Here is a 144,179-nt window from a genome sequence, read left to right as displayed (position 1 = left end):
TCTGTGTCTCTGCCATAGATCCCTCTCCACCACTTCCCGGAATTGTCCCTTTTTCTGGAAAAGGGATTTGAAAAGATTTGGAATGGTTCCTGCTTTCAGAGGCAAGAAGCATGACCCATTTGGCTTTAAGGCCCCCTCTGAGACTGGGAGCCAGGCTGGGGGTGATGCTCCCTGTGTCTTCTCCCACCTTGACAACTGGGGTCTTCTGGGCTCTCACTGAACATTTCTGCCACCACATCCTCCCAAGAAGCAATCCACCCTCTCAATGCCCAGATTTCCACTTTGTGAATTTCTTCTTGTGGACTACATAGTTTTTTTGGTATGCCTTAACTGTTAAAACTAAAAACACTCTCTGTTGTGGGTATTACTCATAAAGAAAGCCTGTCCAGGTCCAGGGATGTCGTTCAGTTGTGATATACTCTCTCTGCACCTGTAGCAGAGCTCACTGAATAACTGTGTCATTCACACTGGAATCTACAACTCTGAGGGCTTTTCTTCTTTGCTTTCACTAAAAATAGCCCTAATCTCTGGAACCCTCATCTGACCTCCTCGACTGAAGGCTGTCCAAATGTGAAGCTGTTACCAGGAAGTCTAACCCTGACCTCCTTCATTTGATCTCTGCCTGTTTCATAAACTGGGGGAAAGGTTATTACAGGCTTCTTGTGGTGGCTTGTCTTCTCCGATGTTCCCTTGAATGGCCAATCTTTGAACAGTGTGCTGGCAGCATCTCTGCTGTTTACTCTGCTTGTGTTCACTGCCTACAGCTTCCTTTGTTGTTTTGCAAATGGTCCTTCATATGCTTCCATATCTTTCTAGCACGTCATGCCTCCCTTCAGAAACCCCTTCCCAGTATTCACAATGAAGAAGTCATGAAAGAAAATGAAAAAAATTACAAGTAGTGTCAAAACATGTCCCAAATGGTTCCCTGTTCAAACATCGTTGCTCCAATTGAACACACAGCCCCCAAATGACCCACTTTTGTTTCTTTACCACCTGTTTTTCCCTGCACTCTGTAAATACTCGCTTAGAGCAGGTGATCCTCAGAGCTCTGTCACTGGAGATAAAGACAGGGTCCATGCTGATTTAGGTGATTTCAGAACTATATTGATTGTAAAGAACCAAACTCAGGAACCAAACTCAGGAACAAAACATAGAACCCCAGGCTTTTATTATCATGTGGCTGAATAAGCCAGATTCAGTCAGTTTATTCACCAGTTAAGAGGGAGATGGATGGATAGATAAATGAGTAGAGAGATTGATTCTTTTTAAATCAGTATGAACCTAGGGGCGCCTGGGTGGCTCAGTCGGTTAGGCAACCGACTTTGGCTCAGGTCATGATCTCACAGTTAGTGAGTTCAAGCCCTGCTTTGGGCTCTGTGCTGACAGCTCAGAGCCTGGAGCCTGCTTCCAATTCTGTGTCTCTTTCTCTCTGCACTTCTCCTGCTCGTCCTCTGTTTTTCTCTGTCTCTCAAAAAATAAATAAATGTTAAAAAAAATTAAATAGGTATGAACCTAAGTAGAAATTGCATACTGGAAAAAATCAGTGAGCCTAAAATCAAACCAGCACATCAAACTGCTGAACCAAAGTAAGAGCTATTGACTTGAGTCTGACCACAGAAAAGACTCTTCCAAGATAACCTGGATGCTATGTCCTTTCCCTGAGGAATGATCTGACCTAGAATATATGTGTCTGTGACAACAATCACATGTTCTAAGTGCATTTTAAACTAAATTCCCTTTTACCTCTGCTCCATAGATATTGAGGGCATGCTATGTGTCGACACCATTCCAGTGCTAGGGTCCCAATCAATGGTGAGTGGGCAAAACCCTGCTATCCTTAGAGATAGTGATAGAGTTTATTGGGGGAAAAACTTAAGTAAGCAAATTCGTAACTCCATTTGTGGCAAGTGGTGTACATGCTTATAACAGGAGAGCTTGACTGGAGGGTCTGGAATAGTTCCTGTATCAAGTATGGGATCCAATATCAAGTACTCCTCCATGAAGTAACATCATAGCTGAGCCAGTTCCTAAAGGATAAGTTACAGTTAATAACTGTAAAGGCTGAAGAGTGGAGAGGTATGGTGCAGACAGAGGGGAAAGGATGTGCTGTGGTGGGTGGGAGGGGGGTGCAGGGTGTGGCTGGAATGGAGGGGGGTTGGCATGTATAGTAATGGTGCGTGGTGAGCGGCCAGATCTAGATGGGCTTCCGAGGCAGAGAGGAAAATTTGCTCCCAGAGCAACAGGGAGTCTTTGGAAGGACTTCTTCAGGAGGGTGGGTGGGGAGAAGGGTGACATGAGTCTGTATTGGAAGAAGACCACTCTGGCTCAGGATGGGTATGGATTAACAGCCACAGTGCATGCAGGAGGCCAGTTAGCAGGTGACAGGCTGTTCTGAGGGGCTAAGGCCTCCAGGAAGTAATTTTGCAGTTTTGCTCCTGATTCCTTCTATCCTCCTTTGAGAATCTCAATTCCTGGATCTGTTTGCTGGTGAAAGGTACTTTCTACCTTTGGAGAGAAGCTAGTTAATACGATAATAAGGATAATTCTTTATCCTTGTAATAGCAGTCTTCATGTTAAGTCTCTGCATGGCACTATTTCACTTTAAGTTACAAACTAACAAGATGACCATCTTGATACAATCTAAGTTACAATCTGCCATTTCTGACCTTTCATTGATTCTAATCCTGAAGCAGTCATCTGATTTTAAGAAAACCATTACTAGTGTAAATGCTCCTTTCTAAACACCAAGCATCATTACTTTTATTTAATTAACGAAGCATCTGTGAGATGTGGAAGTCAGGGATGTATCTTCTTGCCATTTTAACTAAAATTCTCCTCACCTCAGTACCACTTCCCCCACCTCCAGCAAACTTCAGTGTGATTATCCTAAAGGCAAAGACAGCACACACATGATAATGGGAATGCCATGCTCAGTCCTAGAGAGACTAGGTGTCTAGTCCCGGTGAGAAGGGTGTCTCACCCACTTCCAGATGGAGCAGACTCTGCCCCTGAGAACAAACCATCGCCCTCTGGGTTTGTTTGCCACACCTCATGGATGGCTAACTGCACTACATATCTGACGGCCACATTTCCATTACCAAAATAGCCACTGGCCTCATCGGTCAGTTTTGCTCAATAAAATAATCACCATAGAAAAGGAATGGGAAAAACAAGCAACTAGGAAAGTAGCTTCAACCAAACTGGGTGAGGTAACATTTCAAAGGCCTTCCTTCATTTCATACAAGAGTTTCTCTAAATCTGCCCAAGAGCTCCTGAGAAAAGAAGCAGGAGGTCGAAGAACCAGGCCAGCCAGCAGCAAGACAAGATACCACTGCCCCTGCTGTCCTGGGATTTACAGGGTCTGTTGCTTCTAGGGAATGTATGCTTGCTGTCATTCTCTCTCTCTCTCTCTCTCTCTCTCTCTCTCTCTTTTTCTCCCCACCTCAGAAGCTGACAGCAGGGATAGAGCATACTGAGATGTCAAGCCAGTGATTCCATGGAGTCTCAGGATTATACCAAAGAGGTTAAATCACTCAGCTGCCTCCACAGCATTAGAAAAATAGTGACAGACTCTGGGCATGGATGAATAGACAGCACTTCTAGAATCTGAATTCTCACTGGTCCTTCAGAGTAAAAGATTTTGGCAACCAGAGAAAGGCAGGGGCTTTGCCTAGGTGTGAATAAAAAGCAGTGCCCTTTCTATGCTTATTAAAGAAAAGAGAGAGAGAGACAGAGAGAGAGAGACAGAGGAAGAATATAGTCAATATAGATACATGTTGATGAAAAAGAAAAGTTAGACTCTCTTTTAAAAAAAAGTTAGTGGGGCACCTGGGTGGCTTAGTTGCTTGAGTGTCCAACTTCAGCTCGAGTCACAATCTGACGGTTCATGGGTTCAAGCCCCGCGTCGAGCTCTGTGCTGACAGCTGGGAGCCTGTAGCCTGCTTCTGATTCTGTGTCTACTTCTCTCTCTGCCCTTCCCCTGCTCTCTCACTCTCTCTCTCTCTCTCTCAAAAATAATAAACATAAAAAAACCTTATACTCTCACTCAGCAGGCTCAGAACAGCCAGATCTTCATGCACCAAGCTTTGCAGTGAAATCCGGAGAACAGTTTCTCCTCTGAGGTCTACCTCTAAACCACCCTTCACACTTCAGCTTCCACGCCATTCATTATGTGTCATTTCTACGGTAGTTAACTAACTTTGAGTTAACTAATAGTTAACTTCCCCATTGTATGTGCCAGTGATCACCACAATTACACTGAATAAAAAGGCACCCCAAAACTCATTGGCTTAACATCATCACTTATTCTCACTCATGTATATTCAGATTGTCTGGGAGTCAAACAACCAGGAGTCAAGTGACCAGCTGGCCTTGGCTCTGAGCAGTGAGCTGGGCCCAGTTCTGTCCCACATGTCCATATGTGTTCCCCACAACTCCCCGAGTTCTCTTACTGTCCTTATTTGTCAAAAAGAGGATGGAGAACAGACCCTGAGGAACTTACCCAGGTCCATACCACACACATTGCTGGAGCTGGGGTTCAGAGCCCTGGTCTGGCTCTGCATCCTTCATCCTTCACCCCCATGCTGTACTGAACACTCTACAGAAGGTGTCTGAGAATGTGAGTGTGCAGGGGGAGGGACTCAAATACACTGGGTGCTGGAGAACTCTGTCAGAAATGATGCTGCTTGAAATAAGTTAGTCAGAGAAAGACAGATATATGATTTCACTCATGGAATTTAAGAAACAAAATAAATGAACATGGGGAAAGGAAGCAAAAGTAAGATAAAAAGAGAGGGAGGCAAACCATAAGAGACTCTCAAATATAGAGAACAAACTGAGGTTTGCTGGTGGGGTATAGTGTGGGGGGATGGGCTAAATGGGTGGGCATTAAGGAGGGCACTTGTTGGGATGAGCACTGGGTGTTGTAAGTGATGGATCACTATTTCTGTTCCTGAAGTCACTATTACACTATATGTTAACTAACTTAGATTTAAATTAAAAAGGAAAAGTTGGGGGGGGTCACCTGGGTGGTTCAGTCCGTTAAGTGCCCGATTTTGGCTCAGGTCATGATCTCACAGTTTGTGAGTTTGAGCTCCGCGTCAGTCTCTGTGTTGACAGCTCAGAGCCTGGAGCCTGCTTCAGAGTATGTGTCTCCCTCTCTTTCTGCCCCTCCCCCACTCACGTTCTTCTCTCTCTCAAAAATACATAAACATTTTAAAAATTTAAAAAAATGTTGCTTCTAACTTGGTTCAGAGTCCTGGGAAATTATACAAAATACAAAGTTCACCTCTTTCTTGCACAAGTTTACCAAGGAGTCACAAACTCTTTCTAAAATAGAAATTGACTGAGAGACACGTTTCTATTTCATAAAACCATCCCAGTATTTGTTAAACAATGAATGTTTTCTCTCTTATTTAATGATACAGACCATAGATGCTGAGAAAAGAGACCCAAACTCTAAGGGGAAAAGAGTCCAAACCACAGGGAGGCCATGTCTGGGGCACACAGGCTCAGAACACATTAACATCAGGTTTTTGAAGTGAGTTATTACCACATGGCCTTCAACATAGCATGAGTGTGTCTCCTTGTTTCCATTCAGGACACTTGTTTCTATCTCTCAGTCTACATTTTGTGACGCAGCCACATTGAAAACAAAGGCTATATTTTCACGGGCAGAAGACATTTATCGTCTGGCAGAAGAAAATTATTCCAACAGCTTATTAAAAAAATAATTTATTTAAATTATTGTAGGTCTTGCTGGCCCATAAACAATGCATATCAAATTTTGTCCTTAAGACATGTGAATTCTGGTTGGCTTGTCATATTGTCTAGTAAGCTCAGAATTGGAATAGCTCCATTGCTGTTCAAGAGTGGAGAACAAAATTACTGTAACTGACTTTCGAACATCAAACCTTACCTAGAAACAAGCCAGAAATGAGAGTAGGCAAAAGCCATTAAGAATGATTAGGAAGAGATTACCCTGCACTTTGTAATATAAACATGTTTGAATAGACATCTGTGTATGTCAAAGAATTGCTTTACCACCAGCTTGCCAGAAGCACACACTACTCTGTTTTTCTAATCATGTGTTTGTGCATTATAAATCATCTGTGACCCAAGCGTCCTGATACCTCCCATTAACTTCTCATGGTGGTCAGGTGTGCCTCTAAAGTGAACCACCCATTTTACAAGTAAGAAAAGTGCTTTCTTCAGGGCAACAAATCATTACACTGACAGTGATGCATAGAACCTCTTAAGCTATTATAATTACCTCTTTGACAAGATTCCATTAAAGTTTTCTAAAAGGAAGCAACAAAACCCCAAGCCACTTGCTCCTTCAGAAAAAGGCAGTTATAAAGTTAAAAGTTAATCATCAAGAAAACCTATGGCTCCCATAGTGACAGTTTATGTATGAAAAAAATGCTAAACTAAAAAGTATATCACATCAAAGAAAGAAAGAAAGAAAGAAAGAAAGAAAGAAAGAGAAAGAAAGAAAAGTGCTTTTTGTACTGATGATAAAAAGAAAGATATTTTTGTAAAAATCTGCTATAAATTTGGTCTCACTTTTCAAGTATGAATTAGATGACTGATAGGACATGTCTGCAGAGATGAATCCCCTAGTTGATACTGAGCAGGGAAGAAAATGGATATCCTTATTGAGCTGCTTGCCCAAGGAAGGAGCTAGAAACTAATGGCATTAAAAGTAGAGAAAGTGTGTGAATCAGCCAGTGGACAAGAAAGTATCAGAGATACTTGGTTGGAGTATTGCAAACTGGGCCAAAAAAGTGTCAGGAAAGAACTAGCAAATTAATTCCTTTCATCCCTGCTGTAAGCAAAGAGCTACTAGAAACTTCTTCAATGATCACTGGCAGTTTAGAGAACAATCACCCACCCCACCCCGGTATACAAAATTCCTCTTTCATAAAAAAAAAAATTTTAATCCTTATTTATTTTGGGGAGATAGAGAGACAGAGTGGGGGAGGAGCAAAGAGAGAGGGAGACATAGAACCTGAAGCAGGCTCCAGGCCCTGAGCTGTCAACAAGGAGCCCAACGTGAGGCTCCAACCCATAAAGCATGGAATCATGACCTGGGCTAAAGTTGGACGCTCAACCGACTGAGTCACCCAGGTGCCTCCCAAATTCCTCTCTTTTGAGTGAATTAAAAAAAAAATTTATAAAGAGAAGGACAGGGTTGCTTCTGTGTGTATTCAAGCAGAAAAGAATCAGACCACTGTATTAATCCCAGATCAGCACAGATGCCTCTTAGAACTAAGTCAGTACCTTGATGGGTCATGTTTGTGAATTACCTGGGAATGAAGACCCCTTGAATTCCAGGAAAAGGTGGTATCTATTAAAAATATTGACTTGAATACATACTTTTGCTCCCTCCCAGACCTCACCAAAATGGACAGAAAAAGGGATTTCCAAAAAGGCACAAGCCCTTCAGGACAGAGAGAATGAGAGGTTTGACAACCGTAAGACATGAGGAAGCTGCAGAGAGGGTAGGTTCACAGGAAGCTTCCCGGCACACCCCAAAACCGCATCCTTGGTGGCAAGAAAAGCCGGGTGCTGCTCACTCTACTCTGCATGACTCCCACATGATTGGAAGGTGGCAGCTCTGCTGACAGGGAAACCAGGGCAAAGGAGGGGCCAAACACAGGAGTTTGGGGTGTGATGTTCCATTCTGTGCAGTGTTGGAGAGAATACTGAAGAAACTGAGTCCTCACCTTCTCCTTCATTCCTACTGCTCTGCAAGCCAAGGCAGGGCCAGGAGGTGAGGGGCAAGTGGAGGGAGGTGACAGAACAGCCCAGTTTTGTTCTGTGGAGGTTCCTATACCACAGGACACCAGGCACTGTGGAGAGAGCGTCTGTAAGGAGACAGGACGGTATGAATGTTGACACACCAGGCAGCTCTTGTGCACTGGCAGTCAAGCTCATACCCTCCAGGAAAGAGCAAAATGCTTCTCGGACATAGAAAAATCTTAAGGATTCTGACAAGTCAACATCCTGTAAAATGCTGTGTCACCCTAAGGTAAAGTCTTATGTTGACAAATCTATGAGCTTCTGATCAGATTTTTAATCTCCCATTCTTAAATATGAGCAGAATACAAAGATAACCAAGTAAAGCCTCAAATGTGAAATATACAGACAAAACCAGAAAAATCAAAATCACAAGAAAGTAACTTGAAAAGACACCAGTATTAATATCTGCCGAAGGATAAGAGAAGGCATAGCATTTAAGAGAAAAGAATAGAATCATTCACAAGCATGTACACACAATTTGTAAGGAACAATTAGACAACAAAGAGAGTTTTTGGAAATTAAGAAACGATAGCAGAAATTAAAAACTCAATACATGCATTTGGAAGTAAAACTGAGGAAATTTGCCAAAAGGTAGAAGAGGAAAAGGGGCAAAAATCAACGAAACAAACAAAAAGAAAAGAGGAGAGGAAAAGGGGAAAAAATGGAAGCCTCAGTTCCTGAACACTCCAATATCCATGTGGTAGGAATTCCATAAAGAGAGAACAGAGAAAATGAAAGTAAGGAACTTGGTAATAAAATTAGAGCTCACTGAATGCCCAACACGCTGGATGAAACCTGAACTACATATCATCACAAAATTTCAGTTTGGGGAACAAAGATCCTGTAAGCTTCAGGAGAGGAAAACAAACAAAAAGAAAGATTACATACAAAGCCCAGAAATTAGATGACTCTGAACTTCTCAACTTCAACACTCAATGCCAGAATGCTTAAACAACACAATTTCTAACACAAAGTTAAGAGTCAGAGGAGAATGGAGACATTGTCAGACACTGAATATCTGAAAACATTCACTGTCTTTGAATTCCTGGTGTGCTCTAAGTGCTTCTGATGATGTGATCAACAGAAACAAGAATATTAACCAATAAAGGGGATATTATGGCTTCTGGTAAACAAGATGTCTAAATCAAAAGGAAAAAAGCAAAAGAACTACCTGGATGATGAAGGCGATCCTAGGATGAAACAGCACACCAAGTATAGAGCATGACCAGCCTAGACTGGAACAGGTTGGATTCCTTCAAGTTATCTGGCCTGCACAGGAAGAGGCCAAACTTTCACCCTTTGCACATGACATGATACTCTGTATGGAAAACCTAAAAGATTCCACCAAAAAACTTCTAGAACTGATTCATGAATTCAGCAAAGTTGCATGATATAAAATCAATGCACAGAAATCTGTTGCATTCCTATACACCAACAATGAAGCAACAGAAAGAGAAATCAAGGAATCAATCCCATTTACAATTGCACCAAAAACCATAAAATACCTAGGAATAAACATAACCAAAGAGATGAAAAATCTATACACTGAAAAGTATAGAAAGCTTATGAAAGAAATTGAAGAAGACACACAAAAAAATGGAAAAATATTCCATGCTCCTGGATAAGAAAAACAAATATTGTTAAAATGTCAATACTACCCAAAGCAATCTACATATTCAATGCAATACCTATCAAAACAACACCAGCATTCTTCACAGAGCTAGAACAAACAACCCTAAAATTTGTATGGAACCACAAAAGACCCTGAATAGCCAAAATAATCTTGAAAAAGAAAAACCAAAGCAGGAGGCATCACAATCCCACACTTCAAGCTGTATTACAAAGCTGTAATCACCAGTTATATGGTACCAGCACAAAACAGATACTCAGATCAACGGAACAGAATAGAGAACCCAGAAATGGACCACAAATATATGGCCAACTAATCTTTGACAAAGCAAGAAAGACTATCCAAATGGAATAAAGACAGTCTCTTCAGCAAGTGGTGCTGGGAAAACTGGATAGCGACATGCAGAAAAATGAACCTGGACCACTTTCTTACACCATACATAAAAATAAACTCAAAATGGATGAAAGACCTAAATGTAAGACAGCAAGCCATCAAAATCCTACAGGAGAAAGCAGGCTAAAACCTTTTTGATCTTGGATGCAGCAACTTCTTACTCAACACATCTCCAGAGGCAAGGGAAACAACTGCAAAAATGAACTATTGGGACCTCATCAAAATAAAAACCTTCTGCACAGCGAAGGAAACAATCAGCAAAACTAAAAGACAACCGATGGAATGGGAGAAGTTATTTGCAAATGACATATCAGATAAAAGGTTAGTATCCAAAGCCTATAAACAACTTATCAAACTGAACACCTCAAAAACAAATAATCCTGTGAAAAAAAATGGGCAAAAGACATGAATAGACACTTCTCCAAAGAAGACATCCAAATGGCCAACTGACACATGAAAAAATGCTCAACATCACTCATCATCAGGGAAATACAAATCAAAACCACAATGAGATACCACCTCACACCTGTCAGAATGGGTTAGGGTTAGGGTCAGGCAATAACAGATGTTGGAGAGGATGCGGAAAAAGAGGATCTCTTTTGCACTGCTGGTGCAAATGCAAACTGGTGCAGCCACTCTGGAAAACAGGATGGAGCTTCCTCAAAAAATTAAAAATAGACCTACCCTACGACCCAGCAATTGCACTACTAGATATTTATCAAAGGGATACAGGTATGCTGTTTTGAAGAGGCACATGCACCCCGATGTTTATAGCAGCACTATCAACCATAGCCAAAGTATGGAAAGAGCCCAAATGTCCATCGATGGATGAATGGATGAAGAAGATGTGGTGTATATATATACAATGGAGTATTACTCGGCAATCAAAAAGAATGAAATCTTGCCACTTGCAACTACATGGATGGAACTAGAGGGTATTATGCTAAGCAAAATTAGTCAGAGAAAGACAAATCTCATATTACTACATTCATATGAGGATTTTTTAACATTTTTTAAAATTTTATTTCTGAGACAGAGAGAGGCAGAGCATGAGTGGGGGAGGGGGAGAGACAGAAGGAAACACAGAATCTGAAGCAGACTCCAGGCTTTGAGCTGTCAGCACAGAGCCCGATGCGGGGCTGGAACTCACAAACCATGAGATCATGACCTGAGCTGAAGTCAGTCGCTCAACCGACTGAGCCATCCAGCGCCCCTCATATGAGGATTTTAAGACACAGAACAGATGTAGATAAGGGAAGGGAAGCAAAAATAATATAAAAACAGGGAGGGGGACAAAACATAAGAGACCCTTAAATGTGGAGAACAAACAGAGGGTTATTGGAGGGGTTGTGAGAGTGGGGATGGATTAAATGGGTAAGGGTCATTAAGGAATCTACTCCTGAAATCATTGTTGCACTATATGCTAACTAATTTGGATGTAAAAATGCTCAACATCGTTCCTCATCAGGGAAATACAAATCAAAACCACACTGAGATACCACCTCACGCCGGTCAGAGTGGCTAAAATGAACAAATCAGGAGACTATAGATGCTGGAGAAGATGTGGAGAGACGGGCACCCTCTTGCACTGTTGGTGGAAATGCAAACTGGTGCAGCCACTCTGGAAAACAGTGTGGAGGTTCCCAAAAAATTAAAAATAGATCTACTTGTGACCTAGCAATAGCACTGCTAGGAATTTACCCCAGGGATACAGGAGTGCTGATGCAGAGGGGCACTTGTACCCCAATGTTTATAGCAGCACTTTCAACAATTGCCAAATTATGGAAAGAGCCTAAATGTCCATCAACTGATGAATGGATAAATAAGATGTGGTATATATATATACAGTGTAGTATTCTACTTGGCAATGAGAAAGAATGAAATCTGGCCATTTGTAGCAACGTGGATGGAACTGGAAGGTATTATGCTAAGTGAAATAAGTCAGGCAGAGAAAGACAGATACCATATGTTTTCACTCATATGTGGATCCTGAGAAACTTAACGGAAGACCATGGGGGAAGGGATGGGGGAGGAAAGTTACAGAGAGGGAGGGAGACAAACTATAAGAGATGTTTAAATACTGAGAACAAACTGAGGGTTGATGAGGGTTGGGAGGTAGGGGAAAGTGGGTGATGGGCATTGAGGAGGGCACCTGTTGGGATGAGCACTGAGTGTTGTATGGAAACCAACTTGACAATAAATTATATAAATGAATGAATGAATGATTGAATGAAAGAAATCTGGCCTGCATTTGAACTGGGTCAACTCCACCGAGTTGGAACTCTGCCGTGAGCCAGCAGATGAGTGACAGTGTGTGTGTGAGCGGTGGCATTGGTGGCCTGCCCACCTTCCTAACATTCAAGTTAGGGCCTCTGCCCACTTTTTTATCCTCCAAATCTCATGCAAAATGTCACTTTAGCCATAGCTAATCTAGAATCACCTAGATGCTGGCTCACATGTGGCAACCAGGCCCATGCAACCCCACCTGCTGCTGGATCTCCTCTTTTGGCTTCTCTGAATCCTAGACAAATTTTAGCTCCAGGGAAAGAAAAAGATGCGCCAGAAGAGAAAAGTAACCATAGTATTCTTTGTGGCTTAGTGGTAAACAGCATTTACATGCACATAATAATGTAATATAAATGCTGAATGCTAACCTCACCAGAGTTATAAGAAAGAAGAATTGAGGGATACTGCAGGGATGGGCAGTATGTATGTGTGTGGTAGGGCTGAGCTGGGGGGTATGGTGGTGAAAGACAGCTAAATGTTCAGGTGCAGAGAAAGCTATTAGTACCTAAAACTGAAGACACAAGATGTATTCATATAAGCACCTTATTGGAAAATATGGTAGTAAACTGTAAAAAAAAAAAAAATCAGCTAAAAGAAAGTGATCGCCTCAAAGGATCAAAAGGCAGAGCACAAGGAATTGCTGCCTTCATAAGAAGACTTAAAGAACCAGTTTGCTCTGTAAACTATGTAAATGCACACATTAAAAAAATGTTTCAAATGGGAGTATCCATTCGCAATGTCCAGGCTTACAAGAATTGTTAAATACATTATGGTATATCCAGGTGACAGAACATTCAGTAGTCATTGAAACTATGTTTTCAAGAAATATATATGATGGTAATGGAAATGCTCAAATTTAGTTTAAAGAGGGCAATACGTATAAAGTTACATGTACCATGTGATCCCACTTATGAAATCAAGTGATGTAGACTGAAAAAGTTTAAATAATTAATATGAAAATGTTAACTACAGCAATCTTGGGTGGTTAGCTTATAAACTTTTTAGGTTATTCTGTATCGTCCAAATTATCTTTAACAAGCCCAGACTGCTCTTATAAGTGAAAGGAAAAAATAGTTAAATTATTTTTAAGTTCTCATATAACAGAAATTCCACACAGAAATTAATTAGACTGTCTTTTTACCTCCCTATGGAAATTATAAAGTATTAAATATAAAAGAGAGGCATTGTACATGGAATTTTTCTCTTATTCACTTCTTAGCAGTTGCCAACCTCTTTATGGCACCACATTCTGACAGGGATGTGGATGAGGTCCCCAGGGTGCTGTCCCAGCTTCTAGTGACTGGCACGGGTTACTGGAAGGAGCCAAAGTACTGCTTCTGTTAAAACATGTTTTGTTAAAATACTGAATTTAAAACAAATTCAAAACAAAACAAATTTAAAACAAAAGCAGTTCAGTGTTTGGTGGGTACAATTTGGAAGTTAATTATAGTCCAGTCTCCATCTATGTTACTCTCTACCTGCACTTCATTCATTCAGTCCACAAACATGAATTGTGCATCTGCCTTGTGCTTACAGACTCAGGGGATGGTTGATCAAAAAAGCCGGTTAAAGTGGGGAATCCATTTTAAAAAGTATATAAACATAACCATTTTAACCTACACTACAAAAAGAGGAGATTTATTTGCTAATCTTTTGAATTCAGGCCAAGGCCTTTTCCTGAGTCTCGGTGGTCCTTTCTACAAAAGCCACATATGTAATGCATCAAATTTGATTTCCAGTTTGGGTTTCTTCAAAGCAGTTAGAGCTGAAAGACACCCTGAAGCAATCAGAGTGCAGAGTCCTCTATATTTTTATAATCCCCCCCCGACCTCTTTTCCCCAGTCATCTCACAAACACCATATTTGACAATCATTTTTGAATCAATTCAACTTCAAGTTATCCAAAGTAGTTAAATTAATTTTTATTTTAAAAAAAAATATATTTTTTTCAGTGTCTGGAGGCTCAGTTGGTTAAACATCCCACCTTTGTTTTTGGCTCAGGTCATGATTTCATGGTTCTTGGCTGGAGCTCCATGTCCAGCTCTGCCCGAACACTGCAGAGCCTGCTTGGGATTCTCTCTCTCCCTCTCTCTGCCTCTCTCTCTCACCCTTTCTCTCAATATAAATAAACCTTTTTTAAAAATTTAAATTTTTAAATTAAAAATTTTTTATTTAAAAATTTTTTGAGGATTAAGAGTATACTTATCATGATGAGCACTGAGTAATATATATAACTGTTAAATCACTATATTGTATATTGTACACCTGAAGCTAACATACCACTGTCTGTTAATTATACCGGAATTTTAAAAATAATTTTAAAAATTCACTCATATTTCCATTTTACTCAACAGTTTATGTGATATCAATTAAAGTGAAAGGTTTGAAGAATTCATGTAGCATGCATAACTGCCCTAAAAAGGTTTAGGAACAAATCCAACTAACACTTGATAAGCACACAAACTCCTGAGAGGAGCGCAAGTGCCTGGGGCATCCTAGACAGCAGCTGCAGCAAGGGTGGTCAGTCTCCTGCACTCCCTTCAGTTAGTTTTGTAGAAAAGTGGGACACACTGTTCCAGCCAGTGGAGTGGAGGTCAGCTAAGGAGCTTCTGTTTTCACTTATTGCCGATAGCCACCAAGCTTTGTCTTCTGGACTTTGTTCTAAATGTAGACAGGACTTGCAACCCCGCATCCAAATGAGGTCATCCTTCAGGCGGCCAAGACACCCATGCATGCATTTTAACCAACCAACTTACACTGTGTTTGGACTTTTAATTAACAAAAAGAAAAAAAAGAAAAAAAACAACTTCTGAGGACATCATCGCCTGCCATACTCCAAGCGTGCCCACTTCTGCATAGGTGCACATTCTTCACAAGTGCCCTCAGTGGGACCACATGACAGACTGCTGGCCATTGGCAGTGAAAGCAACTCTAGACACTTCCGGCCTGCTGTGGGAACCTCCCAGGACCTGCTCACGTGACTTCTGTATGCCCCCCGCCCCCTTCTCAGCTCTGCCAGATGCATGGGCGGTTGACCGTGCCCTAACTCCTGGGAGTGTGACCGGTTGTTAGAATGAGCCTGCGTCCAAGAGTGTGTCGTCCTAGAGTCCTCAGTCTGTTGGACGGTGACCAGAGTCACTTGGTGAAGCTTGGGGTCGTTACAGCTGTGTTGGATGTAAAATACAGTAATAATGGCAGGAAGAGCATGGAGGAGTCAGCAAAGGCATGGAGCAGGTGATGTGGTGCTCAGGCTGGCCGTTGCCATATGGAACCTGATTTCTGGGAGGTGCAATGAACACTGGTGCAAGAGGTGCTTGTGAACCCTGTGGTTTAATTTTGAGGACAAGAGTACCTACAAAATGATCTTTTATGCCATAAGTCAGTATGTGTTCAGGGCTAAAAAGGGGGAAAGAAAGCATTCCGGGCTGTGACTGTCCAAGATAGTTCCAGAGAGGTAGCAAAATACAAAGTGCTTTCTGCAGGCTGGGTAGGGAAAGATGGCATACCAGGCAGGAAGGAGCATGGGGAAATCAAAGGACAGTAGGTGACAGTGTCCCTGAGAGTTTGGAGGGCAGTTTGGGGAGTACTGAAAAACTGATTTCTAGAGGTCTAGGCTGTGGAAGGTCTACATGTAAAGCTAAGGAATTTGGACTTGACCCTCTGCAACACAGAAACACATCATAGAAAACTTATGACTTGGGGATTGAAATTCTCAGTTTAGGGAGGTTAGTCCAGTGCTAGTATATAAACGGGGTTACTGAGGAAGCCTGGAGGAAGAAGATTGACTCATGGATTATTAATCCTACAGTGATTCAGGAACCACATTATTCAAGGGCAAGGCCTGTGTTAATTCTGCTTTTTGTCCCAATGGAGCCTGGCACAGTGCATTTCATTCAGGCTCTAGGTACCTGATAAATATTTCCTGAGTGGGTTGGGAATAGAGGGTCTTGAATGGAGCTGAAGCTGGGGACCTGGAAAACAAGGGGCAAAAAATTATATTAAACCTATCACATGGGAGTCTGTGGAAGAGAGAAAGGAGAAAATAACCACCAGTCTCCAAAAATGTGTCAGCGAGAATCTGTGATGTTTGTAAACTGGGCTTGCAGCCTTATTGCGAAAGTGATTTTATGTTCTTTTACAAAAATATGCAGACATCAACATTCCTCAGAATAAGCAAGATATGGAAAGCTTATCTCCTATTTGCTTTTTGTCCTCATCTGCTCCACTTGCTTTATGACTTTGTGTCAACTAGCTGAAACTAGAATGTTGCTGCTCACAGAACCTAGGAGACCTTGCAGCTCTGGAGGGCAATAAGAGATGACCATTCTGGCTCTGACAAAGCAAGAGCCAGCCAAACAGCCCCGCTGCTGTTTCCTTTTATGTTGTTGTGACCATGCCCTGAGAACTATCTTCCAGTATCCCTTGCAAGCATATTTTTATTCCTACATATGGAATAGAGCTATGTGAGTCTACTGTTACTAAAAATGAGAGCACTAAAGGAGGTGACCACACCATCTGTCATTTACTCATTAATATTTTTGGCAATTTATTGGTAAATTGCTACCATGTGCCAGGTGCTATGCTAAGCTCAAGAGGACTTGTTCTTTGCCCTTATAGAACTGACAGCTGGTGATGAAGACAGGCAAGTGAACACACTCCCTGGCATCATGGAGTATGAGCTTCATGAGTGAAAATGGGCGAGGGCATTCAAAGAAGAGGAGCCAGTGTCGGGGCACAGCATGACACCGATTTCTGCAAACTGTATGTTGGTATGACTGGAATGAAGGATTTTTATTTATCCCACCAAAAACTCCAAGTCCAAGCATTGGGCCCTGTATTTATAACATGATCAGTGCCAGTCCTTGAGCTTTGGGGGTCCCTGCCCACTGGAGGGTGACAAGGAGGAGCAAGGCCCCGTGGGAGGTTAGAGGGATGACTGGGCCAGGTTGTGAAGGACTTTGTGCATGAAGGCTTCATAACTAAAGCAGTGGCTTGGAATGTGAGGCCAAGGGCAGGCAGGAGCCCCTGAAGGTCTTCAATGTGGAGGTCCAAGGGACAGGGGACATGAGTCAGAGAGAGAGGGAGACAACGTGGGGCCCTTTGCTTTAACCCCCAAGAGCCCAGCAGTGAGCAGCTGACTGAAGGCACCATTCCAGAAGAAAGCAGTTATGGGCTAGGAGGCCCAGGTTCTCATCTAGCAGCCCCCTAGGTGAGTTTACATCTTGGGAGCATGCCCTGGAGACAGGAACAGAAGTTGAGGGCCATGGAGACGTGTGATGCAGTCTTCAGGCACAAGTAACAGGAAGTGACAGCAGTTAACTCCCTGCTCTTGGAGGGAGCACTACTGTTCTGGTTGTGTTAAAACCTTCTTCAGAAAATCATAAAAAGACAATCCCCTGGAAATGATAGGGTGAAGAATTTAGGGCTGGTTCGGTGGGTATCCTTTCCAAAAGGGAGCCCAGGGGACATGAGGGCTCCTTGAGGCTGGGGCCACAGGTGGCATGTCCACAGCTGCTGCAGGGCCTGGTGCACCCACCTTCACAGGTTCTGTGGGAGGGTCCTTTTCTGGCCTGTCCCTCCTGCACATCCCTTCACCATCAGCCTGGTGGAAGCGAGGCCTTTATGGGACAGGCAAGAGGCTAGACCAGCACCGCCCCCACCCCAACTCCACCCCCAAGCATCCTGCTTCCAGCCTCCTGAGAGACAGGCCTGGGCTTGCCTCTTCTGTGTCAAGCTTTCCTGCCCCTCCTGTGACCCCCAGCTCAGTCTCAGACAAGCCCCCTTCTCAGCCTTAGAACTGAGCATACAGTGGGCTAGAAAGAGCATTTTCAGCCCAAGGACTGGTTCTTTCTGGGATTGTCCTCGGGTGCCAAAGAAGTCAGTGTTGGTGAGACTGGTTCCTGGGCTGGCTGTTATCACTTAGATGCTCAGGGAACGGCCAGCTCTTCCGTGGGTTTCCCATGCAGACCACTCATGTAGCAGCGAGACTGCTCAAAACCTTTGCTGGTAGAGAGAAATTCATCAGAACTAGACAGAAAACCAACACTGAACGTTCTCCTGACGCACACGTTCTTCCTCCATTGGCAAAGGTGGTTGTCCTCAGAGACCCACAGCGGATAGAGCACAGCCCCTTCTGCTGAAGGCATTCAGAGCTCTTATTCCCAGGTCTGCTTGTCTGGGGTCAAGTACTGATTCTGCTCCTTTACTAGCTGAGTGACTTGGGGCAGGTTATTCCCTGTCCCTGGGCCTCAGTTTTCTCACCTGGGGTGATAGGCATGACTTTCTCAAGGCTATTATGAGGATTATTCAGTCACGCAAAGAATTTAGTGCCTGGCATACGAGAAACACTCAGTAATACTGGACACAGTATTGTTACTACCACCACCACTATCATCATCATCATCCCACCTCTCCTTTAAGGCTAACTTCTATGCCCCTTCTCCCTGAAACCATCCCCAGTTTCCAAATGGGAGAAACCTGTCCTTCCTTGTGCTTTCATAGGACTTGATTTGTATCTCTCCTTTGGTTCTTGAGCTTTTTACATCAAATGTATGATTTGCTTGCTTGCCTCCCTATTTCACACACTATTTGCTGCCCTGACCCTGACAACCCCTGACAGACACAGGACAGACATTCTGGATTCAGTTTATTGCCCTGATGACACCTTGCTAAACTTCTGCATAATTGCTTCCTGCTTCCAGAACTTGTTCCTGTTCCCAGTTTTGGTAAAGGAAGCACAGAGGTTTGTCTAAAACCTACAGGTTGCCATTGGGTGCAGATGGTTACTTACTAGGACACGTGTAAGGCAGCAGCCCAGACAAAAGAGCATAGGATGGGACAGAAATCCACAGGGGCAGGTTAGAAACATTGGTCTGAGGGAACATACACCTCTTACAGCCCTAAACTCAAGCTCTTGACCTCTTCCATTGATGGAAGGTCCCAGATCCGAAGTGTCTTCATTTCTCCCCATGATGCCCCCACCACATTTTTGTGAAAGTAAAATGGGAAATTTTGTGATTTAAAAAAAGTATTCAATCTTTACCTTCTAGAAGGCCTAAAACCTTTAATCACAGAGATTTCACAAGTTTTCACAAAACCTAAGAACTGAAAAGTGCACATTACACAGTTTATTGCTTTTCACCACCAGACTGACCAGGAATCTCCATGTGCCACCACCATATCAAAGACTAGCAAGCTTTCTGTACTAAAAGATTAAAAAGTCACATTTAGTGGCCTAATGTCAAAATAAAGCAAGTGCTTGTTATCTGATCAAGAGCAGGGTCTCCCTGCTCAGTTACCTGTGTGGAAAGTTGTCTTGGATAATCCACCTAAAATAGAGTGGTTTCTCTAGTTCTGAGCTGCAGGTGGCTGCTGAATCTATAAGTTATCTTAGTTATAGCCAAAGGTAATTTTATAGAATAAATTGGGTGGTTTGAAAATATGTTAGATTTCTAATTATTAGGAATAGTAGCTAATGTCACTTGACACTTATACCAAGTTCCAGGCTAAGCCCATGCATACATTATCTCATTTAACACCCATTAAAACCTTATGAAGTAGACACTATTATTTATCCCCATTCCACAGATGAGGAAACCAAGGTTTAGGGAGGCTAATCAACTTAGAAGCTGTGCTTGGAGAAGGGCAGCTCTGTCTAGCACCAAGGCCTCTCCAAACACTACATTTTTATGCTAATAAAAACCTTAAATTCTTTAGTCATTTGGGCAGTACGAACATAAAATGGGTGAGCTTATTTGCAAAAGTCATCTTGGAAAAACAGAATGGCTTGAGACCTTAAACCTTTGGTTGCTAGTAGAGTCTGAGGTTCAAAGCAGGCCTGGGGAACCATGAAGCTGGGGCAGAACCAGGGTCTGGTTGTAGAGGGCACAGGTTTGGCTCTCAGGCTTCAGTATGGAGGGCACCACCTAGGTGCCTGGGGGCCTAATCCAGTCCAGAGATTGTGTGTGTGTGTTTGTTTCAACCATACAGATTAGTAGCCAGTATTTAAAAATGAGAAGATTTCACATTTTTTTTTTTAAAGTCCAGAGGTGCCTGGATGGCTCAGTTGGTTGAGCATCCAACTCTTTATTTCTGCTCAGGTCATAATATCATGGTCGTGAGTTCAAGCCCTGTATTGGGGTCTGTGTTAGGCATGGAGCCTGCTTAAGATTCTCTCTCTCTCTCTCTCTCTCTCTCTCTCTCTCTCTCTCTGTCTCTTCCTCCCCCTCTGCCCCTCTCCCCCACTCATGTGTGTGTTCTCTCTCTCTCTAAAAAAAAAAAAAGATTCTTTCTCTCCCTTCCACTGCTCCTCCCCAGCTCATGCACACATGTATTCATTCTTGCTCTCTCTCTCTAAAAAAAAAATAAAGTCCAGATTTTTTTATTTCTTTTTTTTAATCGAAATATTTAGAATCCTATTCTTTCAGGTATACATTATAGCAATTTGATATTTTTATACATTACAGAATGATCCCCATGATAAGTCTAGTACCATTTGCCATTGTACAAAGTTATTATAATATTATTGACTGTGTTGTACATTTCATCCCTGTGACTTACTTATGTTATAACTGAAATTTGGACGTCTTAATTCCATTCACCTACTTTACCCAACCTCCCAACCCCTCCCTTGTATGTTTCTGTTGTGTTCAGTTTTTTGAGCTTCTCTTGGAACTGTGTGGACCTGCATTTTGACAACAGTTGGCAGAGGTTCATGAGCAGGTACTCTCCCCATTCATTTACTAAGGACAGTAGCCTGAGGCTCAGGATTTGAGTTTTAGATAAATTATGTGGAGGCTGGATTGAGGAGACAAAGTCAGCAGCAGGAAAAACAGAAGGATGTTATAATCCTGATGGGACATATTGAGAACCTGAACTAGGGCAAAAGCACTTGCATTGGAATGGAGGGGTAGATTTAAAAAATATCTAGGAGGTGAAACTGGCAAGGTTTGGCGGCTAAGAAAGGAAAACGCTAAGAATGATCCCATGAGCTCTCCTTAGGAGGGTTAGGAGTGGTCCCCGGCTGAGCTAGGGAATAAGGTGGAGGAGCAGGTTTCGGGAAGGATGAGGAGTTTGTGTTGGATATATGTGGTTCCCAGTGTTTGTGAGACTTCCTGGTGAGATATTTTACACTCAATTGGCTACAAGAATTGAAGCTCAAAGGTTGAGATCTGGACTAAAACTATAAATGGAGGAGTCATCAGCCTGCACGTAGCTGTTGAAACAAGGACACTGGAAAGGCCCAGACAGGGACTGGGGCTTTGAGACACAGCCATCTGAGGGGCAAGGGAGGATGAATTGCCCACAAAAGACCAAGAATCACCCATTAGAGACAGATGTAGACAACCCAAGGGGTTACAGAATGCAAAGGAGTTGGGTTTCACATGGAAAGAAGCAATCGATTTTCTCAGTTGCAATGCAGTAAAAAGCTCCAGGAGAGTAAAGACTAAAAGGCATCTGTTGGCTTTGGCAATTAGGAGGTCCCTGGTGACCTAGGCAAGAGCAATTTCAGAATGTACAGAGAGCACCAAGTTCTGGCTAAGAATATGTACAACCCCTTCATTGTGAAATTCCGTTCAACCCTGTGAAAGGCAACAGTCATTGCTCAGGTGTGCACACTAAGACCTGCTGAGGGTGAGTGGCTCAGGTCACATGAACATACAGCAAAGAGCAGCCTCTCAAAACAGGATCTTCAGGGGCGCCTGGGTGGCGCAGTCGGTTAAGCGTCCGACTTCAACCAGGTCACGATCTCGCAGTCCGTGAGTTCGAGCCCCGCGTCAGGATCTGGGCTGCTGGCTCGGAGCCTGGAGCCTGTTTCCGATTCTGTGTCTCCCTCTCTCTCTGCCCCTCCCCTGTTCATGCTCTGTCTCTCTCTGTCCCAAAAATAAATAAACGTTGAAAAAAAAATTAAAAAAAAAAAAAACAGGATCTTCAGACTCCAGGGCCAGAGACTCCAGCCAGCCACCCTGCCTCTTGGCATGAGTGTTAGACAAACAGCCTTGTTGAACATTCAGTATGTTCTCTGGGTGTTTCTAAACCATTGGCAACCATAATCTTTTATATTCATATGAGGCTACCTTATGTTTCAGACCAGCTGCTTGGAAGCAGATCTGGAGGAAGAGACAGAAGTTGGATTCATTTTGATGAAACAGAATAGTGTAAGAAGGTGTCTTGCAACAGAGACTGGTTATACACCCACAGATCCCATTTTCTGTCCCTGGAAACACAAGAACACTACATTTCCCAGCCTCAGTTACAGGCAGTTTGTGCACATGTGATGGGGTTTTAGTCTGTAGAAGTGGTATTCTCCACAGCCAGGCCTCACTCTGGAAACATGCTAACATTCTCGTCCACAGTTTCCCTCCCTGTCTGTCCTGGTGGGGCCACAGGATAGAAGGAGCTTGGATTTATGAGTCACTTCCTACAGGAAAACCACGTGACCCACATCAGAATGTGACATGAGCAAGAAATAAGCTATCATTGCAGTATGCCACCAAGATTTCCAATCAGTATTGCTGGGCCTCCAGGCTGTTCCTGGCAGGGAGGATGACTAACGGAGGACCATGCTTGTAGGCAGGAGGGGACGAAAGCAAATGAAGATGGTTAACAGTAATGAAAGTTAATGCATGCTCCAAAAACTCTTCCTGAAAATATAAAAATATTTTGGCAGCCTTCTGGTATGGTCTGATTAGCCTGTGTGAAGGAACTCTGAGCAGGAGAAGCACATCCCTAGAATCAATCTGAATAACATACTGTTTGTTTCTTGTATTTTAGACAGTAGATCTCAATATAAGTGGAAGTTTTCATCATCTGTTCCCACCCAGTGAATTGCCTTGATCACCTCTGGAGTGTGTATCCCCACTTCAGAGACCCTGGGCACATAAAGTTAGTGGACATCTTAATGAGGCCAGTGTCTTAAAGTCTGCTTACCCATCTGGAATCTTTCTTATACTTTGAGCTGTCCCAAGGAGCATGGACAGACTCAGTCAGAAGCTGCAGCTGGGCACCTCTGGTGTCTCCCTGGGCTGTAGTCTCTGGCGTACTGAGGACCACTGAGGACAGTTAAGTGGCTGGGGGTGCTCACTCTGCACTGCCTGCTCGCAAACAGAATCTTTTCAGTTAACCAACATTCAGTTCCTTGGAGAGTCATTTTGTACCCTGAGTGAGACCTTAGTACAACGCATATGAAAGCTGTAATTATCATAAAACAGACTTTCTTTTTTTTTTTAATTTTTTTTCAATGTTTATTTATTTTTGAGACAGAGAGAGACAGAGCATGAACAGGGGAGGGGCAGAGAGAGAGAGAGGAAGACACAGAATCGGAAACAGGCTCCAGGCTCTGAGCAATCAGCCCAGAGCCTGACGCGGGGCTCGAACTCACGGACCGCGAGATCGTGACCTGGCTGAAGTCGGACTCTTAACTTCTTAGGGGCACCTGGGTGGCTCAGTTGGTTAAGCTTCTGACTCTTGGTTTCTGTTCAGGTCATGATCTCATGGTTCATGGGATCAAGCTTCATGTTGGACTTGCACTGACAACCAGGAGCCTGCTTGGGATTCTCTCTGTCCCTCTCTCTCTGCCCCTCCCCCAGTGCACTCACATGTTCTCTCTCAGTTTATGAGAGCTAATATGTTCCTGGAGGGACATTTGATTCTACAGAGGAGTTAGTACACTGTGCTCATCACCTACCATAGATATGAGCTCACTGTCCTCAAAAGCTGTGGTTGGCAAAAGAATAAATAAATAAATAAACAAACAAACAAACAAACATTTAAAAAAATACTTTCTTAGACCTAGGTTATATAGAAAAAAAGGAGTTACATGTCTTGATTTTTCATAATGAGAGAGAGAAACCATCCAAATTATTTAGGCTTCTAGTAAGAAAGGCCTGAGCACAGTGGCTAAAAGACACAAGGGTTACTCCCTCCCATCAATGAGGTAGGTAATTCAAGACTGACCTGACAGCTAGCTCTACAGAGGGCCATAGCTCCTTCTGTCCTCTTGCTCTGCCACTGTTATGCCAGTTGGCACATCACACTGGGTGGCAGTGAGGAGTCGGCTGAAGCGGGCAGAACAGCTCTCCTCCCAGAGGGCCAGCCCCTTAAGCAGCCTTTTTGGAAGTCATGCACCTCTGCAATGGCTCTGTGGCTGGTCTTGAAGCTTGGGGCTACATCTAGCTGCAAGGGAAACTGGGGACTACAGCCACTTAGCCAGGCATGTTGCCCTGAGCAGAACCAGCAACGTATTAGTGAGATGGAAGGAGGCAGCAGGGGGCAAGGAGCAGATCTGCCAGCCGGGTTGAATTCCCATTAAAACACATTTTTCCCCATTCTGATTTTCTTTTGCCAACCACAGCTTTTGAGGACAGTGAGCTCATATCTATGGTAGGTGATAAGCACAGACATACTAACTACTCTATAGAATCAAATGTCCCCCAGGAACACATTAGCCATCATAAACTGATTATATTCTTCTACCTTACAGATAACCTGCAAAATGTTCTCATAAATATAATAAAGTTCTATTAATAAATTTTATTAAATATAACCCAATGAACAGATAATTTTACATGTTTATATATGGACTCATATTCCCCTGCTGTGAGTATCCACTGATAATAGAATGATAGTCTCATAAGCCACTAACCCCAAATCCATGAATTATGGTAGAAATATGAACTTGTCTATTGGAAGAATGAATGTGTTGATTTTTCAATGAAGACATCAATATTCCATATTTCCAAACTCAGTTCCAACCCCCTTTAATTGTTCTGATACAATGCAAATAGGTTTTATAATACTCTTGTGGTTTCCTTTATTAGAAAAATGTACTGATCTGTACTGTTGAGCTAAATGACAATATTATAGGTCATAAAAAAGACTTAGTATTTTGAACCTTTGCACTATTCAAGCTTCCAAAGTGATTCTTGGTGAAGATCAATTTCAATTATACTTTTATTGCTTATGTAATAGAGGCAGGTGGGGTCCTCCCCAGGAGCAGGAACAGGGAACCCTGGGGGCCCTGGGAGTTCTTGCCTTTGCCCTCCACCCAACCCCTGACGTGGAGCTTTCCCCTCCACCCAGGTGTGCCCTACATCCACGGCAGAGGGTTTATGATGATACTTGCTCTATGTGACCAGAGTCATTCCTGACAGCTGAGTGTTCCAAATCCAGGTCACCTTTTTCATAAACAGTGTCCAGGGTAGGAATCTTGGGCAAATAAGTAGTAAAAGAAAGCTTTTATTTCTTTATAATTTTTTTTAAGTAGGCTTCATGCCCAGCACAGAGCCCAATGCAGGGCTTGAACTTACAACCCGGATATCAAGACCTGAGCTGAGATCAAGGGTCCAGACGCTTAACCAACAGAGACACCCAGGCGCCCCTAGACTCTTCTTTCTTTAATTAGTAGCACGGTGTTGAGTATGGCAAAGTTAGTTAAATAACTAAAAGCAGAATTTCATTTTCTAAAGAGATAAAATCAGTGGGAAGCCTGGCCCGTTTACTCTGCCTCTGACCTGGAGTCTTCCCTTCTTATTTTGTGCTGTGAGAGGACAGATCACACAGGCTTGCTAATGGCTCACTTATCCCTTCATCCCCAGGACTAGCTTACAGAAGACCCAGAACCCAACATGTGCACTTGCCCTGCCTCCCCAGACTCAGTCTCTCTCCCTGCTCACTTTACTGGTGTCAAAACAACAACAACAAAATTCAGCCAAGTAAATCTGAAGATCTAACTGGCTTTAAGTGATTCATGAAAGGCAGCATCCCATCATCTATCAAGTAGAGATACTCCCAGGAGTTGTACAAAATGGCAGGTTGTGTAGGAAGGAGGATGTTGTACAAAATGGCAGGTTTTCATAGGAAGGAGGATGGGGCAAGGTGGTATCAACAAAAGAAAACAAAGGACTGTTCTGGGCAAGGTCACTTTCCCTGACAGGGAAGAGCACAGGGTCTTATCAGGAAAATGACTTCCTCTTCCTTTAGGGGGTGGAGAAGGCCCCTGTGACAGATTATCTCACTGGTGCTGACCAGAAAATTCCTGACTGACCCAATAAGACTATATCTTTGGGGGAGGTTGAAACAGCAATTAGGTTAGGTGTTGCACCTCTGTTTGGTGACAAGGCCTAGCATAAGAGACTCCATTTTGGGCATGTGGATTTCTTTTTGATGCTAGGGATAGAGGCCTGTTCTCTCCTAAACTAAGATTGCATTATCTTTAAATCATGATATACTTGGAATGAAATCCAAATCCTTTTACTGGGCTGTGGTCTCTGCTGCCCTACCTGAGTCCAGCTTAGCCTACCCAGACCAGCTCCCTGCTCTTTGCCACATGGCTTCTCTCAGTTTCCTCAATATGCCTGGATCTTTTCCAGTCAGGGCCTTTGCACAAGCTCTTCTTTCTACCCAAATACCTTCCTTCCCTTACTCTGCAAGACTTCCTCCTTCCTCTTAGAACAACCACTCCTGACTCCTGTATCAGCCAAAGCACTACCCTCATACATGCTTGCTCTCCCCCCTTGACTGCTGGCTTGCCTCCTTTGTAGCACTTCACTCCATTCTGATATTTTGAACATCAGTTTGCAAACCAGGGCCCTCCACAGGATTTGCACTTTCAGGAAGACATCACAAGAATTTAAATCACAAGTACTTATATTCCTGTTTATTCTGCCTGTGGAGCTGTAATAAGCATGGGCAGCAAGCAGCCTGACACAGTGCCTTAAAAACTAGCTAGCCCATGCTCTCAGGAGGGCAGGACTGGTGCGTTGAACCCTAGCAGAGTTGGAGTTGTGCATTTTCTAAGGAAAGGGGAGGCACTGGGCCAAGAGGGGCCTGAGGACCCTGCTGCCCTCATCATCACAAGGACAGGTGCAGGTTTCTCCAAGAAAAGAATTCCAATTCTGCTCCAGTTCTAAGACAGGTCCAAAGCTGCAAATCCCAAGCCAGAGACAGAACTGTGGTCAGTTGATTCTAAAAAACTTTGTGTTACTGAGCACCCACCATGGGCATACAAAATTTCATGAAATACTCATAAGCATGCTGTGATTTGAGAAAAATAGTTTCCTGGAAGGAACTTAGAGGTAAACCAGAAGTTTACTTTCTGTGGCCAGTTTTATAGGTAAAGGCAGTTCAGGGTCAGAGGTAAGCTGCCGAAAGCAGTACAGTTCTCCAGACAGTTCCTGGAAGGAACTTAGAGGTAAACCAGAAGTTTACTTTCTGTGGCCAGTTTTATAGGTAAAGGCAGTTCAGGGTCAGAGGTAAGCTGCCGGAAAGCAGTACAGTTCTCCAGACAGTAATTAGATAGCAGGAAACTGTCACTAGCAGACATTAATAACCCCTACCCACACAGCCCAAGCATCCTGCACCCCCTTGCCTGCTTGTCACCTCCATAAAGTATATTTTATGGTTATTTCATAACCAGGTTATCCTCTGCCTCTGTGGCACCTTCTTGAGGACATAGAATTTGACTGTCTTTCTCTTTGTGGTATCCCAGCACTCATTTAGGGCCTGGCTCCTAGAGGTGTGCCATATGCACTTGCCAAATGAATAAATGATGGCTGAACACATGCTACCTGTAGATGAATGCTATTTTGACAGAATGAGTGGGTATCAAGAGTCCTCTTGAAGCTCTCCCAATGATCATCACCTAGTGACAACCAGAAGAGGGCTCAGTTTTGCTCACAGGTTAATTATCTGATCTGTGAGATCATTCCCACCAATCCATGCATGTTTTCTGAATCTCTGCAATCATCTGTAAAGCCAGAGCTCCCTGGTGCTGAGAGCTGGCACCTGCCCCCTGAAGCAAGCTGTGGCCATCCACTGGGTTCCTGGCTGCCTCGGTGATGGCTCAGTGAAAGGGGAGGGCAGGCAGGTCAGGGTTCCATTATGTGTATCAAGCATGTGCTCTAAATTACTGTCCATTCTCCACAGCCCCAAAAGATCCCATTTACCCAGCTGTGGTCTTCAGTCTTGATTCATGTTCTTATTTAGAGAAATACTACTGATAACCTTTTGCGATTTCTCCCTCAGTCTTTTAGAAAAGTGCAAAACAGAAAAGACATACCTTCAAAGCTCTGGGACCTCACATGATGAATAAGCCATAATCTCTCTTGTTTCCTTCTTTCTCTTAATCAGCTGAATTAATTTGTATACTTATTTTCATTTGGGTATGATGACTATGAGCATTTCAAGTGTAACCATCTACAACCTTTCTTAATGGCATAATGTTTTGGATTTTTCAGAAGAGGAAAAAAGAACTTTTTTTTTTTCTGCTATAGCATCTATATTCAGTGCCCATTCAGATTTTTTCTCCTTTTTTCCTGTCTTCTGGCAATATCAGTGTCCTCTCTCTTTAATAAATTTAAAGTTGCCATTTAATTTCCAATAGAAAACGGTTACACCTAAAATAATCTCCATCCTCAAACACACTTATCAAAATGAACATGCTAAAAAGTCAATAGAAGATATCAGCCCAGAATACTTACTTCCTTTTCATTTTGTTGGTTCCTACTTAATAATTTTTAGTAATTTCAATTTATCACAAACCCTCACTTTGAGTTCAACATGGGCATATATAAATGATTGAACCTGAACATTCAGGTTGGAATTCTTACTTGGGAACCTATGTAATCTGGATTAACCATTGACATTGGTCAAGTAATGGTTCTACCCAACCTCCCTGAAGGCAGAATGAGTCTTAATTCATGATTCCAGCCCCCGCTGCAAGTCCCAAACATTTTGGTCTCTGTGTCTCTCTTAAGTTCTTTACTTTCTCGTGTGTGAATTAAATTGCATGTATCCAGGGTAGAGATGGAAATGGAGACAAGATGGAAAGGCAGAATATAGAAATCAAGCCTCAAGAAGTTGTTCTGTTCTTCTGTATGTTAGTGGCTTTGGGGAAACAGAAGGTCAGGAAAAATTCTTAAATGTTGGGGATTTTCCCAATCAATTAACTTGTGAGAAAGAATGGACAGACACTGAAAGGTGGTGTCCTTTCAAAATGTTTGTGTTTCAAATGTCTTCCTGATGATCTGCTTGTAGCTGGGGCAGAGGGGTACAAGAGCACCTGGCTTTGGGGTCCTAAGCAGACGAAGCTCTGCCACTCACTCCTGACAAAATCCAAAGGCAGAGGCAGGAGTGGTACTGACACAAGAAATGAATTTATTTCAGTGAGGCCAACACTGGGAAGTAGGCTAACTTCTCAAGACTGTCTCCAAAGTGCTGAAAATACATCCAGGTTTATGTAAGGAAAATGTGGGACAGGGGTTGATGGGTACATGCAGGTGGGCGGTAAAGGTCAGGTCCTTCATTGTCCTGGGGTCAGTCAGGGGAGTCTTGCTGGCTTAGGACAGTCCTTCTAGCTTGAGGGAGAAGTTTTGGTCCCCATCAGGGGGTGCTTTGCCCACAGGGTCTTTTGACTGAATTAAGAGATCCACTGGAAAGAAGAATTTTATCAGTTAGAAAGTACAGACAGTACTTTCAAAATGGCGGTAGTTGAAGTTGTCTTTCATACTTGTATATAAGAAGGATATATGGAGTTACATGGGGTATATATGGCTATCTAGCGTTTAATGGGTACATATGGCTCTCTAGGGTTTAATGGAGTATATATATGGCTATCTGAACTTTAATGCGGTATATATGGCTATCTGGAATTTAATGGGGATATATGTGGCTCTGGAGTTTAATGGGGCAAATGTGGATGTCTAGAGTTTAATGGGTATATGTGGCTATCTATCTGGAGTTTAACTGGGAATATATAGCTATTTGGAGTTTAATGGGGTATCTGTGGCTGTCTGGATTTTAATGGGGTAAATGTGGCTGTCTGGAGTTTAATGGGGAATATATAGCTATCTGGCATTTAATGGGGTATATATGGCTATGGGGAGTTTAATGGAGTATTTTTGCCTGCCATTTAATGGGGTGTATACGGCAGTTTGGAGTCTTATGGAGTATATATGCCTATCTAGAATTTAATGAGGTATGTGTGGCCATTTGGAGTATAATGGGGTATATATGGCTCTTTGGAGTTTAATGGAGTAAATGTGGCTATCTGGAGTTTAATAGGGTATATGTGGCTGTCTGGAATTTAATGGAGTATATGTATATATCTGGAGTTTAAGGGAGAAGATGTGGCTGTTTGGAGTTTGGGGGGGGTATATATAGCTATCTGGGGTTTAATATATATGGCTGCCTGGGGTTACTTGGGGAATATGGTGGTGGGGTGTCCAGGGACAGGAGAGAAAGAATGGATCTGAGGACTTAAAGTCTGCTGTAGGTGTGGGGGGAGGGGAGAGGAGGACAGGAATGTGTACAAACATGTGAACATATCTCAAATGGATGCAGTAGCACCCATGCCTGTGGCCATCTCAGTGGGGGGTCCTTGAGTGAAGATGTCTTGATTAATGGAATTTTAATGCTAATTTAGTTTTTTGTCACTCCAGTGTCCAAAGGCTTTAGTTGTTCTGAAGGAAGCAAGGGTCCCTCTCTAAAAAAAAAAAAAAAGAAATTGGGGCCCCTGGGTGGCGCAGTCGGTTAAGCATCCGACTTCAACCAGGTCACGATCTCGCGGTCCGTGAGTTCTAGCCCCGCGTCAGGCTCTGGGCTGATGGCTCAGAGCCTGGAGCCTGTTTCCGATTCTGTGTCTCCCTCTCTCTCTGCCCCTCCCCCGTTCATGCTCTGTCTCTCTCTGTCCCAAAAATAAATAAACGTTGAAAAAATAAATAAATAAAATAAAAATAAAATAAAATAAAAAAAGAAATCAGTGATTTTACAAATTCCAACTTCTGTCTTTCAGGACAGGAAGTCAAGAGCCAGGTGTGTGTGTCCAGTCAGGCTGCAGAGGGGGCTAACCTGCAGAGTGAGGCACCAGCATCTCAGTGCTGGGAGAGGCCTCTAGATGGTGCAGGTGAGTCTGCAGTGAGGGAAAGCCCCTCCACAAGGACTAAGTTCCCACACTCGCAGACAGGACGAGCAGTCAAGGAGTTCCCAGGCAGTCCTTTGCAATAGAAGGAAAGTGGGGCTGGCAGCACAGAGGTGTGTTGCCCCAGGCAGCTCTGCCGGCCTCCAGCGTCGCTGGCCACCTGCCTCTCAGAACACTGCCAGACGGCCACCTGTGAAACCTGGTGGCCTCAGGCGGGACCGTGCCTGCCTTTCTCCACAGACCATCTTCTGCTTGGATTAGAAACTGACCCGCCAGCAGGGTCCAGGTAAGCCTTGGTTCTTCTCTCTGGGTTTTCTAAACTCTTCGGCTGTTTGAGACTGAGGTGTCATCGGCTGAGAAACGGCCTGAGTGCATTTTTGAAATGCACGTCATTTTTGGGTTGCGTTTGAACAAGCTTTACCAATTACTGTGCGTCTGCACTACCAGATCTAAGACCTGAGATTGTTCCTTTGTTTTCAGAAAAACATTAGAAACCCCATTTTGCTCTTGGTTGCACATTTGGTTCGTAAGCCAAACTCTGTGTGTGTTTCGCTGGCTTTAAGATTTTGGCTGCTAAGACCACGGGTGTCTCCAGAGAGCATGAAAAGTTTGTTTCTGAGATTTGCCCTTGAGCCGGGCTCATGGGGAACACACAGCAGCTGGGATTTAGCTGGGCTCGGTACCTGCATCCCCGCCCCAAGTTACCTATGGTGCCCTAAGAGACCTTCCAGGTGTGATTTTGAATCAAGTATGAGACCCGATGTCTCAGATGTCTCTGTTTTCGGGTGCGCAGTGGGGAAAGTACATATTTCTGATGATTAAGGCATTCATTTCCTGCCAAGAGGCTCTTCTCAGTGCTCTGACAGATCAGAGTAGTTTGGGTTCCTGCACAAGAGCCAGCTCTGATTCTCCCGCATCCTGTAGCAACTGCTCCTGTCCTGGGGAGGTGGGGGGGAGGGAGGGGTGGGGCTTCACAGGTTAGGGTAGAGCAAAAGGGGGCAGCTGACTGGGAGGGCAGCATTTGGGGGTCCAAGAGGGACAGTTAAAATAGTAAGGTGCCAGAGTGTAGAGACAGAGTGACAGAGCAGAAGCCCGTCAGTAGGGACATTTGAGAGTTGGTGGGACACAGGATACAACATGGCTGGAGTGAAGGACAGAGAGGGGAGGTTGGCCCCGCTTTTCTGCTGTCGGGCTCACCACTGCTCTGTAGCTCTGAGGTTACATGTCTGAGACACTCTCTAAGAACAAAACAGCAGCTAATTCAAAGTATTAAGGTAAAAAGTTATAATGGATTAAGGAGAAAGGAATCAATTCAAATAGCTAACCTAGAGAATATTCTTGCCTGACTTGATGCTGTAAGATTTCAAAGGGGTAGCCATTTAAAACAGTGAGAGTTACCTTTTGACAAAGTCCACCAAAAAGAGAGTTACTCATCAAAGTTGGGAGACTAGCATTTGTCCATGTGTACCCTTCCCCACTGAAGGAGAAAACTGGGGGCCCTGCTCCGTGCTGGGTCAGCTGGGGCCTCTACGGCACTTTCTCCCCATCCTTCAGTGAGGCAGGCTGTATGTAGGAATATTAATTTGTGACAGCACAGTGGGAGGGTAATCCTGGAAGCACATGTCTTTGGGAGGAAAAGTAAAAAATATTTCCCTGAAAAGTTTGATTTTCACTCTCTGGCATTACCTGATTCTAAAAGTAAAGAAGGTTTTAATATTGTTCAAGATACATATTTGCAAAGCTCAGAAATGTCAGGGGCTCACCCTTCTTTCTTAAGCATCAGCCTGTCCCCATACCCAGCACAGTGCCTGCCAGAGGCAAGAGTCTTACCCCCTGGCCTTACACCCTATTTCACATGGTACAAGTCAAACTGACTCTTAACTATGAAGCACCTTCTCATCAAAGTTCCTTAGGTCCCAAAAGACCAAAGATAGAATCTAGATCACCTGAGTCTCCTTTCTAGGTCCAGGTGAGTAAGTTTTGTGTTTTCCAAAAAATGAAATTGTTCTCAAGGAAATGCCCAGGAACCCAGCTTCCAAGACTCAGGTAGATCTGAAATTCTAACACAGGAGCTGTAAACAGGATGGCATTTGAAAAGCCAGCCCCTCCCGTCACCTTCCTTCCCTCCCTCTACCCATCTCACAACCCCTGGCGTCCTCAGTGTCTTGCCTGCAAGCCTCTCGGCAGCTTTCCTCTGGGCCCTTGTTTTCTTAATTATCCCAGAGAACACCTGCCTGCTCTTCACTTTGATGCTGTTTGAGGCTCCTCCTAGGTGATTCTACCCTCCAATAGTATCATTAATTAACTTACATTAAGCTCACTTAGCACATTAGGTCAATTAGGAAACAGAAGCCCCAACCCTGCCTCAGAGAATGCTGCGTATCACAGCCTATTACAGTGTATCATGCAGTCTGCCTTGAATTCATGTACTGGGGCAGGACTCTTATTCAATCTCTGATTATTATTTTCTGAAAGAATAAAGAAGGGAAAATAAAATGATGTCCCATCATTTAACTTCTGCCCTACATTTCCAGACCATTTTACAAATCATTTTTCGTACAAGTCTTCCCTATTTTCAGAATAAGGAGGTGGAACCTTAGAAAGGTTAAGTGACCTGCTCAGCCCCATATAACCTCTAATGATCGTGATGCCAATAGTAACCCAGGGCATCATGCTGTGTAATTTATAATTAGGAGGACAGGGACTAGACCTCTGTTCCCTGCCTCTGCGGCTGATACGCTTGCCTCTGTAAGGACATGTGGAGAAGGTTCTGGGACAACCACCTGGTAAACCTGAGGGTAGCGGGAGCAAACTTCTGCCCTTTGTAGATCCCAGCCCTCACACCACACTGTTTGCTGGCATCTGTCATCATCAGAGACAGGGCAAAGGAGAAAGTAATCTACATTCCATTGCTGTGAGCCATCTCTGTGAAGGCTTGGAGATAGAGGAAATATTGGTGTAAGAAATACAAAGCTGCTGTTTGTATATAGTACAAATGTAGCCAAATATCAGTGGTCTCAGGTACTCCAATCCAGGAATAAATGGCTTTGGGGTTCAGGCATCCCAGTGAATTGGGGCCTGTTAGTACAAACAAATGAGACTGGACTAGTTTTTCACCATTGCCCTGAGGTCATCACAGAGCAGTGCCCAAGGTGGTGACCCTGAACAATGAAAGCCAAGGAAAAAGCTTTGCCCAAGGACTTAGCATTAGGGTGGGCCATTCGTTTGCTAGCAAATAAGGGAACCTACAATCTGAGGTGACTTCAATTCTTCCAGCATAGTGGATACTCAGTGAAAGTGCAGTTGACCCTTGAACAGTACAGGTTTGAACTGCATGGGTCCACTTACGTGTGGATTATATATATATATATATATATATATATATATATATACAGTACAGTACTGTAAATGTGTTTTCTTTAGGATTTTCATTTATTTATTTATTTATTTATTTATCTATTTATTTATTTATTTATGAGAGAGAGAGAGAAAGAAGGCATGAGCAGGGGAGGGCAGAGAATAGGGAGACACAGAATTTAAAGCAGGCTTCAGACTCTGAACTGTCAGCACAGAGCCCAATGCGAGGCTCAAACTCACCAACAGTAAGATCATGACCTAAGCCAAAGTTGGACGCTAAACTGACCGAGCCACCCAGGTGCCCCAGAATTTTCTTAATAACATTTTATTTTCTCTAGCTTATTTTTTTGTAAGAATACACTCTATCATATATATAACATACAAAATATATGTTATTCAACTGTGTTTCTTATCAGTAAAGCTTCCAGTCAACAGTAGGCTTTTAGTAGTTAAATTTGGGGCAGTCAAAAGTTCTTTGTGGATTTTTCACTGCTCAGGCGTTGGTGTACCAACCCCCACATTGTTCAAGGGTTAGCTGTATGTCCAATGAATGAATGAATGAATGAGATCCTTCCAAGAAAGGCCACTAGTTGTTCTAATCACACAGTGGGGAGCAAGGGGTTTCCCAACATCACAGTACCCTAAATCAACAAGCAAACAAATTCCAATTAACAAAGCTACCCTCTGGGTACAGAGACATGTGTGATTTCTTAAAGGGTAGGTGCCCACAAGTGTTAAATACGGTTTGGCTACAAGGTGGAACAGACACATGCTGGCAAAGCTGGAGACCCTGCCTCCTCTACCCAGCTTCCCACCCCCAGAAATGCCCAGAGGTCTGTACACACTGTTACCCATGTAACTAACCAGGAGGCCTTTGTTTTCCACTTCTAACAAGTCAGATCACTGTGGAAAGCAGATGAGTGGTAATAAGCCTTGTGTAGGGAAATGCATGTGTGTTGATAGCCACAGCTGTGCCACCCACCAAGCTTATATCATCCCCAGTCACTTCCCAACCCAGTAAATCAAACTCTGCACATGGCAGGAAGGTGCCTTGGCTTCTGAGTTCCAATGGAATCAGCAAGCAGAGGAGTAACAGCCACAGTCATGTTGTCATTACTAGTAGTGACGAGGCCCAGGGTGCATGGAAGCCAAGCTTAGCTGTGGTATTTCTAGATCCCTTAAGATTGATACTGTTAAATGATACCACTAAGTGGCTGTACACAAGCTACTAAGAGGTGAACCCAAATACTGAAATAGGATATTAGTCTCCTGAAAATAATAGGGAGATAATTCTGCCGACAACACTCTAATCCTGACAAAAGGTGCTTTCTTAGGAGATGAAGAAAGACATGTAGGTCTAGACAACAGATGATGGGGGGGGCAGTGTCATACTTTTGACAACTGTCAGATGAGTACCAAATCTTTTCTCTTAACATTTCCTTTTTTGCCATATTTCCAATTCCATATTTCTTAAACGTCAGGCACAGAAAGAGATGAAGGTAGGATTTCATATTGATTTTAATATACAATACCATGGGTGAGGACAGGAGATTCCCTGTTGCATGGAGCTTACATACTAGTGCAAAGAGGGAAGCTATAGTACATTAACATGGATGTAGTTTCAGGTAAATCCAATGCCATGAAGAAATAAATAATCAGGGCAAGCCGAGAGAAAGCACTGGGGGGAAAGGGCCCCCTGAGATGTTATCTGAGTAAAACCCTAAGTGAAGTGAGGGAGGAAACCAAGCAGAGGCCCTGGGGTGAGACAAACCCAAGACATGCCATCACCAGCAGGAAAGCAATGTGGCTACAGCAGAGGGAAAGGTGGGAAAAACAGGAGATGAGAGAAGGGAGCCAGGAGTCAGAGCATGCCAGGCTACAGACTGTGGTAAGAAGTCTGGGTTTTCATGGCAGGAGATGGGAAGGCAACGAAAACCATACATGAACTCAGTGCTGAGGTTCAGCTATGATTATTCATGCCCTGTGCCATTCTGGGACCATCAGTGCCCATAGCATGCCAGTTGGTATGTTGTGAAACCCACCTCCACCTGTCATGAGTCAGGTCTTCCGGTGTGCTCTTTCTGAGAGGGCCAGTCTGGCTGACAAGCAAGCAGAAGGGGCAGTCAGCAGGAGAAACTTGGCAGGGTGGTAGGATGACCCCTTTCTTAAATTTTTTTTTTGTTTATTTATTTTTGAGAGAGAGAGGGCATAAGCAGGGGAGGGCCAGAGTTAGAGGAAGACATAGAATCTGAAGCAGGCTCCAGGCTCCGAACTGTCAGCACAGAGGTTCAAACCCACAGACTATGAGACCATGACCTGAGCCAAAGTTGGACACCTAACCAACTGAGCTACCCAGGCACCCCAGGATGATCCCTTTCAACCCAACATCTGTTCCCATTGCAATTAACAAACAACAGGCCCCTCCTGAGAAAATTTTTGAAGATTCCAACTTGAAACGCATGCTTACATTTTTTTTTAATTTTTTAATGTTTATTTATTTTTGAGAGAGAGAGACAGAGTGTGAGCAAGGAAGGGGCAAAGAGAGAGGGGGACACAGAATCTGAAGCAGGCTCCAGGCTCTGAGCTGTCAGCACAGAGCCCGATGTGGGGCTCGAACCCACAAACCACGAGATCATGACCTGAGCTGAAGTCAGATGCTCAACCAACTGAGCCACCCAGGTGCCCGCATGCTTACATTTTTTAAAGTCTCAAACTAGAAAGAAAACACTGAACATTCTTATAGAGTCCAACATTGCCTCCTACCTCTTTGCACCCTACCTGATCCTCCCACAGCCAACTCTGAGCCCCAAGCCAGCTCCACTCACCCCATTTCTCACTTGGAGGTAGCAGGCCAAGAAGCTCTGATAGCACAGCCCAGCACACTGACATTCAGTTAGGAAGCCTCTTCTGGGCATGCTGTTGGGGAACTAATTGAGAGATCAATTTCATACCCAGTTTGGCATGCCAGAGCTATTCTTGTCCATTGCACATGGTCCTAGGAGCTGGGGAGAACGCTGGATGCTCAGCCCTGTGCAGCAGGTGGCTCACCAACACCTGGCAAGTTTGATTTCTTTCCAAGTAATAAGATGGATTAGGGTGGAAGGTCAGCCTAAAGGAAGAGACCCTATCGCAGGGAAGCCCAGGGCAGTGAGAGCACATGGATGGGTCATGAAGGAGGAAGTGGGGGTGGACTCAGGGGCTTAGCATCTGGCCAGGCTCCTGATACTGTACAGAGAGGCCCGAGACCACAAAGGATGGTCAGATGGGATGCACACATCTGTTGCTTTGGCTGATTTTGTTTACCTGGCAAATATGGTTTTATGGTTTAATATTTTGATTGAGGCTTTGTGTGCTTGCATAACAAACATTACTTCTGGCCCAGAAAAACCATAATCCTTAAATATACTGAAATGCACTGCACTTTCTTAAAAGCACCTCAGAGGGCTTTCAAGGTTCATTTTCTTTAAGATTTAGTCCTTAATAATGGCTAGAAATGGCTGTTCCTAAACCTTCCTGTCCATAATGAAGAAAATCCATCAGAATGGACACTTTGGGGATGTGGCTGTTTAGATGCTCCACAGTCTGCAGAAAGCCAGCATCTGGGAAGAGTGCAAGCCAAAGAAGGCGCCAGGCAGCTGGGCAGGGTGGCATTTGTAAATGGCACAAGCCAACTGTGCTTGATGGTTTTCTGCTTGATGGATTCCTTCCTGGGCAATAAAATCTTCAGTATCATTTAAACTAGAAGATTTTAAGGGAATTTCAGCAGAACCCCTTTTGAAGTTTAGCTCATTCTTGCAGAGATGGGGAGAGAGAGACCCATCCTTGAGATATGTGAACACGCAGCAGACATCTGATCTATCCGGGTGGCCTCTGGCAGGAACCAGCCCTGTTCCGACAACCACTGTGATGTGAGCTAGTGTCTTGGTCTCCCAACAGCACTCATTTAAGCAATTTTACTCCTCATTTTATGGACAGAAGAAACCAAGGCAGGGACATTCCAGTGACTCGGGACACTCGGTTTTGAGTCAAGTCTGAGAACCAAGAGACCAAACTTCCACCACCATCGCTGCCAGTTGGTTTCCAGCATGAGGTTTCCACATGAAATTCATTATCCAAACAGACCACACACAGCTCTCTGACTTCTGCAACTGGCGTGTGTGAGGGAAGCGGCACTTGAGAATATTACCCTGATGATTATCACAGTTGCTGCTTTTCAAGGCAAATATTTATTTTGTGAGGATTGCAAAACTAAGAATAGTAGAATGTGGAGCTCCTCCTTATGTTTACAGAATAAACAGAATTGAGACACTGATAAATGCAATGTCCCTTGTTCACTGAAGAACCAGCTGTTTGCCTCCTGCATCAATTAAATAAGAGCAGGGGCCTCTGGAGGTGCAGGTCTCCATCGGGCTGAGCATCCTTCTGCCCACCCCGCTGGGTTCTAGTCAGGAGGACTTGGGCTCCCTGTGTGTAAAGTGAATGGTGGGTTTGGGGAGCATCTTTCCTGTTTGCCTTGGTGGCCTGAACAATACTTCCCCAGGGCCTCCCTGGAGGTTTACCTTCTTAAATTAGAGAGGCCACAGCATTTGCCATAATTTAACAGGCTACAAACTTTGCCTGGGGTTTTTAAAGAAGATCTGAAGGAAATAGAAGACCTGGCTCCTGTTCTTAGAGCCCATTGTATTAAAAGGAAGAAGAAGGACAAATAGCCACATATTCACACACAAATAGACCAATTCATATAAGAAATGGAAATACACAGTGCTTCCCACATTGCATTGCACTGAAATCATGTGTTCAGGGGCTGTCTCCAGAGTTGCACTGAATGGTGCTCTCTGAGGCCAGGAGAATATCTCCATAGGGAGCCCACCTATGGTCTCTAGCACCTAGCATGTGCCTGGCACATAGTAGGCCCTCAGTAAATGTTTACATAAACCATCCTTTATGGAACACTTACTACCTTCACATTTGCATTTTATTTAACCTGTGTAACAATCCTAAGAAGTAGAAATTATCATCACAGTGTCACAGAGGTGAGGTGACTTGCCCAAGAGCTCCCTCCTGGTAAGTGACATTTCAGCCCAGGTTCACAAACCTCAACTTGGTGCCTTTTCTATGGACTCCTTCAAAGATCAGATCTGGGTTGGGCTGTTGCAAATTATATTGAAATGTAACTTTATATCATAACTTTCAGACGTAGAACATGATTTCTACCTAGGCAGATATCTAAAATCCTAGATATTTTGAGTTGCCCAGATCCCTTTGCAGATAGCCCTGCCGGTTGGGCCCAGAGTCTGTGCACATGTTGTTTGAGGCAGCAGGATGCTGGGGCTGGAGAAGAAAACAGAATCTCTCTTTCCAACCCTTAAGACCAAGAGCAAACCAGGAAGCCTCTGTCCTCACAATGGCAGTGTCAGAACTGTAGGAGACCTAAGACAAGCCAGATCCACTTTAACTTCAGAGGCCTTTCTTCTGTGATGTTGAACTGGACCTGTCCTATTGGGGTCATACTGAAGTGGACACACCATGGGAAGTGGGCACAGCCATAGGAGGTGACCTGGCTTGAGGAAGGATGCTGAGGCCAGGGGCCATGTGGAAGTGTGGGCCAGAGCACAGCTTCTTGCGTCCAGTGGTTGTGGGTCCAAGTCCTGGCTCCTCCATGTGCTGGTGATGGGATTGTGGACATTTGTTGTTGGGTATTGTGTGTCAGTTACCTGAGAAAGGATAACAGTACTCAGCTCATGGGATCATTGTGCAGAAAGAAGTGAATCGAGGCAGGCAGAGCTTTTAGAACAAGAAGGGGCACCTGTAAGTCTTGTCAATGCTCTGCATGTACTCATGGGACGAATTTAATGTGGCAGCTAGATCTCTGCTTATCAGTCATTCACAGTGGTTTGATGAAGGCCAAGTCCATCTGAGGTGTGATAGGAACAACCTATGAATTTGGCCAGTATCCAGAATACTCCTAGGGCCCTGCAGTTAAGGAGCAGCTACTCAGAGGACAGGGCAGGGTCTGTGAGCTCCATGGGGTGTGGTGTCTGGTTGGCCACCGCTATCAGTGACACCTTGACACACTTGGGCCACAATGGCCTTCCTGCTGCTCCTCATATAAGCCACAACATGCTGCGCCTGCTCTTCTTTCTCCCCAGAATGTTCTTACCCAGAATCTCTGTTTCATTCATCCCCTTCAGGTCTCTTCTAACAAGTCACCTGATCACAGAAACCCTCCCTGGCTCAACTCAGACTAAAAGAGTGCTCCCACCCCAAAACTCCTGTTTTTAGCATTGGTCACTAGATGACTCACTATACACATAATGTAACCTAGGGATCATCATACATGAGCCCAGAGGTTGGTAGGCAATCAAGGTTAGAATCTCATTTAGAAGCATGTATCGCTGCTGAGACCAGATGCAGGCATGCCTGCCCAACCTGGGAATGGGAATTTCCTTCTGCTCTTTGCAGCCTCACAAGGTAGGTTTCACTCTCCCCTCCCCTGCTGTGGTTTCAGGATGTGACTCTCAGGAGACTTCCTGGGAGTTTCTCATTGCAGCTCAGTGTGGAATCAGCGAAGCAAATAGGGGAGATGATGAACGGAGCAAAGGTTAAATAACAACTAAGAGGTGTGGCCGTAGTTGAGTTTCCAATGAGGAACCCAGAAAGCAGGGAGTGCCCCATGCTCCAGGCCACACCCACCCATGCAGCCTTGCAGCACTGGCACTACTCAGCACAGGTGTGTGCATTATCATGCACGTGCACTGCAGGCTGGGGGGCAGAGGGGGGGATGCAAGTTATCACACTTTGTCACAGGTGTTGGGGCTGCAGTCCCTTCCCCACCTGCCCCTGCCCCACAGACCCACGGGCCACCCTGCCTCCCCAAATTCTGCCATCAGAGACCAGTCAGGAGCCCATCAGGAAACACGGTGCATGCCAGATGATCAAGATGAAAAAGTTTTGTTTGAGGAGCCAGTCATTCTAGAACTGAGAGCAGGGCAAAGAGGACCACAGGTCTGCCTTCCCAGACTTACCTGTCTTTTCACCTGTTGACTGCTATTGCCTGAAATCTGCAAGCCCTCCCCTGGGTCTTCAGTTCTTGACATAATTCATCGAACCCTGGGTGGAGCCACAGTGTCCGGGTCTCAGCAGCTTTGCCATCTGACATCTCCCCACTTCCTGGGGCTTCTTTCCCATCCTTCCCTTTGCACATTCTTCATTTGTCCTGGTTTGGATGAACAGCTCCACTGAATCATGCAGTCCCTGCCTCAGAATTCCCAGGTGGGGCGAGGCTTCACTATCACTGCCCCCCAGCCCCTGGCGCCCTCCTCAGCTGCTCTGGGGTGCCTGTGGAGCATGTGTGTGTGTGTGTGTGTGTGTGTGTGTGTGTGTGTGTGTGTGTCTTTGAGAGAAGAGAGTGAAATGCAACAACCATGAGAGCTCGGGATGAGGCCTAGACCAGGCTAGGGGTGGAAGAGTGAGGGGCAGAAGTTGCCTGGTGTGGGCACCAGCAAAGGAGCTGGTCAGAGGGGCCGAGTTTCACCAGATGGAGGCAGCAAACCTGGGACGGTGATACCTTTATTTCCTGCACATCTGGGGTCTAAGCTGCATATTCTCCTTTAACTAATGGCAAGAGGTCCATTCCTTAGTGTTAGATAAGTGTTAGATACTTGGAAGGCGTGGTGAAGAAAGGCAGAGGGAGGTCCTCAGCTTCACTGGGTGGTTTAGCATCTATGAGTTTTAAGTGAATCTCATTTTCTACAACACTGAACATCTTTGGAGCTGGCACTTCTCTGCTTACTGAATAGACACCTGAGCCCTCACTGGAAATGGACCATCTGCTCCTTATGCACCCCTGCCCCCTGCCCCCTGCTGAAAACTCTTGAGAGTTAATGGTTTCATTTTAGAAAACTTTCAAATTGTATTCATTTGAGTTTACATTAGCTGCTTCCTTCGTTCTGTGTGGATTATTCTCCTGTTGGGTTTCATTTAACCAAATTTGCAGTTGTGCTAACACATTCATTGATGCCCTCCTGCTCAGAATGGATTTTTCTAAGTATTTTCTCTGGCTTTACTGATAGACTGTATCCATACTGAAACTCTCCATATCGGGCAGTTTGGCATTTGCTTCAAAACCTGTTTCTTCTGACCATACTTCACTACATCTCAGATGCTAACAAGTTAGTTTTAATATTTTAATAGTTAAAACTTATGATTTATAAAAAGCACTGTAAAAACAAAGTAACACACAAAAAAATGCTTCTCTCAGTGCCATCAGCCTCAGCAACTATTAGGAGGATCTATGCTTTCCATAAACATGAAGATCCCCTGGAGGTCTACTTTTTAGAAATACATGGTGAAATTCTGAGTCTTTAAAAAAAATCTTTTAAACATGCTGATTAGCAAAGATACCCAGAACCTGCCAATTTCAATATTTTTTGTGAGCTTTTTTTAAATGAGTTTCTTGTATTTAATTAGACTTAAAGAGAGACCTGGCCACCTAACAAGATTATGGTTGTTGGGAGCCAGAGAGGTACAACCGGGCATTCTCGGCCTGGATAGTATATTTTATCCCTTAAAGCACTACTCCCATACCCTTTCTGTATCCTTTTGTACTTCAAAGACTAGTTATGGGTTCCTAAAAGATATTTCCCAGTGAAGGCAGCACCCTAGCAGGCCTTACCCAGAGGCACAACCCATGCAGGGCCAGCCCTTGTGCTTCCCTGTGTAGATGCCCTCCATGAGAAGAAAAATGACTGCAGCCCACCCAGTTCTGTTGGATGAGGTTGGTTGGGGGTCTTCCATTAGAAATAGGCTCCTTGAAGGGTCTCATTTTATCCATAGATGCCACAAATCCTGTCTACGTATAAGAATAAACACATACTATTAAACCCTAATCTATCATAGTGTATGATGTCTTGCACTTAATAAAAGTTAGAAAGTGATTATTTGCATGAATGAGAGATTAAGCAAGAAAAGAAGAAACAAATGATGGTTTTTCCCTCTAAGCAGGAGCTGTGCTAAGGCCCAGAAAACCTATACTGGCCTTTCGCAGACTCTGAAGCCTGTTGCCACTGTCAGTTGTGAAGTCTTGTATTAATTAGAGTTTTGCAGGCTTTTTCAGCAATGGAAACAAGAAAGACTCTTTCAATGAGAAGGTAAATGTGAGTCTTGAAGTTGAGGAAGCAGGTATTGGAAGAGGGAACTGTCAGATGTGACAAGTCCTTCATAATATCTGGAATCATTTTTCAACTCAGAGAATATTCAGAAAGGGCAAGATCTTCAAAGAGCCAATGGCAAGAGGCCACAGACCTCTGTGGAAGCACTGATGAAGGCAGCGAAGGCAGTGAAAGCAGAGCTCTTGGCCAGGAGTCCAGGACATTTCAGTTCACTTGGGTGTTCCCCTTTCTGGAAACATGTAGGGGCCAGCCACTGGTGGGCTACCAGCATCATCAGGGCACTATTGCTGACTTGCTGCAACTGCACAGTTACCTTCCTAACAGTGAGCTGTTTCTTTCCTGTGCTGGGAAGTAACCGTTGTCCTGGGGCACCCGCAGACATCTCTTCACCTTGCCCCATACCCAGATGCAGATTTCTAATGCCATTCTCAAATGGTACCAGAATTCCTTGGAAAGGGGGTTCATTAGTGGGTTGGGTCAGGAAAATACAAAACAAGCCTGGTGCATCCTCTAGTGCCAGGAAGTAAGAAAGTGCTAAAAAAAAAAAAAAAATGAGGGTATGTCAAAGGCACAGAGGAATCAACTGAAGGAGCTCCCAGTCACCAGAGCTGGAGTAACCTGAGTGATGAATAAAATAGTAGTGGATTATAATCCAAAATGTAAAAGAAATATCCATGCATCCTAAAATAAATATCCATATAAATAAATGATGGATGGAAGGAAGGAAGGAAGGAAGGAAGGAAGGAAGGAAGGAAGGAAGAGACAAGAGACAAATCTTCCATACAGAAGAATTTGAAATAGCTTGTGTGGACACTCCCCTCTCAAGGAGGTAGAGAACAACTCCCCACCCCCTTAGAGTGGAGCTCATAGTCAGCAGTCACCCAGAGTCCAAACAGGACACTAAAAATGGAGAAAAGTTACTTTAGAATGGAAAGGCCTGTCAGGCTCCAGGTCAGTATCAACCGTGACACATTATATTGGCACTATGTACACCTGACATGATGTAATGAAAAGGACACTTTACTGCTGTGATCTTCCTCCCCAAAACCCATAACCCCAGTCTGACCATAAAAACATGGAATGAGCCCCAAATTAAGGTACATTCTACAGAACACCTGACCAACACTCCTCAAAACTGTCAAGGTCATCAAAACAGTGAAAGTCTGAGAAACTATCACAGCCTGGGGGAGCCTAAGGTGATGTGGAGATTAAATGTAGTGTAATGTGGTGTCCTGAATGTCATCCTGGGACAGAGAAAGGACATTAGGGAAAAATTAATGTGTGGATGTTGGTTACTTATCATGTGCTATTATGGGCTCATCAGTTGTGATAAATGTATCAGACTAATGTAAGGCCCATCCCTGGGTTCAGACCCCCTTTCCCCACCCCAGCACCTCAGACTTTGGGAAGGTTACAGCTCTTGGGGTGCTGGCCCATCCCTTGTCCCCTGAAGACAGCCTAACTTCTGTAGGCAGTGTCCTTGCACTGAGGGGTGGACTCTGAGGAAAAGCAGATTCAGGGATGGGCTCTGGTTCTCCAGTCCAACTGTGAAGGTGGTCCTCATGTGGGAGGCTGCAAAATGACTGGGTTTCTGCCTCCAAGAACTTCTGGATCTCCACCAGAATCCTGCAAGCTGCATGTGTTCGATGCATGCCTGGTGGGGCAGCGCACATGGTGGAAAGACCTAGAATTCCACCTTTGCCACTTAACATTAAGTTCCTTCTCCCCTCCGAGTCTGTTTCATTGTCAGTGAAATGGGAGTAATGTCTACTTTTCATGGTTTAAGGATTGAAATAATGCTTGCAAAGAGGATACCTCTTTAACCTATAATCCACCATCAATATGTGACACCTTTCATTTTTATCATTCCTATTTGGAAAATGAACATACAAGAAGGTCTATGTCTCCTAGAGATAGAATGTTAAGACTTTTGTGAACAAAGCTGAGGCTTACAGCTCCATACTTAGTTGATGATGGATAAGAACTTTGTGCTGAAAATATCCTGGGGGCCTGATCTTGAACCCCAGGAAAAGTCATTAAGTTAGTTTCATAAAACCAGAGACCAGCAGAGTGTCCATGAGAGCCCAGTGTTAAAGGGCCTTTGAGAATTCTGAGATGTTTTTCTTATGAGGGTATGGAAAGCCAAGCTTGTGGCTGCAAGCCAAGCAGTTTGCAGTGTTTGGAGTCCATCATGAACGAGCCATGTTATGAATGCAGCCCTGGGCTCCCCAACTGGCTCTTTGGAGAATGCATTCTTCATTTTGTTTCCTCAGAGGCAGCCAGTACCTTGGCAGGTGGAGGGGGAAAGGCATGTGGTTCTAGGAGCCACTGCTTGCAGGCTAGGACTATTCTAGTACAAAGCAGAGTCAGGGGCTCTACTCACTGCCAGGGTTCAGGGCAAGACACCCTTGGGCACTAGAAGGCTCTGGGGATCCCTCGAGGTTGAGCTGCTGTGGGGACAGGGCTACCAGCTGCTGTTCTTACCCTACCACCTGCCTCCTCTGGCCACTGCTGGGAGGAACAATCCCATTTCCCTTGGCCTGTTTTCATGCAGGGCAGGGAGGTGGCATTGTGAATACTTGGTGAAGCATTCTCATAGGAAATACTAAATTGCAGCGTTCTGGGCATGCCTAGCTTAGAAAGCTCATGAAGGCAGAGGGAAGAATCTTGCTAGCCAAGGAGAGGTCAGGGAGTATGGATGGAAGAAGAGGCACAGACACAGCCTTGCGTCCACCACCTTTTCTCACACCCTTTCTGAGTCTCAGAATCTAGTTTCTGGGCCACCGGCCATTGTCTGGTCATTAACAAATCAGCTGGGTGTTGTTTGTTTGCTTTTCAAATTAGCCAGACAAGTTGCCACTCCAGTGCAATCACAGCCATGGCTACAAGACAGACAGAGTAGGAGAAAACTCCATCCACCCTATGCAGACATTGCCTCTGCCAACTCTTGGCATGCAGGGCAGACATCCTGTTTCTGAACCAAGGTTGTAGCTGTGTTTTCCAAAGCTGCCTCAGCCTGACCCAGCCTTGCCCCCAGCCCTCCTGCAGCCTGGCAGGGCTGGAAAGGGCAGTGGCTGGGATGTTCGCATGGAAGCCAGCCAGAAGGGCACGGCAGATGCCTCAGGGGCTTCCAGAAAGGAGTGGGGACCACAGCATGACTGTGTCTGTGCCATGACCACATTGTGCCATGCCCTGCCTCCCTCTGTGTTTAGATTTCATTGTCATTGTCTGCTTTAAACCCTAAGCTCCTAAAAAACTGGGGTCAGCATTTCTATTTAAGTTCTATGGAACAGAACCTGATGCCACATGGATGTTTCGCCAGATGTGTGGCTGAAATAGCAAAGGACTCAAAGGTGAAGTAAAACAAATGACCCCAAAACTTAGCAACTTAAGACAATAGACCTTTGCCATCTCACACCATTTTGAGGGTCAGGGTCAGGGAGTGGTTCAGCTGGGTGGTTCTGGCTCAGAGTCTCATGAGGTTGCAGTCGGCTGGGGCTGTACCACCTGAGGGCTTGATGGAGGTGGAGGAGCCATCTCTAAGGAAGCTCATCTGGATGGCTGCTGGCAGGAGGCCTCAGTTGCTCACCATGTGAGCCTCTCCGCAGGCTGCTGGAGTGTTCCCATGACATGGCAGCTGAGCGATCCAAGACAGAGCAAGCAGGAAGCTACAGTGCCTTTTATGACCCAGTCTCTGAGGCAGCACACAATCTCTCCTGCTTTTTCTTCTGGTTGGAAGTGAGTCACTAAGACCAACCCATACTCACAGGGAGGGAAAAATTAGGCTCCACCTTCGAAAGGCAGTGTCAGAGTTTGTGTACGTGTACTAAACCAGACACCTGATTTCTAATCCTAGCTTGTCTCTGGCTACTATGTGACCTTGGGCAAATCACTTCAAATCTGTAGGCCTCTGTTTCTTCTATAAAATCAGAGAGCTGACTAGATGTCTCAGAACCTCTCCTAAGCCCTCATGCCCTATCATTCATTCATTCTATGTATTCATTAACTAAACATTTATTCAGTTCTTACTTTGTGTCTAGCTCTCTTCTTGATTCCTGTCTTCATGCTGGAATACCTGGGGAGCTTCTAAAAAATGCTGGTGCCTGGAACCCACCCAAGAAATTCAGCTTTAATTGATCTGGGGTGGAGCCCAGGAGCTCCACGGTCTTAAAATACCCACCCCAACGTGATACCATTGTGCAGGAAGGATTGAGGACTATTGTTTTAGAGTCATAACCTTGAACTTTGATGGGTACACGAATCACCTGGGGATCTGGTTAAAATGCAGATTTTGATGCTGTGGGTCTGGAGTGAGGCTTCAAATTCTGTATCCCTAACAAACTCCCAGGTAATACAATGCATTCTGAGGACTACACTTTGAGTGGCAAGTTTCTCGTTGCTGGGACAAAGGTGCAGAAGTACAAGAATAATTCCCACCCCCAAAGAGCAAGAATCTAGTTGAAGAGGAAGACATAGCATGAAAATGTAAACAGCACCCTAAGACCTAAGTGCCCAGTATGTGGCCCAGATGTGACATACCAGGGATCAAGCTTGATGTGGTGAAGGGTATCCTAGGAGTATCCCACTCCTGCCTGGACTGTCACTCACTGCTGAGACATCATTCCCTCCTGTCTCTCCATCAGCAACATGGAAGGTGGGCAGGAAGTCCAGGCCCTACTGTGATCTCTGGAAGTCTTTTACAAGTTAGTGTGTTTAACTGAACAGTAGTTCAGTCCACAGGGAAAGAAAAAAATTAGCAAATCTATTATTTGTATTTGTTCGGTCTTGTAGAATATTCCCAAGAGGAGTTTATTGTTTAGGGAGCCTGCTTTTTTTGATGCCACTAAAGTGTGTTTTCTGAACTTGAAATTCTAGGCTTATGGAAATTCTAGTAAAATTTCTTTTAATGAAACCTGCAAGTAACCATTGTTCTATTTTTTCTTCTTTCTCTCATGGTTTTTCTGTTTGTTTTGCTGGGTCCTCTTCCTGTCTCCGGAATAAGGAGAAACTGGAAGGTTCACAGAACCTCAGTTGTTAAAAATTTTTTTTTCAACGTTTTTTATTTATTTTTGGGACAGAGAGAAACAGAGCATGAACGGGGGAGGGGCAGAGAGAGAGGGAGACACAGCATCGGAAACAGGCTCCAGGCTCCGAGCCATCAGCCCAGAGCCTGACTCGGGGCTCGAACTCACGGACCGCGCACAGAACCTCAGTTGTTAGCAGAAGCCCTGCTCCTCCTGGATTACTCTCTTCCCTTAGAACCAGTCCTGACTCCTGGGCTCACTGCCCAGGAGTGGGTGGGCTGACCACACTCACTCAACCTCCCAGCGCTGACCTGGCTCCTAAGGGCCTGTCCAGGCGTGTCCATGTGGTGCCTGCTCCTGGCTCCTCACATCCTAAGGAATTACTTCTTAGATTCTTTTTTTTTTGTCAACTGAAGTATAGTCGACATACAATGTTACATTAGTTTCAGGTGTGCAACATATGGCTGGACAATTCTATACGTTCTGTAGTGTTCACCACAGTAAGTATAGCCACCATCTGTCACCATACAACCTTATTACAATATTATTGACTACATTCACCCTATGGGACTTTTCACCTCTATGACTTATTTATTTTATAACTGGAAGTTTGCACCAGTACTTCTCAGATTCTAATTTTACCACCTGAGGTCCTGTGAAAATGAGATTCAGACTCAGTGGGTGGGGGTGGGGACTGAGTTTGAAGCTCTGACTAGCTCCCGTGATACTCACCATGCTGGTGCTAAGTTGGGGCAGCAAGGTGCTGTGGGGTGAGCTCCCATCAGCTGACTACCCAAGGTTCACCACAATCTGGTTCACCCCAGCCATCTGCTGACCATCCAAGGTTCACCCCACCCATCCCATGGGGAAGCACAGGGCTCTGTGCATCGCCCAAAAGCCCAGGCTCAACTTTAACTCGAGCCTTCGCTCCACTGTCCCCTCCCTGAGCAGATCTCCTGTTTTGCTCCCCCTGTGTTTAAATCTGTATCATCTTTGTGACCCGCATCAAACTCTAGCTTCCCCTTGAAGCTTCCCTGGCTGTCGTTTCTTTCACCCCCTTTGGATCTGTCATGACTTTGTTCTCGTCTGTTCTTTAGCTCTTAATCACACTGTGCCGGGCATTGTTATTTCAGTTTTTTACATGCTTCTGACAGTCTTTCCAACTAGATGGTAAGGCCCCAGGGACAGTGGCTTACTCATCTTTCACTTCTTTTGTATTTCTATCAGCACTGAAATGGTGCTGTGCATTTATTAGGCACTTAATAAATTTCTTTAAATGAATCAAGGTAAAATTCCTTCACTTAGTCAAAAATTAATCTGAGAAATGGAATAAAGAACTCACCCCACTTTATAGTGCTCATGGAATTGTATGAGGAATTGTCTATGGGCATCCTCACTAGATCCTCAGGATGTGACCTGCCTGTCCTCGGAGGCCCAGCAGGGTTCCTGGCCCCATAAACCTTTGACAGATGTATGGTTCATGAGTTTGCTGACTGTTCTCTTCTCACTGGAGCTACAAGTCAATCTGTCTTCAGCCGTCACATCCATGAGTCATACAAATCAATAGCAGTGAAAACAAGACCAAAGGGAAAATGGGTAATTTCCAAATAGGTCCTGGAGACAGAATATAATTGTGTATCTTAAAAAACAAAGGTGGGCTGGGGATTGGGACCAGGGCAGAGGGAAGAACAGAAGTAAAAGAAGGCAGATGTCACAACAAGTTGGGTCCCATGCATTCTCTTCGGCACATCAAACCAGAGGGCGCCTTTTCCTGTGGGACCATTTCTTAAAGAGTGCCAGGTAACTGAGATGAAGAGGAGCCATAAAAGCAGGTAGACATTTCTCTTTGGGCCTTGTGCAATCTCACTGTCAAGGAGCTAAAACCATGACTCTTCTACAGCATAAGCTGAGCATGTGTCAGAGATTTATCTTACTCATTAGTGACAGAGCCCACAAGGTAGCAAAGCTGCTTCCAGAAGCATCTGAGGAGGAACTGGATATTTACAGGCACTTTTTTAAAAAAGAATGTTAGGATAACAAAACTGCTTGAGACCCTACAGAACGATGAAATTATAATCTTTGCGGTCATCTATTCTATGAGGCCAAAATCTACAAGCTAACATGTAACCTTGCAGTGACTGGGCCTCTAAACAGTAGGTAGCAGAGCCCCACCCAAGTACCCTCACCTAGAGAGTTAAGTCATCTTGGGCAGTCCTGGGTCATGGTGGGCCGTGCTGCCCTTCCAGTTTGCCTTATTTGCAAGTGTTGGTTCTTTGAATCAAAGTCAAGCTTTAGCCCAGGGTGACCCAGAGAGGTAAAGGGGATAAGCCCTCTCTGCACAGCAGTGTGGAAGAAGGGGCCTCTCTTCTCCTCTGCAGCTAGGAAGAAAAGAAATCCCCACAGCTAAAACCAGGGGACTATGAACAGTCAGGCCAGAATGTCCCTGGTGGTGCTGCTCTCTGAAAGCCTCCCCCCAAATTCTGGCCTGGAGGCTGGGCAGTGCCCAGGGGGCTGGTGACAGGAAGACTCTTACTGCATGTTCTGCTTCAGCTCCCAAGGAGCCACAGGGGTTTTATGTGCTCCTCATTCTTCCCTTGCAGCTCAGAAAAACCTGCCCATTACTAACATGAAAACCCTGGTTTTCAAAGTTAACAACCATAAGAAGTTTTGCACCATTAGCAAATAAATATCGCTCTTTCATCTTAACCTCATGTTTTTTTTTACTTTCTGTATCTATATTTACAATGTACATAGTATCTCACTATAATAGGTATAACAGGATGTCATAATAATATGATGCTTACTCAGTCATTTTTACTATTAGGGATGTGCAGTCAAAAAAAGTTTGGAAACCTGTGTAGGAATCCATTCCTCCTCAGGTATTCCAGTGTATCTGAATCACCTGGAATCTAACTGAGATGCATATTTTAATTCTTATAGGTCCATGAGAGCAGAGATTCCGTACTTCACACAATCTCCCAGGTGATACTGATGTAGCTGGTCTACGGACCACACTTTGAGGAGACAACAGGTTCTGGCTCTTAATCTGTACAAAGCTGCTGACCCAGCAGCCCATCTGAAGGTGGTGTGCACCCAAATGCCAGGGTGGAGTGAAGTGCTCGCCAGTCCACCTGCGTTCAAGAGATGGGAGCAGTGGCGGCATTGGTTAACATTCCCTATCTATCACTTGCTCATTATTATGACTGTAGATAAGTTATTTAGCCTCACTGAGCCCCACTTTCCTCATCTGTAAAGTGAGATCAATAACAGCACCTCCCTCATGTTGTTCTGTGAAAATCAAATGAAATGGTCTGTGTGCAGCATTCGGCACAGTGCCCGGGATAGCCAGGATGGGGGCTTCTGGGATATAGAATTCTGGGTTTTTTCTTTTTTTTCTTTTTTTTCTTTTTTGAGAGAGAGAGAGACAGCATGCACATATGCAAGGGAGGGGCAGAGAATAAGGGCGAGAATCCCAAGCAGACTCCAATACTCAGCATGGAATCTGATGCAGAGCTTGATCTCAGACCATGAGATCATGACCTGAGCCAAAATCAAGAGTTGGATGCCTAACCAACTGAGCCACCCAGGTGCCCCTGGGATGCAGGGTTCTGTTTTAAACCCAGAACCATGCTGGGTAGACAGGATGGTTGATCATAGTCAGTGCTCAGGAACATGTCTGTACACTGTCTCCATCATCCAGGATCCATGATTCCATTCTTAGGTGTGTGTCCCTGTGTGTGACTGAGCACTGACTCTTCTCTAAGCTGTGGCTGCTGGGGCGGGGGTGCTTCATCACCCAGAGCTGTCTCTGACACATCATAGACTTGCTAATCTCCAAGGTTTTCCTCCTTTTGTCTCTGAAGTCACTGCTCTCAGTAATATTGTTACACGAAGAGAAATTTATCTTGGTAGGCTCTTTCTTTCCTTTTTAAAAAATCCACATATGAAGCCCTCAAACAGAAATCCATTGTCTAGTTTTACCCAATAGATAGTATTATCTGAAGCTCGAGGGAAAGGGGGAAAGAAAGTGGTTCATAAAGTAAAAGTGAACCAATTAAAGGATCAAATTCACCTCAAATGTTTCTACAAAGACACACTTTTCCATGCATGGACAGCACCCAGTTCTTTTCAAGTTTTATAGCCATTTGGGCAGAAAAATCAGGAAGTCACTTGTTGCACACAGGATTGTTATCAGCTTCTTTGATAATAAAAAAGGATGAAAAGTAAGTAAGAAACCTGTAAACACTAACTTTAAAGACCTAAGAGCAGCGGGCCTCACCTTTCCTCTGCTCTGTTTCTTACCTGCAAACCCCACACCATATTTTCTGCAGCAGTCACTGCAGCCTCGGGGAGAGCATGAAGTATTAAAGTAAAAGAAAATTCTAGCCTTTGATATTCTTCATTTTTTTTCTGGTTTTCTGTGTGAAATATGAATCCACCACCGATTATCCCAAGGACTTGATCGCAAAAATACAAGATTGACTGGCGTCGGTGGGGGAAACCCTGGGGAAAGGGGTCCCACACTCTGTCCCCTGCCTTTCCACCCACTTTGTCTGTGAGTACCATGTCCATGGAGTTGGTCCTTCCTCGTGGCCCTCTTCCCAAGGAGGCTGGTCCTCCCTCTGCTACCCTCCAGGGCCGGCTCCTGGACTTGGAGCATGGACCCATCACAGGTAGTTTGGAAGAAGGGCAGCCTGAACCCCTGCACCCACCCACTGAGAGCCAGCACTGCTGAGGCTCATTCTCTCAGCAGCACTGTAACAAACACAGTAGCCCAGTGCTCCTGAAACCACATGGGTTCCCTTACTATTAGATGAACTAGAGACGTGGAACTCCATGATAACTGCTGTCCAGATGAAAGACAGCTTCTTCCTCACAGGCTCTCAGTGCTGCCTCGAGGAAGGGGCCCAATGTATGGCTGAGGTCGCAGGCCCCATGCTCCAGCCCTACGTGACCGCACGGTGGCCCAGAGGGACGTCGCACAGTGGGGCTTGCTGTGTCCTATGAGGAATGCTGTCCCAAGGGGCTCAGCCTGTGGTGGGCCTCCAGGACCACTGCACTCCTGAAAGGTTTGGAGTGACTTAACGCCATTCCTAGATCCTTCACTGCAGTCCACATGTTCAGCGTAAAGATGACCCAATAAAAAATATTAATAATAGAAGTAACAAAAACTGAATTTGAGCAGCTTAATGAAATGCTGCCTCAGATACATTGTTGAATACTTGGAATTTAATACATTAAATGGAATTAGGGGCAAAAAAAGACCAAGAGGAGAGAATTACATCAAAGTTAGTCTTATCAAAACACCTTGATGTGCTAATGGCACCAAGTGCATTAGACCCAAGGATATGGTGATGTCAGATGCTTTAATTGTGCATGCTAAAAGCCCAGTTGGAAAGTGGGAGGTGTCACTCACAGATAAGGGAACTGAGCCTGAATTTTATAACCTAATTTAATTAGCACTGATCTGAGGTTGCTGGTACCTGGTTTTTCCAGTTTTCAGGAAATATATCTTGGCCTGGGGTGATGGGGTACTGAGGGAGGGAGAGTTCAGGGAGGGGTTGGGGGGTGGGCTGTTAGACTTGAAAGGCCTTAATATTGAATTTCATCTGTGATGTGATAAAACCTCAGGCCTCCCTCTCTTCACCTGCCAATATGCACAGAGAGCCACACCTCTCCTACATCAAACATTAAATTACCATAAACCCAAGGAAGGGCGAAGGAGACTGTCAGCTGTGGCAGTCACTGGAAGGAAAATGAAAGAAGTACACAGACACCCAAAGGTAAGAGGAAAATACCCAAATCCCTCTAAAGCCCGTGGAGCTCAGGAGGAGAAAATCCTTATGAGGTGAAAGCCTTCTGAGGATCTTCCTGTGTTTGCAATTTATTTCTCTCACCAGAAGACCTGTGTCTGGGGACAGATATGTATCTGAGACACTTAATGATCATTAAAAAGAAAGATTTAACCATGATACCTCTCCATACACACAAACACACACGTTTTCTGATTTGTGGAACACTACTGAAGTGGGGAATATGAAATATAGAGTACGTTTTTAAGAAGTTAGTGTAAAGCAGGTTGTGCTATTGAAGATGAAGGGCCTATGTTATAAAAATATATATATAGTATTAAGCTGAACTTCATAGGATTTAATTAGAGTGAATAAATTATTCCTTATTTCAACATGCTTGTAAGTATGTTTTTGTTGTGCTACATGGTTTGAATAATTTCTCCCAAACATGTATCTGCCGCTCTCCAGAGTCTCAGGATGAAGGACTAGGTCTCCTGGTGGAGGCCTACCAATGGGCTGGTGCCACCAGTGACTGAGCCAAGAACTCAGCCTAAGAGAAGCAACATGAATCTCTTATTTTGTGAGCTTCCATGTGGATTTATCTTCAACGTTTTTTCTTTTTGGAGTTGGTTTGCTATTTGTGATTCCATTTTGCTCACAGAAACCTGGTTCTTTACATAGGAGTCTCTAAGTTGTTAAAATCTTATCCTGATTTCAGTTGTGGTTACCAGGTAGGGTTTTTTTCCCCCAAAGTGCCTGTCTTTCTCTTAGAATATGAACGTCTATTTCCCATATTTTGGGTTTCATATTCAGTGTGGGGGAAGAATGAACAGTTGCATGAATTGATTTTTTAAATCGCAGTAAAATGTCAGTGGGTTTGCTTTTGAGCACTGTGTAACACAAAGAGGGGGATGATTTGGCCTAGAAGCCTGTTCAGCAAGCCCCAGCACAGATTTGCCAGTGGGACCTCAGAAAAATCCTGTATCTTTCTGAGCTGCAGCTTCCTCAGAGGTAAGGCTCACCCTGTCTCATAGGGAGACCAGGGAGCCCATCCGGAAAAGTCTAGATATCATAATTAGAACATTTGCGAGGTGGGAGGGATCTGAAAGACCCTCTCCTGTCCTACCCAGTGGTGTAGCCACTAGCCACATGTGGCTTTACATTTAATCAATTAAAGCTAATTACTATTAAAAATTCAATTCCAAAGTCACACTAGCCACATTTCAAGCACTCAGCTGCCACATGTAGACAATGGCCACCATACTGGGCAACTCCAGGTTCAGCTGCCCCATCTTATGGCCAAGGAAGAGGACTTCCTTGAGACTTCACTGAGAAGTGAGTGCAGGACTGGCCAGTGCTGGATCTGGGACTGGACTCTGGTTCACTGTTAGTCCAGAGGGTGTAGACATCCCTCCACCAAGCTCCCACTGCCCTCCCTCTGCCTATATCTTTTCAGGGGAAGGGTAGAACTTAAAGAAAGAAGGGGCCCCTCATTTGTAGGTTGCAGGTCAGGGACAGGCACTCCTATGAGACCCTCAGCCTGGGTAGTACCCTAAATTCGTCACAATGTCCTGAAGAGCTCCCGGATTCATTCTTCTGCTGAAATGGCAACACGCTCTTACAGATGATAGAGTTTTACAAAAACAGTCTCTAAAAAGTCCTCTTGTAACTGATCTGCGTCCTGACTTCATGAATGTCAATAGCCGATGTGAGGATGGGATCACACTATAATGTTGCAACATGAAACCCATCAGGTAAAGAGGACACCAGATCTCTCTGCATTATTTCTCATGACTGCATGTGAAGCTACAGTTATCTCAAAACAAAAAGGTTAATTTCTTAAAATGTCCCCTTCCAGCTCTTACAATTCACATCTTTTTAAATTCAAGAATGTTTGCATTCTTAAATACCCTAGAAACAGATTGTGGACGGCCTTTAAACACAAAGTGAATTTTCTCCTCCCAGCTCCTAAGAACCTCAGTTTTACTAAATTTGGAGTTCATGATGATGTTTTACTTACAGCAGCCATTTTGCATTGCCACAGAATTTCAAATAAGAATACATAGCATAAAGCTTCACAATGCAGTTTTCCAAGACCAAAGCATCTCTACTCTGGGGCTTAGGTACACAACACAAGTGATCTAAGTTAGGGAATGCACAAGGACGTGGGACCTGCACGTGACGGTGATCGGTCTTGACTGGCATGCTGAGACACAGGATTTTGTCCAGTTCAGTGCACTGTTGCTGCCAGAATGACTGGCAGGAAGTAGGATATGGTGACCACAGTCAGCAAACCCTAGCCTGGCATCTCTGCTGCCTTCCGTCCTCCTAGAAAACATGAGGATTATTTGTGGGCTTTTAACGCAACCATGGAAGAGTGAGGATCTTTGAACTTATGCTCGGGCTCTTGGACAGATGGTGGTATGTGTGTGGTATGTGTGGCCTGAAAAGTGTGTGTGCAATTGTGCTGGGCAGCAGAGAATAGCACAGTGGCCACTGGCAAGAGCATGGGCCTTGGGTGGGAAGCCTTGGTTGGACTTCCTTTTTCATCGCTTACTTAAACAATTCACCTAACCTCCTCAATCCTCAGTTTCTTCATCTGTGAGACAGGCACACCAAATCCCACCTATTTCATAAGGTTATCATGAGATATAACTTGGATTTATATACATGAAGCACTGGAGGGAGTGAGAGTGACCCTCTATAGTGGGTGGTGCAGCAAATTTACAGAACCACAAGGAAAGGCCAGGGTTGAGGGCTCCTTGAAAGTGTCCCACACGCTGGCCCCAGACAGAGTTCATATTCCCACTTAGATCACATCTTTCTTTGTAGATTTTCCTTCTGTGCTTTACAGGCAAAGTCCAACAGGGGGAAAAAAATCTCTAGGATTTTATCCAAACTGTTATATTTTGGGAGAGGGTGTTGGGAGAAATAGCTCATGACTCATCCTACAGCTGCCTTTCCTCTCCTTGGTTTCCCTGAACACAGCTGGGATTTTCTGTACAAATATAAGCTCGGAAAAATGAGAGCTGGCCTGGCCACACGTGGCACAGACACAATGCCTCTGCCCTTTCCCAGCCTGGCCACCACTGATGAGGCAGTGGACCCAGCACATTCAGGCTGCAGAGCTAGGCCCAGGACCCCTTGCATAAGAATGAGTTCATTTTGACCCCAGGGCTTCAGAAAAGAAAATAGTTGTAACACCCACCAGTGAATGCTCATTTGATATAACTATCTGTCCTTTTCAGAATCTCCATAAACAAAAAGGCAGTGCCACCTCTCATGTATAAATCTGATGTTTGTTCCTCAAGAACTTGGCTTGTCCCTCCTGGGTCCCCTCTGCTCCAGCATCCCTATTGCACAGGCCCACCACAGAAGGGGTTCTTGGGAGGGTTCTGGATGAGGGCCTGGCACCAGCACCAGTCCCCCACCGGGCGAGTCCCAGAGCAGCTGAGCCTGTGTGAAGACAATAGCTGCAGCACATCCACTGGGAGAGGCCAGCCCTTGACAGGGGCGGCTGGCCTCCAGCAATGCTGCACTCCAATCCTGACTCCCCATTTGCCACACAGGAGCCCCCATCTGAGTGACCACAGCCAGTCAAGCCCAGGACCGCTGGCTCCTGCAGGCAGAGGTGTGACCTTGGGCTCTAGCCATGCAGCTCCTTCCATGAGGCCTTCCCTCCTGCTCATCTAGAAGGGAGAGAGCTAGACAGCACTCCCCTGCTTCGGTCTGATTCCTTGTTCTATCGCTGCAAATCATGCTCATTTTCTTTCTTCCCTCTGCAACTCCAAAATCTAGTCAGAGACCACCAGAAGTCCTTGGTGGTGGCCATTCTGCAGAATCTGCCCCACACCTGCTTGGAGAGGCACTGAAGGAGGGGGGTAAGCTGGCTGAGCTCTCCTGCATCTGTGGACCTTGGACCCAACAATTCTATGCCTAGGAATTTATCCCTAAGGAAAGGATTAGAATTCCTCATGCTGTGTGAGTTATGCATATTGTAACATTGATTGTAACAGTGAAAAAGCTTGGGGGATGGATTAATACTCATGGGACATCCATGTAGTGAAATGCTATGCAGCCATGCCTCTGGAGAATATCTCATGACAAAGGGAAATGTTCATTAAATCATTAAGCAAAAAGGATACAAAATTCTATGTGCTAAATTGTATATATATAAGACAGAAGGAAATATATCAAAATCTCCATATTTCTGGATGGTAAGACAAGTGCTTTCTAGGTTTCTTCTTTATAGTTTGATGTATTTGAAAACTTCCTGTGACTAGTATGTATTGTTATTATAGTCAGAAAACTATGAAACATTGTCAGTGAGGCCAAGTGATAAATGACGTCATGGCCCATTGTTCTATTTGCTGGGAGGGCGGGCGATGGCGACAGAGGTGCGCAGCTGACCTGCTTCCTCACGCTTCTTACAGAAGTTCTAAGAGATACTCATGCTTGATGATCTGGCTCTGAGAGTCTGATATCGAGTATTTTGAGGAGCATAACAGTGATACATAAAGGCACTCACTTCACCTTGTGAGCTTAACCTATTCTCCACTAAAAATTCTAAGGTACCGATCACCTGTTCTTTGTTCAGTCTCCCAGGAAAGTGTCAAGTCAGGTCCCAAGTACACAGAATTTTGGGGAATCATCAACTGCAGTGATTTCCACCAGTGGACAATGAGCCCAGACAGACTGGTGGTTGCTAAGGTACTCAGGCAGAGCCAGAACTGGAACCCACCCTCCTGACTCCCAGTCTGCTTGGCACTGTGTCACATCAGTAAGTCCCTCCCATGAGCTGAATTCCATCCTGGTTGCTAGTCAAGGGCACCCCTCTTCTCTCCCTGGAGGGCAGCATTTCCTCATACTGCCAATTTCCTCCCCTTAGTGCATCGTGAAATTGATACAGTGGGTCAAGACCAGTATTTATTTTTTTAATGACCAGAATACATAGTATAGCATTGTTATCACATAATGGAAAATATCATGTAGAAAGGGTGTTTGGTAAATATTTTATTCCAGTTATATGTGTATGTGCCTATGTGTACAGTGTTCAAGAGACTCAAGTACATGGAGACAGACCGTTCCAAAAGTTGGTCTTGGAGGACACATCTTCCTCATTTTCATACAGTGTCAAGCTGTAGAATAACATGCAGACATAGTCTGAGGAAAGCCTCAGACTTGGTCACTTCTGTGAGGCCATTTCCCCACCTGTGACTGCCCCACTGGTCCGGCAGCTGTTTGCCAGGCACACAAAGCTGAGTGCTCAGGGTGCGCCCATGAGGTGCCCACCTAGCTGGATGCCCCAGAGTGTGTGAGGCCCTAGCTCCCCCTCATCCCAGTGACAATGGCAGGAACCAGGGCCTTTGGGAAACCTTACACGTTTGAACATCACAGAGAACCAAGCATTGAGAGATTCAGTATTCAGGTCATGATAAACCAGGACGACCCCAGAATGGACCAGAGCATGGGGAACTCCAGGAGACAGCCTTCTCTTGCCTAGGAACATGATACTTTAGCTTCTGCATGCCAAGGTTGGCTAGCTCCCTCTCTCCACGCCCCACCTTCCTGGGGCTTTCTCAACACAGCTAAACGGCAGTTTGGTTTCCATTTTTAAGACTCACCTCCAGGCGTCTGGCTCACTACATCCTCTGTCTCACAGACACCAGGAAACTCGAGTTTCCTTTCCATCTGCTTGCTCACTAGGAAAGCTAATTGCCAACTTCAGGTCCGATTCTCCTCTACCCACCAGGCTATGTGAGTCCCCTGATGCCAGGCCATGGGCTTCCATGGAGCACATCAGCCCTCTCCCCACACTTAGCCTCAAAATGACTTCATTGGCTTCACGGAAGCCTTTGCTTCACCTGACTTACCTCCACTCCCACCCCCCATACACACACTCCATTAGGCACGATTCCAACATATTCTCGGAGTCAGGAGTTCCAGGGAAGCCATAGAGAGGTAGATTTGACACAAATGATTCTCTGGCTCTTGCCCCTTTTCTAAGCATGATCTTGAGAGCATAGTGTCCCATTCTCCATGAGGTGGGTGCCAATTCCAACTGCATCAGCCTCCCGCTGGGGAGCCGCTTCATATGGACTGGCCAGAGAAGGGTGGTATTTCATTAGGGGGCTGTAGTTTCCAGGTTCTTTCACAACTATGCTGTCATCTTGTCCCAAACCTGATGTCTTTTCTCAGCTAGCCATGCGCCTGGAGAGCCCACTCCCTGCACTGGTCTTTCTGATGGGCCTTAAGGTCACAGCATCCCAATCAAAGCCCCTCTCTTGGGCTTTTAGGTCTCCTGAAGCACCCAATACCTCAGGCAATGTCACCTGCAGAGGCTAAAGAACTACAGTTCAGCCTCTGACTCCAGGGTGAGGGCAAGAGGAAGAAGTGCCCAACTCTTGAATTTGTGGTTTCTAAGTGAGGGTCCTGAAGCATTGGAGCAGCTGTGAGCTGCCCTCCAGCTGCCCTTCCTGCCCTCTGTGTGCTGTGCACTCTGTGTCTGAGTCTTTCTGAACACTTTGCTCTGTGCTCTGCCCCTTGCTTCTTATCCTCTGCCCCCTGCCCCCACCCTCTGTCCCCTGCCTTCACCTCTGCTCTCTATCCCTGCCCTTGTCCCCACCCTCTTCCCCCTGCTCCCACCCTCTGCCCTCTGTCCCTGGCCCTTGTCCCCATCCTCTGCCCTCTGCCCCACCCTCTGCCCTCTGTCCCCTGCCCTTGTCCCCATCCTCTGCCCCCTGCCCCCAACCTCTGCCTTCTCTGTCCCCAGCCCTTGTCTCCACTGTCTGCCCTCTGTTCTCTGCCCTTGTCCCCACCCTCTACCCTCTGCTCCCTGCTCTAAGTAAGCCCTTCCCTGCAGGCCTTCAACCTCAGCCCACTGGGTGCATTTGCCTGTTTTTATTTTTTTTAACCTGCTAAAGGAAGGAATATTTCATGGTTATTAATGAAAGTGATAGCAATCCCTTGTGTATTTATCTTAGATTATGTGGTCGTTATAAGATGAAGTACCTCAAGCAGTCAGTCTGCGGTTGATTTGAAAACAGACGAGTCTCAACAATGAGCTTAAGGAAAGGTGTCAGGTATAAATCTTGTCTTCAAACAGTCAGGGTGCATTCCAGACTTCAGAGACACTTCTTTGTATAAAGGTGCTTTTTTCCCTCCCGCCTTTCTTTTCCTTGGGCCTGGAGGAGGATGAAAGTGCAGGGGTGTGTGCGTTCGTTCGTTTAGTCTGATAATGAGGGCGAGGCTCACGGGCATGGTAATTTGGCAGCTTTGGCACTTCCTGTAGCAGTTTTAATTTTTTTTTTTTATCCAAAGGCTGCTTAAAGACAAACATTTTTTGTTAAACTGCTGGTAGTTCATTTTCTGCAGGAACCGTGCAATTAATCTTGTTTATATTAAAGAGACAGGTTGCCTTTGTCAGCTTTCCTGAGCTATAATTAATGAAGATCAAAAACGTTACAAAGACATAATATTTAGCTTAATGCAGATGAGGCTGGGCAACAGCTGCATCAATTAGAAGAGCAAAAGGGAAAACAAATATCCTTTCCTTTGGAACACCTCAGATGCATTAAAAAATGAGGATCATGAGGTGTCTTCCCTCCACCAGCCTTCCCCTGCAGGCCCGGTGAAAGATGAGGTTTGGACATCAAATGGTGTGTAATGCCCTGTCAATTATGCTTGAAATGCAGTCAGGGGCACCACACATCTCTCCTCACTTTGCTGAAATGTATCCAGGTGTGTGGCTCTGGTCTGAGGACTTCCTCACAGGGTAGGCCTCGAGGAACCCGGGATGGCAGGTAGAGGCTGGCAGGACCATCTGGCCCCCTGGGGACACGAAACACATCCAGGCCACTTCACATAGAGCCTCTGTGTGAAGGACCGTTATGAGAGAAATCCAAATAGAACTGATGAATGGTACTGCAAGGGCAACATCAGCTGCCCTGCCCATGACTTCCTGACCTGGTGACTAAGACCTGTGGTCTCCAAGTGAGAGCATAAAAGGGATTGCCTCCGTCTCTAAACAAAAGAATGTGGGCATTCATCTGCCTCCAGAAGCCAGTTGAAAGCAACTGCCTTGGAGCCCACGAGGATATTTCATGGAGACCTGGAGTGGCTGGAACCAGCTGTCAGTGGCAACTACGCCACTCATCACTCAGGAAACAGGACTGGGGAGATTGTAGAACCTAACCTAGTGCAGAGGCAGTCAGAGTCATCACCTTTTCTGCTGGGCTTTACAAACCTGAGATCCTAATAGCAAAAGTCCAGGGCAAGGAAGAAGATGCAAAGCAAATCATAAATCAAAGATTTTCAGCAAATTCTGGCGATGCTGGATGGTAGCTGAGCAGGTGGAAGGAGCTGCCCATAATCAGGTATCTACAGAGGGAATGTTAGTCAGCCAGGTAATACCCGTCCAGCCAGAAAAGCCCCCATGGGACCCCTTGCATTATGCCCTGTTCAGTGTCTACTGGAAGGGACTAACAGATGTCAGAACCTTCGTATCTGAAGGACTTAGTACACAGATGGTGGACAGTAGGCAGAAGACATGAAGTGTTTTGAGTGGAATCAAGAACACCCAGTATTCAAAACAAAACTGTGTTCTTACCCGAAACTAAACCAAAAGTCATTTCTGGGCTTTACAGGATGCCTGTACAGGCACCATTCTCACACATCATGCCCTTCAACTTTATAATTGCACTTTTTGGAATTTGTAATTAGAATATCATCAAACAGGCATAAAGATGCTATTGCAAAGTATTTATAATAGTAAAAATTGGGAAATGACCTGAAGGTCAGATATTAGGGGATTTGTTGACTTAATTATGGTCCATCCATACAATGGAATAGTTTGGACCCATTAAAAAGAATGCAGTTTATAATAGTTAAAGCTGTAGGGAAGGAAAAGGCAAAGGAGGAACGTATATACTGCTATCCTAATTTCATTTTTAAAGACATCTATTACAAATAAAAGACTGAAAGAAAATGCATCAAATGGATGGCTTATGATTTCTATTTCTCCTATTTTTCTTTTCTTTTCCAATTTTTCCATTGCAAAAATTTCCAAAACTGGAAAATAGCTTGTATTTGTTAACACTTACTATGCACCAACAACTGTTAGCACTTCATATATATCATCTCACTTAATCTTTGCATTCTGAGATAGGATATATTAATGTCATAATTTTACTAATGAGAAAACTTAAGCACAGAGATAATTAAATTATTTGCCTCAAGTCATCAGCTAGTGAATGATCATGCCAGAATTTGAACCCCAGAAATCTGACTTCAGGGTCCTATATGTCTAATCATCACCTTCTAATGCTATTACTCAAATCAGCTTGTGAGTGCCTCCCTAAGAAAAGGTACCAATTACTCACAACCTTGTATGAATTTCTGTATAAAATTATTTTCTTAGTGACAGATTGCTGAATCAAAATCACTGAGGGAATGGGTAAACAGGTAAAAACAGAATTCAGGGGCTTGGCAAAACCCTATACAAGACACAGGTCTGTGACAAAAGCACTGACTAAAATGGAAAGACAAAGCATATGGTTCCCACTTTTGCCAAGAGGAGTTGGTAGGAAGTCTTTTTCCAAGCATAGATTCTGGGCTGATGGCCACATGGATGGCGTAGGGGCCATACTAACCCAAAGTTAGCAGGGTCTCCAAATCTGGAAGAGAGAGGGCAGGTTGGCTTCAGAACATCTGTGAAATTCCATTAAGTAATAAACCATTCAAATGATAAACAGAAATTTCAGCCCATATATCATATGTCTTGATCCATAATCATCTGCCCAGCACACTACCCATCCTCCTACTGGTTCTGGAGTGGGATTCTTGTTCTGAAGAAAAAATGGTCCAGGACACAGAATTCATGCTATAGAAATGCTTCCTGTGCTCTCTGGGCTGTCGTAACTGAAGGATCTTATAAGGAGGTAGTGCAGGAGTTGTGGATGACAAGTGTTACTTTTTTTCATCAACTTACCTGAGTGACAATAGTAAGAAGTCTTGGAGGATACAGCCTTTTACAGAGAGGGGCTCCTTTAATTCTGTTTTTCTGACCCTAGAATTTTTATCATGCTTTTCAGGAGGGAGCTGAGAAGTACAAGGATCTTGGCAATCTTTTGTGTCCCATTAATAGTTTATAGAAAAGCATTATTTCAGAGAATATCCATGTTCTTTGTCCCTTGTACCAACCATTCTGGTTCACCTTCAGTTGATTCTTGGGCAAACATTTGATGGTAAAAGAGCAAAGAAAAGACTCAGAACCGTTTTCTTCTGTCCAGCTTGCCCCCTTCCACCCGTTTTCTAGATGCTTCTTTTTTGTTTCCATTGCCACCACCCTACTTTAGGTCCTTATTTTCATATGCCCACCTCCAGTGTCTCATCACTCACAGCTGTCCTGCAAAGACACCATCAAACTAATTTTCCTAAAATATCATCTTACTTTGTCCTGGCCCGCCAAAAACAACTTCAAAACTGGACAAATATAAGAGGCAACTTCAACTGTTTTCAGGCATTGCACAATCAACAACACAAGACCATGATCCTTAAGAGAAGAGAAATACATTCATCACCCAGCTTTCTGCTGGGAGGCACTTTCTAGACCAGAGTGAGGCCAAGCAGAGAGGCTATATCACTGAGATTGAAAGGCAGATACTGGAATTTGGGGCTGAAAAATTATCTGGAATTTGTAGGACAAAACACCAAGTAGGAAAGAGCTACACTGAAAGGATCCCCATTTACTTGCATGAGGGTTCTGCATGGATCCTTGGCCAAGATTCAGCACAACTCAGCAGAGAGTAGCTCCTGCACAGCTATGAGCTGAACAGACCTCAGAAGTCTCACAGAGCTGGGGAAGTTTGGATTACTGGCCCAACCAGGGTGGAGAAGCCTCACTGAGAACTTCAGGCTATCAACTGATACCCCTAAAAGTCTATGCCTTCAGTATAAGGATCATGCCTTAGGACTAAAGACAAAAGTTAAATAGACCTGCCTTAATAAAGAATGAAGCCAAGCCTGACGGTTTCAAGAGAATGTGCCAGTAATTTAACACATCATTATAATGTCCAGCATACAATAATACCACTACCAGACATAAGAAAAAGGAAAATTTGACCAATAATTCAGGAAAAAGTTATTCAATAGAAACAGACCCAAAGACAACACAGATGTTAGAATTAAAGACTTTAGGACATTTAATATTAAACATGTTCAGTGATTTAAAGAAAAAGTTGGACACAGTGAGTGAACAGATGGCTATTCTCAGCAGAGAAAGAGAAATTATTTTTTTAAAAGGAAACTCTATACCTGAAAAGTACAATATCTGAAATGAAATACTCACCAGAGGGCTTAACACCATTTTGGAGACTAGAAAAAAGAGGCAGTGAATTGAATTCAGATCAATTGAAATAATCAAATCTGAAGAAGAGAGATTTAAAAAAACACACACATCATGTTTTTCTGTTGTTTGGAAAACGCTTGCCTAGTTAATGAAACCAAAGCCTAGTATTTTAAGGCCCTTTGCAATCAGTCTCCAAACTACCTTCCAGCCTGATCTCCCAATACCCTTCATGCAAACACACCTTTTCAACCAAAGCAATAAACAAACCACCCCAGCACCACCTATTACCTCCCCACCCTAGCCCTTCTATGCATCATGCCCACACTTAAAATTCTTTTTCCTGCCTCACATTCTTAAGACAATATCAACTGTCACTCTATCCATGAAATTTTCCTCAATGTGCCCAACTAGCAATGTAATTTCTCCCTTTTGATCTCCTCCCAAAAAGCAAACAAAAAAGCAAAGCAAACAACAAGAACAAACCCATGTTTGTGCTTTCTTATGGAAATATTCTTGGTCCTGCTTTCAAGATCATTTGCCTACTATTTAAGCCCTTTTATTAGGCTGTAAGAGCCTCAAGGGCCAGTCTGTGTCTTACTCATTTTTGTATTCCTTTTAGTATCCCAGCAGCCTCTGGGAGGATGATGTTTGTTGAATTAATCAGGATATAATAAGGTAGTCCATAACACAGGCATTTGTTTTTGTAATAGTGTTGGCAAAAGCTTTCACTGAATATCATAGTTCTAAGAGAATCTCATGGACTGATAGAGAAGAAAGAACGTTTAGAAGTATCTACTATAATATGCTCACTTTATAGTTAAAGAAATTGAAGCCTCTGGAAAGGAAAGCACCACCCTGGTCCAGTGCTCTTTCCTCTAAACCATGTTATCTCTATCTATGTGCCAACATCTATGAACACAATTACCTGTAGGATTTTGAAGGAAAGAATTTCAAGCACACATTTAAATTCTGATAAGACTAACCTCTCCCATCAAGATGTGCTTTATATTGAATTCCTCTCAGTTCTGAAGTTCACTACCTGTTAGCATAATAATCACATAAGACATCCTGGCCTTTCTGCTTGAGTCTTTTTCTGACCCTAGATACAGGACTACCCAGATAACAGAAATAACTGATGGTTCAGCTATTTGTGATTATCTGCTAAGTTTAGGGTTTCTCAAGTACCAGGACTATGGTATGGCCACTGGAATTAGGGTTCAGAAGCCAATACATATGCTCAAGATGGATGTCAAGATGATCCTGAACACACAAGTCCTGTGGGTGACTGGGGAATGGGAAAGAGGGGCCTCGCCTGTGATAAGAGTCCATTAAGGAGGAGCACCAAGCTACATAGAATCCCTTCAGGATGCTGAGAAACCCCCAGTGTAGGTGGTTATCAGCCTGGGAGCAAGCACAAGAAATGGCAGTATACTAGAGCCTGTGGTGTGCCCCCTGCCTGAGACTGGGATGATGCATGGTAGATGGCTTACAGCTGAGTCCCCTAACCTGGCAGTGGCCCTTGAGGGAAGAAGGCTGCCTCATCAAGGTCACCCCCACCTTCCAGGGGGCATCACACATCCAGTGCTTGGCTGATGTGGAGGTGGAAAGGCCTGGTCCCATTGCTCCAACTCAGGACAACTCTGTAGGTCCTACCCACCTCTTTGAGGTCTTTCTTGGGACTGAATTGCAACCCAACTTCTCACACCCACAAATGTTGATCCCCAAAGCTCTCCCTGACAAATGTTTTCTAATTTAGTCTCCAGTTCAAGGAGTTTCTCGGGGAACATGACTTGAGAAGGGAGCGAGGGCAGGAAGAAGTTCCAAAAGAACAGAGGTGAGGCCAAATGGCAGTGTGGCACTTCAGAAGCCCCACTCAGAGCCCTGCTGACATGCTGTAGGTAGTTACACACTATCCTATCTTCAGTCACGTTACACTGAAACATGAAGGAATAAACAGTCACTTACACCTCCCTAATTAATCTGGCCCTGGCTGGGCTCGCCTGCTCTTAATGGCTTCAGCCCTTATGAAAGAAATACAGATCTCAGAGGTCTATTGTCTGCTTTGCCTTGTAGGGTTGGGTATTTCATTATGCCTGTAGCATTCAGTTCCCCAGCTGGAAAGCTCTGTCCTGTGATCAGAATTACACCATCAGTGCTGCCTCCCCACACCAGGGAAAGCTCAGTGAATACAACATCTGGTCATTGACTTGTCCGTTTTGCTACACCCAGTCTCCACAGCTACAGAGGGATGCATTCCACCTACTCCCAGACACACTAGCTTCTTCAAAAACCTAAGGAAATGAGGGCATTAGCCTCAGTGAGCCAATAGAATCTTTAAAATGGAAGGGACATATTATTCTGAGGTCATTTTCCAGTCACATCTGCTTCTAAGGTGGCATGAAGACCTAGCCCATGATAAATCATAAGCTACATACATCATTATTTCAAGTGAGTCACTCTTTGGTGTTTGAGAAGAAATGAGAACATCCGTTTTCCATATGGCATACGGGTCTGGAGGGGGGTGGGGAAGGCCATCCCCCAAGTGGGCTCTCTGGCTGGTGTGATTGTTTCCTGAAGCCCCAGATGAGTCTTCGACCCTCAGATTATTCTTATTTGATGGGGCAAGAGTGGGAATCTCATCACAGTTGTTAGGGAAAAACATGTTCTCATGATAAAGTTAATCACAAGTTGTGCACTGGTTTCTGAGGATCTATGACAGCAGAAAGATGATATTTACTTAGAGTAAATGGATGCACCAGGCAGTCATTCTGAAGTGATGGGCCCCAGGCCCTAGCCTAACACAGCTATTTGTAAGGACAGGATGGCCAGGCTCACGACAGCCATGTTTTCCCATTAACTAGAGAGCAAACTCATCAGATATTTTGTGTGCCTTTGCTTTTTCCATTAGAAGAATTATTTTATTCTGTTTATTCAAAATAGCGTGTGCCCACAGAAAAAAAATTCAAGCAATGTAGAAAAGTGTAAAAAAGAAAGGAAGAAAAATATCCCTAATTCTCTCACCCAGAAACAACCATTACTAACATTAAGTGGACATTCCAAGTGTGTGCATGTGTGCCTGTGTGCGTGTGCGCACGTGCGCACGTGTGTGTGTGTGTGTGTGTGTGTGTGTGTGTGTGTGTGAAGTCTTTGGAATATTTTCAATAAAGACTTTTGCTACTTCTCACACTGGCAAAAGTAAAGGAATCCATAGTACATGAAAGAAATGTAGTAAGGCCCTCTATTTTAAAAGTAATCCCAGGATGGGGAGCCTGGGTGGCTCAGTGGGTTAAGCGTCCAACTTTGGCTCAGGTAATGATCTCATGGTTTGTGAGTTCAAGCCCCACATCAGGCTCTGTGTGACAGCTTGGAGCCTGGAGACTGCTTCGGATTCTGTGTCTCCCTCTCTCTCTCTCTCTCTGCCCCTCCCCTGCTCATGCTCTGTCTCTCTCTTTCTCAAAAATAAGTAAAACATTAAAAAAAATTTTTTTTAAGTAATCTCAGGGTGCCTGTATGGCTCTGTCAGTTAAGTGTCTGACTTTGGCTCAGGTCATGATCTTATGGTTTGTGAGTTTGAGCCTCGCATCAGGCTCTGTGCTGACAGCTCAGAGCCTAGAGCCTGATTCAAATTTTGTGTCTCCCTCTCTCTCTGCCTCTCCCCAACTTGTGCTCTCTCAAAAATAAATAAAAACATTTAAAAATTGTTTTAATAAATAAATAATACATAAATAAATAAAAGTAATCTCTGGAGCCCCTGGGTGGCTCAATTGGTTGAGCTTCCAACTCTTGATCTCAGCTCAAGTCTTGATCTCAGGGTCATGGTCTCCATGCTAAGCATGGAACCTACTTTAATAAAAAATAATAAAATAAAATAGTCTCTTTTGAGAACAATTCACTCAAAGACCATTTTACTTTAAGTTTTTTAATTGAGATATAATTGATAAATATCATTATATTAGTTTTAAGTATACAACACAATGATTTGATACATATATGTATTTATTGCAAACTGATCTCCACAAAACATCTAGTTAACATTCATCATTACAGTTTAATTTTTTTCTCATAATGAGAACTTTTAAGATCTACTCTCTTAGAAACTTTCAAATATACAATAACAGTGTTGTTAACTGCAGTCACCATGAGGTAATTACATCCCCAGGACTCACTCATTTTATAACTGGCAGTTTGTATCTTATGACCCCCTTCACCCACTTCTGTCACTGTTTTCCCCGCCCTCCACCCCACCCCCCATCTCTTGCAACTACCATTCTGTTCTCTGTATCTATGAATTTGAGGTAGGGTTTTGTTTGTTTTGATTCCACATAGAAGTGAGATCATATGGTGTCTGTCTTTCTCTGTCTTCTCTGACTTAATTCATTTAACCTAATGCCCTTGAGGTCCATCCATGTCCTTACAAATGGCAAGATTTCATTCTTTTTTTGTGGCTGAACAGTATTTCAATTGTGTGTGTGTGCGTGTGTATCACATTTTCCTTATCCATTAATCTATTGATGGACATGGTTATTTCCATTTCTTGCCTATTGTAAATAATGCTGCAGTAAACAAAGGGGTGCATGATCTAATGAACTTTTGGGGTGATGATGGGGTGGCCTGGAACCAAAAGCCAAGAATTAATTCTTGAAGATGTCTTCAGTGCAAAAAGGTGATTTTATTAAAGCATGGGGACAGTACCCATGGGCAAGAAGAGCTGCACTGGCATCATGAGAGGTAACTGATTATACATCCTCAGGTTGGAAGGGGGTTAGGGGTAAAGTTTCTAAGGAATTTTGGAAGCAAAGCTTCCAGGACCTTGAGGGGCTAGCTGTTGCTAGGGAAACGCCATTTATTACCGTTTAGTAAAACCTCAGTCATGAGGCCCTTCAGATGTATATTGGGAGGCCATAGCGTGGAGTATGATTGCCAGCATATATCTTGGGGGAGTTGAAATAAAGGAAGTAAACTTACAGGGTCTTCGAAGTTGGGATAATGTTAAGCTAAGATTCCCTTTTTCCCCTAGCTGCATCACGAAGGCAGCTGAGCTCCTAGAGGGAAGTCACTCTAACGGTCTCAAGGACTTGTCAATGGCACTCACTATAGGCAATAAGGGAATTTAATTTTTCATTTGCCTTAGTTTCCCACATTGCCATGGCAAGCACTTGAACCTCTTTCCTCTGTTCTTGGGTAGCCAGGATTGTCTGAGGAATATCACACATATCCCACCTGGGGAAGTGCTGTTAGCCTATATTTTGCCTTCAGCTTGCCCCATTCTCCCTCATCAGTCTCCATTTGAGTTAGTGTTTCTGTATTCTTTGGGTAAATACCCAGTAGTGGAATTGCTGGATCATATGGGAGTTCTAGTCCACAGGCCCTGTGGAGGACTGCCCAGAGGAGGAGGCTGACGTGTCCTCAAAGACACAAGCATTTGGAGTTGTCCTAAGTGGCTGACTCATTCATGCCTGAAGGAGAGATGCTTCCAGTAATGATGCAAAGAAATGGAGTGAGGAAATGCACACAGTGGCTGGGAGGCATCAGTCTAGTTGATTGTGTTTTAGATAGAGGAAGGGTCATTATGGGAGGATAGGGTAGGATCATCCCCATCATGAACATCATGAGAAAGCTCTGTTAAGCCTTCAGCCCTTGCAGTCTAACCTTCCCCTCCCATGGCCCCCACTAGGATGCACCTCAGCTCCCATAGGGCTCCGGGATCCTTGCTTCTTCTCTCTGACCTGAGGCTGAGGCTTAGTAAGCACCGAATCTGTCTGATAAGAACTAATAATGTGTTTGACTTATATTCAAACCCGCGCTCTCTGCCCCTCCTGCAAAGTCTTCCTTGTCCTGGCCTTTTAAGCTTTTACTCACAATTCCCACCCCTCTCCACTTCAAAGCTTCACACGTCACATCTGCCCTGTGAAGCTAGTCAGGCAAGGCCTTCTGGAGGCACTCCTCTCCCCTTTCTGTGCGTTTACCCTTCCTAGGAGACTTAGCCACACGGCTGTACTGACACATGGCAAGTCCCTGCTCTTTTTCACTAAACCTACATGGGCATGGCCTGCTGCCCCTGAGGGGCCACAGGTGGCCAAGCAGGAGAGCAGCCGCCCTGGCAGACCTGCACAATTGCTAGGCCCACACATCTGACCAAGCCAGCATCTCCAGACTCTGTTCTGCAAAGCTCCCAAGGATGGCAGAGGCTTCACAAAGACTGCTGTGCAGCGATCAACACAGCCCAGCAGAACTCTCTCATTTTCCCCAACTGAAACCCTGTCCCTGTTACACACCAGCTCCCCACACCCGCTCCCCCAGCCCCTGGTGCCCACCATCCTATTTTCTGTCTCTGTGCATCAGACCATTCGAGGGACCTCACATAAGTGAAGTCATACAGTGTTTGTTCTTGGATGACTGGCTGATTTCACTCAGCATGAAGTCTTCAAGTTCACCTGGGTTGTGGCACGCGTCTGAATTTCCTTTCTAATGCTAAATAGTATTCTGTTGCAGGTGTATACCATATTTTGTTTCTCCATTTGGGATCCATGGCATTTGAAGATAAATATACGTCAGTATTTTTATTAGCTGGATTTTTATTTTTAAATCATTTCTAATTCTTTTTCCTGGTATTCTTGGTGGTTGATATTTAAAACTCTGGTGGTCCTTGGGGCGCCTGGGTGGCTCAGTCAGTTGAGCGTCTGACTTCGGCTCAGGTCATGATCTCGCGGTTTGTGAGTTCAAGCCTTGTGTCGGGCTCTGTGCTGACAGCTCAGAGCCTGGAGCCTGCTTCTGATTCTGTGTCTCCCTCTCTCTCTGCCCCTCCCTGACTCATGCTCTCTCTCTGTCTCAGAAATAAATAAACATTAAAAAAATTAAAAAAAAATAAAAATAAAAATAAAACTCTGGTGGTCCAAATAAACTAAGATTTATTCTTTCTACCCTGACCTCTGATCAGCTCCCCTAAAAACTTAGAGACTTTTTCTTTGTTTAAGAATTTAATATTTCTTTCTAATTACCAGGTTTCCAGGATTTAAATGTATTTTTTAAATTTTAATACCAGCACACTCTAGTTCCAAATACTTTGGCATCATCTTAGGGCTCTTGGCATGGGAATAAATGGCATTAAGAGTGCCAGAGTAGTGAAATATGTAATGAAACACCTAATAAAAGGTGTCTAAATGTTGTGTACTTGGATGCATTGGCATAGCATTCCTTTTTGGCCCCTGGAATAAACAGTGTTCCACTAGAACAAGAACTTGAGGGAGTGGGCTCAGGAAGGGCTCACCCACACATACAGCCTTGGTTTGGCTGATGGCCACACAGCCATTCGCCCCACATGAGGACCCCTGTTCCCTGGGCACAAAGAGTGAGGCTACTTCATAACAGGCATTGTCACAACAGGATATTGTCACAGTTCCCTACAATATTCCAGGGTCAGAAAGCTACCACTGTACCCATGCACTCTCTGGTTGAGAAGGCATGGTAGTCACCTGCAATCACCAAATTGGTATAACATGGGGATCCTAAAAACTCTCACCTCCTTGTACCAGGGGAAATGTTGGAGCTGCCAATAAGCAGAGACACCATGGGCACTGTGCTCATGTCACAGAGCTTGTAGGCTTCCCCAGATGTCAGCTCTTCAAGGGTGCAGACCACATCTCTGGCCTGTGGGTAGGGCCTCTGCAGTCAGGTGTCTGGGTTGGCCACTTTGCCCAGCCCTGTGACCTCAGGAAGGTCAGATCCCTGCAGGGTGCCACAGTTGCCTCATCTACACAGTGGGGACCGTGGCAGGACTGCCTTGTGGGCTGATGTGGCAAACAGACTGGTGCCTACTCCTGACAGTGCCCATCCTGCCCAGCACTGAGCATGGTACATCTTTCTTGAGGTCTGTTGAGTGCATGAATGTCCAAATCCTTTCCAGTGTAGCCACAGCCCATTGTCAATCCAGGAGGCCCTGCTTCGTATACTATGAGAGCAACAGCTGTTTTAGGTTAAGCCAATAGTATGGGCTCCACGTCCAACATCTTGCAGGCTTGGCCAGTCTATTTTACATTTTCTCAAAGAAAATACCATTCCCACTGAGCAAAAGAGTGTTTGCTCCTATATGGCTGGATGGTACTTGTGTATGCACACTCCTTAGTAAGCACCCTCTGCATCAAGCCTTCCCATTCAAAACATTTCTGCACAGCAGTGCTAGCGGGGTGTGTGGCAGGGAGGGGCTCAGTCAGTTAAGCATTCTACTCTTGGTTTTTGACTCAGATCATGATCTTGCAGTTTTGTGAGTTTGCGCCCCCCCCCCCCCCCCCGCCCCTGGCCCGTCCCTGTCAGGCTCCATGCTGACATTGAAGAGCCTGCTGCTTGGGATTCTCTTTCTCCCTCTCTCTCTCTGACCCTCTCCTAGTCATGCTGTCTCTGCCTCTCCCAAAATAAACTTAAAAAAAAAAATGCTTCTACATAAAAGCATCTTATCCTAATATCAAAGAGGTGGGCAGGCAGGGAGCCCTGTGTCCCCATTTTAGGCATAAGGTGACTGAGGCACCAAGATCATGCAGAAGGCCACCAGTCTCTGTCTCAGGACCATCACTGGCAGAGGATAATGCCCCCTATGGCAGACCCAGCTGGGCTACTGGCACTCAGCCCAGGCCTGGGGCAGCACTGGCTGGATGGCAGCCAACCCTGTCCTGCAGGCCTGTGATGCCCTGCATAGCACACACTGTACATCCTCTCAGAAGGGAGACCCTGAGAAGCCCCTGGCCCATCTCCATGGCCTAGAGAGCAGACACCAGCACCCAGGACGCACAGGGCTGTTCTTCCACATACCAGCCCAGGAAAATACACCATAGTCTTGGCTCAGAAAATCTTGTTCAGAGAGCAGGCACTCCCAAGCCTGTGGTGGCTCTCCTCACCTTGATTATGGATCACCTAGACTAGTTGCTACCTGTCTCAGCTGGGGCAATGTACTACTTTCAGTTGCCTTTAAAAAAGGATACTCAACACTTCCGCAGTGACTCCAGCTCCTGCTTTTTGAAGAAAGGCACAGGGTAGGAGCATGAATATAGCATGATGACAGCCATCTACGTCATATTCATGTGTAACTTAACCACATGAGGAATGAATGAAGCCATCAAGAAGAGGTTTCAGTCTCTACACCAGTGACCCCCGGGCGCTGAGGGACACAAACCCCTCACTCTCCCCGAGGGCTTGTCAGACCAGCTTCGACTGGGGAACACTTGATAAGCCTATAAGGGGCCTTTGGTAGTTCATCCTCCCCCAGGCTCACCTGTTACTGTGCTTGAAGAAAGAACAGAAAAAAAGAGTCCTCTTTCAAACCGGTAGAACAGGACCCCGAGTTTAACAGGAAGGATCCAAATGTACAAGTTGCTTGCTTAATGGTGGGACTCTACTTCAGGGTAAGGGGCCTCCCAGGGGTTACCGGGCATGCATTCTTGGCCCTGTACTGTCCGGGTCACCAGCCCACAGAAACACCACCTGTGCTAGGCCATTTCCATGTCAGGAGACTAAGGACTAAGGTGGGAGGAGTGGCTGATCCCAGGATCAAGGGCAGGGAAACGATCCATATGCTCAGGAACAAACAAACTCAGACTTCAAAGACTGGGCACATGAGGATGTCTGTGTTGCTGCTGGTAGGTTTTCTCAGTGCCCGCCTATCCAGGCTCTCAGGGCATGAACTCTTCAAGGGAGTCCAAACTCCTGCAGGAGCACCCAGGAGTTAAGCATCCGTGGAGCTGGCGCGATGTTGAAAGGGGAGAGGAGATAACAGGAACTCCCCGGAACCACACAGCTCCAGGCATCTTCAAGGGCGCCCCCCCCCCCCCGTGGAAGGGGAATGCAGTCTCACTCATCACAACAGGCCTACTCACTGGGGCTGCCAGTGGGGGACACAGACAGACTGCTGGCTTCCCAAAGAACCATCCAGCTCTCACAGGCCTGCAACAGTTAGATGAAGCCCAGTCCACCTTGCACCGACCCCAGGTTCCTTTACTGACTTGCCTCTCTCACCCTGTCCACTCCCCTCTCTCTCTGTGGCTTCCTCTGTGGCTCCTGGGACCCCTGTTCCTAGGCTGAGCAGAATGGTAGGAAGTGAAGCAAGTCTGGGTTTATGCCTAAGCTCTCCCACCTCTGTCTGTGTGACCTCAGGCAAATCACTGAGACCTCTCTGAGCCTCCATTGACTCACAAATTAAATGAGGAATAGCAAGTGCCTATCTTGCAATGTTCAGAGGATTAAAAAAGAGTGTGTGTACGAACAGACCTGGTGCTGGGTATGCCCTCCATAAATACTCTCAGGAGTATTGTCCTAAGAGGACATCTTCCCGCAGCAAACACATCTGGGGGCTCTACTCCCTAAACATAATGCCTGAAGAAACCTTTCTCTTAAGCCCTGGCTGAGTTTTCATCAGATAAGGGGCACAGGAAAGGCCACTGCTTTCTCTAACTAGAAGAGAACCTTTGAGTGGGGGAACCTTGCCTTGAACCTACTGATAACCCCACACCCACCATCTAGCCCTGTCTCCCACTCCCCTGGACACACACATTCATTCCTAGTCTGGGAAGAGGTCCCAGCCTTTCAGGTCCCCAGGACCACAGTGTCCTCAGAAGTGAGGGCCACACACATGCACTGTGATTGCTTTTTCTCTGAGCCAGTTCTGTGTGACATCTTAGGACAGAAGAATTTTGTTGAGGATGGTTATTTGTCATGGCAAATATACCAGCAATCTTTCTGAAGTGACTGGAAAGCACTGTTGATTCAGCTCTGGGCAAATGCTGTCATTTTTCTTGTGCTTCGACTCTTCCCTTTTGGCCATATGCTCAGGCTGGTGTGGAAGGGGCAGTGGGTTTTATCTGTGGACCCTCACAACTGGTGTATAGCATCTCTGTGGCAGGCCCCAACAGAGTTGGGGGGCTTGCCAGGATGGAGGGGTCATGTGGAGCCCCTCAAAGGGAGCAGCTCAATGGAAGCAGTGTGGAAGCTGCCAGATGGTGCCTTCCAGGCCCCTCTGGTGACAAGTGAAAGTGGCTGCAACCATAAGTCCTCCTCTGGATGTGTCTAGATCAGACTTAGACCAAGACCAGGAGCAGCCCCATTTGGAACCTGTCTGATGTTTTAGTCACCTACACCAGATGTGTGGTCAGGACTGCCCAGGTCCAGGAAACAACCAAAAACCACTTTTAAAACATAATCTTTGGGGCTCACTGAGTTAAGCGTCTGACTCTTGGTTTCAGCTCGGGTCATGATCCCCTAGTTCATGAGTTTAAGCCCTGCGTTGGGCTCCATGATAATAGCTCAGAGCTTGGAACCTGCTTCAGATTCTGTCTCCCTCTCTCTCTGCCCCTCCCCTGTTTATATGCTCTCTCTCCCTCTCAAAATAAATAAATAAACTTTTAAAAACATGTAATCTTACAAAAAGAAATCGAACGAATGAACATCATGGTGTTTCAATACATGGGGTATTATTCAGCATTACAGAGGAACTGGCTCTCACAGCCCGGAGAAACCACAGTAATTACACTCAGTGAAAGAAAAGCCAGATACAAAGAGCCCATGTGGCATGACTGCACTCGTGAGAGCTGAAACAAGCAGAACTCATCTGGAGTGATCAACAGTGGCCCAGCAGGGGTAGGCTAATGGCAAAGGGCTGCATGAAGACCTTTGGGAAGTATCACAATTGGGTGCTGGTTACATGGTATATACTGTATTGAAATCACTACCTGTGCCCTGGAAGCATGAGGATTTTACTGTGAGTGAATTATACCTTAAGAAAGCTGATTGTTTTTTTAAAAGTAAGAACAATAAGGACATAAAAATATGTGCCATTAACCAGAACAGTAAGCCATCAGTTCTTAGGAGACATGCAGACTCTGAGAACACAGCTTTAATCATTTTGAACTCTTCCCCATTGGATGTGCCTGTCCACATGTGGGCCATAACGTGTGCAGCACATCACATGTGTGCGATGATGGAGCGCACTGCCTCAGAAGCGGCTTCTCTCTTGCTCTGTGCCTAACTGCACATGGATGTTGTATGATGGCACTGTTAGGTTTTGCTGCAGAAGATGAATAGAACAGAAGGCCTAATTGCCTTCATCTCCAGCATCTGTCTGAGGCTCAGGGCCACCAGAGAGCCCGAAGTGCAAAGGCCAAGTATGGCCACCTCCTTAGTGAAAGGCCCTCTTATCTCTCTGGGCTCAGACTTCAAAGAGAGGCATGGAGGGTAGAGCGGATGGGGGTGCTATGGGGGTGGAGACACGGGGGAGCCGCATGCCCTTGGCCTGCCTTCTGCACACCCTCAGCTCACCTTTCCTTTCAGACACCCGTCTGGGAGGCCCCCCTGTCCCGCCTCCGCCACCCAAGTGGGAGCCGTCTCAATTACCCACAATAACCATCCTCAGAGAGCAGCAGGCTGTCTGAGGGCCCCTCGGGGGCAAATAATAATAGCAACAATTTTTAGATCCTTCTTGCCTCATTGCTTGCCACGGCTTTGTAGCTAATTTAGGATCTATTGATCCCAGTGCCAATAAGTGGTTTATCTCCTTCAACTTCCTTTACTTAAAGGATATCTTCAGCGTCAAATTAATGTCTTTTACTTGGCCGACAGGGCTTGGGATTCTCATAGTGTCTCTTCCAGTAATTGTTTATTATGTTCTCATTTTGGTTGTGCTGTTAGGTAAAATTTCATGTTTCAGATACATCTGTGCATCAAGCCTCACCTCCATAACACAGTGAACAGTTTTAAGGTGCCAATGCTCTGCTCTCTAGTGGATCTTGACACACAAAGAATGGCCAGATTTGGGGGTGATGGGATGGGCTGAAAGTGTTGCTTTCCAAATATCTCTGAGCTGGTGAGAGCAAAGAAACAAGGACTATGAGCTGTGAGAAACCTGGCACAGTAGCCCCTTGGCAGAAAACAAGAAAGAGATCTTGATTTTGTCAGAATGCAGTTCAGGAAGTAGCTCATTTGTTGCTTGGAGAAGAGGACAGAGCAGTGACCTGGAGGGAATGCCCTACAATGTTCAGTGGCCCCAGTGGGACACATACCTCCTCAAGCCTCAGTCCATGCCCATCCTCTTTCCTCTCCCTTTCCATGTATTCCTGGCTAACCACTGGCCATTCTTCCTTGCCTGGGTCTGGGCAGGCTTTCCAACTTCCCGCATCCACCATATTTTGAGACAGTACCAGGGCAGGGACTGTGACAATTTGTTTGTTCAGCCTGGTCCAGAGTAGGTATCTAATTAATATTGTATGCATGGATGGATGGCTGGAAAGGATAGCTGGACAGATGGGTGGATGGATCAATGGAAGGACAGATTAGACAAATAGAAGGATGGATGGCATGCATATTGAAGGCTGGACAGTGGCTGGTACTATGTCTCAACAAAATTTCATGTTTATATGTTTATATAAAAGCCCTAGAAAAACTTGGTTATGTAATTTAAGGCAATACATTCGAGTTACAGTAACCTTCCTGATTTCACCCTAAAAATGCCTTCTGTCGATTTGGGGAAGGCAATAAAACAGGGACTCTTTTTAAAGCTTCACCTGGCTTTATCACTTCTACAAGATCCTTTCAGCTTTGAGGTATTAAATGAAATAGAAATGAAACTGTGAGCACATATCTTTACAGCAGGAGCTCCGGATAAGGATAATTGCTCTCCCTCTGAACTTTCCAGATGTGTATTTTCTGGCCATGTTATTTTCATGAGGCAGCCATCAAGACTGCAGTAGCATGCAAGTGCCATGTTCTGTTCCAAATGCAGGGGAGAGCTTCCCTCCTCTTTTGGGCTCTAGCCCCAGCTCTCGCTGCACAAATGCAGAAGCACCTGCTTAATAAGGTAATTAGTATTCTAAGAAGCCCGGGCCTAGTCTGACAAACAATAATAATAATTTTGGTGTTTAGGGAGTGTTCTTAGGCCATGGCTGTCTACAGCACTTCATAAACAATTACCATCAGCACTGGTTTCTACGTAGGAAAATGAAAACTGACAGGAAAGGGTAAGTCAAATAGAAAGATCTGATGAACAGATCTGGTGAACAGAAATGTCCAAAATGCTGATTTTCCTTGCTCTGTGCTGCCTTTCCTGATTCTGCTGCTGAAGAGTGAAGGCTCCCCACAGAATCTGGAATAGTTCAATGCACTTATTTGTATTAGTAGTGATGCTTCAAAGAAAAAGCTAGAATTATCAAAAATAAATGTCATGTGCTGTTTTTATTTGTGCAAGAATGTCTGTTTCCTGAGTATTATTTCAGTTAAAACTTAAACCTTGGGGACTCTCATTTTCAACCTTCAACTCAAATCAGCAGAGCCTTTATCAGCAGAGCCCCCTGAGGGTTCAGCTGCAGACAGATCTCCTGTGCAGGGGGTTGGTGGGCTGTGTGTGGCTTTGCCAGCAGAGCAGGTAGACTTCCTTGGGCCTTTGTACCCAGCTGTCCCTCTCCATTGCCTCCCCGTGCCTGCCCCAAAATTCTGGGAACACGGAGGTAGCTCCTCCTGCTCCCCCTTGAGAACCCAACAACCCTGTGTTCTGTTAACTCTTTTACAGTATAGCTATTAGATGAACATCTTCTGACCAAAGCCCCCAGTGGCCTCTCACCCAGGCTAGGTCACTGCAGGCTGACCTGAGAGGCAAAAGGTGGAGCCCTAGACTGTCCCAGGGGTGAATTCTAGTGGATGGAGCCTGGTGGCCCCTGAGCACAGTGCCTCCAACAGACAAGGAAAGATCTTTGACCTTAGAAAAAATTGTTTTGTATACCCACACATGCATGCATACGTATGTATACATATATATACAATATATGATGTGTATATGTTTTCAATCAAAATCACATTGTTGAGAGAATATATGGACATTGGTGATGCTGGTGAAGGTCAATTTCCCTGTCATGGCCCTGAAACCTTCACCTCGGACCTCTAAGTGCAGATTTCTCAGGGCAATGGTCAAGAACAGAGACTGGCCCTTTAAAACCCTCATGCGCTGTGATTTAAAGCTCTAAGACACCCCGCTGCACTGCATTGCAGGGACTTCTTTCAACCTTCCTTCTCTGTCCCTCTGAGATTCTGCTTTTGAGCTTTGGGAGGCAGGGAGGCACCTGTCAGTCTTGGCAAGACATTAGCACCTCTGCCCCTTTTCTTGTGCTGTCCCTGACCCCTGGCTGCACTTTCCTGGGCAGGGCAGCCCAGTAGTCAGGCCCTGTGTGGCAGGGTTGCCTGCCCAGCCAGAGTGGCTAAGAACAAGACAGGCCATTTAATTTGCAGGCTTGTGCAAAATGGAAATGGGGTGGGGGGGGGCAGTCTCCTTTAAAAATCACTAAGAACTTCAAGATGGCAAGCTCAGGGCCCTTCCTATGGGCTGGTGTGACAGCAAGGTCCTCATTCCCTGCTGCAATGGGATGGACGGTCCCAGGATGTCTTGTAGGCCTTCCAGTGAGACTGACTTGACTCAAACAGAAATGAAAGACAATGAGCTCACCTCTTCACAATGTAGCATTAATTAGTATGATCCAACTGGGATGGGGGATGGGGGGGGTTGCTTCCTGAGAGCCATAAGTCACATCAAATGGAAATGTTTTCAGCTGCTCTTATAATGACCTCCACAGGCTCCTGGAGGGTGAGTGAATCTGTCTCTGTTGGTGGCAAGTGGAGGCCTTTCCGGGGGAGTCTGGGGAGCAAAGGAATCCTGTGGATGAGTGGGGAGGAGGCCACCAGCAGCCTTCCCCCGGGCATTCTTCTGCGGGAGGGGAGAGTGTGGGAGGCCGGGGAGAAGAGGGTAGTGTTGGGTGGGCAGGGAGTGGGGAGCCACCTCCCCAGAACACAGGCAGCTGCCAGTGCCTTGCCTCTCCACAAAGCGCTTGTGCTGAGGACCAGGGTGGGCTGGCCACAGACCTCACCATCTCTGTCTCCTGTCCCCCATCCTGCGGTGTGGGTCACAAGGACAACACTGTGCCCGGGGGGCCCGTGGGACCTCTGTCCCCAGTCACTGCAACCAGATGAGGATGAGGGCAAACAGTCAGCCATCACCGCCTTCTGAGAATTCTCTGGCAAGTGAGCATGCTGTAGAGGTGGAAGGGGCCAGGAACAAGAGGGACCCATGCTCTACATGCTTTGAAAGGTAACTCAGAAGCCCTCATTCCTACAAAGTCTTCCCCAGCCCAACTGCCTCCACCCCTTCCCACAGATTCAGGGCAGACAGTGCCTGAGGTGTGGCTCTGGGGCTTATACCACCTTCCCAGAGAGAAGCAGCCTTTAAGGGAAAGGCAGCATCTTCATAGGTCCAGGGCAGTCAGATGGAGCTGGGGGGAGGGGATGGCAACTGGATCAAGAAGGTAAAGCCACCGAGACTCAACTGTCTGCTGTATCTGGTAGTGACTCTCTGTATTCCAAAGGTGATGACTAAAATGGAGCACAGCCTCCTTCCTGCCATAGTGCTTGCCGGACCCCTGGAGGCCACTGTGATGACAGGTGTCCACTGTAGCAGAGCTAGCCCCCTGAGGGCAAAGGTCATCCCAAAGGCAAACTGCTGTAGGGAAGGAAAACTTTTACCTTCTTCCTTTCTCAGTTCTTTGGCTGGTCTGATAAGTAAATTGATGGAAGACAGATTAATCGGGGGGAAACCATTTAATTTTGTACCTATAAGAGTGCATAAAAATATGGGACTCGAGTGACCAAAGCAAGCAGCTTTGTACCTTTTAGACAGAGAAATGGTAAATTAATGAGGAATTGACAAGACAAGGAAGTCTGGGCTTGGGGTGGTAAAGGAGTGAAGCAGTACAGGGTTTGTATACACAGCCTTCTCAGCCCTGAATTCCCAACTCTGGCAATGAGGATGTATCTACCTCCAGGTGCAAGGGCACCTTTCACATGGGAGATTTATGTCCTGCTTTGAGGGGGACAGAGGAGGGTCAGAGTGTCCTTCTTGCACCAGCTGTTTCTTGAGTAACTTAAAATATGCCATATGCGAAAGTGGCATATTTAGTGGTGGCCTGCCCTGAACCCCATTATAGCCAGCATGAAGCTAGACCCGAGGGAGTGGCCCTTAGAAATGCAAGAAGTGGGCTGAAGTTTTGTGTCATTGTGTGTGTTGTATCTGTGTCCCAGGCAGATGAAGATGCAATGGGGCAGGGACCTTTCTGTCTCTCACCATCCCCAGGGTCTCTATACACAGTAGCAGCTTGTGGTCACTGTTGAATGAATGAATGAATGAATGAATGAATGAAAGCAAAGGAATCCCAGTGTCTAGCACACAGTCCTGGGCAGGGTGAGGCTAAAGACAGCATTCATTACTTGGGAGAGGGTCAGAATTTAAGGAGGGAGAGACCCAGAAGAAGCCCTTTCCTGGGTCTGCCAAGGGGACTCAAACACAGCCTGAGTACAAAGTCACTGGGAGGTCACAGGACCCACACTTCTCATGTTTTCATGTGTGCACAGAGCACCCAGGGAGCTAACTGAAAAGCAGATTCTGATGCTGCAGGGCTGCAAGGGGTCTGAGATTCAACACTGCAGCCGGGTGGTGCTGCAGCTGCCCCAGAGATCCCACCTGGGCAGCAAGGTTGGATGGACACTGCTCTTAGTGGCTTCCTGCCTGCTGATTTTACTTTATTTCCACCTTACCTGAATATCCAGGCAAACCTCAGACTTGGAGGCGGGCCCAGTCCACACGTGGCTATGTGAAGGGAAACTGCTCCCACTCACTGGTGTCCGAAGCTCGGCAGTCACAGGCAAAGGGATGAGCTAGCAGTGGCCTGAGGACCATGGACAACCTCTTCCCCCTGTGATGCTGAAGGCTTTCACACCTCACACGGACTGCCAGTTGTCCAATCCGCAAGGCAAGGCTAGTACCCATGACCCTGACACACAAACACGCAGAATCCTTCTGCTATGCATGCGGTCTTATCAATGGGTGGGAATACCACAGAGAGCTTCTGAGAGTGCGAGGTGGGGTGTCATCTCCTGAGGAGACTGCTACTGCTGTCAGACGAGCAGCAGACTGGGTTCCACCAGCAGGGTCCCCACCTGGAGCCACCAGGCCCTGAGCCCTAACAAGTCACAGAACCTTCCTGAGCCCCTGCTCTTGGAACACGAGAGCCCTGCTATCTAATGATGCTTGTAGGAAGCAGTGTAGGAGACAGCGTTTGAGACTGTCAATTGCTATTAAGGAAGATGGCATTATTGTTCTTTCTAAGCCACTCATGCAGATGGCAGTAACTCCCAACCATCCCCACAGTAACTCAGAGCTAAGAAAGTCAAACCCCCTCCCACAGCCTGAGATGCTGTCACACAGTGGTCACTGTGACCTCTGTTTCTTAAGAACACTGTCACTTTTAACTTTCGTGGTGTTGCCAAACCCACTCAGGACTGTCACACTTGGGGTCTCCTGGATTCCTCACAACAATGACTCAGTTGGAAAGGGGGCTGAAATACTCCATTTTTATAGAGAATGTGTGCTGCTCCCTGAGGGGGTCATACCAAGCAGGACAAGAAAGCAAAACCTCCTAAGGATGGCCCCTAAGGGAGCCCACAGTCCTGCAAACCTTGTCATTCCCTTAGAATAAAAAAAAAATTTGCCTACATCGTGGGTACCCTGGAACATGTTTACTTACATACAGCAGGGCAGTGGTGAGCAGTGGGGGCAGGCTGTGGGGACAGACTGCGTAGATTCAAATCCTGGCTCTGCCTGACCACTGCACAGCCTTGAGCAAGTTACACAGCTTCTCTGTGCCTTGGCTTCTGTGTGAGCAAATGGAGTTGTAGAAGTTCCCACCAGCTCAGCAGTGGTGAGGATTAGGTGGTTATACAGGCTGAGGTGCCCACCCGGCCTAGTGTCTGGGAGGTACTCAGTACTCTAGAAGTGCTGGCAAGGAGGATGGTGGATCCTGTATGCCGACACCAGTAAATGAGGTTGAGGAGATGGGTGCACCTGGCCTCAGGGAGTGAGTGAGCACAGGCTGTGCTGCTGGAGAAGCCCGAGGCAGTGGGTTGGCACAGTCTGGCATGTGGAGTCCCTGCACCCTATGCCCAGGTGGGGACCCGGTGCCAGGGTCTTGGGCTGTGTGGGCCTGTGAGTCCCTCCCAGGGAGGCCGCAGTTCTGCCATTCCCCGTAGCCTCTCTGTGCACATGGTCCTGCTTCACGCACAGCTAAATGCATGGGTCTCACTTCCTGGCTTCTCTGGAACACCTGTCATGAGCAATTTATATCCAAACAAGCACTTCTTCTTCACCTCTCAAGTTAACTGCATTTAGAGGTGAAGCCGTGTGCTGGAATGTGGTGTCTCTTCCTTACTTTCTATCTTGAAATAATTTCCACCTTACAGAAAAGTTGCAAATGTTCATTATTGTTTTTGCCAGATGTGGTGTCTGTTGGCCCCTGGTTTCCTTCCCTGTGGGCAAAGAAGGATGTGCTTCCCCATCTGCAGGAACCCTGGCTTTCTCTTGAGTTCCAGAAAGTCTCCTTGAGCAAAGGAAGTGATCCAACGGTCTCCAGCCTGGCACTTATCTATCCAGAGAAAAGAAGGCACCTGAGAATGGGGTCTCCACCCCTCCTTGAGGCCTAGACCAGGGCTTTTTCTCATGAACAAGTCCTTGTCCACATGACAGCAAGAGATGGACCAATAGAACTCAGGCTGCCTTGACACTGTGACAGCCACGTCTCTCCCTTGCTCAGCTATTTCTCACAAGCTCAACTCATGTGTGCTGCTGCCAGAGGCTGCCTCCTCTTGGAGGCCCTCCAGGTTCTACAATGTGTTCACAGTTGTGACATCTCCCACCTGTGTTCGTTCCAACTCAGGAAGAACTTCACATGCCTCCCACGCACCCAGCAGCCAAACGGAGACCTGGGTCAACTTGGTGCTCTGTTTCCTTAGTCCTGGCCCCTCCAGGCCCTCCTCTCCACCCTCTGACCCCCTAAGGCCAGGCCACCATCAGCATCTTTCAGGCTTCCTCCCTCCTGCCTTGTCCTGTCTAAGCCAGTGGTTTTCAGATTACTGATCATGTCCCAGTGATGGTTTTCCTGATCGCTGTCTTGGGCTACAACCACTGCCATTGTTCTGTTGGAATAAAAATAGTAGGATGGAGTAGATCACAGTCCATTGTGTTCGGTAAGTATAAATATTGTTTCACGTGCTTTGGGGCGTGTGTGTGTGTGTGTGTGTGTTGGGTGGCATTACGACATACACTTCTTGCCAGAGTTGGCCTCTTCTGTCATTGCAATGGCAAGTTGGTCCCGCCACTCTCTCATTGCATCGCACAGCCTTTGTGTGAGACCCATAGCAACCTGATGATGTCATCTGACCTCATGCTCAGCCCTCTGGTCCAGCCTACTTCCACTTCCTAGGAGACCTTTTTCCCACCTCTTTCCAAGCGAACTTTTACCTACTCTTTAGGACCTACGTGAGACTGCCTGCCCCGATCTCTTCAAAAATGGATCAGGTGCCTCTGAGGGTGCAAGCCAGCTGCCCCTCCAAAGCTTCTTCTCAGTCAGTGGTCTTCATGGGTGGCTTCAATTAGCAACTGAAATGGCCATGGTGAGAGTGTTTATTTTACTAAAATAGTCAAACACTGCAAATCAGACACCTTCCCTGCACACCACAGGATGCCCTGAGCATCTTGGACCTCTAGACCCCAACGTGTGGGTGACCATCTGGCCCCTTCACTCTCCAGTCACCTGGAGAGCAGGAGGTGGGCCTCATTCTGTGAGCCCCCCAGCTCTAGCCCAGGACTGGAGCGCCTTCGTAGTTTTGAACAACATCCCAGAGTTGATATATCTCAGCTCCATCCAACCCTCCTGGTTAATAAACCACAAGCTTCTTAAGGGCCACACCTCTGAGAGCCATCCTGAATCTTCTGGTTTTGTGTTAAGCACCAAGCTCTCCCAGGAGCACTGTGAAGCAGGGTCCCAACCACTGTTCCCAGAGCATCCTTCCAGCCCAGGTCTCCAGAGGTCAGCCTGCTTGGTGTTAGCCAAAGTCTTGCCATAAAGTGAGGATGTTATAGGGAAACCATGTGCCAGAAATGCCGAGGCTGGAGCTAAGGTCGTGGTCACAGCAGGGGAGGCTAAGTTCAAGTTTGGGAATACAAAGGCCTCCCTTCCTCCCCATATGAAGTAGGCATTCATCTTATGCCTGTTTTATGGATAAGGGAACTGAGGCACTGAGAGGCTACATAACTTGCCAAGATGTGATTCAGCCCTTGCTCTTAATCACTACCCTTTTTTTTTCCTATTTGGTTAACAGCAGGTCTGGGACTGCAGGCTGAGGTCACAGAATGGAAAGGAAACAAACAGGCCAGTAATCCTAGCCACACTCGCCTCTGCATGTGGGCCCACAGTTCCAGCCTGTTCTCACTGACCCTTGAGTTAGAGCTTGTGCTGGGGTGGTGAGAGCTAAGCCAGAGCAGTGCCTGGGGAGGGGTCAGAGGTCCACAGTCATCAGCTGTTGTTTCCATTGTAGTGTTGTTGTTCTAGGAGGATATGGTGCTGAGGAAGGAACAGTAGACTCCGTGGAAGGGAGGAGAAGCAGTGAACAAGGGCTGGGTGGGCAGAGCTTTCCTGAAAAGGGCTCACCTGGCCATGGGTCTCCATGCTATCATGAAAGTGGCCACAGGCCCTAAGAAACAAAATCGTGGCCATGAGACTGGGTGGTGGCTGGATTCACCTGTGGGAAGAGATGTTTTGGGGACACCTCCATTTCTCCATCACTGTTGGAGCTATAGGCGCTCAGCTCCCTCCACTGTCACCTCTGACGGCTGGCGGGCAAGGGTGCTGCCCTGATCAGGGCACTGGGGGTCCCCAAAGTAAAAACCAGGAGGTCACTTCTGGGAACAGCTTGGGCCCCACCTGCTCCCAGGCCAGGCCAGCTCCCACGTGCAGAGCTTCAAGGGAAGTCAGACCTTGGAAATGGAACCCTAACCAGAGGGCTGCCCTTGCCTTCCTCCCCCCACCCCGTTACCTTCTTTGAGAACTGGTAATCGTGGCATAAATGCATCCAACACGACAGACTTTGTTTTGCCTTGTGTATTTGTTTTTCTTTTCTGTCTTCTTGGGTTGGCCTGGGAACATCTTTAACGAGCCTTTCAATAAATGCTCTAGGTTGACACTCCGGTGCACCCAGCCCAGCCCTTCTCAGTATTTACAGGGAAGCCCTCCCAGGCTCAGCTATAATTGGAAGTCAATTACATTAGAAACCCTTAGTATTGTTCTTGGAAGGCCTCCAGGGCTGCAGCTCTTCTGGGAAGAGCCGCTGCCCCGTCTGTAGACCCAGTGCAAACCCATCTCTGCTACCCACCATCCTGAAGCAAAGGCTGGGCTGCCACCATCATGAAGCTGGGGTGGCAGGCAGGGAGTTGGTTCCTAAGATCTGGTTGGGACTTTGTACCTTACCCTCCCCACCTGGCAGGACTGCAGGTGGGGCCTCCCTCTGCCTCCCTCCCTGCCTGTCCCAGCTTGCTCCATTGCTAGAAGGAAAACACCCAGAAGTTCACTGCTGGGGTGGCTGGGTGCTTTAATCTTGCCTCAGTTCATTTAGTGTGTCTCAAAAGTAAATGTGGCACTGAATTGCAAGACAGCAAGCGTGGTAGAAAGAGAGAAGAGGCAGCTTTTGTATCTCTTCAAGAGATTCTGGAAACCTAAGCCTTCCCCAAAGCCTCCCTACCAATGTTATTCACAAGTGAAGACACCTCAAAGTAAGCAGGGACAAGATGCTGGAAAGAGCCAAGCCCCCCAGGGCCCTGCCCCATTCCCCTTACTGACACAGTAGTAGCCAGTGGGCCCCTGTCTCTGGAATCACCCTTGGGACATCCTTCTCAGCCTGTTCTCAGAGTAATCAGATGCTTCTTCCCAAAGTGAAATGTCTTTATTGCCTTTTTTCCTGGTCACAAAGTTCACATCATTCTGACACTAGGAAATGTGTGGAAAGGGAGCGTTCCCCATAACCCACCACAGTCCATAGTCATTCCCACCCTATTTCACTCCTGCCAAAAAAAAATCTTTATTGAAAATTTAGTGAATATCACTCCAGACCTACTTCTGTGTATCACGTCCTATGTCTTTGTATAGTCAGGCTCCCAGGTAAGACTGCTTTCAGTTAGAAACACAGGCCTCCCAGTCTGAAAATGGAAAAGTGAAAAACAATACCTCCTCCTTCAAAGCAGTGGATTAATTTAGCAGTTGGTGAAAGCATCTAAACACCTGGGCTGTAGCCACCCTCTGTCTGTTTAGTGGCTGTGTGGCCCTGGGCATGTCACTACCCTCTCTGGGCTTCAATTGTTTCAGCTATAAAATTAAGTGGTTGGACTCATGCACTGAGTCCTTAATCACTCTGACAACAACTGTTCTTAACAGAGACAAGAAGAGTCTGACTGTGGGGCAGGGAGAGAGGGCAGAGGGCTTGGGGGAGAGGCTATCCTGCCACCATCTCCAGGACTGCTCTGGAGCCAGAAGGTCAGGACCAGCCCTGAGTACCCCTTCACACACTGTGTAAAGCCAGGCTTCCTCAGACTCTGTGAGCAGGTGAACCATCCGCCATTGCCCTGGCTTCCATAATTGGCTCTCAGTGCACTCTGGACCTTTCGTCCTTGGTGGGGGGGGGGGGGGGGGATACTGGGAGGGCCATGGATGGAGTCAGTCCAAGTGGCCTGGGGCTCAGCTTAAAACCTGCCTTTTCTTTTAGGGTGCATTCATTTCCTGCCTCGCTTGCAGGGAGGCCCCTCACACTCAGTGGGACATGGTGGAGGCAGCCAGACTGAGGGTGGGGGCTGGGGCTGTGGCCAGCCAGTGCTGGGGCAGCTCAGGCCCTGCAGGCACCGGGGTGCCATGAAGTGTGTCTTTCAGGCAAGGCCCCAGGAGAAGATGGCCCACGCGGGAGACTGCAAGCAGATGCCCTGGCTCCCTGTCCTGGTGGTAAGTACACCCTCACCCTGCGGAGCACCTGCAGTGTGGCCTGGGAGAAGGTTCAGTGGGAGCTCCTTCACCTTCCACACTGCTGTAGGCCAGTCCCTTGGCCTCTTACACCTCAGTTTCCACAGCTGTGCAGTGGGATTAATGCTAACGGCACCTGCTTCACCAGGCTCTTTTGAGAGTGCAAAGCACTGAGCAGCACCCGGTCCAAATCAGACTTCTCCTCAGTAGCTTCCTTTCTAGGGGTCTTTAAATGCTTCCTTGTGTTGCAGTCTAGGTAACCCAGTGCCTATGTGGTGAGCACCATGCCTGTGGTCCTATAGCTGAGAAAGATCCAGGCCCCCATCATGGGACTCCCCAAAGAGGAGAGGCTGCATGTGACTGAAGCCTGCCCTTCTAGAGGCTCCAGGAAGAGGGCTGCCTCATCCATAACCTTAGAGAGGCTGGAAGCAAGATTTCATGGGTGAAGAGAGTTTGGAGCAGGCCTCAAAGATGGGATGGAGTTTTGATGGAGGGGTAAAGGAGATGCAGGAGTGAGACCAGCTGGTGGGAAGCGGGTTGGCCTGCCCAGTTTATTAGTTGCAGTTTCTAGGATTTGGTACCACATGAGTGGTAGCAGGCCCCCACACCCAGACTCCTTCCTCTGCAACACGTGCATGGGGTGCGCACACCTGTGTCTCCAAGGAGGCACAGAGGCCAAAAGGACCCCCTTTCTTGTGGCTTTCCCAAAGGTGTCACTGCTGTGTTCAGCCAGAGCAGAATACTCCAACTGCGGAGAGAATGAGTACTACAACCAGACCACGGGACTGTGCCACGAGTGTCCCCAGTGTGGCCCAGGAGAGGAGCCCTACCTGGTAAGGCCCCTGCTGGCTGTGCCTGGGCCTGGCACTCTCTATCACATGAGTGTTGCCCTCATCTGTGTCACTCTACTTGTGGTTCCTAAACTAAATCAGGCTAGTCGTCTATAGTCCTCAGATGTCACAATTAAAGGGTTGAAGCAGCAGTGAGCACAGAAACGGTGTCTCCCTGGCAAGGGAGATGGCCGAGCACTTGTTACAGATTTCTGAGGACCTGTTTTTAGTTTTTTAGAGGATGATTACTTTCCTACTCTTCTTTGATCAAATAGGTTTCAAGCCATCTGGATTGGAGGATGACTGATGTCCTCCAGGAATGGCATACTGATTCCTGAGTGCTGCAGTGCCCCTCTTCTTTGGGAAAGCCTCATTATGTTCTTCTGTTAAGTGCTGATCAAAACACCCACAGTGTCAGCATTCACGGTTCTTGTACAGAGCTGAGGACATCAGATGCCACAGGCTGCATCACTGGCAGGTTATCCCTTTAGCTGGCTGCCTTTATTCAGAAACCCTTGGGAGAGGGGCAGTGTCTAAAGCCTAGAAGCACTGGGGAAAGAAGCTCAGAGTTGGAGATGCAGGGGGGTTGCAGTTAAGGCAGATCAGGAAGCCAAAGCCTAGCAAGAGAAGCTTCTGGAAACAGCTAGTGTGCCCATTGTGCGCAGTGTGCCCAATTCACCCACTGTGCCTGGTGTGCTGATGCCCCCAAGGACTGAAGGCCCAGTCGTGGTGGGTGTGGCTGCTGTACTCACCTGTATCCTCTGTCCGGTTTCTTGGCCAGTCCTGTGGTTATGGCACCAAAGATGAGGACTATGGCTGCGTCCCCTGCCCAGCGGAGAAGTTTTCCAAAGGAGGCTACCAGATATGCAGGCGTCACAAAGACTGTGAGGGCTTCTTCCGGGCCACCGTGCTGACACCAGGGGACATGGAGAATGATGCTGAGTGCGGGCCGTGTCTTCCTGGGTAAGCATGGCCTCTACCAGACCACACCCCAGGACACTTTGTGCAGAAAGCCCTGAATGTGAGCACCTCAGGCTGCAGCGTAGCATCACTCCTGCATTTGCCCATTCTATAAGGAGCAGCTCAGCAGGGAGGAGGGCATGTGTCTGGAGTCAGGAAACACAGGGTCTAGGATGGTGAGTCCCACATCTTTCAGAGGATGGGCAGCCCACCCAGGCTCAGCTTCCAGATCTCTTAAGCGGATGTACATCATAATAATATCTTCTGATGACCCAAAACAAACAAACTTGTTGAATACTTACTATAAGATAACACATGTGGAATGCTTTGGAGAAAAGAAAACTAAAATTCTGATTAAATTTAGTGTTTTTGGTATTCTGGAAAAATCTGAGGGTACATATTCCTATTAAGGAATATGTGAGTCATTTGGTGCCTATAATTCCACCACAATTCTGTTATTTATCAAAAGTTATCCCATAAAAGCAAAGTGAAAATGCAGTTAGTGTGAAAGACAGAAAGATAAAATCTTCCTTCTTACAGGCAGGACACATTAGCAAGTTCTGCCTAGGAGAGCAAAGTGCAATCTTGACACTCAGATCTACCAAGCCACGGCTGTTGCTGCTGCCTCCCTCTAGTGGCCACATAGCACAAGGCTTGCAAGGGTTATAGATAAAACTGAAAGCAGTGACAAAGGCGGCGTGGTAGTAGAGGTGGTACAGGTGGTAGAGGTGGTGTGGTGGTAGTGATGATGGAGGTGGTGATGGTGATGGAGACAGTGGCAGTGATGATAGAGGTGGTGGGGATGATGGAGACAGTGGCGATGGTGGAGGTGGTGATGATGGAGGGAGTGGTGGTGATGATGAGGGTGGTGGTGATAGAGGTGGTGGTGATGGAGCTTATGGTAGTAATGGTGGTAGTAGTGATGATAATGATGGTGGTCATGGTAATAGTGGCATTTTGAATAGCACACTATACTTTGCAACCCATTTGTGCACATTATCTTTCTAGATCTCTGTCTTGGATTAAGAGGAGAAAGAAAACAAGGAGGATATATCCAAACAAGAACACCAGGCATTAGTCTGTAAGAAGAAGGAAGTATAAGGAAGGCATAAAGACCCACCAACTTCAGAATAGATTGAAAGTGAATAACTCTTTAAAATGAGGAGATCTTTTAAAATTACAGAAATTGACTTTAGTTCAAATTTGTGACTGAGAAGCATTGATTCCCGTGGCTTCCACCACCATCTTTCTATTGGGGACCACCCCCCAGCCCTAGTCTCTCCCATTTTCTGTCTTCAGACCTACCTCCAGAGCTACAGACCTTCATTTCCAAATATCTGCTTGACAACTCTATGTCAGTGTCCCTGACACAGAGTATGATTCAAACATATTGGTCAAATTAATAAAGAAAACATGGAATCTTATTACAGAACCTTATTTTTCAATATGCAAAAAATCAGGTAATACACAGGGAAGATATTAGACTATTCTCTTAAAAAATGTGATAAAAATAAAAGTTCTATAGGTGACAGTCTTTAATTTAATTGTTGAGGCTGTTGTGTTGTGGGGGCTCCACCAAAAGGAACATGTTAGGAGAAGCAGAATCAATGCATTCCCACCCAATGGTACAAGCATCCATTAAAGGACTGCTCTGCACAGATGCCATGCTTGAATGAGACAAAGTCAGTATGCTCTTCACATTAGGTGACTAGAACTAGTCTCTGAAAATATATATGCTTCCTGGAACTTCATCTTCACTGGTTTTTATTGGTGCAGATACATAATTCATGAAAGATACACAGAGTTTCACGGATTAACTATAAGTGTGCCAAGGAAAAGTGTGCACACCTTGCCATGCTCACGTTGGAAAGTAAATAACCCTCTTTGCAAAATTTCAACTTATTCTCACAGTCTCTCAGGGTGAGAATCTGACTTTGCATTCACGACCTAGCATAACCGCTTCAGCATTTGTTTTAGTAAACCTGTGAAGTCAGAGCCTACTAGGTAGGCACTAGTGAGGCAAAGAGGAAAGACACTTTTCTGTGAAGGAGACAAGAAAATCAGTAACCACAGCATAGTATGGTAGGTGTACACGGTGTTCTAGAAGTCTGGGAAGGACCCCTCACTTCATGGTTGGGGTGGTGGGTCGGAAGGGGTCTCAGAAGACTTCTCAGGGTGACATTGGGAAGGTGGGAGTTAGTCAGGCTAAGAATTAGGACAGAGCTCTCCAAGATGCTCAGGGCAAAGCTCAAAGGGGCAAGCAACCTGGTGGGATGTGGAGCTGAGGGTCCCTGTGGCTGCAGAGGAGGCATGCCCAGGGGTTGTGGAGAAACCAGAGAGGGGGGCAGGGGCCAGAGGGAAAATGGCTCTGGAGAACAATGTTGAAGACACTGGTCATTAGCTCAGTGTGGAAGCAGACCACCATGCAGACTTCTAAGCTGGTATAAGACACAATTGGACTGTACCTTGGAAGATCCTTTTGGCAGCAGTGAGGAAAATGTGCTGTGTAGGGAAGACACAGGAGCCCAGGGGCGTTGTGAGAACTGGGGCAAAGTGGGAGCCTTAGGAATTGGAGGGAGAGGAAACATGAGAGCTCACTGGAAGATAGCATTGACCGGAGTTGCAGACCAAGGGCGTGGGGGGTGGGGGAAGTATATTTTGAAAAGGAATCTCAGATGTCTTCCTTGGCCAGCTGTGTGGACAGTGAGACCCACTTGCTAAGAGGTGGGATACTGGAGGAGGAGGAATTTTGGAGGGAAGGTGAAGGGAGGGTGGAAGAGGTGTGTGTGTGATTTGAGGTGGTTGTAACATCCAGACCAAGCTATCTGACACAGAGATGGATAAACAGGAATGAAGTTCAAATCAGATCTGCAAGTCATCTCTGCACTAATGGTGTTGTCCAGACAGGCTGTTCCAGTGAAACAGAAGGGGAGCATGGGTAGATGCAGAATGGAGCCTCACTCACAGCATTGCTGGCTTTGTCCCAGCAGTGGCTCAGACCATACATGCATCCCACAGTGGTCTCTGAGATTCAGCCATGGCATAATTACAGATGATCTAGAAGGGGCAATGATAATGCACATTGAGCAGCCTGTTTCATTCTTATCTTTAGGCTACAAAGACTTTCTAGCCAGAAAGCACAAGCCCGGGAACCAATGCAGTAAATAACCTTGTCCTGTAAGCAGGTGCCAGCTTGGTCACTAGAAAGGGTGTTCTGTGGCAGTGAAGACAATTTCCTTGGTCCCAATATATTTACCAGAAAGAAGATTACCAGTGGAATAGTTGTGAGTGCCCTGCTTCTAGAAGGCTTCAAAAGATAAGAATGACCATCTGTAGATTAATGGGGAAGCCAGCATCTGTACTCTTAAAAGGGTCTTCTGAGCTCTGAAGTCTTGAGTAACTCGCTCCCTGCTCCATAGGAACAGTGACCTCCTTCTTCCACACCTTGACTGAATCACCCAGGGCACTCATTGAGTGGATGAAGGCCACTGTGCTGGAGATACGTCTCGACTTTCATCTCACTGCATCCTTCACAGATATGAAGATGTAGTTGGTTTCCAGTTTGGCCCTGTAGTGTGACAGACCATTCAAATAAGTCACTCCCAACCCCAAGGCCACTGTAGCAGAAGGCCCCTACTTTATCTCTGGTCCCCCAGCCTCCTCAGAGGGGCTCTATAGAGTACTGTGCTTGTCAGGGGAAGGCTCCAGGGCCTCAGGACCTCCCGTCTCTTGTTACCCACCATAGGCCCAGAGAACAAATGAGGCTCTCATGCTCTGTGTCACAGGGGAGGGTTACCAGGAGTCTGGGTAAGCTGGCGCTGTTCACTCAGTGAAAGGCTGTTTTCATGGAGTCCATGTGGCTGCCAGGCCACAATGCAGGCCGCCACGGATTTGTCTTCCTAACACCATAGGCTCCCTTGGCCCTGCCCCCCTTGTGGTTTGGCAGGCACACTCCCCTTATTCTTTGCCCTCTCTGCTGTGCGTCAGTATGTGGCTGAGATGCTGGCAGAACAATGAGCATACATGGCTTTCCTGTTGAGAAATGCTGTGTGGGAGGACAGGGAACAAATCAGGAGAAGAGGAAGACATGGAGGTTTTATTTCATAGCCCACCCCCACCCCCTGCCAGAGCAGCATCTTATCCATGGCTGGCAGTGGCCCATCTTACCTTCCGTTGGCCGGTTTCCAGTCCACGTCCACTCCCTTCAAATAAGGCATTCTAGGGTTGTTGGAGGGCCAGGTGAAGGACACGGTTCTACGTGCCTCATTGTGTGAGAAGACAACATCCAATGGCTCCATCACATCCATTACAAGCTTAGGAGCCCTGAGGAAAGGAAATCTTTGGGGGAAATCTATACATCTGTTGACATGGAATAAGTCAACCCCTTCATAGAAGATTCTAGAGGCCCCATTTAAACTGCGTTTTATCTTTCTCCTTACCTTAATCAACCCTTGAGGAAAAAAACAAAAAACAAAAAAGAACTAAGAAAAGTCAAAACATAGATCAAAGTGTAGGAAATCAGGCCCCTACAGAAAGACAGAGGGACCCAATACTCTGTGGCAGGGACACAGACCCCTGAATGAACACCCAGCTTCAGGCTGATGGGAATCTGTCAGATAGAAGCAGCCCAGCAATGATTCTCCACTCCTGTGTAGCCAGACTGTGAGAGGTCTGGGTGTAAGCTGCAGCACGAGTTGCTGAGGTTAGTCCTGAAGATGAAACCCTCACACCTGACAATGTTCTGGGCAGTGGTACATGCCTGGAAATGCGAGAGGCAGTTCACATGCCAACTCAGGCTGGGAAGTTCCTCTGGAACCAATTTATTTTTTTCGATGTATTGCCTTTCAGTATTTTGTTTCTTGGCTACGTTATTTAATATGTCACACAGCTTGGTCCAGACACAGCATCAGGACAGGAGGCCCTGCTGCAGCCCTGCCAAGCCCCCATGGGAGTCAGACAGAGGGGGGGGGGGCCCCCGGCTTGGGGGGAAAGCGAGAAGGAACTGTGTGCAAGGAAGGGCAGCAGACCCGCCCCCAAGTGTGCACAGAGCGTGGCGGCCCCGCAGACCCATCAGGGAGCCATGTTCTAAGCCCAGGCATTCTCCACCCGCTGGGCAGCTGCGGCTCTTCATCTCAGACAGAGCTCAGAGCTCAGGTGTCAAACAGGGTAGGTTTAGCTGTGCTGCTTCTTTTTTAAAAGGGAGGAAGAAAGATGCACAGAATGCCCTCAGCGCCCTCGTCAGGCTGTGAACTTTGTACTTCTGTGGAGGAGAACTTAGTGTTGTTCATTTGATTTTTCCAACCAATGTTGGCCTAGAACCATGCCTCCTCAGTGCCCTGCACAGATAGTAGGAATATAGCTATGAGCAAGACTGGCCCTGAGGGACTCCCAGGCCAGGCACACCAACAGTCCTGATCCAGCAGAAGAATGTGCCCGAAGGGGAGGTGAGGACTAACTCAGAGCCCCAAGTGCCAACAGTGGGTCTGGATGTTAGAAATCAGGGGGCTGGCCTGAAGCCTGTCACCCTCATGAGGCCACACACAGACACGTGCCACCTCTTGGGAGCAGATGCTCCATAGGCCCCACTGTCACTTCCTGCATCCCAGGCACAGATGCCTTATGGAGAGTGGCAGAATATTTGTTTGAGAGAGGCTTTTTCCAGAAGGCTTAACTGTAAAACTGGCTGTTGTGGCTTCTCTGAGGGCTGTTTTAAGATTGACTAATTAATGTTTATGAGATACACAGGGATCTGAGGATAAAAGGCCCTGAGGAAGGGCAGGCAATTATGATCATAATGTTATTGGTAATGGTCCAGCTCATGGCGGCTGGAGTCCAAAGACAACCCCAGCACCCCTGCCATGCTGCCACCTACCCTGCCATCAGTGGGGCCTGGGTGTGCACGGCTAATAAGAAGGAGATTAAAAACCAACCATGGAAAAAGCCAATAGTGAAGAGGGATTTTTCATCTCTTGAAATCATAAGGAAAAATGTTGGCACCAGCTCACGTTACTTAATCGATCTCTCATGATGTGATAAATGGTTTCATGATCACCGCTGAATGTGTGTTTATGAAAAGCAGGCACATGCCAAGAGAGGTGCCAAAGTCTGCATGTGGAAAGGAGCCAGAGCTGTGAGCACTGGAGGTGAGGATTGCCAGGTCCAAGGGGTCCTGACTCAGGGTACAGAGCTCTGCAGGCTAGCGTGGTCATCAGGGCTGGCACACTGACACTGGGAGGCTCAAAATACGTGGCATCAATGGGGGTAAACGACTTCACAGTCTTATTGTGAATGATTTCTCTGTTTCATTCAGTACATGCCACCCCGGTGCGAACACTTGAGCTTATGCAGCGTCTGAGTCAGGTGCTTCCTGAGGTGGAAACAAAGGAATTTCAGTTATGACCTGGTTGTATGTCAGGCCAACCCTAAGGCCTTCTGCGTTGACCTCTCTAGACATTGCTGCTTTCTGTCCACTGCAGCCAGCTCCGTTCAATCTTAGCAGGCATACAGAAGGTCTGTGAGGTGCCAGTATAGTAGGGGCTTATAGACATATTTGCCAGTAATCCTGCCAGGCTAGTGGTTCTGAGACAGGCTTTTGCTGAGGGGGGGGAAGCTCCTCCTCCAGGGGGATCTGGCTCGCTGGCTGGAACTCCCAGAGAGCTAATCAGGGTCTACATGTGGTAGGCACACAGATACTTTGGTCGATGATGTGGATGAAGATGATGAGGACACACACACACACAACAAATTCATCAGTGAAAACAATCAAAAAGGAAAGGAGATTTAAAGGCCCAAAGTGGCCTATTATTAGAAAAACTGTTTTTCCATTTCAAGACATGCTGAAAACTCCCAGAGAAACTCAGTGGTCAAAATGGGCTGCTATTTCTGAGGGTTCCCGATTCCCATGGCATGTGTCTCATCCCTGACTTTGGTTACACTTTGATCATGCTTGGATCATGCCTGAATCACGGGCATGCCAAGTGATCAGTACTTGCTTGTGGTGACACCTGGCTCACCTGTCTGCTTTGTCTTGTCTCGCCCTCCCTGTAGCTACTACATGTTGGAAAATAGACCCAGGAACATCTACGGCATGGTCTGCTACTCCTGCCTCCTGGCACCCCCTAACACCAAGGAATGTGAGTGCCCTTGTCCTTCCATTGGAACACTGCTGCTTCAGCACTGGTATCTCTTGTTATGCGGTGTTGTAAAAATAAGCCAGTCCCAGCACCCAGGCAGATGAATACAGTGCAGGCATAAACAAAAATGCTCCCATGGCCTGGCCAGTCAGGCAGCAGGTCCCTGAAGGGAAGTCTGCTATAGCTGAACCATGAGTCAGTCACCTGACACCTTGAACAAGTTTTGTCATCTGTGACATGGGGTTTTAAAATCTGAACCCTCCATCTCATGCAATTATTGGAAAGACCAATGAGATCACAGTTGCCAAGGTATTTTTGCAAAGTCCTGCAAAGTACTAGACAATTTTAAGTTCTTGTATATACATTTCAAACCAGATGAGACCAAGGGAAAGATGAGGAGTGGTCACAGTGAATGAACTGGACTCCACAAAGCCCATGTAATCAGTGAGGCTCGCAGATTCAGAGTCCCACCTTAAGCTGTCTCTTTCCCCTTCTCATTCTGGTTGATTCTCACTGCATGTATCTGTGAGGAAGGGCCAGGGACCTCTGCTCCAGAGAATGTAGCATGTGGCCCCTTGGATCTATGGTCTGGAGAGACGCCATGGAAGAGAGTGGGTGGACAGCTGTCCCTGGGCTGCAGGAGCCCTTCCTTGCTCTCCCCCAGGCCCGCTCCTACCACAGGGCAGAAGAGGGGCTGTGCGGGGACCCTGCCTCTCCCCCACTCCATGTTCTCACAATATTCCTGCCCAGGGGAGTAGAACAAGGGTCTGCCCTTAAGAGCAGTGGGAGGGAGGGAAGGAGAGAAGCAAACAAGGAGCACCACTCCACACCGCGCCCCCCGCCCGCACCTTATGGTTCAGGGGGAGGAGATGCCCAAGTGGGCAGGTGGGCATGTGTCAGGTTGCCCCTGGGGGGCCACCCCTCTTTCCTAGATAACTTCAGTAGATGCACTGGCAGTAATGGATTTGCATATCTTTAAAGCTAAGCTTTGTACCCAGCCACATGCTCATTAATTCACAAATTAGGGGAGGGCCAAGGGCTCCAGGCTTCCAGCAGGTCCCGTGGTGAAGTCTGCTCGCCGTGCCACTGCCTCCTGCTAGAGGATCCCAACTAATTCAATACCAGATAGTTCTGGGATGGAGTTCTCACTGGGAAGATGTGAGGCACTCCCCTACCTATGCAGAAAAGTGTCTTTGCCTGAAGAACCTGGAAAACAAGCTCACACACATGAGGTTTGTTCTTGCCCAGGCCTTCCATAACCAGCCAGATGGCTGGAAGAGCTCTGAGGCAGGGGAGGGGTGCCTCCCTCCTCTTGCCGTCCAACAATGGGGTCCATCACACGGGGAGAGAAAGCAGAGCCCCTGAGCCCTCGACACTTTGAAAATAAGTGCATCCTTTCCCCAGCCCCCAGCCCTGAATTGCTTAACTGAAAACCAGCTTCCAGTAAGGCCTTGTAGTGGGTTCATAGCATCCAGCCCTAAAAGAGGCCAGCAAAGACACTGAAGCCAAGAGTCAAGGGGCAAGCCTCCAGACCTCTGTCTGCCAATCTGGAAAATGGGGAGAGGTAACCAGCTAGGTTGTGGGGTGTCATGGTGAATGGAGCCCTGCCTGGGTCAGGGTTTCAAGTGTGCATGTGAGAGTTTCTGTCTCCAGCTCTGGGGTCTGCACCTCCCCCCTGCACCAAGCTTCAGTCCCGAGATCTTTCAAACCAAGACTCCTGCTCAGGAGCAGCCAATATAATCAGAAAAGCTGGTTGTGACCACAGCCTCCATGAAGACCCTGGGACTCAAATCCATAGGGCTGCCTTCAACAGCTCCACCCCAGGAGAGCCAGGAGAGTCAGTGAAGCCTCATTCATCAGGATCCTGACATCACTGGCTGGCTGTCCCAGTCCCATCAGGTGCTGCCTTTCCTGAGCCTACAGTCAGTGGTCAAGAACTCCTTTGCCTCCAAGCTGAGACGCTCCCTCTAGTTTTGATGTGATTTACCTGGGCACTTGCTGCATGAAACTACCCAGAGTCAGTGAGTAGCAGAGTGTGCAAACCTGTGGTCAGAGACCCTGGCATGGACCCTGGGCAAAGCATATAATGCAGACCTGGAGCTGGCCAGAGGTGACAGGAGCCCCCTGAAAGACACCCATGCAGGAGTCTGGAAGACACCATACCAGAGAAGGCCAGCCAGGAGCTGTCACATCTCCCCCCACCCTCTAGGGCACTCCCCCTCTCTCTGTACAGGGGTTCCTCTTCCATATTATAGAAGCATCTTCCCTACACAGCTCTATGAAATGTAGGGTGAAGGGGCCATTGTTTGCGATCATCTTGCCTTTGGGCCAGTTGTTCTCTCTCATGAGAACAGAAATTAGTGGACGTTACTGTGGAGCCTGGTATTCAGGGACTGTGAAAAACCCTGCAAGCCAGGAACCACCCTCCATCTGTTTTCTCTCCTGTAAAATAGAGAAACTAATATCCTCTCAGTATGCCAATAGGGCTGACCTACGTGCACAAAATACTTGCAGTATTGAAAGCACAAAGCAGGTGCAAATGAGGACTCCTCTCTAAACCAACTAGAGTGCAACAGGGAGGCCCCTGGATGCTCAGAGCACCCCCAGAGGAGCCTCCCCTCCTCCCCTGCTTGTGACCTGCCCATAGGAAAGTGTGCAGCTTCCTTCCAGATGCAGCAATGACCGCAGTCACTTCCAATCCCATCCCTATCTGGGCGCTGGCAAATCAGCACCAGATGGAAAAAAGAGAAGAAGCCCAAGTCAAAGAGCACTATTCACTTGGTGAACCAGCACTGTCTGTTTTTATTTCCCTCACATTCTGAAGAACTCATGCCTGAGGGCTGCCTCATAAAGGAATCTGTGGTGTGATAACACAGAGGTGGCCTGGTGCCATAGCCAGGAAGATTTGGGTTTCATTATGAGTTTCCCCTCTTAGGAAAGTTACTTAACTTTATGCCTTAGTTTCCTCATCCTTAAAATGTGGATATCTGTGTCATAAGATGTGGTGAGGGATGGTGCATCAACCGTGGATGATGAGTCCACCCAGTACCACACAGGGTGCTCAGGGAGCAGATGGCAGAGTTCCACAGCCCAATGGGTGAGCGTGGCCCCACCCCAGGTAGCCCACACTGACTTTCTGTCCCCCACCTGCCCCAGTGGGACCAGACCAACAGGAGCCCACCCTCACAGAATGCTGGAGGGACCAATGAGGCAGGTCCGGGGCTGGGTCCTCACTTGTCCCAATGTCCTCATTTTTATTATCCCTCCTCCATGATGACAAGCCCTGCATCAGGTCCAGGATAGACTCAACCAGAGTCTGTTTTGGAGAATTCTGCTTAGGAAAGCTGTGGCAAGTTTCATTCAGATGCCATCATGCAATGCCCACTAAATGTGGAGCTGTGGCATTCCCAAATGCCAGTGGCCAGCTGTTTCTAACACAGTGTCTCTCAAACTGGAATGTGTACATCCATCACAGAGTCCTGCTAAGAAAGAGATCCCGACAAGGCAGGTCTGGGGTGGATTCCTAGACTGCATTTCCAGGGAGATCCTGGAGACACCCTCCTGCCAAGTTTCCAGCAGCTTTGCCCATTGTTCCAGGCTCCGCCACTGGGGGGCACTGGGCCAACACAGCATCCTGGGGGCACCTGCGCCGACAGCTCTAAGAATCAAACCACTCCTGAAAATCCAACCTGTTTGCCCTATGCAGAAAAGACCAGCAGTCTGTAACACATACGGCATATTTATAAACTGTGTGGATTAACAAACCTCAAAGGCCCCGTGAGTCCTGTCATCACATTGAATAGAGGTATTATTGCATTGAGCCACAGGCTTACAGTTCTCAAAATCCTCTTGAAGAAAATGGGCCTACACCGTGTAGAACCCTCACCTCCCCTACCTACTGTCCAAGTCAGTCTGCCCCAAACACACCAGTGAGCTAAGCAGAGCCAGGACCCACTTGCTTTCATTTTAATATAGACCTTGTGTGAAGATGTCTGCCGATTTTCTGGGCCTACGGTTTTCATCTACTTCTCTGACTCCGTGTGTAAAGGACTTATCTCTGCTTATTCAAAGCTAGGCTCCAGTGGGAGCATTATGCTGTGTAAGATGGACCAGTAGTTGGCCACCCGACAGAAACTACTGAGAAATATGTTCACCTAACAATCCATTCTGAGGAGGCCAAGTGGACCCAAAACGTGCCATGTGTTGGAGTGGAGGGAAACCTCCCGGACACCAAATACTTGTGTCAGTACTGAGTTAACCCTCATTAGACCAAAGGGGAATCTGGAATAGGGAAATTGCCATGCAGTGGCCTGGTGGCCTGGTGGCCTGCTGTACTCAGGGCACCTACCCACAGAGATAGACCTCTAATCATGCAGCCTTCCTGCCTACCCTCCCTCTCTCCCTGGGATGTGCTCAGAACAGAACATTTTTCTAGTAGGCTCAGGGATCATTGAACAGCCAGAGAACACCCCACCCAGCACCTGCAGGCCAGGGCCATTCATTTGACACTGGCTAGAGCTCAATTGGGGGAACGTCTAGTGAACCAGGGTGGAGGCAGGGCCCACCTTGCCACCTGACCGAGTTCAGGAGCTGTCCATTGGGTGTAGTGAGATGTGTTTCACTGACATGCAGTAGCCTGGACACCTTGTTTGCTAATGGCGCTGTGTGAGCAGTCCTGCCAGTCAGGTGCAAAGTCATCTCACAAGTCTGTGTGTGGCTGGGCTGTTCTCATTGTTCCTCCCTGGACCACAGGCCTGGGCACATTTGTGCCTCTAACCCCAGACTCTGTCACCCAGCCTTGGCCGGCAAGCCCTGGCAGAAAGGGACAAGAAGAGACAAAGATGACAAATCCACAAACAGAGCCCATGGGTATTTTTTTTTCCTGATGAATAGCTTAAACTCCTTTCAGCTCCTTACCAAACAGATAGATTAGCTTTATTTTCAGTGTCCTGTTTGCTTTCAAAAAAGAAACTGGGTTCTGCTTAAAGCCATGCCCCATGTTGCTTTTCCTACTTGACTGGATGCAGTTGAAGGCCCCTTACCATGATGAAGGGGAGCCAGATGGCCTGTGAGGTGCACACAGCAGAGCCCCCAGCCCCAGGGTTTGCCGTGTGCACATAGCCCTCACAGGGAGACGGAGAGGGGGTGCACCTTCCCACCAGCACTTCCTGAGAGGCCACTGGTTCTGAGGCCAGGTGAAAAGGCTAAAAAGTTTGGGGATGGTGGGGGAGGAAGGTGTGGGCCACCTCCATTCTGAGCGGGTCAGCTCTGCAGTCTGCACTAACACAAGGGTAGCCCATGGTGGTGCGCAGAGCTGGGCACCACAGATGGGCCTGCTGCCTTGGTGCCCCATGCACCCCTCAGCATGCCCCCCTTCTTGTAATGGCAGAGCTAAGAAGTGATCCCCATAACCAGCAGTTGAGAAAGAGGAGAGAAGCCAGAGCCACAGAACTCAGAGTGCCCTGTGCAGGGGAGGGGACTGCTCCATCCATTGTGTGGTGGTCCTGGCACAGCCACATCCATGTCTGGGGCAGCACAGCAGGTGACAGAGACCAGGTGAAAGGGCAAAGACCAGGAGCACCAGATAAGTTAGACCCCTGGGCTCCAGAAGTGATGGATCCCCAGACAGGAGACACCTCTGGTGCTGAGAGGTCTGATTTAGCAAGACTGATCTGGCCTGGGCTGGAAGGGTGGCAGGGTGGTCCCAGCGTGCCCCAAGGTGACTTTGCTGACAAGCCTTCTTGGGCTCCCAGGCTGGCCCCTGTGCAGGGGCTGCTGGGGTTATGTGTGCCTCACACCCCTCAGTGCTTCCTTACAGTAGGTGTGTGGTTTAAAGAGCCCACCTCTTGACTCCTCCACCTGCAGATGACATTTCTCATCCAGCAGCAACAGTTACATTCCTGGCAAACCCAAGTGACAGGCCACCCCTGAGACCCATGGCACCCAACAGAAGTACAGTGACCCCGGGAGCCAATCTTCAGTCTGTCCCCATTGTATTTGCAGTTTTCTCTTTTGTTCTGGCCCTGCTCTCCTGTGACCTTGTCTACTTACTGGACACAGATGTGTGGATAATTCAACAGGACTTTCCTCACCCAGTTGGCTGTGGTGCCCATCTCCCAAGTTGACCCAAGCTGTGTGCACGGGTAGTTTTGGAAATACCACTTACAGAGTGTGGTTTCTCCTGAATGACTTCTCTTAAAGAAACTGTGTTACAGATGGCTCTCATGAAAGCCTTGAGGCTGGCTGACCAGGGTCCCAGGGAAGGTGTCACTCCTTGCTGGGCCAGCTGGGGGACCGAGTGTGTGACTTTTGGAGAGGCCAGCTCACCTGCCCTTACTTGGGATCGTGCAAGGACACTTCACAAATTACTCCAGAACTGGCAGAGACAAAAATGAGACAGAAGAAGCATATTTGAAACATGATCATTTTCGTTAATGGCAAAACTCAAGTCCAGCCTACAGGAAGATTGGCTATCAGGATGTTGTGTTTTCTGTGGCAGAACATTTTTGCTTTGTTTTAACCAATTTCTCAGTGATGCAATTGGTCACAAAACCAGCTTCCATTTCATCCCTGCTAAGTGATAGAAGGAATAGGGAAGGGAAGTTTTAGGAGTCACAGTTTTGAAAGAAGGCAAAGTTCATCTCTATTCTTAAACTGCTTGAGCACAAGTATTTTTAAAAATGAATCCTAGGAGGGGCACCTCGGTGGCTCAGTCGGCTGAGCATCTGAATTCAGCTGAGGTCATGATCTCGTGGTCCGGGAGTTTGATCCCCAGGTCAGGCTCTGTGCTGACAGCTCGGAGCCTGGAGCCTGTTTCAGATTCTGTGTCTCCCTCTCTCTCTGCCCCTCTGCTGCTCATGCTGACTCTCTCAAAAATAAATAAACATTAAAAAAAATGAATCCTAGGAAAATCCTAAAGGAAAACACACCAAATTTTCAACTTCAGCTAGCAATTCTTTTACTTCTTTCTTGTGTTCCCATTTTTTTCCTGATTTTTAATAATGGAACATATTACTTTTATAACTAGAAAAAGTATTAAAAAGACATTTCTGTTTTGTGTAATTGAAGAAATTTCTCAATTATTACTTTCCTCCAGTAATACTTATATGTATATGTACTTTTCTCATCTTTATAGATTGCATATATTTTACCTCTGTTCATAGAAATATTGAGTTGGTGAGGCACCACTTTTTAGTCTTAGCAGATTTACCTACGTGTCTTCTCTTGAAGATTAACCCTTGGGAGGTCAGAACACTCTTTAGGGATTATGAAACATTCTAGGAGATTAAAATGTTTCCCTGTCCTGTGCCCCTTGCTGCAGTCCCTGCATAATCTAGAATACTAGATCTCCGGGCTCTGCGACTACACCTTGCGTTCCATCCTTGGAGGTGGGGCTTGTCCAGGTCATCCCGAGGAATACACGGTGACTGGGTTCTCATTGCAGGTACAGGAGCCAGCTCCGGAGTCTCTGCCAACTTCCCCAGCACCTCTGGCAGCAGCACCCTCTCTCCTTTCCAACACGTCCACAAAGGTAAGGATTGCACTTCTGCAGCTAGCCAGCTGGAAATGAGGGGCTTGGATAAGAGCAAAAGGGAGGCTGGAAGCAGCTATGAGGAATAGCAGTAGGGCTCCTCAGTGCCCCCAGTAGCAAGAAGGTGGTCATGATCTCTGCAAGGAGTGGAATGGATCTCTCCATGGGTGTTCTGGGCCCCTTAGAACATGCTGGCAAGAAAAGCACATCCTGGGGATGGCAGGGTGGTGCTCAGAGCACAGGCGGCCCCTCAGAGGGGAGCCAGCTTCCTGGCCGTGGCTGGGCTTGACAGCAATAGCCATTCTGTTGCTGGCTTTCAGATAAACCTACTGAGTTCAACACTTTAATATTTGTTTCCAGTAACTACGTTTCACTACCTATTCCCTTAGGGATGGAAAATCTTGAGGAGGGCAAAAGACCCCAAGACCCATGTTTCTCTCAGATCAAGGCCTCATGCTGCCATCTGGCAGTTTTAATGCTGTTATTTAAGCATATTTAGAGCCCTGGTCTCAGTGAGGCTTGGGGGCCCTTCAAAATCCCACAGTGCACTCAGTGTGCCAGCCTTGGCATTGCTCTCCAAACCTGACCTGTACTTTCACAGAGCATCAAAGCAGGAAGACTTTGCTAGGATATATGAGTCTCATTTCCTCCAGACCCCAAGTGAGGGGCAGGAATAGCACACCCCAGAGAATATTACAACATTTATATCATCCATACCTGGCATCCAAATAATGATACTCCCCACATGACAAGCTGAGGCCAGTTTTCCTGCAGACACACCCCACTGGGGAGGATGGGCAGCTGTGGAAACAGGCAGTGCTGGGGCTACAAGCTCTATGCCTCTTCCTAAAGGGCTGCCACCTCCCTTACATGGTCCCCAGTGCTTTAGATCTTATCCCTTTCCCATGGTGGGTAACCTGGATCCTGCCTCATGACAACAGGAATCTTGTGATTTCAGAGAATTAGAACACACGTCAGGGCATTGTATGTATCAACAGCAGGCATTACTGGGGAAATGACTGAGAATCGCCTGGTGAACCACCCCAGGGAAGAATCATGGTGGAGGTGATGGAACAGAGGAAGAGGTGTGGCAGCACCTGTACCACCTTTGCCCTGAGACTCCGATTATTACATGCAACTGAAATTGCATGAGACACAGGACAGAGCCAAACCAAAAATAGAATTTCTAGCCCTCAGAAAAACCTTGGGTGGAACTGTCTTCAGGACACTTGCTCATGGGTCTCTTCCTCTCCATATCCCACCTGACCCAGGGCTCCCAAAGTAGTAGAAGCACAAGCAAGCACCTCAGGAACAACTGAGTGAACCCAAACCATGGGGTTCCAGAGAAGTCTGGATCAGCCTTAGTTAAGACCAGCCAGGAGAGCTCCTGGGCAGTCCTGACATGATTCCCAAAGAAAATCTGTACAGCTTGGGTCTCAAGCTAAGCAAGTGTTTTGGATTCTGAGGGTCCCCTGGAAGCATCTCCTGCCACAGGCACTGCCATCTTCTCAGAGGGCGGGTCCTGCCGGCCTGATGGGCTCTTGTAGGGAGTCCTGAGCCCTATGTTGCCCTCTCTCCCTGCCTCCAGCAGAGCTCTCAGGCCAAGGGCACCTGGCCACAGCCCTGATCATTGCCATGTCCACCATCTTCATCATGGCCATAGCCATTGTCCTCATCATCATGTTCTACATCATGAAGACGAAGCCTTCAGCCCCAGGTGACTGCTCCCCAATGCCCCTACACCCACCCCACAAACCCTCACTCTCAGACTGCTCCATCAGCTTACCCTGTCAGCGAGCCAGGCTCCTCACACCCTTCCCTTTCTCCAACCAGCATGCTGCACCAGCCACCCAGTGAAGAGTGTGGAAGCCCAAGTGAGCAAGGAAGAGGAGAAGAAAGAGGCCCAAGGTCTGCATACACAGCCCCCACAGCACGGGTGTCCATCTCCAGGGTGGAGGTTGTCTGCCCCACTCACCAGCCTGGCCTCATGACACTGGTGCTCCCATGCAACGTAGAACAGGGCTGCAGGAAAAAGTGTCAGTGCCCCCACATTGTGCTTGGCTCTGAGGGTGGTGTGGTTTAGACACCAGTCAGGCCTGCTAAAGAGGAAGTGAGCAGGGAAGGATGAGCTCAGAGTCAGGGGCCGACTCCAGCTCCCTTCTCCCACCCCCAATCTTTCCATTTATCTGCAGACAGCGTGGTGATTTTCTCCGAGAAGGATGAATTTGAGAAGCTGACTGCAGCTCCAGCCAAGACTGCCAAGAGGTAAGCCAAGCCAAGGCAGCCACTTACCATGGGATGGAGCAGCCCCCAGCCCAAGGAGACGTCAGGGATCCTCTTGGGTTCCTGAGCAGGAAGGGGAGCTGGGTTGCCAGATGGGGAGCACATGGAGAGGCCTAGCCACTGGCTGGAGGCTCCAGAGGGAGCAGGGCCTCAAGACTGGCAAGGCAAGTGAGTACCAGGTTTCAGCCTCACCACTGACCTGCAGCAGGGGCCAGGCAGCATGAGGGGCAGGTGGTTAACACCTTGCTCCAGGGCCAGATGCCCTGGGCCTTCTTCTTCTACATCCACCTTCTGCATGCAGACCCAAAGCCTGCGAGTGCCCCTTTCTTCTCCAGCAGCCTACTGCGGCCAGCACTGACACTGACATCACTAGTGCTAAGGCCAGCACTAGTATCCCTAAACCCTGAATGGCAGAGGTGATGATGATGGCTACCAGACATCTGGCCGCCAGGCACCATGCTAAGTGTAAGCACCCCATGAGCAAGGTGCTAATATCCCTGATTGTGGGAAGCCAAGGTCTGGAAGCTGTCACATGCCTGAGGTCACACATCCATGAGTGGCAGGGCAGAGAGCCAGAGCCCCTGGAGCTCTGACTCCAGAGCCCACATTGTACAGGCTCCAGACCAACCACTAATGCTTATGAAGTAAGGCCTCTTAAGGAAGAGGTTTGGCATATGAAATTTGCACCATACTTAGTGCACATTAGGATGTAGAATCAGCCCTGGCTCTAATGTCTAGGGCAGAGGGAAGTGAACTTTTCCTTAGCCCCTTAGATGGTAATTTGAACTTGGTCCTGCTTAGGTTCCGAAAACCCACCCCATGGTATCAGCACCCTGTCCAGCCTCCACCCACTTGGCCATTCCAGGACACCGTCTACCCAAATGCCCATGTATTTGGGGCACAGAGGCCATGGGAGACCCCCAAACTAGTTACAGGAAGAGCAGAGGAGCAATGCCTCCTGTCCTGGCCTCCGGCCTGGGACCTTCCTGTGGTGGGCTTTCATTTGTAGGAATGATCATGAATCCACATGTTCATGTAGAGCTTTGGTGTTAATAAAGCACTTCTAAACATGTTACATTTGGAAAACCCCAGCATCTCTCAAGACCCCTGACACAAGGTCAGAAAGCAGACTTAAATCATGAAATCTTTGCATGCTGGAAGAAAAGAAAGTGTGTCCACCTCAGCAGGCCCTCAGACGGCAGGTATTTCCTGTGAGTGCCTCCATTCCCACTGACCTCATTTCAGAACACCAGGGCATGCAGGGGCCATGATGCAGGGTCTGGCTCTGCAGAGTGCCTCCCTGGGGACAAGTTTCTCCTCCACCCTCCAGTCTATCCAGCCTGGTGTTGTGGCGGCCTCTCCTCTTCTGTTCTTCCAGCCTTTGCTCATTCTGAAAAGTAAGGAAAAAGGAATACTAAAAAGGGCAGGGATGTGTCCCATGACTTAAGCTTCATCTAAAGATTAAGGGAAATTTGGGGTATTTGTAAAAATATTTGGAAAAATAATACTTGTTTCATATGTAAATGTCAAGTAAAACTTAAAACCCAACGATGGTGCTATAGAAGACAAGGCACAGAGCTCCTCTCCCCTCTGCCTGCTCTCAGTTCTTAGGGAAAGGACCTAGGACAGTCAATGGTCTCTGGGGACAACCATGCTTTTGTTCCTAGCCTGCTGTCAAGTGGAGACAGCAGCAGGCCAGCCAACTCCAAGTGAGTCCCTTGAACCTACTGGGCCTCACCTTTATCTGGTCTCTACAGTTGTGTTTGAGTGTGGGCTTCATTACTGTAACCCAGTTGCTAGAAAAGAATAATTCTTTGTAAGTCTTCAGCCAGACCACAGGAAGCCAGCAGGATGCCTATAAAAAAGAATGCTGTTTTTTATATATTTGGAATGATTTTGAGAGTTTAAGCTCCACCCCACATGTGCCTAAGGCTGTGGACAGTGAGCAGTGGTGGAAGTGGGCCCACATGACTTCCTGGGGGATTTCCCAGAGCCCCTCGCCAGGCTCTCTGTGACTCCCCCCCCACCACAACGCACACATTTCAGCCAGGTCACCCCCTAGTCAAGAGGGGGTCCCCAGGCAGGCTCCATTCAGCTTTGTTTTGGGTTATTCCAGAGAGCTTGCACAGATTCGGTGCTGGCCACATAAACTGTTTGCTTTTAGACACGAGGCTGAACCTGGCACTTTCCTGCATTAAATATAGGAAGCTGTGATGTATTTAAGAAAGCTTGACTGAGCTAGGTGGGGGTGGACAGATGAACAGATGCTGTCCCCCTCACTGTTGGACCCCAGCCCTGCGGTGCTCATGAGACACCTTGTGAGTCCTCTGACAGGACACCTGCAGGCCACCCAACATCCGTGTCACTAGTTGGGAAAATAGCAGAGGACGAGGAGTAAGAGCGGGGCACGTCTCTCTCGCTTCATGCCCAGAAGCTGCTCAGTAAAAGCATGGGGAACAAGTCCCTGACCCGGTTGTCTCCCCACTGGGAGGACGTATCAGGGCTGCAGTTAACACACACCCTTCTGCTTCCACAGCGAGAATGACGCATCATCGGAGAATGAGCAGCTGCTAAGCCGGAGCATGGACAGTGATGAGGAGCCTGCCACTGACAAGCAGGGCTCCCCAGAGCTGTGCCTGTTGTCGCTGGTTCACCTGGCCCGGGAGAAGTCGGCAGCCACCAAGTCAGCCGGGGTGAGGCCCTGGCGCTGCCGCACGCACGCTCACCATTCCCCAGTAGACCCACCGCCAGGAACCTAGACAGAGTGACAGGTTCAAAACGATATAGTAAAAAAATAGGAAACTTATCTCTCTATTATAGAACTTTACAAAAGAAAATGAAAATAAGCAAAGAAAAAAAAGTTAAAATTGTTTGGGATACCATAGGACAGGAAAAAACCTTTGCAAACATACTGGTGTGTATCTAAGCAGACAAGCATATGTATATGTGTGGGGTGGGGGTGGGAATGGGCATATGAATACACACACATACATAATATGCATTTTTCATGTAAAATTGTCCAAAGGGCTTGTCACCTAAATCAGGCCCCCACCCTCATGGCAGGGTGCATGGGCAAAGAAGCACAGGTCTGCCCAGGCTGCCTGAGTGTGTAGCACTTGGGTCGTTGGCAGCCCCTTGGGACCTATTCTCCCAACCCCAGGTCAGCATGTTGCTAGGTAATGTAGCTTAGGGTAAAAAAAAGTCCCTCCATTGGGAAGCCGAATCTGGCCTGGGTCTGGACAGGGATGCCATGCTCTGGGCTGCCCTGAGTTCAGGGATGTCTGTAATGGCACCCATCACTTGCAGGGACCCTGGAGGCCTATGGAGTTTTTCTGAGAGGTATTGGCTCCTGTGGGGCATGGGACTTTTCAGCCAGGGTCCCTTCTGCACTCATCCAGCATGGGCCTTGTGTCCTTACCCCAAGCTGTGTGCTCTGGGAGAAGAGTCTGTGGATAGCTGCAGACACGGCCATAGCATCTCAGGCCACCGCCAGCCGGCTGGGGTCCTCACCACTTACCCTCCCACACAGACTGATGCAGGTGTCTTGTGAGCCTGAATGTCCAGTGGGAGCAGCAGCCTCTACCTCTGTGAATACTGAATGTGCTTCAGGCAGAGACCTGAAGAAAAGGCTTTCTCCCTGTGATTTCCTGATGAGATGTTCATGTGAGGGCGCCATTCAGCATTTCTGACTAGAAGTCAGGGGAGAGCAGCTGCCAACACTCCAATGGAGAATTTGTATCTTTGATGGCTACCACTTTCCCTTGTGAAAATTAACATTCTCTTAACTTTTCCTATAGATTCAAAGTCGAAGGAAAAAGATATTGGATGTGTATGCCAATGTGTGTGGAGTTGTTGAAGGTAAGCATGGATGCACTGTTGGGAGACACTTAGCCAGGTTTCCCCAAGGATCTTGTCCCAATCATCAATATGTAGGAAACAGCTCTGGTAGGAGTCCTGAGGCCCCATGAGGGCTGAGAAAGGCCGCCCACTCTAGCTTGTCATGCTCCTTATCCCAGTGGCTGGGGAACCCACTTCAGGTGTGGAAGGACATGGGATTTGGCATGAAGCTATTTAAAACTTTTGCCTGGCACTCCCCACAGCCCTTTCCCTCACAGCACAAGAAGATGACACCCATCCCCAGGGCAGAGCCTCTCTAGGGGACTGTGGATTCAGGATGATCTAGAGAACAGTGTCCTCCAGTGTCCCCAGATCCTGTCCTTACATTGGTGTTTTCAGTCACTTACCCAATAATTAGCTGGCCTTGCCCTTTCCCTGTGTAATGGTCTCCATCCACAAAGATGCTTCTGGAGCAAGCAAAGTCAGGCTGTATCACAGCAAGTACCCTCCAGGTATGGGCAGCAGGACTAGGAATATAAACATTTCAACCTGAAACAGGAATCCACACTGCCCACTTCTTCTCAATCCAGGCTCTAAATCACCTTTGTATTCACCCAGGAGACAAAACCCCTTATCACTGAGGTTAGGGAATGTTCCCGGCTTCATCAGGCCACTCAGTCCTGCTCTCACTGGCATCCCTCCTTGGACTTCAAGGTCTGGCCCAGGCAGCAGGAGTGGAGCCTGGTGCTCTCAGTTCTCCGCACAGAGCCCAGCACACCTTGCCTGGGGCAGGCTCCCTGGCTGGGTGCTCTGTTGGTCAGAAATAATTTCTAGGGGCCAAGAACTCTACTTGGCTGCCTGCTGAAATATGGCATCTCTTCTCCAAAAATATACATGCCCCAGGGTCAGCCTGTGTGATAAGGCTGGCAAGGCCAAGGGACCTCAGCTGCCCAGTGGAGGGCAGCACTGTGGAGTTATTCCCAGTGCCAGTGGCTCTCTTCATGGCAGAAGGAAGGACACAGAGGAGAAGGTGACTGCTGGTGACTCATCCCTGCATGGGAAACACCAACAGCCTTTGGTTCTAAAACCTCCCAGAAAGAGGAGGATCCATATATCTTTTCTTCCCCCACCCCCATATGCAATTTTCTTCTAAAGGAAAGTCAAGGGAACTGACAGGAACCTAATAAAGATCTCTGAAAAGAAGTCTCTTCATTTGAAAAATAAACCATGTCTTTAAATGCAATAACTCCATGGAGAAATAAATGTAATAAACCAAATTTCATCCCTGACAATAGAAAAAAAAAGAGGTTGTTGTTTACTTTCCAAGTGTGTGAAGATTTTCCTGTTATCTTTGTTATTTATTGATTTATGGTTTGATTCCATTGTGGTAGGCAAATACACTCTTTCAATTCTTTTAAATTCTTTTGTTGAAATTGAAGGCCTGTATTCTGCTATTGTTGAGTCAAGTGTTCTATAATGTTGATTGGATTTTCTTCATGGTTGGATTTTCCTTGTGTTGTTGAGTTCTGTATTCGTGCTGATTTCCTAGTAATTGTTCTATGAATCACTAAGGGAAAGGCGTTGAAGTCCCCAACTGTAATTGTGGAATTGTCTATTTCTCCTTTAAGTTCTTCAGTTTTTTGCTTCATATATTTTGGAGCTCTGTTGTTTGATGCATATAGATTTAGGATTGCTATGTCTTCACAGACAGTGGATTGACCCTTTTATTAATGTCCCTCTCTATCTCTGGTCATTTCCTTTATTCTGAAGTCTACTCTGTCTGATGTAATAGCCACTTGTGCTTTCCTTTTATTAAGTGTTTACATAGTATATCTTTTTCTATTCTTGTACTTTCAACCTGCCTATATCATTATATTGGACATCAGCTTCTTGTAGATAGCATATAATTAGGATATTTTTAACATAGTCATTGATATGTTAGCATTTAAGATTGCTATTTTATTTTTTGTTTACTCTTTTTTGTCTCTGTTTTTCATTTCTCTGTTTTCTTTTTCCTGCTTTCCTTTGGGTCACTTGAACATAATTTAGAAATACACTTTGATGTCTTTTGAGTGATGTATACTATATGTTTTGAGTGCATCTTTTTCCATAGCTATTTTAGCAGTTTCTCTAGGTACTGTATTATATATACATATATAATCCACTGAGGTCATCCTTTCACTAGTTCAAGGGAAGTATAAAAACCTTACGTCCTGGGACACCTGGGTGGCTCAGTCAGTTAAGCATCCAACTCTTGATCACAGCTCAGGTCTTGATCTCAGGGTCATGAGTTCAAGCTCCCCACTGGGTTCCGCACTGGGCATGAAGCCTACTTTAAAAAAAAAAAAACAACGGCTTCTGTTTATGTCCTTCCTGTTTATAGTTGTCTTAAATATTTCCTGTCTATATATATAGAACCACATAAGTTGCTTCAAACTAGCAAACATAACTCAGAAAACCTAAAAGGAAAGTTATTGTGGTTACCAATATTTTTGCTTACTGTGCTCTTTACTGATGTTCCAAAGTTCCTTCTTTTAGCATTTCCTTTCTGTTTAGAGACCTCCCTTTGTCATTATTTTAGGGTAGTTCTCTTGGTGACAAATTCTTAGTTCTCCTTCATTTTGAGAATGCCTTGATTTTCCCCTCACTCTTGAGAGGTATTTTCACTGGGCATGGGGCACTGTGTTGACAGTTCTTTCATTTCCATAGTTGAAAATACAGTGCCACATCCCTTTGGCTTCCAGGTTTCTGATGAGAAATACTTTCTCATTCTAATACTTTTCCCCTGTAGGTAAAGTGTTGATTTTTTTCTTGCTATTTTCAAGATTCCTTTGTCTTTAGTTCCATGAATTTATGATGTATCTTGGTATGAATTTCTTTGGGTGTATTCTGTTTGGAGTTTTCTCAGCTTCTTAAATCTGTAGGCTTATGTCTCTTTCCAAGTTTGGGGAACTTTCAGTTATTATTTCTTTTTTCATCCACACTCTCTTTCTCCTCTCCTAGGCCTCCATGACAAAAATGTGAGATATTTTGTTATAGCCCCACAGATCCTTGGGGCTCTGTGTTTTTCAGTTTATTTTTTATCTGTTGTTCAAATAAGTGATTTCTATTCTCTTACCCAGTTCACTAATTCTTTCCTCAGTCTATATTCTGCCATTGAGCATATCTACTTAACTTTTTATCTCAATTGTATTTTTGCAGTTCTAACATTTCTACTTGGTTCTTATATTTTCTATCTTTTGCTAAGGCTTCCCATTTATTTTTTCACTTGTTTTAAGCATGTATGTAATTATTTGTTGAAGCATTTGTATCATGGCTTCTATAAAATCCTTGTCAGGTAATTCTAGCATCTCTGTTATCTCTGATATTTTCTATTTTTATTTGAGATTTTTCTAGCTACAAAAACCACAGAGAATTTGGCTGACCCTGCCTCACACTCTTTATCCCTTTTTGGAAATATTTTCAAAAGTAAAATTAAGAACATTTGAGATCTTCCTAGTTCTTGGTAGGATAAGTGGGTTTCTATTGAAACCTGGAGAGTTTTATGTCATGTTATGAGACTCTGTGTCTTATTTAAACCCTCTGTTGTATCTGGCTTCCTCTGATACCTCTATGGAGGTAAATATCTAGGTTCCCACTCAGCCTTCATTTACACCCAAGTAGGAATCTCTTTTTGTTGATGGCAGAGGGGTGGGGTGGGAAACTGTTTTTCCAAGTGGTCTCCACTGATACCACTGGGCTGGGAGGCTTGTTACCAGCTGATGATGATAAAGTCCAGGCTCTTGACCTTGCCTTCCCTGAAACCTGGTGCAATGTAACAGCCTATGGAGAGTGGACATCCAGGCTTTGCTGGCCTTGTTGAGGGTGGGGCCACAGTTTTCTCTGTGGTGTTTGGCTGTAACAAAGCAGTTACTGTCTAAATGTTTTCTTCTTGCTAAGCTTCTTTTTTCCTAGTGCTTTAGTTAGAGCAGGCATCTGTTGGACGATTTTGGTTTGTTATTGTTCATATTTCTGGATTGCCAGACTCTTCAGCTCCATGTCTTGGATAATGATGCAAAAGGCTCAGCACCATGTCATTGCTTTATTCCCAAGCTCTCTACCAGTCTGTCTTTTCTCACCACTTTCCAGAGTCTCTTTGTGTTTGCTTTGTACAGAGCATCTAGGGTTTTTAGCTGTACTTACTAGGAGCAATCAGGAAAAGCATGTCTACTCCAGCTGCCAAAAGTAAAAATACATCATTTTTAAAAAATGCTCCCAGGGAAGTCTAACAGGCAGGAAGATTGAGAACCATGGGACCACTCAGGTTGCAGTGAGTTGGCTCAGGTAACACCAATTTTGGGCTGTCTTTGAAAGCACTTTTCATAAAGGTGACTGCTGTCTCCATAAAGGGCATAATACTGTCCTTGTGACTCCCTCCTCAGCCCAGCTCCATGTAAAGCATGGTAACCTAAGGGTAGCCCATATTCAAGGCTTTGGTGACTGCTGACAGTGTTCTTGAGGGGATTATTGTAACAGTCAATATAGTGGCTATTTTCCTAGGAGGAAGGGGCTGTTATTGGGGTTAGGATCCATGGTAAGGCTTCTCATGTGGCTGGCAAAGTCCTGGGTGTAGTTCACCTCAAGCTATGCACTTATTTTATATGGTTTTCTGCATCTGTGTTTTATTTTACAATATTTTTTTAAGTTTTAAAAATAATTTTTAATGGTGTTGAGCTTCTATTGACTGCCATTTGCAATGTCTGACTATGGCTATTTGTCCTCAGGTCTCAGCCCCACAGAGCTGCCATTTGACTGCCTTGAGAAGACAAGCCGAATGCTCAGTTCCACGTACAACTCTGAGAAGGCTGTTGTGAAAACATGGCGCCACCTTGCCGAGAGCTTTGGACTCAAGAGGGATGAGATTGGGGGCATGACAGATGGCATGCAGCTCTTTGATCGCATCAGCACAGCAGGCTACAGCATCCCAGAGCTGCTCACAAAACTGGTGCAGATTGAACGGCTGGATGCTGTGGAGTCCTTGTGTGCAGACATACTGGAGTGGGCTGGGCTTGTGCCACCTGCCTCCCAGCCACCCACTACATCCTGAGGAGCCTGCCTATAGTCTGCCCTCCCTGGGAGGCACCAAGGATCTACCAAGGGCTCTGGAGCTGTGAGTGCTGGCGACAGACTGCCAAGAGTCAGGCTTTTTCTGCTGTCATGAGGATTTGCCTTAAGCCATTCCAAGGAACAAGAGGAAATGAGGCCTGTCTTCTAATCTAACCAAAAATAAAAGATTAAAGTTGGGATAGTCCCAGCTACCCACCTGTACCTCACCAGGCAGGATGAATATTTATTCAACTCATTCAAGGGATGTTTTTGGGTGCTCAGATGAACCAAACAATGTGGGGATGACAGAGGTGAAGAATATAGTACCTGTTTTTAAGGAGTTTACAACCTCAGGAGAGACAGAAGACGTGTCTACAAACCATCTTGCTAGAAAACATCAACCAGTCTAGACGAAGGGATACTAAGAAAACATAATAAGTTCTGAGGGAGGGAGATGGCTCCCCACTGGGGTGATGAAGGAGGGCAGCATCATGAAGAAAGAAGCTCGAATGCCTGGTGAAATGGCTTCCAAAGGCAGATGCCACACTCCACATAGTGTGTCAGGTTTGGTACAAGTCTGTTAATATCCTAAGTGGCTGTTCTTAAGGTCATTCGTATTCCTACAGCCCTTCCAATCACTAATGGAAGAGTTCACTCTGTGGCCTGCCTTCTGTCACTGATCTACAAGGCATGTGTTTGTCCAGTCAAGTAGACCTGTGTCCAGTGGCCAGTTTCACCTATTGCCTGATTCCCAGGCCTGAGACCCAGTGGTTTTGTATTACACATGAATTGCTTTCCACTCTCATCCCTAGTCAGATTTGACCCTTTGGGGGCAGCAATGTTCAAAGACACAGTCCATTTAAATTATGTGTCAGCCTGTTTTTGCTTCAAACAGAAATGAGTGGTCAGCTATATGTGGAAAGAGAAATTGTGACTTCCTAGGAATTCAGCCATGCATAATTTTAGATTCTGAGTGTCTGAGACTTGTGAATGAGCCTTGTGACATGAGGGTTTCTGAGCCAGTCAAGGAAAATGGAGCCTCACAACACAGGCAGGCCCTGGGCTTGAAATCCAAGGACCTGATTCTAGTTGTGCCAGCTTGGGCCATTCTCTTCTCCCTCTTGGGCTTCAGTTTCTCTTTTGCAAAAGAGAGATTAGTCTGTGATTCTGTAATCAGGAAAAGTAAGGTTTAGGTGGGCAACAGGAAAGTGGACTTCAGGAAATGCCAGGCCTTCAAGGTGCACACTGAAGTGAACACAGATGAGTCATCAAGATGAGACTAGAAGCAGAAAAACTCGGAGTAACTATAATTGTTTGACATACACTTAGAGGTAAAGTAATAAACTGGCATTGTTCTTGGCAAAATCTCTTACTACACCTGCAGTTGCCAAGAACATGGGAGCCGGGGTAGTGATCATACCAGGGGTTTAATTTAGAGTTCACTGCTGAGCTTCCTAATGACAGATCCGACTATAGTTATTACCAAATTAAAACCAGTCTCTGACTTACAAAGCGATGTTTTTAAAATCATAAGTCACATGACTGAGCAAATGCTTTGGGGAGAGGAAATCAGTCATACATTTAGAGCCAACAAGCAATTTCCCACCAATGAATGTAGAACATACTGTGATAGGATCATAATTAGGTCCTGAATATTTAATATCATCATTTTCTGTGTCTCTTTGCTGTTTTTCAGAACCTATTTGCTATATCCTACAAGCTAAGTACTCCATGGCAAAACTTAATTATCCTTTTAATCCCTCTTTGAAATCCTATGGCACCCCTTTCTCCTGTTTTGTGATGATGATGATGAGATTGTCCCCCTGAATCAGGCTGCAAATGTCACATGTGATGAGAATGCTGTTCCAGGGAGACAGCTTGCAGTTTCCCAAGAACAATATTTTCAGTGAAGAAGCAGAGGCGGCTGTTCCTGGACCCAGAGCTTTGCCTCATTTCACACTTACAATGCTGGGGCCAGATGTCTAGCCAGCATCATGTCATGTTTCAGTGATTCTCAACCTGCCATTTTTAGAAAGTTAGTCCTTATAGAGCTAAACATTCCTTTGTCATTTACTTATTTGGACATAAATCCAAGAATAGTCTATTCTGATGAGCTTTAGCCTACATTGTGGAATTCAAATCAATGCGACCATAATGATTATCACTGACCAGAACAGGGACTTCCACCCTGACATTTTGTATGGAGACATTCATTATTTTGCTATACTTAAAAACTTTTAGGAAACACACTAAGCTGGAGCTGTGGGCCTTAGCCAGTGAAGTCTTAATTGTTAATAGTTTTGTCTCATCCTGTATATATAACTTATTATATTTTACTGTTTCAATAAACTAATAAAAAGGAGATCTACAGACTGCTACAATGTGAGTTCTTTCTGGGGGTGGAGGGAGGGAGAGGGCAGGTGAGTGGAGAAGCCTCTGATTGCTCTGTTTCTGGTTATTGCACATGTAAGATGAGACCGTATGATTGTGACCAGCCTAAATGAACTTCCTAAATTTTTATGGCCTGGGCCATGCACTCAACAGAAGCAAACATTACAGTGAGATTGTAAAACAAAAACAAAACAAAACAAAACAAAACAAAAATGCTTTGCTTTCCAAGTTGCCATCACTGTATCACTTAGGTACTGCTATGTAACAAACCATCCCCAAATTCAATGGCTTAAAGTGACAATTTATTATTATAGTTCGGAGGTCACTAAGGATCCCAGATGACCTAAGTTGGGCTCAGTTGGCTATAATTTAGATGGGGCCTATGGCTGTTGGGATACTTTAATTGGGGTTGCTGTGTTCCAATGTCCCCCATCCTTGTCCTCAAACCAACATCTAGCCTATGCCTGCCTTCATCATGGCAATGACAGAAGTGCAATAGTGAGCAGACACACAAAGTTCCTTCAGGCCTACACCCAGAACTGGCACACCATCACTTCTAGCTCATTCTTTTGGCCAGAGCAAATCATATGGCCAACCCAGAATCAAGAGTAGGAAAACAGGCCCCACTCTAACTCTGTGAGCAATAAAGTTAACTCACAAAAGGCAAAATATTAAGGCAGAAAATGTAAACATCTACAGTTATGTTCATTTCCTATGGCTGCTGTAACAAATTACCACAAACCTAGTGGTTTCAAGCAACACAAATTTATTATCTTACAGTTCTAGAGGACTCCAAAGTTTTAACACAGTTGTGTTCCTTGTGGAGACTATAGAAGAAAATCTGTTTTCCTGCCTTTTCTAACTTCTAGAGTCTGTCCATATTCCTTGGCTCATGCCTCCCTTCCACCTTCAAGGCCAGCAATCCCATCTCTCCAACCTCTGTTCCCATTGTCAAATCTCCTTCTCTGACCCCTCCTGCTTCCCTCTCTTCTCCCTTGTGATCACACAGGACCCACCTGGGTAATCCAGGATCATCTCTCCATCTCAAGATCCTTAATCATCTCTGCAAAGTCCTTTTGTAACATCATGTATCACAAGTTCTAGGGCTTAGAGGGTATATGCTTTTGAGAGCTCATTGTTCTACCAACCACAATAAGTATGTAAGTGGCTGTGGAATATAACAACATAACACCATCAAAGGAAGTGTGCTGTCAAAGCATACTTTCCAGCTGGGGCTATTTTATTATATGAATAAATGTAAACTAAGCAGTGGTGGCCTTCCCACTGGGAACTATGAAGAAGGGATGGACGAGCTGGGCTGCAGGTGCTCAGCAGCAAAGACTTCAGTGAACCACCTGCTTCTATGAGCCCCACTCTCCTCCACCTTCAGCTTCAGTGGTCCAGGGGGATGTGGCAGAGTCTCATGAACACCCAGTTTGGATTGGACAACATCTCTTTATTCAGGGCTTTGTTTACACTATTCTTCCCCAAACATTTCTAGTGAATTACTTTGGCAACAACTATGGCTTTTGGAGGCTTCAATGAATTGTTGGCTTTATGTAAAAACCAACATATAACCTGTATTTTGTGGCTTCACTCTATGCATTTGGGGCCCTTCAAAGACATCTTGCATTTTGTAATAAAATGCAATAGTCCTGGTACTATTTCCTCTATGTTGGAATGCTTTATGAATAAGGAAAATCTGGAAATAGCACAAACATTGTATTAAAAAAGCATTTTTGAGTGTCAGAGGAATCCTGCTTAGCGTAACATTCTGGTGTCAAGAGACCTTGTGAGGAGTTCAAGTAATATAAGTATTTCACTTTTTTTAAACCCAGGGGAGAGATAACCAGAGGGTGAAAATGGAGACAAGCTTTAAAACCATTTTGCTGAGAGTCACCCTAAGCCTGGTTTGTCACTCAGACTAAAAGTTATGTAGTGATTCCAATGAAACAGGTTATTCATGTTCTGTCTATTCTTGTTTTCAAAATGCTGGTCAGCATCACTTGTACAGGATAACTCCTCCACTGAGGGAAAATGTTCTTGTTCACTCATAGTCACTAGTGTGGGACTCTTTTAAAGATCACATGATTTTTATCCTTATGTCAATGTGGTGTATTACACTGACTGATATGCAGATGTTGAACCATCCTTGCATCACTGGAATAAATCCCACTTGCTCATGGTGTAAGATCCTTTTAATGTATTGTTGAAATTCACTTTGCTAATATTTTGTTGAGGACTTTTGCATCTATGTTCATAGTGGCCTATAATTTTGTTTGTAGTATCCTTGTCTGGTTTTGGTATTAGGGTTGGCCTAGTGCTGGCCTCATAAAATGTGTTTGGAAGTTTCCTGTCTTCTATTTGTTGTTGTTGTTGTTGTTGTTGTTGTTGAAGAGTTTGAGAAGGATTGGTATTAATTCATTTTTTAATGCTTTGTAAAATTTACCAGTGAAGCGATCTGGTCCTGAATTTTTGCTTGATGAGAGGTTTTTAACTACTGATTCAATCTCCTTTCTGGTTCAGATTTTCTATTTTATTATGATTCAGTCTTGATAAGCTATATATGTTTCTAGGAATTTATCCACTTCTAGGTTGTCCAACTTGCTGGCTTATAATTATTTATAGTAGTCTCTAATGAGCCTTTGCATTTCTATGGTATCAGCTGTAACATCTCCTCTTTCATTTCTGATTATATTTATTTGAGTGCTCTTTTTTTCTTGGTGAGTGTAGCTAAAGGTTTGTCACTTTATCTTTTCAAAGAACTACTTCTTAGGTTCATCTGAAAGATTCAAGATGGTGACTAGAAGATCCTGAACTCACCTCCTCCCACCGGCATATTGAATCTAAAGCTACATATGGAACAATTTCCTCTCAAAATATCAAATGTGGCTGAGTGGTGACTATGCATTGGGCAAATCAGAAGAAAACCACATCAAAGCAGATAGGAGAGACTGGGACACAATCTCACCATAAACCACACCCTGGCAGAACAACCCATAACTTGAAGTGTACTAAAACCTAGAGCTTCTCCCTGAAGGATGAAGGGTTCAAACCCCACATCGGTCACCCCAACTTTTAAAAAAAATTATTTAAATTTGAGTTAGTTAACGTACCATGTAGTATTGGTTTCAGAAGTAGTAGAACCCAGTGATTCATCACAGCCAGTGCTCATCCCAACAAGTGCCCTCCTTAAATGCCCATCCTCCATTTAGCTCATCCCCCCTCACCTCTCCCCCAGCAACTCTCAGTTTGTTCCCTGTATTTAATATATATTCTTAAGGGCGCCTGGGTGGTTCAGTTGGTTAAGTGTCTGACTTTGGCTCAGATCATGATCTCACGGTTCGTGGGTTTGAACCCCGCGTTCGGCTCTGTGCTGACAGCTCAGAGCCTGGAGCCTGTTTTGGATTCTGTGTCTCCCTCTCTCTCTGCCCCTCCCCCACTCACACTCTGTCTCCCTCTGTCTCAAAAATAAATAAACATTAAAAAAATTTTAAGTATTTTTTAATGCTTATTTGTTTTTAAGAGAGAGAGAATGTGAGCAGGGGAGGGGCAGAGAGAGAGAGAGGAAGACACAGAATCTGAAGCAGGCTCCAGGCTCTGAGCTGTCAGCACAGAGTCCCACATGGGGCTCGATCTCATGAACTGTGAGATCGTGACCGGAGCCGAAGTTGGACACTTAACAAACTGAGCCAACCAGGTGCCCCTGTTCTCTGTATTTATGAGTCTCTTATGGTGTGCCTTCCTGTTTTTTTTTTAATGTTTATTTATTCTGAGAGAGACAGAGACAGAGAAAGAGACTGAGCATGAGTGGGGGAAGGGCTGAGAGAGAGAGAGGGAGAATAAGAAGCAGAAGCAGACTCCAGGCTCCGAGCTGTCAGCACAGAGCCTGACAGGAGGCTCAAACTCACTAACCAAGAGATCGTGACCTGAGTCAAAGTCTGATGCTTAACCGACTGAGTCACCCAGATGTCCCACTCTCTGTTTTTATCTTATTTGTTCTTCCCTTACCCTATGTTCATCTGCTTTGTTTCTTAAATTCCATATGAGTGAAATCATATGATATTTGTCTTTCTCTAACTGACTTATTTCACTTAGCATAATACACTCTAGTTCCATCCACATTGCTGCAAATCAGTCATCCCAAATTTTAAGACATGCACTTGAGAGCCCCCAAAACATCTTATTATGAAAGCCAACAGGGCATGCATCCTGAGACCCAGAAGAAGGTAGTAATCTGTGGGGTGCCTGGGTGGCTCAGTAAGTTAAGCATCTGACTCTTGATTATAGCTCAGGTCATGATCTCACAGTTCATGTGTTAGAACCCCACGTCGGGCTCTGAAGCTGGCAGCACAGAGCCTGCTTGAAATTCTCTCTCTCCCGCCCTCTCTGACCCTCCCCCATTCATGCTATCTCTGTCTCTCTAAAAATAAATTAATAAACTTTAAAAAAATGGTAGTGATCTGAGAAACAGCTATTAAAGGGCTCATGCACTTGGACTCACCCACCCCAGGGCCTAGCTGAGGCACCCAATTGTGTTCAGAGTAAAGTGGAGGATCACCTTGGCCTGAGGGACAGACATCTAATTCAATACACACACTGCTGCTGGAACACTCTCTGGGCACAGAACTGGCAGGTGTCATATTCACGTTCTCCCTTTGCCATACTCCAAAGCACCAGTATCTTCCAGAAAGGAGCCTTTATATGTGTCTGCTGCCCTGATTTTTGCAGCTGCTACCTAGAAGATGCCTCTTGATGCCTGACTCTGGAGGCCAGGGGGCGCTTATGTTCATGGCCCCTCAAGGCTGTATATATTTGCATACTTTTAAAAGCTGATCTCTTAAAAACTGAGAATAAACTGAGGGTTAATGGGGGGATGGGAAGGAGGGTAGGGTGGGTGATGGGCATTGAGGAGGGCACCTGTTGGGATGAGCACTGGGTGTTGTATGGAAACCAATTTGACAATAAATTTAATATTAAAAAATAAAAGTTAAAAAAAAAGCTGATCCCTGGGTATTTCTCTTCCAGTCAGCCTGAATCTAGGTGCTAACATTCTCCCGTTTGGGGTACTGACAGGTCTTGGCACATCCTCATCTACTGGGATTGATTGCTTAGATAAGCACAAAGGTTTGAGAGATGACCAAAAGCTGGAGTAGTGTTGAATGAAAAGTTTCATCTGCTACAAGAGGCCACTCCTTCAAACTGGGAGAGGTGGTGGTTTCATCTATTGTGTAGAAACCAACACAGAGAATCAAGCAAACTCAAGAAATGGAAGGATATATTCCAACTGAAAGAACTAGATAAAACCTTAGGGGAGAAAATGAAATGAAGATAATTTACCTCATAAAGTGTTCAAAGTAATGGTCACAAATAGTCTTCTTCCCACCAGACTGGGAAGAAGAATGGATGAACATCATGAGAAATTCAGTAAAGAGATGGAAACTATAAGAAATATGAAACAGAAGTCACAAAGCTGAATAATACAATAATTAAAATGAAAAATACACTGGAGGGGTTCAATAGCAGCTTAGATGAGGCAGAAGAAAGAATCAGTCAACTATAAGACAAAGCAGTGGAACTCACCCGATCAGAGCAGCAAAAAGAAAAAAAATATGAAAAAATGTGAAGATAGTTTAAGGGATAGGATAACATCAAAAAGGCTAACATTCATATTATAGGGGTCCTAGCAGGAGAAAACAAAGAAAAAGGGGAATATTATTTGAAGAAAAAATGGCTTAAAACTTCCCTAATCTGGGGAAAGAAACACATCCAGATCCAGGAATCCAAATAAGAAGAACTCAAAGAGACCTACAACAATACACATTATAATTAAAATGTCAAAGTTAAAGACAAGGAGAGAATATCAAAGCAGCAAGAATAAAACAACTCATAACATACAGGAGAACCCCATAAAACTAGGCACATTTTTCAGCAGAAACTGTGCAGGCCAGAGGGGGTGGCATTATGTATTTATTTAAAGTGCTGAAAGAGAAAACTTCCAACCCAGAATACTCTACCCAGCCAAGTTATCATTCAGAATTGAAGGAAAGATAGAGTTTTCCAGATAAGCAAAAGTTAAAGGAGTTTATCACCACTAAGTTGACCTTACAAGAAATGTTAAAGGGACTTCTTCAAGCTGAAAGAAGAAAGGGTGCTAATTATTAGCAAGAACACATTATTAGCAAGGGCCCTAATTATTAGCAAGAACAAATCTCACTTGAAAAGTAAATATATAGTAGAGGTAGTGGCTTAATTACTTATAAAGTTAGGATTAAAATTGAAAGAAAAAAGTAGTAAAAATAACTATGATTAGAATAATTAGTTAAGAGATACACAAGATGGGGTGCCTGGATGACTCAGTTGGTGGGGTGTCTGAATCTTGATTTTGGCTTAGGGTTGTAAAACTAATTCCCATGTTAGGCTCCACGCTGGGCATGAAGAAGGCTGTTTAATATCTGCTCTCTCCCTCTCCTTCTGCCTCTCCAACATGCTCACTCACACTCTCTCTCTCTCTCAAAAAAAAAAAAAGATACACAAGATAAGATGTCATATAAGATACATAACATGAGTGAAGAGAAACAAAAAATGTTGAGCATTAAATGGAATGAAACTTAAGTTGTTACCAACTTAAAATAGACTGTTATAAATATGTTATATGTAAGCCTAATGGTAATCACAAAGCAAGAAAAAACAAAAAAACAAAATAAACAAACAACAACAATAAAAAACACAAAAGATAAACAGAAAAGAATCTAAGCTTACTACTAAAAAAGTCATGAAATCACAAAGGAAGAGAGCAAGAGAAGAAAGGAACTGAGGCACCTGGGTGGCTCAGCTGGTTAAGTGTCTGACTTCAGCTCAGGTCGTGATCTCATAGTTCATGAGTTTGAGCCCACATTGGGCTCTGTGCTGACAGCTCAGAGCCTGGAGCCTGCTTGGGATTCTGTGTCTCCCTTTCTCTCTGCCCCTCCCCCTGTCATGCTCGCTCTTCCTCTCTCCCTCTCAAAAATAAATAAATGTTAAAAAAAATTAAAGAGAAGAAAGGAACAGAGAGGAATTACAAAAAAAGCTAGAAAAACAATAAACAAAATGGCAATAAGCACATACCTATCAATAACTACTTTAAATGTAAGCGGACCAATTCTCCAATCAAAAGACATAGAGTATCTGAGTTGATTAAAAAACAAGCCCATCTATATGTCGCGTATAAGAGACACGCTTTATATGTATGGACACACACACATTGAAAGTGAAGAGTTGAACAAAGTGAAAGCTTTATATGTATGGACACACACACATTGAAAGTGAAGAGCAAATGGAACCAAAAGAAAGCTAAGGTAGTTATACTTCTATCAGACAACATAGACATTAAAACAAAGACGGTAAAGGCACAACAACACACACATAGATCCATACAACTGAATAGAGAACCAGAAATGGACCCTCATTTTTGACAAAGCAGGAAAGAATCTCCAATGGAAAAAAGACATTCTCTTCAGCAAATGGTGTTAGAAAAACTGGACAGTGACATGCAGAAGAATGAAACTGGACCACTTTCTTACACCATACACAAAAATAAATTCAAAATGGATGAAAGACCTAAACGTAAGACAGGAAACCATCAAAATCTTGGAGAAAACAGGCAACAGCCTCTTTACCTTAGCCACAGCAACTCCTACTTGACATGTCTCTGGAGGCAAGGGAAATAAAAGCAAAAATGAACTATTGATACCTTATCAAGATAAAAACTTCTGCACAGTATAGGAAATAATCAGCAAAATTAAAAGGCAACTGATGGAATGGGAGAAGATATTTGTAAATGACAGATCATATAAAGGGTTAGTACCCCAAATCTATAAAGAACTTATCAAACTCAACACCCCAAAAACAAATAATCCAGTGAAGAAATGGGCAAAAGACATGAATAGACACTTTTCCAAAGAAGACATCCAGATGGCTAACAGATACCTGAAAAGATGCTCAACATCACTCATCATCAGAGAAATACAAATAAAAACCACAATGAGTCACCACCTCACACCAGTCAGAATGGCTAAAATGTACAATTCAGGCAACAACAGATGTTGGTGAGGATGCAGAGAAAAGGAAACCCTTTTGCACTGCTTGCGGGAATGCAAACTGGTGCAGCCACTCTGGAAAACAGTATGGACGTTCCTCAAAAAATTAAAAATAGAATTATCCTATGACCCAGGAATTGCACTACTAGGTATTTATCTGAAGAATAAAAAAGGCTGATTCAAATGGGCACAGGTACCCCAATGTTTATAGCAGCAGTATCAACAACAGCCAAGTTGTGGAAAGAGCCCATAACTGATGAATGGATAAAGAAGATGTGGTGTGTATACACACACACACACACACACACACACACACACACACACACACATATATATATATATATATATATATATATATATATATATATAAACAGGGAGGGGGACAAAACAGAAGAGACTCATAAATATGGAGAACAAACTGAGGGTTACTGGAGGTCTTGTGGGAGGGGGGATGGGCTAAATGGGTAAGGGACACTAAGGAATCTACTCCTGAAATCATTGTTGCACTATATGCTAACTAATTTGGATGTAAAGTTTAAAAAATAAAAAATTAAATTAAATTTTAAAAAGATAAAAAAAATTATCTTGTGACCTGGCACCTTGCTAAACTTTCTAATAGTTTTTGAAAATTTTAAATTCATTCCCTTGTGATTTCAAATCATCATACTGGTAAATAGTAATACTTAAAAAAAATCCCAATATACAGGCAGATCTTGCTTTCCATGGATTTAATATGCATGTTTATCAGTTGCTATAGTTTAGTTAAAAACACTACTCCTCCAACAACACAGTTCAGATTTCAGTTACCATGAAATATGAACTGTGAGTAATTGCATAAAGTACAAATTTTTTACTGGCTCTTCAGTGCACAAATCACTACATAATAACAGATGCACATCATGATCAGTGGCCTATCACACTACTTCCTTCAAAGTCTTTTTTTAAACTTAAAAAAAAGTTAAATCCAACTTAGTTAACATGGTACAATAACGATTTCAGAAATAGAATTTAGTAATTCATCACTTACAACACCAGTACTCATCCCAGCAAGTGTCCTGCTCAATGCCCCTTGCCCATTTAGCCCATCCCTCCATCCAACACTCTGCCAGCAGCCCTCAGTTTGTTTTCTGTATTTAAGAGTCTCTTATGGTTTGTCTCCCTCTTTGTTTTTATATTATTTTTGCTTCTCTTCCTTTATATTCATCTGTTTTGTATCTTAAATTCCACTTATGAGTGAAATCATATGATATTTATCTTTCTCTGAATGACTTATTTTGCTTAGCATAATACTCTAGTTCCATCCACATTGTTGCAAATGGAAAGATTTCTTTTTTTTTATTGTTGAGTAATACTCCATTGTAGGTATATACTACCTCTTCTTTATCCATTCATCCACTGATGGACATTTGGGCTCTTTCCATACTTTAGCTATTGTCAATAGTGCTGCTATAAACACTGGGGTGCATGGAACGCCTTTGAAACAGCACTCCCATATCCTTTGGATAAATACCTAGTGCAATTGCTGAGTCATAGGATAGTTCTATTTATAATTTTTTGAGGAACCTTCCTACTGTTTTCCAGAGTGGCTGCACCAGTTTGCATTCATACAAGCAATGCAAAAAGGGTTCCTCTTTCTCTGCATCCTCACCAACACCTGTCATTGCCTGAGTTGTTCATTTAAGCCATTCTGACTGGCGTGAAGTAGTATCTCATTGTGGTTTTGATTTGTATTTCCCTGATGATGAGTGATGATGAGCATTTTTTCATGTGTTGATTGGCCATCTGTATGTCTTCCTTGGAGAAGTGTCTATTCATGTATTTTGCCCATTTCTTCACAGGATTATTTGTTTTGGGGGTGTTCAGTTTGATAAGTTTTTTATAGACTTTGGACACTAACCCTTTATCTGTATGTGGTTTTCAAATATCTTCTCCCATTCCATAGGTTGCCTTTTAGCATTGCTGATTGTTTCCTTTGCTGTGAAGAAGCTTTTTATCTTTTTTTTTTTTCAACTGCTGTATGTATGCCCACCCACAGGCCAACCTCCAGAGATTTTAAATGATAACTTTTACTAGTTACAGTTGTTTCCCTGGAAAGCAGATCCATGTAGCTTCTCACATGGCCATTCTAGGAGCAAGCTTTCTTGTTTACTTTTTAAAATAATGTAAAGGCATTCTTGTAGATTTTGGATACAAGTTCTTTGTCAAGTACACGTACGGCCAATATTATCTCTGAGTGAGTGGCTTGCTTTTAATTTTCTTAAAAGTGTCTCTTGATGAGCAGAAAATGTATAATTTTTATTAGTTCAGTTTTCTCTTCCTCCTCTTTCTTTCTTCCCTTCTCATACTGCTTCCGTCCACCTCCTCTTTTTGGTTACTGTTTTGAGGAGACTTTGCCTACACTAGTTATAAAGATTCTTCTATTATTTCTTATAAATGCTTTATATGCTTAACTTTTATGTTTAGAGTCTGTTTCAAACTAATACTTGTGTATGGAGCAAAGTAAGCATTGAGATTCACTTTTTTCATTGTTCTAGCACCACTTACTTCTTTCCCCATTGAATTGCTTTATCACATTTGTCAAAAATCAAAGGGCTATAGAAGTGTGGGTGTATTTCTGGAGTCCTGTTCTATTCCACTGATCTATATGTTTCATGCCATACTGCCTTGATTACTGTGACTTAATAGTCATTTTTAAATCAGATCGTTTAAGCCTTCCATATTTGTTCTGATTATTTCTTATAATCAGGCTCTGACCCTCTCTTTCAAGTTAATGGTTTTTAGAGACATGAGGATGTGCAACTGAGCCAAACTAAACTTACTTCTCACTAGGCCTTTCCTCATAAATCCAAGCTCCCAGGTACATAATTGGGTTTGTGGTTCAGCTCTTAGCCTTCTCCACTGGGGAGGGTCTTCTAGATATCTCATCTTCTAAGGATCAGGCTCCAAGAAACACCACTCAGTACCCATACTATCCAAGGTGCTGGCTGCTTTCATTGGAAGGCACTTATGCCAACAAATGTAGACCCATGTCCTTCTCTCTTAAAGTAACAATTTATATGTAGCTGGATCCACAGTAAATATATATATTAGTTTAAGTTTTTCTGCTTAATGCTATTTCGTTTGAATTTCCCCATGCATGTAGACAGCTGTTGAGTTTATTTTGTGAATGTTTGCATAATACTTCAAGTAAACCATCAAGCTTTATGCTCTATTATACTTAGACGTGTAACAGGTTTCTAGGGATTTTTTTTTTCTATTAAAAAATATGTTGCCAGAAACATTTTTAACACATATTCCTTCTTTGAAGTTTTTATTTAGGCTAAATTTCCAAGTCTAGAGGACTGGCTCCATCTAATATATTTCATTACTATATTTCAAGGATAAAATGGAGCTGATGGGATGTTATATAAGGTAGATGATTATAAATAAATTTAAATTACTAGATTGATAGGGTAAAAACTGTACCTAGAAAGTATTAGGATCACTAGTTCCAAAATTCCAAGTTAGAAAGTCAAGTGAGATATATTTTTACAAAATCTAGATATGTTAAAAAGATAATCCTACAACTCAATAGCACAAAAAATAATTCAAGTAAAAAATAGGAGGTGGAGGCACCTGGCTAGTTCAGTTGGTAGAGCATGTGACTCTTGATCATGGGGTCATGAATTCAAATTCCAACCCCACACTGGGTGTAGAGATTACTTTTAAAAATATATAAAACCCCAAAGCACAACATCCTCAGGAAAAAATAAAAATTTTAAAAAATAGGCAGAGGATCTGAACAGATATTTTTCCAAAAGCCAAGAGGTATATGAAAAGATGCTCAACATCACTATTCATCAGTAAGATATCACCTCACACTTGTTAGAATGTCTATTGTCAAAAAGACAAGACAAAACAAGTGTTGGTGAGGATATGGAAAAAAGGGAACCCCGGTGCACTGTTAGCAGGAATGCAAATTGGTGTAGCCGCTGTGGAAAACAGTATGGACGTTCCTTTAAAAATTAAAATAGAATGGGGTGCCTGGGTGGCTCAGTCTGTTAAGCAGCCGACTTCAGCTCAGGTCATGATCTCGCAGTGTGTGAGTTCAAGCCCCGCGTCGGGCTCTGTGCTGACAGCTCAGAGCTTGGAGCCTGTTTCAGATTCTGTGTCTCCCTCTCTCTGACCCTCCCCTGTTCATGCTCTGTCTCTCTCTGTCTCAAAAATAAATAAACGTTAAAAATTAAAATAGATCTACCATATGATCCAGTAATTCCATTTCTGGGTACCTATCCAAAGGATGTGAAAACACAAACTCAAAAAATATCTGCACCCTCATGTTCAGAGCAGCATTATTTACAATAGACGGAAACGTCTAAGTGTCTACTGATAGATGAGTGAAGAGATTCATATATCTATAATATATACAAATGGAATATTATTCCACCACAAAAAGAAGGAGACCTTGTCATTTATAGCAATATATATGGACTTTGAGAGCTTTATGCTAAGTGAAATAAGTCAAAGACAAATAATACTGTACATATATGAGGAATCTTTAAAAAAAGAAAAGAAAAAGAACTCATATATACAGAGAACAGATTGGTGGTTGTCAGAGATGGAGTGTGGGGGTAGGTGAAAAGGGTGAAAGTGGTCAAAAGGTACAAACTTCCAGTTATAAAATAATTAAGTTCATGGATTGCAACGTATAGCAAGGTGACTATAGTTAATAATACTGTATTGTATATTTGAAAGTTGCTAAGAGAGTAGATCTCTCAAAAGTTTTCATCACAAGAAAAAAAGCTAATTATGTGTGGTAGTAGATGTTAACTAGGCATATTGTGATCATACCATAATAGATACAAATATTAAATCATAATTTTTTACACCTGAAACCAGTATACTATGTCAATTATATCTCAATAAGAAAGACAATCTCAACAAAATGAAAGAAATAAAATTAAGTTTAAAAATCAAATATGGGGAACACCAAAGAAAAAGGAGTAACAAATTCTTGGAGAGATGTCATATAAGACAAATTTTAAATATACTATAAGGGAATCTAAAACTAGAGATAAAAATGGCCTCCTGTATTCTGAAATCTAAATAAGCAAAATATATTAATAGAAGTCTTTGTTACCTACCCAATGCCTAGAGACCTGAGTCCCACATCAGGGAGAGAGCAGGCAAAGTGGATGTGTGTATATCTTGGGGAGGGCATCCAGCAAGCTGCTAGCACAAAGCAGTTTCCTGGAAGAAAGGGCACATGGCCCAAAAAGGGGAGGCTAGAGGGGATGGAGCAGGAGGCCGCATCAGGGAGAGGAATGGTAGGAAAGAAAAAAGCCAAGCGAGCTTAGAGCAAACTGTGATATCTGTCTCATAACAAAATAGATGCAAACTGCTGATGAATGAATAACTGGATACATTAAGTATCACTGATAAAAAGGTCCCTTCCCTCTACGATCCTGCGTGAAGGGGGAAGTGTGACAGGACAGAGCACTGCTGGGGAATGGGCTGTCCAGTGATGATGCCATGCTGACCTCCCTATGCTTTAGTCTGTGTACCTGCCAGAGCCCCCAGGCACAGACGGCACCCAAATCAGGACAAGATAAGGAAGGTTTCATGAAAGGTTGGTTACCAACATATGCCCAGGGTGTACAGCCATAAATGCAGTTCCAGACCAGCTGTTCCCAGCCCTGGGCCCAAGGGGGATGGGCAGGGAGTTGGAGAGCGTAGGGAGCAGTTTCCAGAATCTTGAAGCAGAAAGTTGTGAATAGAAGGCCATCTTGAGAGGCCAGGACTCCGCCAACAATGTAGCCCCATGGGAAGGATGTGGGGAATCCCATAACCCACCCTGCTCTCCCCTCTCTCTGACCTCCTATCAGGGCTCTCCAGGAGCCCTGCCCTGGCAGACTTTTCAGGTCTGAGAGTGGGTTGGGAGCAAGGCTCAAGGTTCAAAGAGAGGGTGACCAAAATGGAGCAGCTTGCCAAAGGGCAGGTAGGGGGTAATTGGACTTCTTGTGCAAATTTCTCCCCTTGTTATACTCATGATGCTGATAAACATTAACTATTCATCTCCTCCGGGACTAGAGGTAGATCACTTGAACCTACCTCTAAGGCCCAGGTTAAAAAGGCCTGGCATCCTGGGCATGACCTTCTGTGCTAGGATTATTCCCAGCTACTTGTATAACAGTAAGGCAAGCACAGTGGCAGAACTCTAGGGTTTATTCTTGCCTGTAACAGGAAGTCTAGAGGGGCAGCCCACAGCATGGCTAGCAGAGACTTAGGCTCCCACTGTGTTTATGCATTGAACAAAGAGTAGGGGCCACAGCCCAGGCAGGATGTTGGGGGTGGGTACAGTCCCAGTAGCTCTTCTGGAAGCCCTGTTAGTAACTTCATTTCATCATCAGAGTGAGTCTCACAGCCATCGTAACTGCAAGGCAATCTGGCAAGCTGAGTCTTTTAACTAAGTCATTACCCTCAGTCAACTCAGAATTTTGTTAGGAAGGCAGAAGGGGAGAGTGGGTGCAGACTAACAGTAGCATCTGCCATGTGCACTGGAATTCCCCTACCCCAAGCTGGTTATTCATCAGAAATCTTCCTCCACTTACCCTTTCAATTTATAAAACACGATGGGGAAATAACCTACATCAAACACAAAGTCATCATCCTCACTCAGAGCATTTTCTTCAAGTAAACAGTTGTCCATACAAAATGCAGTTGGAAAATTTCTCAAAGTTGTTGATGTGTACAAGTCACCTTTCATTATTAAGTTGGTAGACAAGACACATCTAAATAAAGAAAAACTGCCTGAGGAGCTATAATGTTTTGCTCTTTAATTTTTAGACAATGTTTAGGAGACTCAAAGCCTATTTGTTTAAAACATATGTAACACTTTCTAACAGCCATTTTTTAAAGATAATTTTTAAAAATGTATTTGGTTCCCAAACAATAAAATGTCCAAGCACAACTTCATCATCAGGAGTCAAGCGCTGGTAGAGTGAACAGAAAGAAAGCTCAGAGGTCTAGCTCCCATCAGATTTCCCGGGAAGGAGACACTGATGAGTAAACTATATCCGCTGAATCATAATTCAGCGTCTCTCGGCCTCAGTCTTCTGCAAAGATTTTTGTTGGCAGTATTTGGATTAGCTCCCTGGGAAGGAATGTTGGTGTGGCTGTTCTCATTCTGCAGACAGGGAAATTCCAGAAGCCTCTGCTGACAGAGAGTGGGGAGGTGCTGAAACACCTGGCCACAGAGCAAAGGTTTTTTCAAATGAGGGAGTTTGGCTTGGCAGGCACACCTTCCATTCCTGTGCCTGCACCCAGAGGTGGCATGCCTGGACTCACAGCGGCCTGGCATTTGAAAGGGAAAGAAAAAGGCCAAGTGGCCTTTCCCAGCTTGAAGATTGCAACCACAGCTGCTGGAGAGTTCTAGCTGGGCAGGGGAGGGAGATGGCCTCTGGCACACACTCACCAAGAGGAACCCACTAGGACAGCTGCGGTGTATTTACCTTGCTTCTTGGCCAAGACCATCACCTTGGATGAAATCAGCCTTGACTTTCTGATGTTTTTATTATGTGTAGTTTTATCACAGGATCCTAAGTAAAGGGGCTTTTTAAATACAACACCACTACCACCAAAAACCAAAAAATAAAACAAAGATCTTGTTTCCTCTCATTCTCTTCTGTAATATTATTTCTGCTATTTTGCTTTTATTAGGCTCTTCAGAATAGAATCATACTCACCATCTCAGAGTCCCATTTTTCTCATGAAAGATGTTCTAATTCAAATCAGGTTATGCATTAAATGCCCATTCTGTGCCTCACAGAATTACATTGATAGCACACCCTTTTTATGTTTTCCAAAGTGCCTTTCCATCTGTTATTTTCTTCAACATTCACAGCAAGTGAGGCCAGGGATCACGATCCCTGACTGACAGGTAAAGAAAGTTAGGTCTGGGCTTTGGATCAAGATGGTGAAGCAGCATGGAGAACCTCAGCTTGTCTCATCCCTGAAATGCAGTTAGATCAGCACCAAACCACTTTGCATGCCTAGCAAATTGATTTGAGGATTAACACAACAATCTGTATAACTTGAGCCACAAAACTTAGCAGGTATGCAGTACATAGAAGTGAATTGTGGGAGAGAGAAGCCACCAAGGGTAGGGAGCTGTTATAGCAGAGAAAGGACAGAGAAAAGGGAGAATGAGGCACATCAGGAAAGTACAGGAAAAACAGTTTCCCAAAATTAGCTGGAGAGAAAGAAAGAAAAAGAGTGAAAACACTTGCAGGGGACTGAATAAGAAATCTGTTCCCCAAAACCATGGACAGGGAGAAAGGAGAGGGTCTCAATACCACTAGGATTCTATAAACAGTGGAGAGCAGAGTCAGAAAGTCTGGAGCTCAGTGCCTGGTGGTGCTCTGGTGAGGAAATAAGGTGAATCCCCAGGAGCAGGCAGTGGGGTCTGAAGGGTCCATGTGCCACATTGGGAGAAGCAGTTCCTCTGCTTGGAGTGCATTTGGTAAAGGCCATATGCCTTCCCCACAGGCAAAGGTCCCAGTGGACCCCAGAGAGCAGCCAGTTTGCTGGTATTGGGACAAAGATGCCAGAGTATTGTAAAGCCTGGTGTTGGCTGTGTGTTGTGTTTGGCACAATCTCTGAACCTCTGTTGCTGTGTGATCACACAAATGTTTTCTGGGGAAGCCGGCACCCATCCATTGCTCAGCAAGACTCTCCCCCAGAGAATTAGTGTGGGTCCAAGCTGCAGGGGTCTCTGAAGTGTGGGATTTTGAAAGAACATTGCATTTGAGATAAAACTCTGGAGGGAGGTGTCACCTAGCACCTGACAAGGTAGAGGTGGGGAGTGGACAGAGGACTGAGACAAAGCTGGGGTGCTTGATTACAGGTCTGTGAGGGCACAATATTCCTGTGCCAGAGACTAGGGAGCTGGATGAAGCCATTTCCACCTCTCCCACGCATACACATGCTTACCACACTGATCCAGTAAGCTAAGCAGTGCCATCTAGTGGAGAACAGGGACATTATACCAAGCCCCGCCCCCTGTGCCCTCCAAGTACATCCCCTAGAAGACCAGGACAAGTCCCTCCATCTGCTTAGTATATGGACTATAGAAGGGCTTCATAGTTTCAGTTCTAGGGGAAAGTGGATGTAACTTCATTCAGGTTTCATTCTGTTTGCTGGTTAATTTATTAGTCCGGTTTTCTGTTTTTTTTTTTTTTTCTTTTGGTTTTGTTTACATTGTTTTCTCTTTTTTTCCTTTCTTTTCTTTTTCCTGGATACAGAAAGAGAAAAATTTATTTTTATTTTCTTTTTTTAATTTTTAAAATTTTTTAAAATTATCTTTTGCTTTCTTTTTTTATTTTTTAAACTTTTTATTCTATTTCATTTTCCGTATTTCATTTTATTCTATTTTATTCCATGATTTTTTTAATTTAAAATTTTTCTTACCTTTTTTTTCTTTTCTTTCCCTTTTTTTGTCTATTCTATCATGCTTTTTTCAACAAGCAGACCAAAACACACCTAGGATTGAGCTTCCTTTGATTTTTTGTTTTGTCTTTAATTTGTTTAAAATATAACTTATTGTCAAATTGGCTTCATATAATACCCAGTGCTCATCCCAAAAATGACCTCCTCAATTCCCATTAGTACTTTCCCCTTTCCCCCCACCCCCCATCAAACCTGTTTGTTCTCTGTATTTCAGAGTCTCTTATGGTTTGCCCCCCTTCCTCTCTGTTTGTAGCTTTTTTCCCCTTCCCCTCCCCCATGGTCTTCTGTTAAGTTTCTCAAGATTCACATATGAGTGAAAACATATGGTATCTGTCTTTCTCTGAATGACTTATTTCACTCAGCATAAGACCCTCCAGTTCCATTCACATCTTTATTTTTTTAACTTTGTTTTTATTTAAAAAAAATTTAACGTTTATTTATTTTTGAGAGACAGAGTGTGAGCAGGGGAGGGGCAGAAAGAGAGAGGGAAACACAGATTCCACAGCAGGCTCCAGGCTCTGAGCTGTCAGCATAGATGCATGCTTGAATGGATGCTACAGTGGCAAGGATGGATGAAGCAGAGCAGCGAATCAGTGATAGAGAAAACAAAATTATGGAAAATAAACAAGCAGGAAAAAAGGGGGGAAGGCAAAAGAGCACAATACAAGATTTAGAAAACTCAGTGACTTATTAAAAAGTAATAACATCCAAATCATAGGAGTCCCAGAAGATGAAGAGAGAAAAAAGGGGACAGAATGTTTATGTGAGCAAATTATAGCAGAAAACTTTCCTAATCTGGGAAAGGGCACAGACATCAAAATCCAAGAAGCACAGAGAACTCCCATTAGATTCAGCAAAAACCTACCATCACCAAGGCATATCATAGTCAGAGTCACAAAATACACAGAGAAGGAAAGAATTATGAAAGCAGCAAGGGAAAAAAAAGTCATTAACCTATAAGGGAAGATAGATCAGGTTCGCAGCAGACTTATCCACAGAAACTTGGCAGGCCAGAAAGGAGTGGCAGTGGCAGAATATATTCAATGTGCTGAATCAGAAAAATATGCACGAAGAATTCTTTATCCAGCAAGGTTGTCATTCAAAATAGAAGGATAAATAAAGAGTTTCCCAGAGAAACAAAAAATAAAGGTGTTCCTGACCACTAAAACAGTCCTGCAAGAAATTTTAAGGGAAACTTGTTGAGTGGGAAAGAAATGAAACAAAACAAAAAAACTGGGGCACCTGGGTGGCTCAGTCAGTTGAGCGTCCAACTTCAGCTCAGGTCATGATCTCACAGTTTGTGGGTTTGAGCCCCACATCAGGCTCTGTGCTGACAGGACAGAGCCTGGAACCTGCTTCACGTTCTGTGTCTCTCTATCTGCCCCTCCCGTGCTTGTGGGCTCTCAAAAATAAAAAAAAAAATAAACATTTAAAAAAAAGGCCAAAAGCAACAAAGATTAGAAAGGACCAGAGAACAACACCAACTCTACAGGCAACACAATGCCACTAAATTCCTAACTTTCAGTACTCGCTATAAATGTCAATGGACTAAAAGTTCCAATCAAAAGACACAGGGTATCAGAATGGATAAGAAAACAAGACCCAGGGGTGCCTGGGTGGCTCAGTTGGTTAAGCATCCGACATCAGCTCAGGTAATAATCTCACGGTTTGTGAGTTTGAGCCCCGCATCGGGCTCTGCTGACAGCTCAGATATGAAGCCTGCTTCATATTGTGTCTCCCTCTCTCTCTGTCCCTTCCCCCCTCATTCTCTGTTTCTCTCTCTCTCTGTCTCTCTCTGCCTCTCTCAAAAATAAATAAACATAAAAAAATTTTTTTTAAAAGAAGAGAAAACAAGACCCATTTATATACTGCTTACAAGAGACCTATTTTAGACCTAAAGACATCTGCATATTGAAAGTAAGAGGATGGAGCACCATCTAACATGCTAATGGTAATCATAAGAAAGCTGGATTAGCCATACTTATATCAGACAAACTAGATTTTAAAATAAAGATTGTAGCAAGGGATGAAAAAGGGCATTATATCATAACTAAGGGATCTATCTACCAAGAAGGCCTAACAATTGTAAACATATATGCTCCAAATGTGAAAGCACCCAAATATAAAAATCAATTAATCACAAACATAAAGAAACTCATTGATAATAATACCATAATAGTAGGGGACTTCAACATCCCACTTACAACAATGGACAGACCATCTAAGCAGAAAATCAACAAGGAAACAATGGTTTTGAATGACAAACTGGACTGGGTGGAATTAACGGATATATTCAGAACATTTCATCCTAAAGCAGTAGAATAACCATTCTTCTCAAGTGCACATAGAACATTCTCAAGAACAGATCACACTGTGACACAAGTCAGCCCTCAACAAGAACAAAAAGATTGACATCATACCTTGTATATTTTCAGACCACAACACTATGTAACTCAAAATCAACCACAAGAAAAAATTTGGCAATACCACAAATACTTGGAGATTAAAGAACACCCTACTATAGAATGAATGGGTAAACCAAGATATTAAAGAGTACATGGAAGCCAATGAAAATGAAAACACCACAGTCCAAAACCTCTGTGATGCAGCAAAGGTGGTCATAAGAGGGAAGTATATAGCAGGCCTTCCTAAAGAAGAAAGAAATGTCTCAAATACACAACCTAACCTTACACCTTAAAGAACTAGAAAAAGAACAGCAAATAAAGCCCAAAACCAGCAGAAGAAGGGCAATAATAAAGATTAGAGCAGAAATCAATAGGAGCTGCTTCTTGGAAAGAATTAACAAAATTGATAAACCCCTAGCCAGATTGATCAAAAAGGAAAAGGAAAGGACCCAAATAAATAAAGTCACACATGAATTGGAAAGATCACAAATAACACCACAGAAATACAAACAATAATAAGAGAATATTATGAGCAATTATATGCCAACAATTTGCACAATCTGGAAGAGATGGCCAAACTACCAAAATTGAAACAGGAAGAAATAGAAAATTTGAAAAGACCCATATCCAGTAAAGAAATTGAATCAGTAATCAAAAATCTCCCATAAAACGAGTCTAGTGCCAGATAGCTTTCAAGGGGAATTCTATCAAACATTTAAGAATAGATAAAACCTAGTCTTTTGAAGATGTTCCCAAAAAATAGAAATGGAAGGAAAGTTTCCAAACTTATTCTACAAGGCCAGCATTACCTTGATTCCAAAACCAGACAAAGACCCGACTAAAAAGAATTACAGACCAATTTCCCTGATGAACACGGATGAAAAAGTTTTCAACAAGATATCAGCCAACTGGATTGAACATACATTAAAAGAATTATTCACCACGATCAAGTGTGATTTATTCCTGGGATGTAGGTCTGATTCAATATCCAAAAATCAATGTGATACATCACATTGATAAAAGAAAGGATAAGAACTACATGGTCCTCTCAATAGATGCAGAGAAAACATTTGACAAAATACAGCATCCTTTCTTGATAAAAACCTTCAAGAAAGTAGGGATAGAAGGATCATACCTCAAGATCATAAAAGCCATATATGAAAGACAGACTGCTAATATCCTCAATGGGGAAAAACTGAGAGTTCTCCCCTAAGGTCAAGGAACATGACAGGGATGTCCACTCTCACCACTATTATTCAACATAGTGTTGGAAGTCCTAGCCTCAGAACTCAGGCAACACAAAGAAATAAAATGCATCCAAATCTGCAAGGAGGAAGTCAAATTTTCACTCTTCACAGATGACATGATACTCTATGTGGAAAACCCAAAACATTCCACCAAAATACTGCTAGAATTCAGCAAAGTTGCAGGATACAAAATCAATGCACAGAAATCAGTTGCATTCCTATATACCAATAATGAAGCAGCAGAAAGAGAAATCAAGGAATCAATCCCATTTACAATTACACCAAAAATCATTAAATATCTAGGAATAAATCTAACCAAAGAGGTGAAAAATATATACGCTGAAAGCCATAGAAAGTTTATGAAAGAAATTGAAGACACAAAAGAATGGAAAAACATTCCATGCTCATGGATTGGAAGAACAAATACTGTTAAAATGTAGATACTACCCAAAGCAATCTACATATTCAATGAGATCCCTATCAAAGTAACACCAGCATTCTTCACAGAGCTAGAACAACTAATCCTAAAATTTGTATGGAACCAGAAAAGATCCCGAATAGCCAAAGCACTCTTGAAAAAGAAAACCAAAGCAGGAGGCATCACAATCCCAGACTTCAAGCTATACTACACAGCTGTAATCATCAAGACAGTATGGTACTGGCACAAGAGCAGACACTCAGATCAATGGAACAGAATAGAGAACCGTAAATGGACCCACAAATGTATGGCCAACTAGGGGCTCCTAGTTCCTATCCAGGAGCATGGAATATTTTTCCACTTTTTGGTGTCGTCTTCAATTTCATTCATAAGCTTTCTATAGTTTTCAGTGTATAGATTTTTCACCTCTTTGGTTAGATTTATTCTTAGGTATTTTACGGTTTTTTGTGCAACTGTAAATGGGATCGATTCCTTGATTTCTCTTTCTGTCACTTCATTGTTGGTGTATAGGAATGCAACCAATTTCTGTGCGTTGATTTTATATCCTGACACTTTGCTGAATTCATGAATCAGTTCTAGCAGTTTTTTTGTGGAATCTTTTGGGTTTTCCATATGGAGTATCATGTCATCTGCGAAGATTGAAAGTGACCTCCTCCTGGCCGATTTGGATGCCTTTTATTTCTTTGTGTTGTCTGACTGCAGAGCCTAAGACTTCTAATGCTGTGTTGAATGACAGTGGCGAGAGTGGACATCCCTTTCTTGTTCCTGACCTGAGGGGAAAGCTCTCAGTTTTTCCCCATTGAAGATGATATTAGCATTCGGTCGTTCATATATGGCTTTTATGATCTTAAGGTATGATCCTTCTATCCCTACTTTCTTGAGGGTTTTTATCAAAAACGGATGCTGTATTTTGTCAAATGGTTTCTCTGCATCTATTGAGAGGATCATATGGTTCTTGTCCTTTCTTTTACTGATGTGATGAATCACGTTAATTATTTTGCGGATGTTGAACCAGCCCTGCATCCCAGGTATAAATCCCACTTGGATGTGGTGAATCATTTTTTAAATGTATTGTTGGATCCGGTTGGCCAATATCTTGTTGAGGATTTTTGCATCCATGTTCATCAGGGAAATTGGTCTATAGTTCTCCTTTTTAGTGAGGTCTCTGTCTGGTTTTGGAATCAAGGTAATGCTGGCTTCAGAGAATGAGTTTGGAAGTTTTCCTTCCATTTCTATTTTTTGGAACAGTTTCAAGAGAATAGGTGTTAACTCTTCCTTAAATGTTTGGTAGAATTCCGCTGAAAAGCCATCTGGCCCTGGACTCTTGTTTTTTGGCAGATTTTTGATTACTAATTCCATTTCCTTACTGGTTATGGGGTCTGTTCAAATTTTCTATTTCTTCCTGTTTCAGTTTTGGTAGTGTATATGTTTCTAGGAATTTGTCCATTTCTTCCAGATTACCCATTTTATTGGCATATAATTGCTCATAATATTCTCTTATTGTTTTTATTTCTGCTGTGTTAGTTGTGATCTCTCCTCTTTCATTCCTGATTTCATTTATTTGGGTCCTTTCCTTTTTCTTCTTGATCAAACTGGATAGTGGTTTATCAATTTTGTTAATTCTTTCAAAGAACCAGCTTCTGGTTTCATTGATCTGTTCTACTGTTTTGTTTTGCTTTTTTTGGTTGTTGTTGTTGTTTCAATAGCATTAATTTCTGCTCTAATCTTTATTATTTCCTGTCTTTTTCTGGTTTGGGGTTTTATTTGGTGTTCTTTTTCCAGCTCCTTAAGGCATAAGCTTAGGTTGTGTATCTGAGCTCTTTCTTCCTTCTTTAGGAAGGTCTGGATTGCTATATACTTTCCTCTTATGACTGCCTTTGCTGCGTCCCAGAGGTTTTGGGTTGTGGTGTTATCATTTTCATTGACTTCCATATACTTTTTAATTTCCTCTTTAACTGCTTGGTTAGCCCATTCATTCTTTTTTTTTAATGTTTTTTAAATTTCATTTATTTATTTATTTTTGAGACAGAGAGAGACAGAGCATGAGCAGGGGAGGGGCAGAGAGAGAAGGAGATACAGAATCTGAAGCAGGCTTCAGGCTCCGAGCTGTCAGCACAGAGCCGGACGCAGGGCCCGAACCCACGGACTGAGATCATGACCTGAGCTGAAGTCAGATGCTCAACTGACTGAGCCACCCAGGCGCCCCCCCGCCCATTCATTGTTTAGTAGAATGTTCTTCAGTCTCCAAGTATTTGTTACCTTTCCAATTTTTTTCTTGTGGTTGATATCGAGTTTCATAGTGTTGTGGTCTGAAAATATGCACGGTATGATCTTGATCTTTTTGTACTTACTTAGGGCAGATTTGTGTCCCAGTATATGGTCTATTTTGGAGAATGTTCCATGTGCACTGGAGAAGAATGTATATCCTGCTGCTTTAGGATGGAATGTTCTGAATATATCTGTTAAGTGCATCTTGTCCAGTGTGTCATTCAAAGCCATTGTTTCCTTGTTGATTTTTTGATTAGATGATCTGTCCATTGCTGTGAGTGGGGTATTAAAGTCTCCTACTATTATGGTATTACTATCAATGAGTTTCTTTATGTTTGTGATTAATTGATTTATATATTTGGGCGCTCACACATTTGGTGCATAAATGTTTACAATTGTTAAGTCTTCTTGGTCTATAGACCCCTTGATTATGATATAATGCCCTTCTGCATCTCTTGATACAGTCTTTATTTTAAAGTCTAGATTGTCTGATATTAGTATGGCTACTCCAGCTTTCTTTTGTTGACCATTAGCATGATAGATGGTTTTCCATCCCCTTATTTTCAATCTGAAGGTGTCTTTAGGT

The 144,179-nt window shown here is 45.0% G+C and overlaps 1 protein-coding gene across 3 annotated transcripts; it reads left to right on the top strand.

The window, feature by feature from the left end:
- Positions 1-31,045: 31,045 nt before the first annotated feature.
- On the top strand, positions 31,046-119,521 carry EDAR (ectodysplasin A receptor). 3 transcript variants are annotated; one of them, XM_040454166.1, is made up of 12 exons: positions 31,047-31,313; positions 89,534-89,602; positions 90,331-90,453; positions 91,232-91,413; positions 98,458-98,543; positions 105,988-106,074; positions 107,663-107,791; positions 107,908-107,982; positions 108,267-108,339; positions 110,894-111,050; positions 112,155-112,215; positions 116,958-119,521. In XM_040454166.1, the coding sequence occupies exons 2-12, from the start codon at positions 89,552-89,554 to the stop codon at positions 117,278-117,280; spliced, it is 1,347 nt and encodes a 448-aa protein (XP_040310100.1). In that variant the 5' UTR covers positions 31,047-31,313; positions 89,534-89,551; the 3' UTR covers positions 117,281-119,521. The 3 variants fall into 3 exon arrangements, with proteins under 3 accessions (XP_040310102.1, XP_040310100.1, XP_040310101.1); XM_040454167.1 differs by having other exon boundaries at positions 31,049-31,313; positions 107,666-107,791; XM_040454168.1 differs by lacking the exons at positions 107,663-107,791; positions 107,908-107,982 and having other exon boundaries at positions 31,046-31,313.
- The last annotated feature ends 24,658 nt before the right edge of the window (positions 119,522-144,179 follow it).

This window comes from Herpailurus yagouaroundi, unplaced genomic scaffold (genome assembly GCF_014898765.1).
Source record: "Herpailurus yagouaroundi ecotype Mexico unplaced genomic scaffold, PumYag 210, whole genome shotgun sequence".
Lineage (NCBI taxonomy): Eukaryota > Metazoa > Chordata > Mammalia > Carnivora > Felidae > Herpailurus > Herpailurus yagouaroundi.
This window is presented reverse-complemented; position numbering and strand designations above follow the sequence as displayed.

Excerpts from the sequence above, each read along its gene's own strand:
- EDAR (XM_040454166.1), top strand. The coding sequence starts at position 89,552 with ATGGCCCACGCGGGAGACTGCAAGCAGATGCCCTGGCTCCCTGTCCTG. Across the intron at positions 107,983-108,266 it reads GGAGAAGAAAGAGGCCCAAG|ACAGCGTGGTGATTTTCTCC; the intron begins GTCTGCATACAC and ends ATTTATCTGCAG. Across the intron at positions 108,340-110,893 it reads CCAGCCAAGACTGCCAAGAG|CGAGAATGACGCATCATCGG; the intron begins GTAAGCCAAGCC and ends CTGCTTCCACAG.